Below are 144,179 nucleotides of genomic sequence, written 5' to 3'. Positions count from 1 at the left end.
TTTCTCATCCACCATATCATGTTCTTCCTCAAAATTTGCTTAAGAATTTGTTTTATAGAACAGTCTGAAAGTTGGCATATTTCCAAACAAAATACAACAAACAAGCCCAAATTCCCCATTAGTAGCAGATTTGTATATGAATACTAGCTAGGCTACAGTTGAGCTCTTCCTACCCAAATTCCACAGCCCTTCAGATTTAGAACCTTCCTGAACTAGAGGGTGGGGAGACATCCAGCAGATACAGGGGAAATGACCTTCTAGAAAAGTTCCTCTAGTTGGGGGGGGGGGGGAGCAAGGGGAGAGAGCCCTTAGGCTTACAGGTCAGTATGTTTTAGGACAGAAGATATTTTCCTAATAAATGGAAATGGGACAGCTCGTTAAGACCCAAGTCCTGTGGCTCTGTGACTTTGATTTACATCTCTTCTGCAAGGGATCTTCCCTTTTTAGTTTTTCAGAAGACCCGACATAAGCTTTTCAAAATCCTTCCTAAAAGAGTTACTTGTATGCAATTTTTTGGAGACAACTTAGATTGTAAGTTTTTATGCCTTTTTTATAAAATTGAAGATCAGGAGAAAGAGAAGAAAGCAAAAAGGAAAAGAACTGAGAAGCTGCCCAAGTTTCAGCAAGATTAGTCTGAAGATATGTTTTTTTTTTTTTTAAAGATTTTGTTTATTTGACACAGAGTGCGAGCATGTGAGCACATGAGCAGGATAGGGGGCCAGAGGGAGAGGGACAAGCAGACTCTCTGCTGAGCAGGGTAGCCCAATGTGAGGCTTAATTCCAGGACCCTGAGATCATGACCTGAACCAAAGTCAGATGCTTAACTCACTGAGCTACCCAAGCTACATATTTTTCATGGAAACGCCAAAGCAATGATGTGGCCTTACTGCATCATATCAGGAGATGCATAGTGTTGGTCTTATTATCAATGATAAATTTCATCACTTGGTTAAGACTGTGTCTGGCAAGCCTACGCACTATGAAGTTACTCTTCTTCCCTTTGAAATTAGTAAGTCATTTATGGAGAATTTTGAGACTAAGTATTTACAAGACATTTATCCTGTTTTTCATCAAACTTTAATGAAAGTTTGATGAAAGTTCTATTGATGTTTTCCTGTCTTTTTTCCTATTTTATTTCTTAGTATTTTACTATAACAAACAGCTTTTCTTTCTTTCCATTTATATTGGTATAGACACACAGAGTTTTGCCTTATTTAACAGCTTATAATCCATTACTATTTATTTTGATGCTCAGATTGTCCGATTTGGTCAGTAGGAACCTCAAGCTGATTCCTATGTAATTTGACATGTCCCCATCATTCTTTGAGTGTTTCCTTACTTTCTGAAAGAACAAGATGTGCTGGGCTTGTCTTATACTTTCCCTATCCCAGGACTGGAATAATTTTTTTCTTGAAGGAGATCTGTTTTAGGGTGTATTTTTAAAAACAGGTCTTGGATAGTGGTTTTAAGTAGTCTGTAGTTATCATTTCTGGTTGGTAAGCCAGTCTCTTGTGAATTTGGTTAGCATGAAGGGATTCGCTAGTATTTAGTTACCTTCAAAGAACCTGTCCAACTAAGAGGTGACTCAGAATTGTGGTGTTAGCATATTCAGCTGGGGATGCCCAACCTGAAGCAGCTTCAGATTTCTAGGGCAACATATGGCTCTTCCATCTAAGATACTACCATAGAACAGGGGTTCAGTGAGGAGTGCATGTGAGAACTATCCCAGAAAGCTGCAATCCAAAAAATTCATCCCAAGCTTCAGAAATCTTAAGGTGACTTACCCATTAGGACCACTTCTTCTGGAAACCTCATGTTCTGAAGAGTAAGAAAACGTCCTCCTATTTAATCATTTGAGAGCTCTCAATTTTTAAGAACACAGACCATTAAAAAACTCCATTGATGAGGTAAATCTGGCATACTAACTTCATTGTTTTTTTGTGGAATACTGAAACAGTCCAGTGAATTCCTAGACTACTCTTAAAAATGGATAAGGGGTCTTGATGCTTCTGGAATAACAAATCCATGTTTTCAAATTCCTTTCCAATTGCTATTCTATAGGGCTTTAAATGGGGCTGTATCTTTTTCAATTTACATATATTTGAGAAACATTTCTCAAAATATTTATTGATTTATTTGAGAGAGGGGTATGTGCATGTGGGCAGAGGGTGGGGGTATGGGACGGGGGAGAGAATCTTAAGCAAGCTCCACACTCAGTGCAGAGCCTGACAAGGGGCTCAATCTCACGACCCTGAGCCGAAATCAAGAGTCAGACGCTTAACTGACTAAGCCACCAAGGCGCCCCTCAAACTATTTTACTTTAAAGTATTGAGGAAAAGCATAGAAACAAAAACTTGTAAAAATACATCTTTTAATAAACATCAAGAAGTACAGTGCAGTTTTACTGAGGTTTTACATTGCAGTTTACAACAAACATCATCTAGTATAGTGTATAATTACAAGTAAAGTAAACTCAGAGTTTTTTTTTTTCCTCCCATGGCTGGATAAACCAAATCTGGTGCATCATACCACATTTAAGGTTGTTTCCAAGCTGGCTTCTGTAAAAGGCCCTTAACATTAATAACTTGCAGCAACAACAACAAAAAATCTCCCATCACAATGATAGCCTGATGAGTGCTCAAAAATTACTAAAAATAACTATAAATACTTGCTTTCCTTTGATGGCTTTGAAGAATAGCTATTGAGAGCAAATCTGAAATATTAAAGACAATAAGGGAAACAGCGGTTTCTTTTGCCTACTATATCCATAGTAAATACTAGTTTGAGGCTACGGATTATGAAAAGACTGCAAAAGATGCTTACAGGAAAACCTTCACATTTATATTTATAATCCCATGGACTAAAACCTGTCTAGTGTATTAATGGCTAAGTCTACTTTTCTTTAATATTGTTGATACTAAGAACAGGAAGATGGTAGAATTCTTGACACTTCTGGACAAATTTAGTGAGACTGATATTAATTAGCAAGGAGGAAATTAATATTAGTCTCAAAATTCTACCTGCCATTGTCTTGGAGTGATCAGGATTTAGCTATATCTGAGAAGAGCAAAAAAAGGAATGGAAATGAAGGTAATCAGAAGCTGTAACTAAAAAAAACGTATTTTTGCATGCTTTATACTGATGGCATTTAAAAATTATACAACTGGATTTATTTGCTATATACATAAACCAGTGCTGTAATTAGGGAAAAAAAAAAGTACCACTTACAACCACAAAAGTATCAGAATCATAACCAGATTTGCAAAGAGGCATAATAATCTGCTTACCATGCAACTAGCTGTTTGTGAAATTTGTAATGGTTAATAAAACAAAATCCTTATGAACACAGTACTAATGTATAGCAAATTATACCAATTAAGTCAGCAGCTCAAATTCATAAGGTAAACACCCAATATCCCTGAATTTCTAAGCATTCATCTCAGTGTTAACGTGGTTGCATCTAAATATTACCCCGTTACAAGAGAGATTTTAATTACTCCTCCCTCTTCAATACATCATCATACTTTCAGAGGTGAAAAGGGAATAATTTAATTTCTTTACCATTTTTGCCCATTTTCATGAATCTGATACAGTGTTATTATAGTGTCTAGGCTAGGGTAGGTGCTCTAAAGGATCCAATGAATTGAATTTCTAAGTTCCAGAATATTGCTGGTATCGTACAATAAGCCTGTCTGCCAAAAAGCCACATGTCTGGTTGAAATATATTCCTGGATCAATGATTGAGAAATTAAGACCAGCTGCCAATTAAGTCAGACTGATCCCTATTTGTTAGATAACAGTTTGATCTTCTTTATTAAAATATCTTTTTTAAAAAAAATATTTTATTTATTTACTCATGAGAGACAGAGAGAGAGAGAGAGAGAGAGAGAGAGAGAGAGAGGCAGAAACACAGGCAGAGGGAGAAGCAGGCTCCACCCAGGGAGCCCGATGTGGGACTTGAACCTGGGTCTCCAGGATCACGCCCTGGGCTGAAGGTGGCGCTAAACCACTGAGCCACCCAGGCTGCCCTTTATTAAAATATCTTAATGGATGGGACCAGATCTCATACTTTTCATATATCCTCTACAGCACCCACTAAAGTGTTGAGCAAAGTTATATGCTCAAGGAAATAATCAGTGATGAGGGCAGGAACTGAATCAAGAGTGAATGTGGTCATGGTGAAGCATAACTTACTTCACTCATCATTCAAAAGGCAGTCACTAGAATGAATCTCTGATGTTGTCAATGAAGAATAGATGCTTGTCCCCTACCACTGTCTAAAAACAAATCACTTGGGCCTCTTTCTTTCTTTCTCTTTGTCATTAAGAGATTATAGAGGGCCATGAGTACTGCTTGGTGGATGCTATCTGAAAAAAAAAAGAAAAAAAAAAAAGGATTTTTGCCTCAGAAGGGAAGCACCGATCCATCACATGGCCCATTTTAACTCTAATAATACAATTTATAGAATCATTAACTTTTAAAATTATGTTAAATGTTATCCATACTAGTAGATATTTAAAATGTTAGGCTTATTCTCTCTGACATCACTTAAAATGCATTTTATTTTTAAACACTGCCATGAGGTAGAAGATAAGGAATGCATAAAGGAAAGTATCTTCAAAATATGAAACTCTATTCAATATAATTAGCCCCGAGAGAGAAGTAAGAAAAGTTACAGCCTTAAGCTGGTAGACTGACTACTGTTAAAATATTATCCTTACCTGAAAGAAATTTCTTACATTTGAAATTGCCTTTTTTCCCCAGTTTAAGGTATTATAGAAAAAGGACAATACACATTCTGAAATACTCATAAATATCATGTACAATAGCCTCTCTTAGTCATCATTTTTTACTTTACCATGTTGCTCTAAATCACCTCAACTGAGACACAGGCCCTTTCCACTTGAATAACTGATTAAGTATCAATATAGAGGTTAAAAATCCTTCTAGCATAAGAAGCAAGATAAAAGGAATGATTCACATTAAAATAATGTACTTTTCATAAAACTAGCAGCACTTCATTCTACCTGGACATACGAATTTGGCTTCATTGACTGGTCAGAAACAAAGGAAAATGTATATGGGTTCTTGTATACGGGAAATGTGAGGCTACAAGTTTTCTCTGAGAACTATTTCCCCATTAGGTGCTGTGTGAAACAACTGGAATGTCAATTTCAATGGCAGAAAGGCGGGAACGTGCTGAATAGGGCTGTGAGTAAGTATGCATACTGGGCGGATGGGAGTACAGTGGCTGCCAGAAAGGAGAAGGCAAAGATTTGCATGCACAGTACCAAATAAACAGTAGAAGGGAAGTCATATACAGGCCCCCAGCACTAGCCATAGTGACATACACTGCGTAGTCAAATGTAAAGACTGGCTCAAACTTCTTGTTCAGATGAACGTTATAAAAGATGACCCAGATGGATGGGGAGAGGCTCACAGTACCTGCCAGGAAAAACAGCAGCCCGGCCACCAGATGACAGCCTGCACTATTGACCAGACACTTGGCCAGTTTGATGTTGGGCACTGAGGACCTGAAGGCCGTGTTGCACATTCCAATGAGGCAGAGCAGCAGGGCACCCATTGCAATCAGGATGCTGAGAGGCAGGGCAAACTGGAGGACCCGCAAGTCCAGTTGGTCAACTGATGAGTACCAAGTAGTGTCATACATCAGGCAGTCACTGCTCCCATCATATCGGGCACACTTCACCCACAGGCCAGTGTAAACAGTCAGATTCTTCTCGTTTCTGTTGAATGTGATCAGTCGTAATTTCCTCCAGTTGGGAAGCAGAGTTCCTGCAAAGAGGCCTGCTACCGAGGCGATTCCACACAGGAAGGAGAGGACTGTGGCTGCATGGACATCCCGACAGCCCATGGCAGGCAGGCTTGTGCAGTACTGTCAGTCAGACTGGGGGGTGACACACAAGAGGACAAATCATGAGGGGACAAAAGAAGAGCAGAGTAGGAAAGGTGGTGCTGATTGGCAGCACAACTAATGATGTCAATGCAAAGACGGAAAGCCTGTCCCTGTTTCCTATGTAAATCTGAACATACATAAACACATGTGCATGTGACCTCAGAGCACAGGTGCACTGACCCATGCTTGGTTACCAGTAGCTGAGTTATGCAGCAACTAAAGAACTAAAGGCATGAGTATTTTACTTCCCAGCAAATCAGAGCCAGGAACTCAATCAAAATCACTTAAAATCCTCTTAACACCATATATGAAAGTCTCTCAATTGTCAATAATCACTCATTCAACACACATATGGTATATTATGTCAGCCATTCAAATACATATGGTCAGAGCACTCATCATCCGTCAACTATAAACAACACAAATTCAGCCTTCAATGCTCATGCAGATGTAAAATGAAACCAGCATGCAGCTGAGGTGAAGGCAGCTCATAAGAGATGAAGACATGGGGAAAGAAGCATTACAGGACAGCAGATTGGCTGAGGGAGGACTCTGAGCCAGACTGCTAGGGTTCTAATCCCCACTTCCTCACTTACTGGCCAAGTGACCGTGGGTCAGCTTATAAAACTTCTCTGTGATTCATTTTCCTGATCTTTAAAATGGAAAAAATAACAGTACCTACCTCACAAAGTATTTAGTGAGTTAATATAATGTCCAGAGCTTAAAACATGTCTAGCATGTTATAAGAGCAATTCAAGTATTAACTATTTCTTAGGACTCAGTGACCAGCTCAGTGCCTGGCACACTGGAGCAGTTTAAAGAACATCTGCTGAATGAATGTTAAATAAGAAAAAGCAGCATCTCATACCTACATACTAGGTGCACTGGATAATTACAAAATGTAAATAACCTCTTCTGCATTGAGTTAGTCAAATGAAAAGAAGAGAACAAAGATCCCTGATATTATTCTGCTTAACTATTTCCTAACTGATTCAGGATGACTTGCAAGCTTTTCAGGTTATTACACTAGTGGTTACTGGTTATTATACCATGATGGCTCATAGATGAATGCAAAAATTCCTAAAGTAATGACAACCTACTCTTTAACGCTACAGTAAGAAAAAGGAAAAAAAAGTGGCCAGGGCTTTCTCTCATTCCAAATTAAAAGGCTCTGTTCTTTTTCTGTATATGACAAAGTATAAAGAGACCAATACCTTATTCAGCTTTAAGAATTTGAAACTCATTCTTCAAACACCATTCAAGTGTATTTTCTCTGCCTTCTATCACATCCCCAATGAAGTAACAAAGTAGACTAATAAAGTAGCACTTTTACTTCTTTTAGTTACATCATGATGAAGGAGGGACAGGTTGAGAATTATTGTTTCTGAATACAGTATGTGTTCAGAGTACCCATGATCCTTTACAGTCTAATACCACCTCCTGCAATGATGGAATAGCATTTCCAGGAGTTTAGGGTCCAGAAAGATCAAAATATTAAACTGGATCAAATGTGTCTTAATGGGAAGGTACATTGTTTTTTCTTTAGAAAACAACATATTTGCATATTTAATCTGATCATATAGACTAGGGATATCTTTACTACCATAAAATATATAGGTATGCATACATATATAAATCAGTTAAGCCCATGTGAACCATTTTTCAAAGTCCTTAAGTTAAGCATAATTAGTTCTAAGTTTCTCCATTAATATTAATTTACTACTTATCATGTTGTCTTCTGTCAATATTCCCAAAAGTGGCAATTATTTATAAATATATTGTTTAAAAAAAAACAAAAATAAATAAATATATTGTTTAGAGATGAACTCAGAGTCTTAACCCAATCATAAACTCCCTCTTGCTTTCAAAGATAGGGGTCAAAAACTTGGGAGTATCAATATAATTGAGATTTCTCCAATCAAGCCACCTTAATACCACTAATTCCTAGAATGCAAGAGAAGTAAGATCAGAATGATTGACTTTATTATGATAAATAAATTCCTGTAGTTCTTAGATTATGGACTATCAAACAACACTAATGAGCAGAGGTAGGTCAAAATTTACTTCAGGATCAAGTATATTCGAATTTATCCTGCATCAAATCAACAAAGATATATCAGTCCCCTGAACTTGCTTTTACATTCTTAGCTCAGATCCCAGAGAATGACTAAAAGTTCTAATTTACACAGCCAGCAAGGATACCATGGCATTTTTTCAAAAGGGAAATACTATTACCTCAAATCTTTAGATAATTTCAACCTCAGTGCTGGAATTCATATCCTTGCTCTTTATAACTTTATTTGGCCACTTTCCTTTTTATGATCTGTTCTTAACTCCACATATATAAGATTTGATAAGCCATATATCTCACTAAAAGTATGAAGAATCATTTTATAGTGATAGTTGGGAGATGGAATATGTTTAGTGATTTAAAAGTGAAAACAATGACTCTCAGGTTAGGATTTGCTCATATTAAGAGGGTAAAAAAACCTCTACTCTTTTCCTATGCCAATTAATCTTTAATCCAAAATAACTGTTTCAAATGTAAATCTGATTTTTTCACTATATTTCTTTTTTTTTTCTTTTTTTTTTTTTTTAGGATTTTAAGTAATTTCTACACCCAATGTGGGCTCAAACTCATAATCCTGAGATCAAAAGTTGCATGATCCACCAGCTGAGCCAGTCAGGTGGCCCTCACTACATTCCTTACATTCCATGGCTTCCTATTTCCCTCAGAATAAAGTTTCAAAATTTTCCCATGGTTTCCAAAGTTTCAAATCCCACCAAGGGTTCCTGTCAAATTCTCAATCTCCTTATGTGTCACTTTCCCATCTCACATGTTACAGACTATGTAGCCATATTGCTTTTAGCTCTTCAAATTTTGCACTTTTAAATTTGGCTAAGGGCTTTACTTCATGCTATTTCTTCCTTCTAGAACTTTCTTAATTCCAGTCTAATTTTTGCTTACCTAACAGGTATTCTTCTTCCTAATGATGAATCTGGAAATTAGAGCCAGGGAATCTGGCTCTAAATCTGTCTTCTCTTCCCCTATCTTTAACCAACCCCCACAGCCCCAGTTATATGCTCTGAAATCACCTTTGTACCTTCTCTTTTGTAACAGTGATTATGCTCGTAATTCCTTATTCAGTATTTATCTTTCTCATTACACTGAATTCCAGGACAGAGAGCCTTCTTTTATTCACTGTGTCCCATATTGGTACACAGAAGGCACTTGATTATTTGTTAAATAAGTGAACAAACAAACAAACAAACAAATACAAGGTCCATATGGGATGGTCAGGATCCAGGGAGAAAGTTACAAATCCGCTCTGCTATCAGTGTCAGTCATTCATTCATTCATTCATTCATTCATATTCTGCATTTCGAAACTTCCAATTTGCTTCTAGACCATGCCCTCTCCACTTTCCACTCTCCATTGGCCAGTCTCTCCCATTTTTTAAAACAAAGTTCATTTTCTTCTCCTAAAAAATGAGGCCATTCCCAAGTATTTACCTAAAGACTCTTCTTCTAGAAACACATATCTAAGTTTGGCAACACTGGTTAATTTTCACAGTGGTCAAGGAGTCACTCATTTACAACTGTGTTGATTCTCATGTTTTCAACTTAATAGGTTTGTTACTACTGGATATACCTACCTTCTCTTTATTAACAGTGGTTAATATATCAAATTAATGTCTGTTTATCAACACAAAACTACTTTTTAAAGCAAAACAATTTATTATATTTGTATTTATATTTTAATATAGCAATGCAGAAAAAAGATAAACCTCTTTATGCCATATGAAAATCCCTTACTGGGGACTGTAGAAAATATGGAAGGTTGAAAACACACTAACAAATTTAAGTACCACTCTTGAACACTAACTAGAACAGCCTAAAGCTGGATTAATATCTATAGATATCTGGGCTTGTTGCTTCTATCTGAGAGAGGCAAGTGGTATTATAGTCCAGGTAACCAAAGACCAAATGCCAGTCACATCCTACCATTTTCAGACTGGGAAAGGTCCTCTGAACTTCAAATATCTTATCTATAGAATGTCCCCCAAGCTATAAGATCATAAATAGTAAAGCCTTTTGTAAAACAGTATGGTAAGAAATTTAAGTTTATAATGATTATTAGTAGGTTTATTTATTTTCTTTAGCTAGAAACATGTTTTTTTTTTTGTTGTTGTTGTTGTTGTTTTTTTTGGGATCTCAGCAATCAATCACAGAGGACTATAGCCATATAACAATAATAACAGAGAATTCTCTTTGGAGTAATTACTGACCAAATCAAGTAAGGACTCTGTTTCAAAACAACCACTTCACATTTGTCATCTGACTATGTTCCATGGTGACTTTCAGAAGCAGATGGATAAAATTTGGTACAGAGTTAAAGATTATCAAATATATCATTTTCAAATAAAAATATTTTCAAAAAGGTAACTGTTCTGTGGTTTTGAATAGCATTCAAAGAAGTCCGAGGCCGGAATAATGGCTAAGAGCTTTAGGAATTCACAGACCCATCACTATGTAATTTTTTCAGGGACAATCCCAGGAATAGCTATGAGAAGACACATATAACAGCAGCTATATCACTTCCTGATGGTAAGACTAGCAGGCTTCTACTTGTAATTTGAGTTTTCTTAGAAACTATAGGTCATCAATCATTGCTTTCAAGAGAGGTCTATCTTATAACTTTATTTTGTTGAACAAGAGAAAAACATGTCATCGGACATATGGTGGAAAAAGGAAAGAGAGTAAAATCAAAGGATGTACTTACTCTTTGAGGTACTTCACAGTTGTAAAACAACTTTAATCAACTTAGAAGAAATAGATGCACATCTGAATATAGACAGTAGAGATGATCTGGGCCTAAAGAAATAGGAAAAAACGTCCTAAATTAATATAATACCTCTTTAAATCATATATGTGTACACACGCACACACACATATGTATGTAATGGATTTTTTAGTTCCTATTCACAACTAAGAATAAGGAGGCCCAAGGAAACTGCAGAAGTTAGTTGTCTTAGAAGTAAAATAAATTCATTGTTTCTTTTGTATCTTTTAAAAGGACACTGATAACAAAACTAGGCTAAGTTGATCTGCATTGTGCATCCTAAAATTCGCAACTAGAATGCTTTTTGGAGTTTAGTTCCACCAGCGGTCTCAACCTGCCACTTAAATGTTTTTGTAAGTCTATTTTAAGCACCAACAACTTCCTTTTCAAATACTACTTATCACAATAGGTAGGATGAGGATGCAAACCTATAGACGCCAGAGAACTTCCTGGATTAAGGCATTTATTACTAGCCCTATAATTATTACGTAGAATGTGGTCCTCGACAGAAGAGATTTCAAATTATAATTTTTCTTTCCTAAATGTAGGTTTCTTGAGTTGGTATCAAGCATAATCACTCACTCCAAATTAAGGGGAAATCGTTTTACGATTAAAACCACATACTAGCATCCCTGAGCTTTCATTTTAAGTAGGCTCACCAAGCAAGTCTGGCCTTCCTCCAGCGCAGCATCCGGCCCCTTCCGAGGCCTACTGCACACAACTTGGGCTTCAGAGAAACCCGCACTCCCCCTCCTCTCCTCTCCATCCCTTCGAGCCCTGTCCCTAGGAGCACCAGAGCTAGCAGAAAGAAAGAAAAAAAAAGGGGTGGGGAGGGGTGGGGGGGAGGGGGAGCTCTCCTAGTTAGAGCCAATGGAAAGAGACCGCAACAATGACAACGCTCTCAGAGCAAGCCCATCCCTACAGCACTGAGTGGGTTTGAACCGCGAGCAGGTCATCATTACACAAGCAGCTGGTGATTCAAAAATAGCAACTTGCAGCTCCACACCGCACACCCCGCTAGCCAAGCCCAAGCCCAAGCCCAAGCCCAAGCCCAAGCCCAAGCCCTCGGCCGCTCCGGCTAGACACCTCGCCATTTCCATACTCCTGTGTGCAAAAATTTTTAAAGCCTTTTCAAATACCTCATGCCCTCTTCACGTCCGCAGATGTGGTCAACAGTTTTCCGTGTCCCTGATTCCCTCCGATTTAGCTGTTTTACACAAAATCGTCAACTACTTACGCAAAAGACCCAGAAATCGGATTCTTGACCACACCTACCTGCTTCTCACGTCCAAGACATTTCACTCGCCCACACTGAGGAGCTTCTTAGAGCGTCTCCCTCGCTGCGTCCCAGGAAGTGCGTTCCCAGCGAGCAGCACCGGAGACTTCTGGGAGCCTCGGCAGGTTCTCCCGAGGCCCTAATCAGGAATGCTCTGGATGACTGGGAGACTACAGTTCCCAGAATCCACTGGGCCGCCAGCGCCAGGCAACATCCTGCGATCTCCTCCGGCCTTTCTCCTCGGCCTCCAGCCCCGGTAGTCCCCTTGCACCTTTAGTTCCGTTCAGATTTGGGTTACAGGTGTTACTTACTAACTAACTAACTAACTAACTAACTAACTAACTAACTAACTAACTAACTAACTAACTAACTAACTAACTAACTAACTAACTAGATGATAGATAGATAGATTGATAGATAGATAAATAATAAAATAAAATAATAAAAATAATAAATAAAATAATAAACGAAACAAAACTGACAATAGCTTTGAAATGGATACCCAAGTAAATACTTCCTACTAAATATGACCTCCCCAATAAAGTTTGTTAGCAAAAATCCTTAAATACTTTTTTCCACAAAACATTTACCAAGGCACAAAGTTGAAAAGACCAAACTCCAGAACTGATTTTGAAATTTTTCGTTCGCAGAGAATTTGAATAGTACAATGAACATCCCTATGCTTACTCTCTAGAGTCAACAGTTTTCAACATTTGCCACATTTATCTTATCTCCATTTATGTGTGTGTGATCTCTACGGTGATAGGCATCATAACACTTGAGCATCCTTTGTTTTAAAATTTTAAAATATATTTAAGTGCCTAGTTTAATATGGGGTTTTTGCTACATATTAGTTAGGTGGCCTTGGGCAAGTTACCTCTGAGGTTATCTGTAATGAAGATAGTAAGATTACCTACAGCATAGAATTATCTTGAAATTAAGGCACTAAATACAGGCAAAGCGCTGAGCTCATAACTAGCTATTAGATATTTGAACTAACTTTACTCTTCTGCACAATTTCAACTATCCTGTCTCTTTATTCGTGGCTTCTCATAAATATGAGGTACTGCATTATCTGGATATCTGAGTTAAAATTAAGGTTTCAGAAGTCTTGTATAGGACAGATCTGATTTCTTTTACATACGTAAAGGATTGCTGAAGTGCCATGATGCCTACTAATTTCAAATGATCACACGCACAAAGTAAATGTGGCAAGTGTTGACAATTGTTGGATCTAGAGAGAGGAAGTGTATGGATGTTCATTTACTATTCCAAATCTCTGAACCTTCAAAATTTTTCAAGATAAGAAGTTTGAGAAAAAGCACCACAGTTTTAAACAGAAGTAAAGAGTTGCATGCATCCCTACCGCCCCCCATCCCACTCTGCCCTGTACTTAACTTGGGCAAGTTAAGTAACCTCCTTGTGGCTCAGGATCTTAGCTGCAATAATAATGTACCTACATCAAAAAATAATGATAAGGATTTAATGAGTTACTATACATAGAGAAGTTTACAACTGTATATGACATTGATTTTTGTTTTAGTTGTGTGTGTGTGTGTGTGTGTATGTTTACCAATTTTCATTTTGTGTTGAGGGGCTTTTTGTTAGTGATGGAAAAGGGAGAAAAGTCTTCTATCTGTCCATTATTACCACCTTATTCTTTTTAAAAAATACATTTTATTTATTTATTCGTGAGAGACAGAGAGACAGAAAGAGGCAGAGACACAAGCAGGCTCCATGCAGGGAGCCAGACACAGGACTCGATCCTGGGTCTCCAGGATCACGCTCTAGGCTGAAGGCGGCGCTAAACCGCTGAACCACCCAGGCTGCCCTATTAGCACCTTTTCACCTGCCATACTGTTTCTGAAGATGGATAGAAGGTCTGAAGCAATCCAATCCCAAAGCTAGATCTAGAAATATAATTAAGAGAAAGAGAACATCAAAACAGAGAGAGAGAGAGGGAGAGAGAGATTGGGGGTAAAAGGATCTCTGAGCTCAGCCCAGCCAGATGGATAACAGCAACATGACCAACATATCTCACTTCTTTGCTCTGAATTTCATCCGTAAAAATGAATTGAATTCAGTAACTGTGTACAAAATCATTTTATAATTAATTTCCCAGTCACTGATGAATTAACCTGGTTAGCTGACTTGAGCTGCATGTATATGTAGTTGACTATGATAAAATAACAGCACCAGAAGGAAGGGATGGCAACACTATTTCTCAGCTTATTGATAAGTTGACACCTAATGTTAGCCTCGTCTTTGGTTTAGCAAAGATGGAACAAAATACTTATGTACCCTAGTGGGACTAAATTATTGGAATATCATTCTCAGAATAACTATAGGTAAGAAGATAGAGGGATGCCTGGATGGCCCAGTGATTGAGCGTCTGCCTTCAGCTCAGGTCCTGATCCCAGAATCTGGAATCGAGTCCCGCATCAGGCTCCTTGCAGGGAGCCTGCTTCTTTCTCTGCCTGTGTCTCGGACTCTCTCTCTCCTCATGTCTCTCATGAATAAATAAATAAAAATCTTTTTAAAAAAAGACTATAGATCAGCAGTTAACAATCCTGGCTTTTCATTTTTTCTTAACAGCTAATTAAGGAGTAAGTCATATCTTAAAACAAATTCATTGCAGTACACCACCAACAAAATTCTACAAAGTTCTACTTACTATTATTAGTTTCCTATTGCTACTGTACCAAATTACCAGAAAACTCAGTGACTTAAAATACAAATTTCTTATCTTATAGGTCTGGAGGTCAGAAACCTGACACAGATCTCAATGGGCTAAACTAAAGGTGCTGGCAGGGCTGCATGGTTTTTCTGGAGGCTTCAGGGGAGGCTGTTTCCTTGTCTTTTCCAGCTTCCTGAGGACACCTTCATTCCTTGGCTTATGGCCCCATTCCATTTTCAAACTCAGCCATAGCTGGTTGAATCTTTCAACATTGAAATCACATCACTCTGACATTCTTCTGCATAGATAATTTCTCTACTTTATGGTCATCTGATGAGCAGCCTTAATACTTCCTTGCCATGTAACAGTATATTCATAGATTCTCAAGATAAGGATTAGGACATCTTTACAGGACCATTATTCTGCCTGCCACAGTCACTAATAACTTCATTCTAGTTGAATCCAAGGGTCTCTTGTTGGTCCTCATTCTCTTCCACCTCCTTTAGGTCCACATTGCACAATTTCAGCCACTTCCTTTTTTCCTCAACTCTGCTTTCTTGTTTTTGGAAACACCAACATTTCTACTTCTCTTCTAGTTTATCTGATTTGTTCCCTGTCCACCTGTTGCTTTCACTTCCTCCTCCTCACTCCTCAATTATCAAAAGGCTCTGTCCTGGGGCCCGATCAATAAAAAATTCTTCAGAGGGCAACCAGATTTTTATCTCCTCAAATCCATGTCTGGCCAAGACCTTCCATAACTTCAATACCATTTTTAATTACCAGCTCATATTATTTTTTTAAAGGATTCTATTTATTTATTCAAGAGACACACAGGAGAGGCAGAGACATGCAGAGGGAGAAGCAGACTTCCTGCATGGAGCGGGATACGGGATTCAATCCCAGCACCCCAGGATCACAACCTGAGCCAAAGGCAGATGCTTAACCACTGCTCAGTGCCATCCAGGCACCCCACCAGCTTATATGATTAACGACTATTACTCTAATTTCAGCATTCTCTGAATACAAATAATTGTACTCCTTATGTCTTCCATCATTCCTTATTTTGTCAGTGGTTTCCCCTTTATCTTTTTCTGCTATCTTCTTCATACCTTTTACTCAAATTAGGAATCATGTCCTAATGATTCTTCCTTTGAAATATCCATTTGCCCCTTATTCACTACAAAGAATTGTCACAATCCTATTTAAACCCCTCACCTCAGGGAGACTGGATGGTAAAAGTTGGACTCTTGGTTTTGGCTCAGATCATGACCTTGGGGTCATAGGATCCAGTTCCATGTGGACTCCCTTGCTGGGCTCTGCACTCAGCTCAGTCTACTTTCCCTCTTCCTCTCCCTCCCTCTCTGCCTGCCCCACTCACACAGACACGTGCACATGGTCTCTCAAATAAATAAAATCTTTAAAAAAAATTAAGTCCTTAACTCTTCCCATTAAGATATGTACAATTTCCTTTCATATGTTAATTTTAAAATAATAGAGAATATTCAGTATTTATTATATTCCAAGTATGTTTTCCATGAATCATCTAACTTAATCACAATAAATCTGTATTAATGACAAAGAAATTGAGACTCAGTAATGTGCTCAAAATCCAGAAGTAGTAAGTGGAGGATATTCCCAAAACGTTGCTGTTACCATTCAGAACTCTTTAGATTCAGGGCAGTCTCCTTATTTTGGGTTTCTTTTTTTTTTTTATTTTTTTTTATTTTTTATATTTTTTTTATTTATTTACGATAGTCACACACAGAGAGAGAGAGAGGCAGAGACACAGGCAGAGGGAGAAGCAGGCTCCATGCACCGGGAGCCCGACGTGGGATTCGATCCCGGGTCTCCAGGATCGCGCCCTGGGCCAAAGGCAGGCGCCAAACCGCTGCGCCACCCAGGGATCCCTATTTTGGGTTTCTTCAGCTAAAACTTTACTTACTCAAAATGTTTATTGAAGCTATTCCTAAAGTTGGAATGTCTTCCTACTACCCTCTCTGACCACTAAAATCCTACCTACCTTCCCCTCTGAATAATTTCATCTTCTGTAAATTACACACATCAGCTCAAAATTGGAAACTAACTGGCACATCATTTCCCTTTTTATGTGTCAGTCATATCTCACCATAGTATTTCAAAGTCCACTACTGAAACTCAACAAATATGGATAAATACAAAATTAAAATCTGGGGGTGCCTGGGAGCCTCAGTCAGTTGAACATCCAACTCTTGGATTTTGGCTCAGGTCAAGATAAAGGGCTCTGCACTCAGCAGGGAGTCTGCTTGGGATTCTATCTCTTCCTCTCCCTCTGGCCACTCACCTCCCATGCATGTGCGCACTCTCTGATATAAATACATTTTTGAAGAAAAAACAACAAAGCCCCCCCTCCCCATATACTATTTTTTAGAGGAGACTATCAAATAAAAAATAATAAATGACTATCTATTAATTGGGATGTTGGGAAGTATAGAGATAAAAATAGGGAAATGTTATTGGTAGAACGTGTTCCTTAAAAATTCCAATGCTGGAGTCCTAACTCTCTCAACATACCTCAGGATGTAACCTTTTTGGAGACAGGGTTTTTTACAGAAGTAATCAAGTTAAAAAGAGGTCATTAGGGTGAGCCTTAATCCAACATGACTTGTTTCTTTATAAAAAGGAAAAATTTGGAGACAACCACACAGGGAGAATCCCATGTGAAGATGAGGGCAGAAACTGGGTGTTGCTTCTACAAGCAACTGAAGGTGACCAGCAAACCACTAGAAGCTAGGCTGGCGCCATGGTAGAGACTCTCCCTCAACAGCCCTCAGAAAGAACCACCTATCAGCACTTTGCTCTCCTACTTTTAGTTTCTAGAATTGTTTAGTTCATGGTAAGATCTGTTTTTGAAACTGAGGCTCAATTATTATATAGTATTCTTATTTCTTCCCTTTAGGATTTGGTTGACCAGAGGCTTTTATCTACTATCACTTAATCATGTTTCAAATCCATTCAAAGCCAGAAGCTTCTACTCCATGCCTGCTCTTGATTTATTTTTAATCTCCCTCAATTTGTAGCAACTGAAGGCGTATTTTAGATTTATAATCATATCCTTTTTTAATATAAGAAAATTACATGGTCTTCCTAAAGCCTTTTGTCATTTGGAATAATGACAATAATAATGTTTGATAATAAATAAGAAAATGAAAGCACTGGTCAGAAGATATTGGCAATCTCAGAAAAATATATTGAAATATCTACCATGAACCAAGGAAGCTTTTGTCCTTCGCGTTCAACTTTCAATTACTTAAAGTTTATAAATTAAATTGAAAAAAAAAACAATTTTGCCATATATTGCTCCAAAATTAATTATACTATAAACTGCAGTTTATAACATGAACTGCATATGCTGTTCTTCAAATTATAAGCATTTCAGAGGACAGGATTCAAATAATAGCTGTGCTTCACATGGCTTAGTATCTGGGGCAACCCAACAAATTTAATTTCTATGGGCAGCCCGGGTGGTTCAGCGATTTAGCACTGCCCTTAGCCCAGGGCCTGATCCTGGAGACCCTGGATAGAGTCCCACGTTGGGCTCCCTGCATGGAGCCTGCTTCTCCCTCTGCCTGTGTCTCTGCCTCTCTCTCTGTGTGTCTCTCATGAATAAATAAAATATTTTAAAAATATTAATTTCTATTATAAACACACTAATGATATATACAAAAGTGATTGCTTCCTCTGAAGTCTTCCAAGCACCCAACAACTATTAATTAAGCAACAGTCATATAATGAGATACAGTAAAAGTACAAAAGTTAGAACTGCCTAAAACTAATGATTGGTTATGGTCAGAAACGGTAGTTGAAATTGCACCTGGCTTTTTCATACTTCTGAGAGCCAACTGAGGCAATAACCCACGTTACTCCTGAGTTACCCACAGGGAAATACTACAACTTTCCAACATGCCTGCATTTTTTTTTCTTCTCTCTCCTTTTCTCATTTCTATTACCTAATTGACTTTGCTTTTCCTTCAGCTGGCTTGTGATACCCACTTAAAGCCAAAAGGATTCCTCTGATACTTTCCCTCTATTTGCCAAGCTCAAATCACAAAACAAACAAAATGCTTCTTTGAGATAGCTACTTAAGAAAAAAAAGTAAATTTTTCATTGTTGTTTAACTTTGTAGTAAATGTTACAGCACATTGTCTGCCAACATTTGTTAACTGTGTTTATTTAAATGGCTTAATCCTCAAGGTATAAACTTTTATAGGGCAAAGCCTTGTTAGATATTATGATTACCAGCATAGACCATGTACTCAAAGTTCTGGATTTGTTTCACTTGTCTATTCCATAAGGACAGGCAGATTTAAACTAAATTTCAGATACTCAAGCGTTTAAAAATATACATTAAATTTAAGTCACAACTTTGTCTTCAAAAAAAATGTTACCATGTTTTTGAAATAAGATGTCTTCTGTGTAGGTTTACAATTTAGACTTGCTAATTTTCACTTCATTTTTAAGCTATAGTTTGTGAGCTTATGCTGCTGGTTTGAAACACTTAAAAAATGCAATTCTGTAAGTTTTTAAAAAATACCTGTCACTTATTATTTACCTATTTATTTAAAGGAAGCTTTGTGTCTAAAATGGGGCTTTAACTCACAACCCTGAAATCAAGAGTCACATGTTCTACTGACTAAGCCAGTAAGGCACCCAAAATATTCTTTTTAATGTAATTTAATGATATTACAAATTTCCAGAGAGAACTTAACTTTTGTGAAGTGAATTTTTTAATCTGAACTTTGCAAACCCTATGAAACTACTTAGAAAATACTCCATGTGTTTATGTACACTTTGGCAAGGAAAAAATCTTTAGCTTTCTTTCTATTATTTATTTATTTATTTATTTATTTATTTATTTATTTATTTATTCATTCATTCATTCATTCATTCATTCATTCATTCGAGGAGAGAGAGAGAGAGAGGCAGACCCCATGCAGGGAGCCCGACGCGGGACTCTATCCCAGGTCTCCAGGATCATGTCCTGGGTTGAAGGCGGCACTAAACCCTGAGCCACCCGGGCTGCCCAGTCTTTAGCTTTCATTAACTTTCTTAAAGGAATCTCTGTACTCCATCCTCCCAAAGCAAATGAACAATGAACTTAAGTAAGACACATAACTTTATAACAAAACCAGATAAAGCCTGAAAAATAAAATACCCTTGACCTGATTTTTCCCATTATGAAGACTTTATACACCTCTGATTAGATAATGCATGTTTACCACTTAAAAGAAAACAGGGGCTCCAGGGTGGCTCAATCGCTAAGTGGCAGACTCTTGATTCCGAATCAAGTCATGATCTTGGAGTTGTGAGATCAAGTCCTGCATAGGGCTCTGCACACTCAGTGCAGAGTCTACTTATCCTTCTTTCTCCCTCTCCCTCTGTGCCTCCCCCCAGTTGTTCTTGCTTGCTCGTTCTCTCTCAAATAAATAAAATCTAAAAACCCTATTAATTTTGCATAAAGTTCATTTTGCTATGATAAAAATAATACGGATATGTATTGCAAAAATAATATATTCCTGGAACATTTCTATTCATAGGTGAAATCTTTGAAGCACAGATCCAACTTCACAGTATGATATACTTAATTACTTGATAGTGTCTTGATAGTGTCTGCTGTGTGAATCTGACACAGCAGGCTCTTCAGGAACTACTGGGATTTGTTAAAAATTTACATAGTACACTGACATCCTGGCTATTCAATTAATATAAAAATCAAATCTTCCAAAAAGTATATGTATTTTAAAAGGTAAAAATGAAAAAAAAAAAACTGGCTTAAAGACCCAATAAATGGCATCTGAAATGCTAGTATATTTATTTCAAAATAAATCTTTTAAGTTTTTAAAATGCGTTTTTTATAAAATAAAAAGGGATCCAGTTTTTCTCCTTCTGTTTAGAATAAAAATCAACTATCAACTTTCAGTAACTAGAAAATACAAATCATGGAACATTTTACTGAGTTATGTAACACAATGCTTAAGTTAGTTGTAGAGTAGTAACCAGGGCATTACTGACAGTGCAAATAAGATATAATTCCTCTTAATTTTCAGCACAGATCTACTATTCTTTGCCACAGCGGAAAATAAGATTATGGGGTAAAAACTTCAGAAATTCACCTGATGAAATTGTCCTCACATTGCTACTTGCTTATATTTAAGAAATAATAAAGTAAAAGAGAAAAAGGATACCTAAATTGTAAATGTAAAACATATCCAATATGAAATACGGTCACAATGATCAGTACAGATGTTCAAATTCTGAATGCTCTCCTCATTCTTATTTCTTTGTTGTAACGTGGAACCAGGCTACTCCAATCCCCTGCAGTTTCTGCTATTGAATGTGAAATCTGTAAGGGCAGCATGTCCTGCCTGCTCTTCAACACTGTAAATGCTGTGCCTTGCACAGTGCCTAACACATGGGAGACACTCAGTAAATACCTGGGCAATGAAGGAAAAAGAAATACAAAAAAAAAAGCCACTCATCTGGGGCCTAGAATGTGAGGTAGGAGTGGGAAACAGAAAACAAAAGTGAAATAATACTTGTAAAAACTCATTCACATTGTCACATCAGAAGACATTTAAGTAGAATATTGACATCATTTTTATTTAATATTCATAGTCAAAGGCTTCACTGAGCCTTAAATTCCAAAGTAATTTGTAATAATTTAAAAACAGCTTTGAGGGGATCCCTGGGTGGCTCGGCAGTTTGGCACCTGCCTTTGGCCCAGAGTGTGGTCCTGGAGTCCTGGGATCGAGTCCCGCGTCAGGCTCCCGGCATGGAGCCTCCTTCTCCCTCTGCCTGTGTCTCTGCCTCTCTGCCCGCTTCTATCATGAATAAATAAATAAAATCTTAAAAAAAAAAAAAAAACAGCTTTGAAGAATAGGTTTTAAAAGCTCATTAACTTGCCACTATTTTTTTTAAAAATCCAACTTAGAAAAGGTTTATATAATGAACTCATTTGGGTAAAAAAATAAACTAATAAAAAAATTCTGTAGGTATATAAAAACTTAAATTAACAGTGGTCCGGGAAGGACTGGAGGGCCCAGTGTAGGAAGATGGGAACTTTTTTTACAGGTGTTTGCATGGTTTAAATTTTATTTCTTACAATGAACATACATATTTTATAATAAAACTTAGGAAAAGAAAATGTCCAATTTGTCTTTTTGAAACTCAGAAGTTTTAATCTCTTAAGAATATACTGATGATTGGGATCCCTGGGTGGCGCAGCGGTTTAGCGCCTGCTTTTGGCCCAGGGCGCGATCCTGGAGACCCGGGATCGAATCCCACGTCGGGCTCCCAGTGCATGGAGCCTGCTTCTCCCTCTGCCTATGTCTCTGTCTCTCTCTCTCTGTGTGACTATCATAAATAAATAAAAACTAAAAAAAAAAAAAAAAAAAAAAAGAATATACTGATGATTGATAATATTGTTTCAAGTTTGCACTAACCATGAAAATAGACAACAAAACAGATTTGAATGCAAGGAAATGAGACATATACCAGTCTGCTCCAAAGCATGAAAAAACACTTATACTTAAGAATGAAAAATTTCCAAAAGGTGAAATTGAAATTGCAAACATCTACCTGCTGGTTTCTGCTAAATATTATCTGTGATCTTTATTATCACTAAACATATGTTGAAATTTAGGCTTTTGAGGTTTTCCAAAAAAGAGTACTACTGTATATTTAGTAGAATCAGGTACATGACAGACTCAAAAACGAACAAAACCTGGTTGCTAGAGAATCCTCTTCTCTCTCTCTCTCTCTAAATGATCTCCCTAGAGACATCATAAATATAGGAATACCAAAGGGTTTTATTATAGGTGGATTGTCCATAAAATTATGAGTTGTCATTTTTAGGTCTCAGTTTTTTACCACCCATACACTTAACTATAAAACAAGAAGGAAGGTATGGTTCTTGAATAATGGTATTATACAGAAGGTTAATAATAACTAACCTCCTAAAAAATACAAGTCTGTGGAAAAACTTACAAATGAACATAATTTTAGTATCATTTTTAATAGATTTAAATTACATCTATCCAGGGGATCCCTAGGTGGCTCAGGGGTTTGGTGCCTGCCTTTCGCCCAGGGCGTGATCCTGGAGTCCCAGGATCGAGTCCCGCGTCGGGCTCCCAGCATAGAGCCTGCTCTGTCTCTGCCTCTCTCTCTATCATGAATGAATAAATAAACTAAAATAAAATCTTAAAAAAAAATTACATCTATCTAGGGCTAGTAACAGGACTCTCTGGTGGTGGCTCACTATAAGATACTGTATTAGAAATCTGTAAATTAAGCAACTGTTTCTTATGATACGCATCATCTTCCTGATTAGCATGTTCATCCAGAGATTTTCTTATATAGTTCTTTAATTCATCTATTCCTTCTCCTGTAGTTGCAGAGATGGGGATGATATGTTGGAACTCCATGGTCCTCTTTGGAATCATGTTTTTTTCAAATAAATGCAGAAAATCTGAAACAAAGAACACACAACTAAGCTGATTTTCATTGTCTTTGAAAGTAAATTAAAACTATCTTAGAGGTTTGACTTATGAATCAAGCTACTAAAAACTTAGCATTTTTAATTTTTTTCCTTCCCTCATTAATAAGCTCTTAGAAACTTCTGTTTTTAAAAATGAGAATTTGGGGCGCCAGGGTGGCTCAGTAGGTAGAGTGTCTGCCTTCGGCTTGGGTCGTGATCCTGGGGTCCTGGGATGGAGTCATGCATGGGGTTCCCTGCTCAGCAGGGAGTCTGCTTCTCCCTCTCCCTCTACTTATCCCCCAGCTTGTACTCTCAAATAAATAAAATCTTTTAAAAAATTAAACTATAAAAAAATAAAAATGAGAATGGTAAGATTCTTGGCATATAAGTAAATATTTGTAGGATGAATATATTTTAAACCAAATTAAGTATAAATAAAAGATAAATCATACATGATTTACTTACAAAAGCAATAAATTTGGTTTTTTTTGGAGGAGTTCAATGAAGTCAGGCAACAGAGTTTCTAAAAGACTTATGTATAAAGTAGCATCATTCATGATTTGGGATATTGTAGCTTGCATCAGTACACAGGTGGCCGTGAGCTGCCCTAAACTACAGACTTATTATCACTGGTGCTAAGAGCTGTACTAAAATTGAAAAGGGTATGGGGACAGTTCAAGGGGAGGTCATTTCAGATGAGTCCACACTACCACCCCACAGGGGGAGAAAGCTATTATATTACTGTTTCCTCTTCCCTGCCTCTAAGACAATGGGAGGGTCGATGGCATACTGATGGGATGGGTTAATATGGATATGAACTGGAAAGGCTTGGCTGAGAGAAACTGGATAAGTCAACATGGAGCTTGGTTTCTGAGATTCACACACCGCTAAGGAAGTTGAAAAAAGCTAACTTAGGAATTATCACTGAGGGCACTAGATTTTGTTTCATGACAGTCCAAAATAGGCAAAAACTCTTGAGTTATCCTCCCTTCTGATACCTCCTCTGAAAACTCCCCTTTCTGCAAGACCAACTAACAAATAGATGAATAATCTCATAAAGCAAGTAGCATTAAGGAATAAAGAGCACTCAGTAGTTCCAGGAGCATTTATATCCTGAAAGTTATTTATGAACTCAAGCACAGCTCCAATATGTAAATTACACAGGGCAAAGATTTTTAAGAGGGAGAAAGGATCTTCTGGTGTTGTCTGCTAGTCCTAGTACACTATAATTTATTTCCCCAATTTTTATCCAAAGGATAAAAACAGAGAAGTTAGTACCATTCAAAAACATATTAGCTACCTTCCACCCACTCAACTTCCTCATTTGTGAAGAGGTCCTCTACTAGACTCAGAAAAATGAAACCATCATTACTGTAGGATAGGAAGTGTTCTGCAAAGTTCAATATTCAAAACTGTGGAGAGTCCCTTTAAGTTCCTTTACACAAAGTGGTCCATTTAAGAGCAAATTTCAAACAAATAGATCCTTTTGCAGTAACAGCATCTGTTATTCTGTCACACACACATAGGTATTCAAATTCTTTTTAAAACATTAGCACTTTTCAGAGTACTTTGCTGACATTGCAAAGATATAGAACTATTTGCTCTGGTTTTACATTATGGCATATTAGTTCTAGAACTTCTGAAGTATGTTAAAGTGAAAGAATTTACTTTAAATTCTTTTGAGATGTTGACTTTTTCCTCTTTTGATCCAAATCCCATTAACTCTTTATTTTTTCTAAGATTTTATTTATTTATTCATGAGAGACAGAGAAAGAGAGGTAGAGAGACATAAGCAGTGGGAGAAGCAGGCCCCATGCAGGGAGCCGAACGTGGGACTCGTGGGACTCATGGGACTCGTGGGACTCGGCTCCTCGGCTGGCGTGACCAGTAGGGTGACACAACACAGGTTGCCCAGTTAAATGTGACTTTCAGATAAAGGACAAATAAAATTTAAATTTTAGTATGTCCCTCCTAGGGCAACATTTGGGACTTACTTACACTAAAATATTATCTGTAATTTATCTGAAAGTCACATTTACCTGGGCTTCCTGCTTTTTGTTTTGTTTTTTCCAAATTTTGCAACCCTATTCATGCAAGCAGAGATGGAGTCACCTGCAAACTGGTCCAAGTCTAACACTTTGTCCCTGGGCTGGGTGCACATTGTGGGAGCACTCAGTCCCTGCCTTGAGAAGCCCACACTGAAAGGGAGGCTGACTGATCAACCCACTGTTAGGGTATAGCGCATCAGTGCACAGCGCAAGCACAGCACCGACACCCAGGGCACCTACCTTTGCCCAGTGCTATGGGACACTACTCGCGTGACACTACTCGCAGCCAGTTAGTTCCTGATGGTCTTGATCCTGGGTCTCCAGGATCAGGCCCTGGGCCGAAGGTGGAGCCACCTGGGTGGCCCCTCCTTTAACTGTTTATTTAAAAGCCCAGTTTAAATTTTACTTCTTCATGAAGCCTGACTTTTTCTTTTGTCTCCTCTAACTTACTATCCATATCATGATTCTGAAACTTGGTACATAAGTACTATGTTACAATGTTATTTAAAATTTCATAATAATGTGTTTCTTCTTCAAACATGATTTTTTTTTTAAGAGTAGCAACTGTAAGTTTCTTTTCCATTCATTATACCACTCAGCACTCTCTCCACACAATAGGTAATCATTAAACTGCCATTAAATGAACAAATGGGTTTACCTTTAGGATTCTGGAGTTGATGCATCAGTATATGGAATTTATCTTGAGCACCTGGCAAGTCCATTTTATTAACTGCCAGGAGTGCAGGTTTTCTCTGAAGTTCCTCTTTGTACAACTCCAACTCCTTTACATAAAAAAAGAAACACCAAATAATTTTATTAAAATATCTATATAGATTACATATTTGGTAACCTCTTTCTTGGTAGGCCTGGGTAATCTAAAGCCCACTCCCATTTCTGAAATGCAAGAAATCTCAACAGCCACAAAATTAAGTGACAAAGAAAATTCATAAAATGCTTACTGGTTAGGTCATGCATTAATATATTTTAACTCAAATGGCATCCTAGAGATGTTGTATTTTGTGTCTACGGCCAAATACAGGTATTTTGGCTTCTATCAAGCACACTGATAAAATTCACAAGTAAATAATGACAATTTAATGCTTTACTTGTCTTATTCTTGGAAAAAGTAAGTGTGGTTAGGAGTAAATCTTCATGACCATGTACTATGCAATGGTTTCTTAGCTATGACATCAATGCACAAGCAAAATAAACAAACAGAACTTCATTAAAATACAAAATTTTGTGCTTTAAAAAATATCATAGGGCAGTCCCAGTGGCCCAGCGGTTTAGCACCGCCTGCAGCCTGGGGTGTGATCCCGGAGACCAGGGATCAAGTCCCATGTGGGGCTCCTGCATGGAGCCTGCTTCTCCCTCTGCCTGTGTCTCTGCCTCTCTTTCTCTCTGTCTCTCTCATGAATAAATAAATAAAATCTTAAAGAAAAAAGTCATAAAGTGAAGACAGGGGCACCTGGATGGCTCAGTCAGTTAAGCATCTGAGTTTGGCTCAGGTCATGATCTCAGGTTCCTGGGACTGAGTCCCCCCACCATCAGGCTCCCTGATTCTCCCAGGACTCTGGGATCAAGCCCTGAGCCAAAGGTAGATACTTAACCACTATGCCACCCAGGCATCCCACAAGTAACCCATTTTTAAAAATGGGCAAAGAATCTGGTCATTTCTCTAAAGGCATTCAAATGGCCAATTAGCATATGAAAGAATGCTCAACATAGTCACTAGAGAAATGCAGGTCAAAGCCATAATGAAATACCACTTCATGCCTAGTAGGGTAACAAAAATAAACACAGACAAGGGACGCCTGGGGGGCTCAGCGGTTGAGCATCTGCCTTTGGCTCAGGACTTGATCCCAGAGCCCTGGGATCGAGTCCTGCATTGGGCTCCCTGCCCAATGGGCTCCCTGCCTGGGAGCCTACTTCTCCCTCTGCCCTGTGTGTCTCTACTTCTCATTCCCTGTGTCTCTCCCGAGTAAAAAAATAAAATCTTAAAAACAAAACAAAACAAAAAACCACAAGACAAAATAACAAGTGTTGGCATTCATGTGGAAAAATTGGAACCTTCACATACATTGCTAGTTCAATTATAAAATAGTACAATGATGCTACCACTCTGTAAAAACCTGGCAGTTCCTCAAAATGTCACATGTTGACTGTATTAGCTAGCAATTCTACTCTTAGGTCTACATGCCCAAGAGAAATGAAAACATGTTCATACAAAAAACTGTATTCAATTGCTCACAGGAGCATTATTCATAATGGACAGAAAGTGACAAGGATTTAAGACATACAAGTCCTGGAGGTAAGTGACATGATGCTGTGTTAGAGAGAAATCATAGGGCTGAGAATAGAAAGTAAGGCAGGAAGGGCAGAGATGGACTGCTAGGTAGGAGCCAACCCTTGCCAGACCTCAAAAACCATGTTCAGGGAAGGAATTTAACCTGACAACAGTGGGGGACCATTGAAGTGTTTTAAGCAGGGAACAAACATCTGCTTGGTTCTTTCATAAAGATCACTCTAGTTGCCACATTAAAAAAAATGGACTCAAGAATTGTATTATAATAGCATCGTGTGGTGACAGATGTTAGCTACACTTGTGGTAAGCATAGCATGATGTATAGTTGTTGAAGCACTGTGTTTACACACACTGTGTTTACATAATGTAACTTTATGTGTCAAGTCAATATCAATTTTAAAAAATGGACTGAAGTGAGACTGGAAGCAAGGAGACCACGTTGGAAGAGTTAAAGCATTCTAGTGAGAAGGGCTGATGATTTTAACAGTGTGGATGAAGACAAGTAGACGAGTTTCAGAAATTTAGGATATAAAACTGACAAGGCTTAATGCAGATGGTGAGAAAGAATCGATACCAACATCCAGGCTTCTGATTCACATACCCAGTAAAGTTCTGGGGAGGATGAAGAGTTAAAAAGAAAAAATTCAGTTGTGTACATATTAAATTGGAGAACCTAATGGGATATCCAATGAAAGATATCCATTAGGCAGCTAGTCTAAAGCATAACCAAAAGATCTAGGTATCAGAAACAGATTTGGCAGTCATAAGTATATTAACTGTAACTGAATGCTAAATAAAAAGAATGAACAGGAAAGAGCATAAAAAATAGACTGAGAAATAGTCTAAAAAGTAGGTATTAAAGTTCAAGCACAATAAAGTCTGAGAAGGATATAAGAAGGATTTAGAATCAAGGAGCAGGGATCCCTGGGTGGCGCAGCGGTTTGGCGCCTGCCTTTGGCCCAGGGCGCGATCCTGGAGACCCGGGATCGAATCCCACGTCGGGCTCCCAGTGCATGGAGCCTGCTTCTCCCTCTGCTTGTGTCTCTGCCTCTCTCTCTCTCTGTGACTATCATAAATAAATAAATAAATTAAAAAAAAAATAGAATCAAGGAGCATTTTGGCGTGCCTGGGTGGCTAGGTACAGGTGGAATATGTATTTATTCTAATTATCTGTAATTTAATACAATTCCATATGGTTATATATTAGACCAAATACAGACACAATTAAACAGAAAACCTACTTTTATAAGTAGTATTATGGTTTCAAAGGCAGTTCTATACTGAGTTTGGGAAGAAAGTTGAAATCCAAAAATATCAACCTAAAAAAAAAAAAAGAAAGAGTGTAACATATAAACAAGAGTTATAAATTTTTATGTTTTGAAGTGTTTTATTCTCTCAAGCTAAAAGTAACTTCTCAATTTATATACAATTGGTGTTTAGTAATTCTATATAAGAGAAACTGCAGTGTCAAGATAGCCATAATTATTCTGACAAAATCACAATCATTAATAAAATGAGAAACTAGTATAGATAAAACAATTTGTATATATTATATAGAAAATCTCATGTATAACTCTAGTACCATCAATGAAGTAGGAAAGAGATACTATAAAACATAGCAGTATGCTGACAATCTTAAGGAATTAAATCTTGACAAGTATGGCCAAACTTGTATCTGATACAGTAATGCCATTTCTACCCCCACATTATAAACAGAATTTACTTACTATATTTGACCCTCATTTAAACATTTAGGGAGTAACATATGATACTATCTTATCTTTAAACCTTATTATAAACAATTTCTAGGGAAACTAAACACATTGACATTCACACTCATTCAAACATTACATTGGTATGCATATGACTTACAACAAAAAGTAGTTGTCTAGTTCTTTCTATATGCTTGAGGAATTTGTGGCCCATTCCTTTGTTCATATGTGCTCCTTCTATTAAACCAGGAAGATCAGCTACTGATATCTAATACCAAGTTAAATGGTTTGATAAAAAGAAAAAAAAATTACATCCCCAAATCTGCATATTTCAAATTCAGTTACTAATTTGTGATTACCACTACATTTTTATAAAGTCAAGATACCTTTATAACAAAAAAGTATTAAGAATCAAAATCCTTTGTTATCAAAAATTAAAGTCTCATTTTTACTTATTAATCTAACAAACTAAGAATTCTAGGGATTAGTTTAACATTTAAAAATCATGCAAATTCTCTTCAGAATTCTATAAAATATATTATTCAAATATGAACCAGTCATAGATTTCAACTCTCAGAATTCTTAAAAGTATAGAAGGATATTAATTCAGCAGACATTGACTTAGTATAGTTCTGTAGTTTCAAATTTTAAATTCCATATGTAATTGATTATGTGGCACCACTGTTCCTTTTCTGTTCTACCAAGGGGACTACGGACCATTCTTGAAAAGTAAAGGATGTAATGTTCCTGTAACTCCTTTCTGAAGTGATAAGTTATTAACCATTAGTCTGCATTTGTGGTTTTCAAACCTCATTGCACGTTATAAACAAACACCCAGGTATCTTTTATAAAGATACCCAGGCCCTACCCCAAGGAATCTGGTTTCAAATCTCTGGGGCCCAGGCTTCATTTACTTGTTGTTCTGAAGTCACCCGGTTAATTTTGATGTGCAGTAAGGGATGAGAAGCACTGCTTTTCACAGGATTTCAGAATTTTAACGGAAACTGTGGCTATGTGACTAAGCTGTCACATAGACAAAATATAATAGAGGACTCATGTTCTGAAGCATTTTTTTTTCAGGTCTTGAAATTTTGTTTGCAGGTTCTCCACTGAGAATTTTGCTATGGAGAATTAAGTTTCCCTTAAAATTTACAATGTTCTCTTTTTCTCTACTGTTCTCCATATTAATATTATCCCATATTTATAATTTTATTTATTATTCTACATAATTGCTGGTTTTAAATATTTACTGTTATATGACTATTATAAATGAATATAAATCCTTTATGTATTTTAATTATGTCAATGGATTGTATGAAACTACACTGATACATCATTGCCTATTCCATACTTTATATTAGGGTTCACTATTGGTATTGTACATTCTATGGCTTTGACAAATGAATGTCATGTACTCACCATTATAGTATCATACAGAATGGTTTCACTGCCCTAAAAATCCTCTGTATTCTTCTATTTATCCTTTCTTTCCCTTTAATCCTCGACAACCACTGATCTTTTTGCTATGACTATAATTTTGCCTTTTTCCAGAATGTCACATAGTTAGACCCATACTGTATGCAGCCTTTTCAGACTGGCTTCCTTCAGTTAGTGATATATATTTAAGGTTCTTGCATGTCTTTTCACATCTTCATAGCTCAATATTCCATAATTACCACAGTTCGTTTGTCCATCTACTGAAGGACATCTTGGTTGCTTCAAGTTTTGGCATTTATGAACAGGCTGCTACAAACATGCATGTGCAGGTTTTTGTCTGTATGTAAGTTTTTAATTCATTTGGGTCAATACCAAGGAGCATAACCATTGATCATACATTGCACATTTTTCAAAGTTTGTTACTTTGTTTTTTATTTTTACTGTGATTATTAAAAGATCTATAGCTATTCTTTATCAAGGAAAAATAAATTTTAATAGCTAGACCAGAATCCCATTCAATTAAAAAAAACTTTTTTAGAAAGAGAAAGTTGGAATAAATTCAATTCCATGAACTTTAGAAAATGTTTTCAGGAAACAAGAATCAATAATGAAATATGACAGTAAAATATGGACTTGCAATGAGAGCAGATATCAGAGATTAGATACTATGCTATAATGATAAACCAGACCTAAACTTTGGATGGACAAAAGTTATATTTTATACAATATTGACTATGATCATGCTCAGCAAAACTGACTCGATCACAGTCTCATTTATGAAAAACAAAATCCTGCTACTTTCTTCCCCTAACACCACAAAAACAATCATGTATTACAAAGTCCAAGTACCAAAAGCAAGTACTTTCATTTATAACCAAGTGTCTCATTTAAAAAATACTCACCTGTTTGAAATCATTATACATTATCTTTCCAAGTTCAGGCTTTAATGTTGTAACTAAAAGAAAAAGGCCCAGTAAATTAAGGCTAGAATAAAGGCTGGTATTCTCAAAATTGACTTAGCATTATGTATAAAATGAATAATATTTCTTTTTTGTAAACAATTTAATTCAAATTTTGTTGGAATGGAAAATACAATTATAATCTGCATAGGCCTAGATCTAATCTAATCAGTGGACTTCGAAATTCTTTGGTTGTACTTTAAGGAGCGTAATAAAGATTCTGGAGGGAAGAATAGAATTTTGGTTTCTATCACTGGGTCTGTGGATAAAATCTCTCTAGTCATTTCTTATTCAGTTATCCTCAAGCCTCATAATTCTGTAGTAGCCTTCTTCATATGACTCTAAACTTTACTTCTTTCCTTCTCAAGAGTCCCTGTATTATAACAATAAATATTGGCAATGTAATTTATAGCAATTAGTCCAAAATTAACTCTCCTTCAACAGAGTTTAATTTTAAAATGGCTTAATTTTATTTTCCAGGTTAATGTATGTTTCTGGATCTTTTTGTTTAATGATGGCAGGGATTCTATCACATTAATTCATTACTTAGTCTAAGCATCCATTACATTTCATCTAGCTACTGCAATAGCCTATTTTTCCCAGGCCCATTCATGTTCCATGCCAATGCATTTTCTAGATTATATGCAGAAACATCTTTTTGAAAAGCAAATCTAATCATTCTATCCTTTGATTAAAAGGCTATCAGCTGCTCTTTAGATATAAAGAGCAAATAAAGCCTACCTGGTCTATATGATACAGTCTCTACTTAACATCTTCAGCCTTATCAATTCGCTCTTTACCTTTTTTTTTTTTTTAAGATTTTATTTATTCATGAGAGAAATATAGAGAGGCAGAGACACAGGCAGAGGGAGAAGCAGGCTCCATGCAGGGAGCTTAATGTGGGACTCAATCCCGGAACTCCAGGATCACACCTTGAGCTAAAGGCAGATGCTTAACTGCTGAGCCACCCAGACATCCCAATTCCCTATTTACCTCACTACATGTTTTCTCAACACACAAATCTCCCTGACACACAAATCTCCCTGCCACCACAGAGCTTTTGTGTACATGCTATTTTGTCTGACTATAGCACCATTCACATCCACTGTTATTAACTTGTATATTCTTCACACCTCAACTCTAGCATAACATTTCCCCAAAAAACTTTAAAGCAGCCACCTACACTCTTTCATAGAATCATATTATATTCCCTTATAGTCAGATGTGATATATGTACCTTCCCCTACTAGTCTGTAAGCTCAGTAAGAGTCAGAACAGTACCTATTTACCAGTCTTTATAACTCCAGAACCCATTGTAGTTCACAGAAATAAATACTTCCTAAATGAATGAAAGAACAGTGCTTGATAAAAGGTAGGTGCTCATAAAATCGCATCTAAATCAAATAAATGATTATGCAAAGGAGAAATAAATGCAACAAAGCAAGTATCTAACAAGTACTAGAAACTCTGTTGAGGGCTATAGAGATTTCAAGGATTAATGGGAAATGCATGTACTCTATCAGTCAAGAGTTTTCTTTCTTTTTTTTTTAAGAGTGTTCAAACTAAGGCTACCTCAGAGTTTTCATTTTATTCATACTCAAAGAAAGATTAGACTTTAAAAATTTACCTCTGCACATTAAAATACACAACAAATTATACTTACATGCATAATCTGCAATTGCAGGTTTTGCATGAGAAATCTGACTTAGCAAAGAGGATTTTCCAGCATTTGGGAATCTGAAATGAAAAAATAAATATATTAAAACAAATATTAGTATTATTAATATTAGTATTGCTTATCTCTGAATTTCTAACTTTTTGGGAAGCAGATTTCAATATTTCTGAGAATAAAAGAATATAAATTAAATATCCTGAATGAAGTATACATATGAAAAAAGTAAAGATAAATTCATGCTGGACACTAAAGATATCTCAGTATTGGAAGTAAATAATCCAATTATCTTTTAAAAACCTGTAAATCATAGAAAAACAAAAAGAAATAAAAATACCAACAATCCACTAATTCTCACAAAAAATGACAAAATATTGCTTGCATTGCTTTGTAGATTTTTCTTTAATACATTTTATATGGACATTTCCAAATATATACAAAAGTAGAAAGAAGTAATGAATCTCATTTAGCAATCACCTAGCTTCAATAAGTAACACATTCCCAATACTTTTTTTAAAGTTGGTTTGAACAGGGACTCACATAAGATCCGTGTATTACAACTGGTTGATATATGCCTTAAATTTCTTTTGGTAAAGGCTCCCTCCTCCCCCATATTGTTTCCTCTTTGCAATTCTAATTCATTTGTTTTTTTTAAAAAAAGACTTATTTATTTGAGAGAGAGAGCATGTGTAAGCAGCAGAAGGGGTACAGGGAGAGAGAGAGAATCCTCAAGCAGACTCCCACTGAGTGTGGAACCCCACAATGGTCTTGATTCCAGACTCTGAGATCATGACCTGAGCGGAAATCAAGAGTTGGCCCGCTTACCTGACTGAGCCACCCAGGTGCCCCTGCAGTTTTATTTTTAAGGAAACTGGGTCATTTGTCCTAGTGTTTCTTTCCCATAGTCTGAATTTTTTTGAAGCACTCCCATGATGTCCTTTAGCATACTCCTTTGCCCTAGTTTTTCTATAAATTGCTAGTTTGATATAAAGCCTTGATCAGGTTTAGTTCTGATTTTTTTCTTCTGAAAGACTATTTCATAGTTGGTTGGCCTGCTTTTTAAACTGAGTAATAAAAGGTGAACACTTTTCAAGGGCACACTGTAATTTACTTAATTTCCTATTGTCAGGCATTTAGGTTATCTCCAATGCTTTACTATTATAAATGACATTGTAAAAAACAAGTATGCAGCAAGAAGGACATATACCAACATTAAAAGTCACCCCTAAGTGGTGGAATTAATAGATAACTTTTTTCTTTCAGCCAATTATCTTTCATTTCATAATATCTTTATTATTTGTCTAACTTTTAAAACCTTAAACACTAGTTATTATCATTGAACTTTTTTAAAACTTTACTTATTTATTTGAGAGAGAAAGAAAGAACACATGAGTGGGGGGGGGGGGGAGCTGAGGAAGAAGCAAACTGAGCAGGGAGTCGGAAGCAGGGCTCAATCCCAGGACCCTGGGATCATGACCCGAGCTGAAGGCAGACGCTTAACCTACTGAGCCACCCAGGCACCCGTATCCTTGAACTTTTACATACATCTTTAATCTCTTTCTTGAGAGACATTTCTTGATGAGAAAATACTGAATTACAATATAATTAAAACATATGCCTGTTATAATAAAGGCTTTGATTTTATTGCTAAATTTGCCTCAGGAAAGGCCTACCATATAAAAGAAAGTACTAGGAATGGGAGTCACTTAAGAGATGATTTCCTCAATTCCATTACGATATTTTCATTAAATTTATCAAAAAAATATTTATTAAGCATTAACTCACACTAGGCAATATACTATGATCAGAGATACGACAATCAGTGAAACAACTGCGATCCCTGCTTTTATAGTTTTCATTCAAATTAGAAAAAGCTCTTCTTATAAAACACACCAAAACTTTCACTTGGAATAATGGCGTAATATTTTGGAAATATCCATCTGAAATTCTCTAAAAATTTATAACCTTTTAGTAGAGCTCTTTTAACATTAAAAACAAATCTAATTAAAATATCTCATTAAATACATTTTCCTTGGAATGCCTGGGTGGCTCAGCGGTTGAGCATCAGCCTTCAGTTCAGGGCATGATCCTGGTCCGGGGATCGAGTCCCGTATCAGTCTCCCTGTGAGGAGCCGCTTCTCCCTCTGCCTATGTCTCTGCCTCTCTCTCTGTGTCTCTCATGAATAAATAAAATCTTAAAAAAAAAATGTATGTATGTATGTGTGTGTGTGTGTTTGTATATGTGTGTGTGTGTGTATATATATATATATATATACATATATATATATATATCTTCCTATGATGAATTTAAAATAAAATTAGGTGAGGTTTTTTTAATGACTCATTTTCCTATGGAAATACAGTACTGTCTTATATCTTATGCCCAGGCCCTTGTAACTTTTTGAAATGCAAATTGCAATAATTTTTATTTGATTATCCCTAACTAGACTTGCTTATTTCTTTCCATTATCTCCATATTTTCATAATAGTATTAAACACAGAAAAATATCAGTCAGCAACTATTTCCAAAGAGATCAAAATATGAGAAGAAAAAGGATGTTAACGGTTGAAGAAATGATAATTGAGATTTTTCCTGAAAAGTACTTAATAACAATTTTAGAGGCTGAAATCCAACTGATGTAGAAATGAGTTAGGGGCAGACGGGGCTAGGCAGGGAAAGATAAGAGAAAGGCCCCAGAATCAGGCTCCTACCCATCCCAAGAAAACAGAGGTAAGACAGTAAAAACAGAAAAAAATAAACCTGGCTCCCTAGTTCCAAAATGTTAGGGAGTATTCCCCTTTAATGGCTACTAGGCTCACAGAAACCCCAGATGTAGAGAATTATGGAGGAGACATTAACCAGAGAGAAGGAACACCTTGTTTGTGCTCATATTTACATAGAAACATCTTGTTTGATAAGGGAAGGGAGAAGAAATGTGTGGGAAATATCAGAAAGGGAGACAGAACATAAAGACTCCTTACTCTGGGAAACGAACTAGGGGTGGTGGAAGGGGAGGAGGGCGGGGGGTGGAGGTGACTGGGTGACGGGCACTGAGGGGGACACTTGACGGGATGAGCACTGGGTGTTATTCTGTATGTTGGCAAATTGAACACCAATAAAAAATAAATTTATTATATATATATATAAAAAAAAAAGAAACATCTTGTTTGTTACAAGTCCACCATGTTTGTTCTAAATATCCACCCCGATATTGACAGGAAATTTACCAAGTCCCCCCCCCCCCCAGTTCCCTATAAAAGATAGACTATAAAAGCCCTCAGGGGCAACCCTGTCAGAACCCCTCTGGCTTTTGAGAGCTTTCTCTGTATCTCTGCTTAATAAACTCTATCACTTTGCTATGTTACAGTCTGCGAGATTGATTTTTCGACTCCAGGAGACAAGAACAAAGTTTTTCGACTCCAGGAGACAAGAACAAAGCTCTCCCATATCACAACCTATGCAAAGATCAGATCTGAGAAGAGCAGTACAAATAAATATGTATATAGGACACCTTTCTTCTAAGACGCAGTTCATTCCTGAAACCAGCAAACAGGTATCTGCTTACGCAGTACCAACTCACAGTAATAACTTTTTAAGAATAGTTGCCCAATTTATTTATTTTTTTTTAAAGAAAAATTTTTTTTTAATTTTTTTAATTTTTATTTATTTATGATAGGCACACAGTGAGAGAGAGAGAGGCAGAGACACAGGCAGAGGGAGAAGCAGGCTCCATGCACCGGGAGCCTGACGTGGGATTCGATCCCGGGTCTCCAGGATTGCGCCCTGGGCCAAAGGCAGGCGCTAAACCGCTGCGCCACCCAGGGATCCCTAGTTGCCCAATTTAAAAACACTAAAATACATGTTAAGCATTGTACTTAACAAACTCGATGCTTTAAAAAAAACCCTCGATGCTTCAATTATTGACTGTAATAGCAAAACCACTTCTAAAAAGCTTAGTACTATATGTACTCTCCAATACATTGACAATGTAGTGATGATGATGATGGTAACAGCTACCATTCATTCATTGAACATTCATAAATCCAAGGAATGTATTGTAAATGTGTTTTCTTACATTTTACCATCTCCAGCCACTACTAAAAATGAGAAAACAAAGGCTTAGAGACATTCTACAACTTATCTAAGACATTCCAGGTGGCCTTCAGAGGATATGAAACTCTAACCCAAATAGTCACTCACTTGAGTTCCCCATCCTCATCCCACCTTTATTACTTAGTCTTGTGAGGCTCTTTAGTCTGTAAAAGTGTGTATAGAATCTGAAACACATTTTTGTAACAAATGACTGCGAATGGCTAGATTCTCAGTCTTGTCCATAAAAACCTACTAAACCAAAAAAAAAAAAAAAAAAAAAAAAAAAAACAAAAACCTACTAAACCCACATTGTGAAAAATATATGTTACAGAAACTATGCCTCATAACTATATGGAAAAAACTAAATGCAAATGGCAAACCTGAACACCAGGATCACATCCTTCTGTATTATAACGTTAACAAGAACGGAACCTTTATGAATTCTAGGGCACTGCTGTTAAGACTTAGTAGCTAGACAGGCATGGCAAGAGGTGAGGGATTCAGACTGATGACTCTGGTAAAGAAAGCAGTGAGATGCCTAGAGAAGATGAATTAGAAAGAAGCTATGTGAGGTGAAGAGTGGAACTGGAAGTTTGAAATAAAACCAGCAAAAAAAGCAGTGTTCCCTACCTTTTTCTTAGGTGTTCTGACTACTGTGTAATGCTAAAGTGGGGCCAGGCAGACAGGGAGAGAAGAAATGCAAAGCTGAAGCCTTCCCTTCCTTTACCTACTTTCTATTTTGCTCTCCATCTCCCTCAGTTAGGTGCCAGCACTGCAAACTCTACAGTTAAACAACACTGTTCTATGAAACAATGGAAGCCTGTAAAAAAGGATAACATTATGGGGTCTGCAGTACTGAGAATGGACCTAAGCAGATCATGAAGGACAAGGAAACAGTCAGACCGAGATCCAACTTGGTGCTCCAACAGTGTCTAAGTCTGATGGTTGAGACTATCTGTATTGGGCATTAGCCACCTGATCAACAAGATAGCAATACCTCTATTAATTAAGACTTGTAAGAATATTTCATTTTTTCTCTTTTTATTTCCTTCCATACACTTCATAAAATGTGATTTGGATTTTAAATTTTATTTTTTAATATCTGGTAACATTCTTTTTACCTTCTTATACTACTGCATTTGATTGATTTTTCTTTCTTGATTCATTGTCTATCATTCCCACTAGCCCACTCAATTGCTATTATCTTCCTTTCCTTTTACAAATAAATATTAACTGTGAAACTCTATGTTTGCAATATTAAAATAACTGTATTTAGCAGCATTCTCAATACAAACAATGCACAAATTCCATAAATTTATTCCATAAATAATACTGGTCCCAAATTACCATTTACATTTATCTCCTACTCATGAACTATCTCTCTGAAATTATAAAAATAAAAATACAAATGTTACTTACCCCACTAGGCCTATATCAGCTATAAGTTTTAGATCAAGGCGAATGACTCGTTTCTGGCCTTTCAGTGGTAAGAAATTTGTGAGTAATTTACCACCAAGACCTCCTTCAGCTACCAAAATTCTGTCTTTCTCTTTATTGAGTTCTCCTTAAAAAAGACAGAGGAAGATACTTAGAATGAAGATTACTAAGTGTAGCTAATCATTAATGACATTTTTCATTTATAAATAGATGCCAAAAAAATTCCAATTTATAAATCTAAAGAGCTGTATGTTTATAATAATCTTATATCTAGCAGTTAATTTTGAACCATTTTTTAAAAAGTTTTATTTATTAGTAGAGAGCACGTGTGGATGCACTAGCAGGGGAGGGACAAAGGGAGATGGAGAATCCCAAGCTGATTCCTGCTGAGTGAGGAGCTTGACTCAGGGCTGGATCCCACCACCCTGAGATCATGACCCGAGCTGAAGTCAAGAGTTGGATGCACAACCAACTGAGCCATCCAGGTGCCCCGTAAACAACTTTTATATAAAGTTTTAAATATCTCTTATAAATTAGCAGTTAAAATAGTTTTTTAACAATTCTGACATTGAAGAGGAGCTATTCCCCACAGTTTCCAAACAATTTTAGAAAATATGCACATTTTTCACAACCTTGGAATCTACAATACACTTACCTATAACTTTACCATTTTCATCAGTTACTGAAATACCCACAGGTACAGGAATTTCACAGTCTTTTCCTTTGGATCCTTTCAGTGCACTAACTCTACAAAAAAATAAAGCTAAATTAAAATAGAGAAAACTCACTATATTAAAAGGACTCTACTCAAGCCACGATAATGGTTTACAAAGAGTAGCAACCAACTTTTCTTGTTAATGCAGATGTTAAAAATGGCCAAATATCAGAGGAAAAGAAAATAATTACTATTTATTTCCATTTTAGACTATCCTATAAAAATAAAAATAAATAACAAAAACAAATAATAATAGGTAATGATTTGTTACCAAGCTAACCATCAAGTCATTTTAACTCATAATGAACTAACATATCATATTGCTACAATACAAATAAGTTAGAAAAAAATGGAAAATCCACTGAAAAACAAATCTTTTTAACAAATGACCTCAAAAAAGAGTACTTTAATTATAAGACACTCATCTAGCTACTCTCACACTGATCATGATAGAATTGATATAAATTTTTAACTATTAATTCTACTTCTGGAAATTTATCCTAAAAAAAATAACTGATCATGTAAAATACTATATGCACAAGGATATATATTACATTGTGACTATAACAGTTTAAAAAAAAAAGTCTGCAATTACCTAAATGAATGCCAAAAAAAGTTATGTTATTTCCAAAGTAATTAGTATGTAGCCATTCTGAACAGTTCTCTGGCATGGAAAAAAACCATTAAGATAAAAGAAAAGGTTGGAAAATACTGTGCTCTCATTTTTGTACCCCCAAATTTTATATACACCCACAGAATTACAAGCTAATGACCACCAGTCATTTTGCATAAATATATAGAAAAGTCTTAGAAAAGTCAAGAACTGGTCAATAATGGTTATCTACAGATGGAAGAATTACACAGGTGGTTGACTTCTTTTTTTTTTTTCAAATCTTTTTCTTTTTTACTATAAGCTTGAGTTACATTTCTACAGAGATAAATGAATAAAAATATACAAAAAGAGATTATATAATTACATAATGATAACCAGCATACTAAGGCTATTACATAATTATCTACCACTTATTCAGCGAATAATACGTACTAGGCACTATTAAAAGCTTTAATAGCTTAAGATTCATGACAATTCTATGGAACAGGTACTATTATTTTTTACAGTTTTTTAATTCCAGTTGATTAATACACAGTATAATATTAGTTTCAGGTGTTCAGATTAAACATTTATCAACAATGCCCAGTGCTCATCACAAGTGTACTTCTTAATCCCCTTCACCTATTTTACCCATTCCCCCTCTGCTAATTCTCAATTTGTTCTTTATAGTTAAGAGTGTTTCTTGGTTTTATTTTTCCCTATGCTCAATTATTTTCTTAAATTCCATATACAAGTAAAATCATGGTATCTGTCTTTCTCTGACTTATTTCATTTAGCATAATACTCTCTAGCTCCGTCCACATCCTTGGAAATGGCAAGATCTCATTCTTTTTGATGGCTGAGCAATATTCCATTGTAAATATACGCCATATCTTCTTTATCTATTCATCAGTTAATGGACATTGGGGCTCTTTCCATAATTTGGCTATTGTTGATAATACTGCCACTATAAACATCAAGGTATATGTATCCCTTCGAATTAATATTTTTGTATTTTGGGGGTAAATACCTATTAGCATGATCACTGGATCACAGAGTAGTTCTATTTTTAATTTTTTGAGGAATCTCCATACTGTTTTCCAGAGTGGCTTCACCAGTTTTATTCCCACCAACAGTGTAAAAGGGTTTCCCTTTCTCTGCATCCTTGCCCACACTTGTTGTCTCCTGGTTGTTAATTTTAAGCAATCTGATTGGTGTGAGGTAGTATCTTATTGTAGTTGTTATTTGTATCTCCCTAATGATGAGTGATATTGAGCATCTTTTCATGCTCATTTGTATGTCTTTTTTTTTTAAGATTTTATTTATTTGAGAGAGAGGGTAAGAGAGAGAGAATGAGTGGGGAGATGGGGGAAAGGGAGAGGGAGAAGCAGACTCCCTGCTGAGCAAGGAGCCTGATACAAGGCTCAATCCCAGCACCCGGGATCAGGACCCAAGCCAAAGGCAGATGTCTGACTGAGCCACTCAGGAATCTCCATCTGTATGTCTTCTTTGGAAAAATGTCTATTCATGTCTTCTCCCCATTTTTTAACTGGATTATTTGGTTTTTGAGTGTTGAGTTTTAGAAGGTCTTTACATATTTTGGATACTAATCCTTTATCAGATATGTCATTTGCAAATACCTTCTCACTCTGTAAGTTACTTTTTAATTTTGTGGACTGTGTCCTTCATCAAGCTTTTTATTTTTATGAAGTCTCAATAGTTCATTTTTGCTTTTTTTTTTCCTTGCCTCAGGAGATAATTTAGTAAGAAGTTGCTATGGCCAATGTCAAAGAGATTACTGCCTCTGTTCTTGGATGTTAATGGTTTCCTGTCTCACATTTAGGTCTTTAATCCATTTTTAATTTATTGTTGTGCATGGTATAAGAAAGTAGTCCTATTTCAATTATTTTGCATGTTGCTGTTCAGTTTTCCTTACACCATTTGTTGAAAAGACTGTCTTTTTTCCCATTGGACACTCCTTCCTGCTTTTTCCAAGATGAACTGACCTATAGTTGTGGGTTCATATGTGGGTTTTCTATTCTGTTCCATTGACCTATGTCTCTGTTTCTATACCAGTACCATACTACTTGATCACTACAGCTTTGTAATATAACTTGAAGTCCAGAATTGTGATGCCTCCAACTTTGCCTTTCTTTTTTCAAGATTGCTTTGGCTATTGGGAGTCCTTTGTGGTTCCAAACAAATTTTAGGATTATTTGGTCTAGCTCTGTGAAAAATACTGTTAGTATGTTGACAGGGATTACATCAAATGCATATATTGTTTTGGGTAATATAGACATTTTACCATTATTCATTCTTTAATCCATGAGCATGGAATGTTTTTCCATTTCTTTGTGTCATCTTCAATTTCTTTCATCAGTATTTTACAGTTTTCAGAATACAAATATTTTACCTCTTTGGTTAGGTTTATTCCTAGGTATCTTATGGTTTTTGGTGCAATTAAAAATGGGATTATTTGATTTCTCTTTCTGTTGTTTCATTATTGGTATACAGAAATGCAACAGATTTCTGTACCTTGATTTTGTATTCTGTGACTTTACTGAATTCATGTATCAGTTCCAGCAGTTTTTAGGTACAGTCTTAGAGGTTTCCTACAGAGGACTGGGTCATCTGCAAATAGTAAAAGTTTGATTTCTTTCCTGCTGATTTGAATGCCTTTTATTTCTTTTTGTTGTCTGATTGCTGTGGCTAGAACTTCTAGTACTCTGCTAACTGACAGGAGTGAGACTGGATATCCCTGTCTTGTTCCTGATGGTAGAAGCTCTCTGATTTTCCCCATTAAGGACAGTACTGGCTGTGGGGTTTTTGTATATGGCTTTTATGATGTTATGTTATCTCTAACCCTACTTTGTTGAGGCTTTTTTTTTTTTTTATCATGAATGGATGTAGTACTCTGTAAAATTGCTTTCTTTTTGCATCTATTTCTTATCCTTTCCTTTATTAATGTGGTATATCACATTTATTGATTTGCAAATACTGAACACCCTTCAAGGCCAGGAATAAATCCCACTTGATCATGGTGAATGATGAATGATTCTTCTAATGTATTGTGGGATTTGATTTGCTAGTATTTTACTGAAAATTTTTGCATCCATGTTCATCAGGCATATTGGCTTAGTTTTCTTTTGTGCAGTCTTTGGTTTTGGTATCAGGATAATGCTGTCCCCATAGAATGAATTTGAATTTTTCCTTCCATTTCTATATTTTGGAAAAGTTTGAGAAGAATAGGTATTAACTCTTCCTTAAATATTTGGTAGAATTCACCTGTGAAGCCATCTGTCTATAGACTTCTGTTAGTTTTTTCATTACTGATTCAATTTCTCTGCTGGTTAACAGTTTTCTATTTCTTCTTGTTTCAGTGTTGGTAGTTTATATATTTCTAGGAATTTATCCATTTCTTACAGGTTGTCTAATTTGCTGGCATATAGTTTTTCATAATATTCTCTTAGAATTGTTTGTATTTCTGGGATGTTGTTACTTCTCCTTTCTCATTTGTGATTTTATTTATTTGGGTCCTTTCTCTCTTTCATAAGTCTGGCTAGGGTTTACCAATTTTATTAATATTTTCAAAGAGAAACATATACTATTATTATCCCTATTTTATATTTGAGGGAACAGACTATTTTATACAGATCTTGAACACCTTAAAGGTATTCACATGTTGAAAGTATGGCTTCTTCAAAGCAGTAGTTTTCAATTTTCAATTGCAACTCAATAAGAAATAATACAGTCATTCATATATATGTATACATATGCACATACACAAGTTCATATATATATATATATATATATATGACTTTAAAGTTTTGTGAAACCATAGCATGTGCTACATGCTAATGTTTCCTATTCTATTTTTTATATGAAATCTAACAAATTGATTTTATAACCCTAAGGCGGTATTTTTCAAAATGCAGTCACAGGGATCCCTGGGTGGCGCAGCGGTTTGGCGCCTGCCTTTGGCCCAGGGCGCGATCCTGGAGACCCGGGATCGAATCCCACGTCGGGCTCCCGGTGCATGGAGCCTGCTTCTCCCTCTGCCTGTGTCTCTGCCTCTCTGTCTCTCTCTGTGTGACTATCATGAATAAATAAATAAAATCTTTAAAAAAAAAAATGCAGTCACAATCAACATTTATAACAAGATAGGTGATTGCTGTACAACATTGTACAATGTCACAGAATTGTACACATTAAAATGGAAAATTTCACGTTAGGTATATTTTCCCAAAATAAAGGAAAACAAAAATGTATGATATACCACAGGACAGAAAATAGAGATAACATACATATTTGGGTAGAAAAGTAAAATGTTTCTCAGTATAGACGACACTAAACATGGTTCGAAAGTACCACATTAAAGAATTGAAAGACAGTCTAAAAACACTAGTTGAGAGCACTTAAAAGGAAGTCTAATAGCTGAGGTCTTGTTCCTATGATTAACTTTTTCATCTCCCAAAAACTAAAGCACATGAACAAATCTTTCAAGAAAAAGAAAGAATGGACTTAAGATTTATATTCAATATGGAACAAATCTCTTTATATGGAATTAAGTGAGCTTTGTTTGAAAAACAGAAAATGGGGAGAGGTGGGTTTAAGAGTGAGGGGTGAGACTATACTGATAAAGCCTGGTTCTTTGGGTAAGGACACAGACTGGTTGGAAAGCACATTCTTGGGGTAAAATGGGGGATAAATGAGGCAATATACAGATATCAGTACATAAAAAAAACTCCCTTGTATTAAATATTAAGCTCCAAAAACGTATTTCAAAAAGTTAAAATACCAATCTATTCTCAAATCAATCATTTATGATTTTAAGTAACTTATACAAAGTTTTTGCACTGAAACTTACAAAGCAGTATCTTAAAATCACAGCATGATAGGGCAGCCTGAGTGGTTCAACAGCTGAGCGCCTGCCTTTGGCCCACGGCATAATCCTGGAGTCCCAGGATCGAGTCCCACATCAGGCTCCCTGCATGGAGCTTGCTTCTCCCTCTGCCTGTGTCTCTGCCTCTCTCTCTGTGTCTCTCATGAATAAATAAATAAAATCTTAAAAAAAAAAAAATCACAGCATGATATACCATGCTCCATTGTAGGAGTTCATCTTTGAGTCTCCTACATGTAAGATCTTGTTTTAATACCTTGTTTATACTTGATCCTCAAAAAGAGTGTGCTGAATTGAATAAAATAGACACTATCTCTGTTACTAGTACAAAATGAAAATAAAAGCTCAATTTCATCGATCCAAGAGTCTCATTCTTTGTCTAAACTTTCTTAGAACTGCACAGTGGACTAAACCTTTGCCCTTCCCTTTCTCTTTCATAAGGTTTAAACTTGCACAGTGGTCAGACAACTTTCCCAACTTCCTTCAGGTCCCTCCGCAATTTGCCTTTACAAGTGTTTTCCCAATAAATCTCTTATTCATCAAATCCTACTGTGGTACCTACTTCTTGTAGGACCCAAACACAGACATATGAAGGCATAATTCATTAAACTATAAAATAATTCATTCAAACTCTGGCCGTCAGTAAGTTTATTCAACTTCTTGGCTTAATTTACCTGAAATCCACAAGACAAATAAAACTGTTACCTCCTCCTCCTCTAAATTCTTCCCTGGCTCCCATGACACTGTCTCTCCTGGCTATTTTATTTATTTTATTTTAGATTTTATTTATTTATGATAGACACACACAGAGAAAGAGAGAGAGAGAGAGAGAGAGAGAGAGAGGCAGAGACACAGGCAGAGGGAGAGGCAGGCTCCATGCCGGGAGCCCAACGTGGGACTCGATCCCGGGGCTCCAGGATCACGCCCTGGGCCAAAGGCAGGCACCAAACTGCTGAGCCACCCAGGGATCCCCTCTCCTGGCTACTTTAGAGCACACTTGTTTCTTTTCCTTAAATGTTGGTGAATAACAGAATTTGATTCTCAATTTTTTCTGCAATGCACCTACCCTGGTTCATGCTTATGAACCATGAATCACATTTATGATTAACAAATTTATTTCTAGACCTGACCATATTCCTGAATCACAGACCCATATTTCAAGTGCTTGCTGACATCTCCAAGGGCCATTTAAGCTCTCTTCTTCTACATCTCAGCTGCCACTTTCTACGTAATCCTTCTCAAAGAATGATACTATCATCTAGCCACTACTCAAGTCAACACCAGGAAGTCATCCTTTATCATTCTCTTTCAATACTCCATCAATCATGAAGTCTTATTTATTTTACTTAAATATAGTTCTAATCCATCCATTTCTGTCAATCTAATCATTATTCAACTAATGTTGACTGAGTACCTACTATGTACCAATCACTGTACTAGATATCTGGGAAGAAAACGATGATCTAATCTATTAATGCTCCCTGCCCTCATGGACCTCAAGAGAGAAGACATTAACAGATGCATGAATAAATGGAAAATTTTAACTGTGATAAGTCTTATGAATTTTTTTTAAAGATTTTATTTATTTATTCATGAGAAACAGAGAGGCAGAGACACAGGCAAAGGGAGAAGCAGGCTCCATGCAGGGTACCTGACGTGGAACTTGATCCCAGGTCTCCAGGATCAGGCCCTGGGCTGAAGGCGGTGCTAAACCCTGAGCCACCTGGGTTGCCCAAGTCTTATGAATTAGAATTCACACATTTAAGTTCATTTGGGAATTCTGACCTAATCAGGGAGATCAGGAAAGACTTGAGCTTAAATCTAAAGGATTCACAGCAGGCAGCTGGATGAAGGAGGGGGAAAAGCATTACAGAAAAGGTAACACAAATAAAGGCCAGTGATAGAAGACAAATACCAATATAAGATACTAAAAGAAAGCCAATTTGGCTGGAATGCAGAAAACACAGAATGTAGAAGGAGATGAAACTAGGATGGGTCGAGGCCAGACACCGTAAACTTCATCACTTCTGAAATACTGCAATATTCTCCAAATTGTTCTTCTGTCTCTGGTCTCAATCAACACCTGTAACCCATTCTTTAACCTAATTATGCCTAGAATGGTTTTTCTGACACTAATTAATGTCACTTGCCTATTTGAAATCCTTCAATGGCTCCCCATCACTCTAAGATGATCCTCAAACTCTAACACAGTATATTAGGCTCTTCATCTTCACTATCTGGACTACAATGACTTTATTTTAAAATAAGCCTCCCCATTTGTACCACAATTATGCTAGAAGTATTATTTCACCATTTTGTTCCTCCCTAATGCACTGCCTTTATAAATGTTGTACACTTGCCAAAGCACCTTTTCCTGCCTTGATTGTCTGGCAAAGTCCCATTCCTCTTTCAAGACTTGGTTCAAGCAACACTTCCAAAATATAGATAACCAAGTAAGATTCTTCTTCAATTTCGTTGTAATGAAAGAAAAAGTTCTTTTCATGAGGGCAGCATAACATGTCCCATAAAAAATAACAAAAATTTACAAAAAATAGAGGGAAGGTTTTGACATCACAGAGAGAAGACCAAAACAAGCCAAAGGAAAATACACAAGGAACGTATCCGTGAAACAGGTTCTACATCTTAAGATCCCAGCAGAACTACTGGGGATGGTGGGGTAGGTAGAACAGTTGAAATCTGAAAAAGGCTTCCTAAAGATTGCCAAAAAATTAATTTTAGAGGAAAATAGTGGAGATTCAGATCATTTTGTTTTCACAGAGAAGTGCAAAAGTATATAAACAGACACTGAGAATAGAAAAGGATAAAAATGGCTAAAAACTCCAAAACAACAAAACTCCAAAACAATCCTTAGTATCTACCTTTTATCTTTGCTAGAGTTGAGACTATTACTGTAGATTTTTTGCTCAGTTACAAATACAGAATATATAATTTACTTCCAATTACCAATTAAATTTTGATCTTTTTTTTTTTTTCCTCTGGGACGGATTTGTTTTCTAAAATAAAAATCATTCAGTAAATACTTACCGACTATTTGCTCCTTCTCCAGCCACAAACCGTTTCTGAGGATATTTGTCTTTAAGTTGTTTTAAAGTCATTCTCTTATGGGCTACGACCCAGACGTCACCACCTTTTCCACCTTCTCCGCCTAAACGAGGGTAACCCATACCACCACTTCCTCCCCTGGTGAAGACTCTTAGGTTATCAATGAAGTTTCCATACTTAGAAAAAGAGAGAGAAAGAGATCATTTGTATATCAAACATGCTTACCAACTTAGGACTCCTTTCTAATCGTTTGTCACTCCTTTCTAATCGCTCCTAAAATAATATGGTCTTTCTGAATGTCACTTTTTAAAAAAAAAAAAGATTTTATTCATTCATGAGACACACAGAGAGAGGCCGACACACAGGCAGAGGGAGAAGCAGGTTCCTCACAGGGAGCCCGACGTGGGACTCGATCCCCGACCTGGGCTCACGCCCAGAGCAAAGGCAGACGCTCAACCGCTGAGCCACCCAGCGGTGGCTTGTGTCAAATCCGTATTTTTTTTTTCTTAATTCGCCTCTGTTCTGACCTCCCTTTCCCATTTGATTAACTCTCTTAAGATCTCTCCTTTTTTTTTTTTTTTTTTTCAGGGCACTCGGGTGGCTCAATGGTTGAGCTTGTCTAATCCACAGTCTAAAGGCAGGCGGGTTTCTCCAGCTCCCCATCCCACGTGCACACAATTTCCCTGAAAAACCTCAAACTCTAGACCCCAAATAACCGTTCTAAGCCGTGCCAGGTAGGTAGACTCTTCTCACCCCTCAGGGGCCAAACCTGACTGCTGGAACGACAAAGAAGAGACAAATACAGTAGAGCCAAGGAGGAAAGAGGCCCTCGGAAAGAAAAAAAAAGGGTCGGAAAGGGGAACCAGAGCGCTCAGGTGGGCCTACAGGCACCAAGCTCTAGGCATTAGGATGAGAAACACCAGTCACGGACCTTTCTGAACCACACGCAACTGCAGTGCACCATCACCGCGACAGGCCAGGACTCACGCCCGCGGAAGGTGAACACAGTCAGGTAACGCGCGGAATTTCTACGTCACCACGGGCCGTCGACACTATTTTCCCTCGCCCGCAGCCGCAGGGACGGCGCATGCGCCGTATGGTGACCTCCGGCGGATAGGCGCAGGCGCCGAGCGGCGGCCCTTGGGGGTAGGTGAGAAAAGCTGATTTCTGTGTAGGCGTGAAGCAGCGGAAATCACCGAAAAGTGCTGAGGCGCACTGCGGAAACGGACCGTCGAGGGCGGAGTGGACACCTGCGGAATTAACATTTTGTACGGGATGGCACGGGAGACTGCAGGAATTCTGGCGCTGATGGAGGAAACCAAAAGTACCACAGCACAGCCTTCACCAGGTGGAGAAAAACCAAAAGAACCGCCAACAGACCAGAAAGCAGGACGCGCGAAAGTCACCAATTCACGTGCGAAAAAAAGAGCCTGTTCGTCCACGGACGGGCTGAGTAATCTCTAGTAGATGCTCGGAGGCCGTGCATTTAAAACTTGGGACACAAATATCAGGACTTTGAGGTCCGAAACAACTTCACGGTGTCTAGTGGGAAGGACATTTGTCGTCAACCGTCGGTCAGACGGTAGCTTCGTGGAGGCGGGGAGACCTGGATCTTTCTCCACCTCGCTTGTAAAGTGCACCTTTGTGAGAATTAAAAAGCGTACCTTTCCGCGGCAGCCGGGGCAGCACCCGCGGAGAGCGGCCACCTCCGCGGCCGCCCCGCCGCCCGCCCCGCCCCGCCGTCCGCCCCGCCGTCCGCCCCGCCGTCCGCCCCGCCGCCCGCCTCTCCCTCAGGCCTCGGGCGGTGAAAAAGTCCACAGCCAAGTTGGCAGCCGTGCACCCCCCCGGCCAGTTTTACAGGGATCCTTGTTAACCACTCAGACTCTTCATTTCTGGAATCCTTTTCATATTTCTACACACACACACACCCCTTTTATGAAAGGGTTTATTTAGAAATACAAAGTGTGAAAAATATCCCTGTCCTGTCTTGTTGCTTTGATGCTACGGAAACCTCGCTCTTCCCCCACCGGTCAGTAAAGCTGTGATTGTCGATGAGCCTGTGAGAAGTCATGAGAACGTTAGGCTGTTAGTCTGTAGACGCCTAGTCCTGCCGCTCCGTGCTGCCATTTAAATTGTCATCTGTACTTGGTCTCTTGCTGTCAGAGGAGTGTTAAGCCCAATCTATTTGTTTATTTTCTAAGTATTTTTTCCTTAACAGTGGACACAAGCCTAAATTGTTCTCTTTCCCGTCATCTATACGTGTGATGATAACAGCAAATGAAAAATAAATGAGAACATGGTATTAAAACATCCTAAAATCCAGAGGAACATCAGGTACTATAAACCAAGGAGAAAGTATATTTACCTTGGACAAAACAGAGTCAGAGCCTGAGGTATTTATTACAGCTCCGGGTATCAGGCAGTAAAAGAAACTGTGAACTGTGAACCGTCGCCTGTAAAATGTGCGGCAGACATGAACGTGAGGTGTAATGGCCCGAGGTTATCATCCAGACTTGATGCAGAGGTCATTATTGGATGAACCTGTCACTGTCTCTGCAGTTGAGAAACAGAATGCCTTCTCCATGGTTGCTCAAAAGATGAGAGTGTAGGCAAACTATATTACACTCAGTGGCACTAGAGAATTTTGTGGAATAGGCATGATAGGCCCAAATGAACCATTGGCATAACTCGCAATTTGATTTCAAAAAAGTGTTTTAGTATAGACTAGAGCTATTCTAATAAAATTTAATAAGCATTTTTGGGGAATAAATTTAAATTTACAGAGAAGTTACAAAGAGAGCCCAAAGAGTTCCCATGTACCCTTTACTCAGCTTGCCCTAATGTTAACATACAACTGTTTGTCAAAACTAAGGAATTTAGGTTGGCACAATGCTATAAACTACAGACTTTATTTGATCTCATTACTTCTTCAACCTTTTTCTGTTCCAGAATATAATCTTGGAATACCCCATTACATTTAATTTGATAAATATTTTAGCATAGCTATTATTTTAAATATAAAATGAGCAAATGTTTAATTTAAAAATCTAACATTTTATGATTTTGTGCTGTTTACTTTTGTCATCAGACTAAAATGAAAACTGACCTTTTTAGCTGCTCTGTGGGTCATCTAAATTGATCTTTTGTCTTCTCGCCTTCTATTAGATTCCTACCTTTTGTCTATCATGCTTTTGGTTCTGCTGTCCAAGAGATGACAGCGTAACTAAGTTAAAGGGTCTCTATATGAAACAGTCATCAATTTTCCACCACTCCCTTGGGTATTCACTAACTTCCTTGAAATGCCTGCCCCTTCTCCTCTACACCAAAAACTAATTTCTCGGAACCCATAAGTGAATTCCTAATGTGGCTTTTTCTCCTGTGGCAGGCCTCTTTAGGTCCCTCTTTTCCCTCCCTCTCATATCAAGACTTAGCCAGCCTACAGCTTATTTGCCGAGGACATTTTCAAGGACTGTCTAGCCATTCTGACAAATTAAGTGTGTCAACATGTTTCTAGGTGGAATTGGCATAAAGTTACTCCTAGTAAAAGCAGTTGCCTACTAAATGGCTCCTGGTTACTTCATTGAGGAGAAATAACTATTGCTGGAATTTTCAGTTACCATAGCAAGGTAGTGGAAAGGATTTTTGATGGATGGGCAGGTCTTTCAGATCTGCTTAAGGCAGATGTTTCCTGTGACATCAACCACAGGCCTAAACCAGGATGAACTTGGAACTGGGTAGGAAAGGAGGGTAAGCATGGAAATAAATAAGCCTGTTTCTTTCTTTCTTTCTTTTTTTTTTTTAAGATTTTTTGTTTATTCATGAGAGACACAGAGAGAGAGAGAGGCAGAGACACAGGCAGAGGGAGAAGCAGGCTCCATGCAGGGAGCCGGATGTGGGACTTGATCTAGGGTCTCTGGGATCATGCCCTTAGCCAAAGGCAGATGCTCAAATGCTGAGCCACCCAGGCATCCCAAGCCTGTTTCTTTTTATAAGATAATAACTGTACCCAAATTTGCAGGAAATCTCATTCACAACACAAAAGTGAAAATATACTGCTATATTTTACTCTCAAACTATACAAACATTTTTATTGTTTTATATTATTGATATCATTTCTCTCTATTAATATAGTTACTCAGGAGGTAAATATTTTATCCCAAAATTTGCTATGAGATTAACTTTCTGATACTCTTTAGCATCTACAGTTCTCTTATTCTGCATCTATAGTTTTTGTTATGAATATTATGGTTTAGCAAGAAGTAATCATTAAATTGGATTTCCTAGTATTTACTAACAGAATATTTTCTCTCTGCATTTCCTCTTCTAGAACCACCCCAAGGACAAAATGTTGAAATAATAGTTTGTTTGTAATGCTCTTAACCTTTCTTTTTTGCATCCACACCTTCCACTCCACTGCACACACACACTATAATTTCTTTTTACTACAGGTACTAAGTACCCTTCTGCTTTCCTCTCACAGTGCCCATCAAAACTGGATCTCAGGCATGAATATGATACCTGCATTTTATAACCTGACATGATTTTAACTCAGTGCATTGATTCCTCGGGGCATCTACTTTTAGTCTTTATCTGTATTTGTGAAATGAACAAAAGGCCTTAACTTCTACTAAAAGAATTTCAAGTTTTTAGTGTGGGAGATCCTCCAGTGGGGGAATATGTGGAAAGAGGAAAGCTTCTATACCCTCAGTATAACAGAGGGTGGCGGTTTACATTGCTTCTTTAAGATTCATTCTAACCTTAATTATTTTATTGATTCTATAACACATTGATATCAGGCTTCACTAGTTTTTATATACAGAGAAAATATAATCCAAAGTTCTTCTCTGTAACCCTTTTTCCATATGATCTCCAGGGGTGTTTTTCCTTCCTAAACTTAAGCATTTGATCATATCACTGTATTCAACACCCCCTTATAGTCTCAGAATGACTGCTGTAGTTCCAGTTATCATATCCATATTCCACGTGGGAACATTTATAAAGTTGCTTTCTTGAAAGTTTCATTCTTATGTCTCATTGCCCCCTCGATCTTGAGACATTTTATTTTTTTTTAAATAATCTGGCTACGTGGTCATCTCCAAGTGTTTAGATGTCTACATCTTATACTCCTTAATACTTCCTAGCAGGGACCATCTGGCTCAGGCCGCAGACTCAATATATATTCCCTGAATATTTGTTAGTTAACTTATTCTTACAAAACACAGGGGCTAGATTGCTAACTCCTACGATAGACAAATCACCTAAAGTGGGGCACAGAGTTATTCTTACTTGTCAGCCTTATAATCTCCAAAAATAACATAAATTCTTTTAGTTTCATACCATTAAAAATGTTACTACTCTGAAAGAGATTATTAATTGGGATTTTACACTCAGTGATTAAATCAAGTTCTCCTAGATAATAAAAGGTATATAGATTGAACAAATGAGAGCCCTGTACCAGCTAAACTTCATCTCTAGATAAAAATACAGCATTGTCAAAGTGAGGCCTTCAGGCCATATAATTATTACCCTGACACAAAACCTATATGAAGAAAGAGTAGATTTATTGTCTTTCTTCCTAGAGATTTATGGTTTGTTCATTTATGTAAGAATTACTTAGTTCCTAATTTATCCCACATACTCAACTATGTGCTGGGACACTATCATCACTATTGGAATAACTAAGCAAGAATAATTAAGCAGAGTAGTTGTGTTAATCAAAGCAAGAAGTAAATTATATTTCTGAAACCTGAATTCATAGTTAGTAGAGGAAATTATTCCTATTGAATATGATTTTGCTTTGTTCTTCATGCACCTTGTTTTTAATTTGAAGAATGTTAACAAAAGGTTATTTTCTGGGATGCCTGGGTGGCTCAGTGATTGGGCGGCTGCCTTAGGCTCAGGTCATGATCCCAGGATCCAGGATTGAGTCCCAGATGTGGATCCCCATGGGAAACCTGCTTCTCCCTCTGCCTATGTCTCTGCCCTCCACCGCCACCACCCCCCCCGTCTCTCTCATGAATAAATAAATACAATCTTTTTTAAAAAAGGTTATTTTCTTAGAAATATTTGTAGAAATCCTGAGAATTGGTTGAATCATGTTTTTAAGACCCTCACTGTTAATTAATTTTACTAGAGGGACAAAAGTATTTTAAGGGGCTTCTACTATACCATGAGTCATTGATTGCTCTCTTTTTAATGCTTTCTTGTAATCATCTACAGGTATAAGAATGACAGTGGAATTATCAGAAGGACCTCTGATAATGCTGCTTCCTGACTGTCCAAAGAAGAATGTTCATACAGCAGGAAATTCAGTAATGTATTTTGGATTCTCATTTACCTAGCCCATTTTCTTTGTTGCTTGTTACTCTAGTACATAAAGCAATATCCACCCACAGTAAAATAGAATTCTTAGATAATTTGAATAGTAATTCAAAATAAGGAAATGAATGCTTATATTAACATATTCATGCATTATTTTATGTCTTTATTACTATCTCATCATAAATTAATCATCTAGAATATGCTTTCCTAGAAAAAGATATTGTAAGAACATGTAAGTCATTGTCCTATTGTTACTGAAACCCAGGTTTGGCTGTCTGTCATTCAAAAAGCCACTATTCAAGAAATTAGTTTTGAAAGGAATAGGATCTTTATTCAGGAGGCCAACCATCTGAGGAGAAGATAGATACTTGTCCAAAGGACAACTCCAAGGTTTCTGCCTGGCCCAGTGATTTTTAAATGGGTTTAATTTAATTAATTAAAGTGGTCTGTGACACTTCTTGATTACATGCAAACTCGATGATGCCAGCTACATAGTTATCTTGATAATCAGAAATTGTAAAAGAAAAAAAAAAGAAATTGTAAAAGAGGTTCTGATTCCTTGGCACCAGGAGGTGGTTGTGCAAGAGTACTCTGTTCTTTTTGGAAAGGAGGGTAAATTCTATAGATATGCAGAAGTCAGAAAAGTAATTTGTGTGACCTTAAAAAAAAACAACATTTTGCTAAAAGATTGCTGGGCTAATCAAAAAGCCACGGCAGCTTCAAACAGACTTACTGGGTTCTGTGGCCTAAGAAGTTTTGGTCCTTTATTTCCCAAGGCCAGTGATCTGTAAATATCAAAGAAGGCAAACTAGTTCTGTTAAAGATCAAGGGCCTTAAGTGGGCAGGCAAGGAGTGTGTTAACTTGGAGCAAATTAACCCTTAAGACCGGCTGGAGTGCTGTCACACTATACATGTGTGTTAGACTATCAATCCACACACAATAAGAATGGAATAGCATTTGGAATGGAATAGCATTCCATGCGTGTTAGACTATCACTCCACAAATGGTAAGAGAATGGAATAGCATTTGGAATGGAATAGCATTTGTGTACATTGCACCCATTATCTAGCCTACGTAGGATACATGGCAGAGATTATAATCTGAGAAGGTGAAAAACAAATAATTTACCAGAGTACATGGTTGTATGAATAGAAGTGAAATTTACTAAGAACTTATTTTGTTCAAAAGTTGTATAGAACATAAAAAATATGTAGTTTTAAAAAATCTTTCCGGGATCCCTGGGTGGCGCAGCGGTTTGGCGCCTGCCTTTGGCCCAGGGCGCGATCCTGGAGACTCGGGATCGAATCCCACATCCGGCTCCCGGTGCATGGAGCCTGCTTCTCCCTCTGCCTGTGTCTCTGTCTCTCTCTCTCTATCTGTGACTATCATAAATAAATAAAAATTAAAAAAAAAATCTTTCCTAAGGGCCATACACATTTTAAGTGTGTATGATTAAATAAAAAATTAAATAATTAATTAAATAAAAGAGATGATTTTTAAAAATTGATTTGTAATAATTCTGATTGGACTTTAAATTAATTTATTCATTCAATCTAACTCTTCCAACAGCACTAAATTTCTCATTTGATTACTGTAGAGCTCCCAGAAATTTTAGTATTCATTTCTGGTATCTATTTCCCCATATCCCTTTGACTCTTCAACCTACTAGAGCTTTATTTATGTTGTTAGTATTTCTTTTTTTTTTTAAGATTTTATTTATTTATTCATGAGAGACACACAGAGAGAGAGAGAGAGGCAGAGACACAGGCAGAGGGAGAAGCAGGCTCCATGCACCGGGAGCCCGACATGGGATTCGATCCTGGGTCTCCAGGATCACGCCCTGGGCCAAAGGCAGGCGCCAAACCGCTGCGCCACCCAGGGATCCCTAAGAAGGTTTTCAAGGTGTGTTGTTTCTTTAGAAAGCAGTCTCTCCCTTTGGCATTTCCTGTCAGAAGACTTGCAATACTGCCTACTGAATATGTATCTAGTCTGGGTCATGTGGAGTACCAGACGACCTAATCTAATTCAAATAAAGGTTGTATTCATGTTATGTTGCATAGCCTTTTGACTTTGCAGAACAGTTCTTTATGCCTGACATCTTTTTCTGTTGCTGGGCCTTGTGTTTATTATTTTGCATTCTTCTTCCTTTTCTCTGTGGTTCCTAATGTACAGCCTTCTCTTGCTTCTGCACTGTGGACCTACGCAGAGGATGCACAGGGAGCTGCAGCCCTCAGAGTACAGAAGCTTCACTTCCTAGCATATTGGTTGATGTGCTCTATTTTCACCTCTTAGGATTCTAAAGAAATTTAGCAGCAAAGTGTGGTTTCTGAAGATTATTTTATTCTTATGCAGTATTTGTACTTTCTTAGATATTTTGCCAGATAATTCCATCTACTTCTTCTCAGGTCTCTCATTTTTAGTTAAAATAATTATGTTTCAAACATTTCACAAATGAGGGCAGCCCTGGTGGCGCTGCGGTTTAGTGCCACCTGCAGCCCTGGGTGTGATCCTGGAGACCCGGGATCGGGTCCCACGTCGGGCTCCCTGCATGGAGCCTGCTTCTCCCTCCCCCGGCTTCTCCCTCCGCCTGTGTCTCTGCCTTTCTCTCTCTCTGTGTCTCTCATGAATAAATAAATAAAATCTTAAAAAAAAAAAAACATTTAACAAATGAACTCTTTACTGCCCAGAATTTTATACCCTATCATGCTGGTAGATAATCCAGATTTCCAATTTTCCTTAAATATGGGCATAGATTTATTTGTTTCATACTGAACGTAGCACTGAGTTAAATTTTAAAATAGAAAGGAAATTTCATAATTGTGATAAATGCGGAGATGTAGGACCAGGAGCCCTTCAAGGAAGGACACATTGCCTCACCTGCTGAGAGTGATGTCCACAAATAGCCTTTGGTGGTAGGCCCCTTCAAGGATTGTCTCAGCCACAAAAACCATTTTGCCCAAGGTTGTATCCATCCAGGCATGGTCTTCCAATGACTAACAGAGGAAAGGTTAAAATGGCTTACCAATTTGACATAACGTGGGTAACTCCAGTGGGCCATTTCAGCTTTAGCACTTCCCGTGGAATTCACTGAAAACTTCACTGGAAATGTATAACAGCGCAACTTCTGCATTCACTCAATCCTGCTTCCTTTCCTTCCATCCTACAGGTGTTGATCCCAAAAGCACTCCTTAACAAATATCCTACCCTCAAAATGTTATCACACCACCTGCTTCCTGAAGAAGCCAACCTGTGACAGTAATTCTTTTTTAAAGATTTTTCTTTTTTTTTTTAATTTTTAAGTAATCTTTATACCCCAATGTGGGGCTCGAACTTACACGTGACAGTATTCATAAAGCTCAAAAAACATTCTCTTCATGGGAAGAAAGGTAAAGCCTAATTTTTTCTTCAAAATCTAGAAATCATTGCTGACTTTTATGTACAAATAGAAGGTTAAAATTTCGCTACTAATGTGGATCTTTGCTTTCAAAACATCTGCTTACTTTTACATTCTGAATATTTTTTATGTATAATATTTTTTCCTTTAAAAATTAAGCTTTTAAATTCTTTTACTGCTTAAAGACTTTATAGTATTAGGACATAAGTTTATGAGGCACTTAATTACAAATATCTCAGATATTTACTTTAATTTTAGTAGTATTTTCAATGGAACCCATAATAACTTAGAATTTCTAGTGATTTGGTTGGAACATTAACCACACAGTCTATGAAGAAAAAAATGGACAGAACTTTACAACGCTTTAGGAGTGTTTGGTTGGCTTAGTCAGTAGAGCATGGAACTCTCAATCCTGAGGTTCTGAATTCAAGCCCCATGTTAGGCAAGGAGCCTACCTAAAAAAATAATAATAATATATATATTTTTAAATTACAATGTTTTAGTGTGAATAAAATACCTTTAGAATGCATTCCATTTGAAAATAACTCTTTTTTCTTATTACAAAGCAATATAGCTCAAAATATTTAAACAAAAGAAAAAAACACCCTAAATTCTATGATCCAGAAAAGTAATAATTGTTTTTGTAGATGTTATTGTTTTTTAAGATTTTTTTTTATTAGAGAAAGAGAGAACATGAACAGAGGGAGGAGCTGAGGGAGAGGGAGAAGCAGACTAACTGCTGAGGAGGTAGCCCATTGGCTCTATCCCAGGGATCATGACCTGAGCTGAAGGCTTAGTGCTTAACCAACTGAGCCATCCAGGCTCCCCTGTATACATTATTTTAACTTTTGAAATAAACATTCATATTAGATATCTGCATATAAATGTGAATGCTAATTTCAGTTTTATTTTTAGTTTTTATTTTAAAAGATTTTATTTATCCATTCATGAGAGACACAGACAGAGAGAGAGAGAGGCAGAGACACAGGCAGAGGGAGAAGCAGGCTCCATGCAGGGAGCCCGACGCGGGATCCCGTCTCCAGGATCAGGCCCTGGGCTGAAGGCGGCGCTAAACCGCTGAGCCACTCGGGCTGCCCTAATTTCAGTTTTTTTTTTTTTTTTATTTTTATTTATTTATGATAGTCACACAGAGGGAGAGAGAGAGAGAGGCAGAGACACAGGCAGAGAGAGAAGCAGGCTCCATGCACCGGGAGCCCGACGTGGGACCCGATCCCGGGTCTCCAGGATCGCGCCCTGGGCCAAAGGCAGGCGCTAAACCGCTGCGCCACCCAGGGATCCCCTTAATTTCAGTTTTAATATACTTAATAAAACACATCTTTTAGGAACGTCCATGTTTAGCATTTTGCTAGCAAACTCCTTAAAATGTAATGAAAAATTTTAACATTTATTTTATAATATTTTATAGTATAGCATTTTGACTAACATTGGGTGTCACTCCACTGAATTCAAACTAGTGATATTTACTATGCTTATGGAAATTGCACTATAACCTCTATCTTGCCACAACCCAACTCTCATAGTGGCAAACCTCAATTCCAATAGACAAGGAAACACCTCTGTTTCTGTTTTCTTAACCTACAAAGTAAGGGCCATAGGGAGTGCTGGCATGAGTTGTTCTTGTCAGACTGATGCTCCTACATGTAACAAAGATAATCTCTAACTGAAAGATAAAGAACAACTATCTGAAGACATTGGAGAATGACCAAAAGTAAGTGGATTATGGAGACAATTGATATTTGTAAGAAAAGAGGTACTCAGAATTCTGTTTTTAGTTTCTGGCATGAGGGCAGGCTTCAGTCTGCTCCCTGCAACTTGGCAAAAGTCTGACACAAAACAGGTTTTTTGGTTTGAAGTTTTCCTGGCTTGAAGAGTAAGAGAACAGAGTTTGGGATAAGTACAGTTGCTAGAAATTAAAAGGGAAATCAAAGGAAAGAGGGACCCAGAGAAAGGAGTCTTTAAATTCTTTTTATAAATCTCTTGTTACTCTTGAATAGTGCCTAAACAGGACAAACTTTAAGAAGCCAAGCCCTATCTAAAATAACTAACCTGATTCTTGAGCCCAGTTAATTCAGTTGCAAGTTAACCAAACAAAACCAAAAAATCTAACATTCCTTAGCTATTGAAAGTATAAAAATGTAACACATTTTTGAGAGAAAAAACAACCAATAGAGATGAACTCAGAGATACCCCAGATGTTGAAATTAGTAGACAAATATTGAAAGTGATTATTATAAATGTATTCAAGGACATACAAGAAAATATATGCATCATGAATGAAATATATGAAATTTAGGAGAGAAATAGAAACTAAAAAAAAAGAATCAAATGGAAATTCCAGATCTAAAAAAAAAATGTATTACCTAAAATAAAAATTCACCAGATAAACTTTTTTTTAATAAATTAATTTTTATTGGTGTTCACTTTACCAACATACAGAATAACACCCAGTGCTCATCCCGTCAAGTGTCCCCCTCAGTGCCCGTCACCCATTCACCCCCACCCCCCGCCCTCCTCCCCTTCCACCACCCCTAGTTCGTTTCCCAGAGTTAGGAGTCTTTATGTTCTGTGTCCCTTTCTGATACTTCCCACACATTTCTTCTCCCTTCCCTTCTATTCCCTTTCACTATTATTCATATTCCCCAAATGAATGAGAACATACACTGTTTGTCCTTCTCCGATTGACTTACTTCACTCAGCATAATACCCTCCAGTTCCATCCACGTTGAAGCAAATGGTGGGTATTTATCGTTTCTAATGGCTGAGTAATATTCCATTGTATACATAAACCACATCTTCTTTATCCATTCATCTTTCGATGGACCCCGAGGCTCCTTCCACAGTTTGGCTATTGTGGACATGGCTGCTAGAAACATCGGGGTGCAGGTGTCCCGGCGTTTCATTGCACCAGATAAACTTAATAGCAGAATGCAGATGACAAAACAGAGTTAGCAATCTTGAAGGTAAATCAATAGAACTTGAATCTAATCTGAAGAACACAAATAATGTTGAAGTGAACATAAGTGAGGCCTCAAGGACCAAAGTCTTAGATATATGTAATTAGAGTTCTAGAAGAATGGGAGAGAGGAATAATGGGTAGAAACTATCTAAGGAAAACATGGCTGAATATTTTCCAAATTTAGTGACAGATATAAATTTATACATTCAAGAAGCAGAACAAACCCAAAGAGGATAAATACAAAGAAAACCATACTGTTCTGAAGAATGTCTGGCCTTTGTGTCTGGTTCCTAACCTCTAAATCTTTGGAATTTATTGGAATGACAGGAATTCTTTTGTTATTTATGATGGGGGCCTAGGACCACATGTGAGTTTAAACTAACGAGATGACTGAGGATAGGGCTGGCCACACTGAATGACTAACCATGTAATTTATAGGGTTGGGGCTTTGAATTAGGTGATGTGAACCCAACATCTGGTGAGGGCAAAGTAGACTGTAGATTGAACTCAATCATGTGGCCAGTGATTTAATTACTCATGCTTATGTATTGAAACTCCAGTAAAACTCTGAGGACTAAGGTGATATTCCCTGATTGATAATTAGACCTAGTATACCTGGAAGGTGAGATGTTCAGAGGACACAAAAGCTTTGATATGGGAATTGTTTGAGATCTTACTTTTTGAGACTCTTCACTTAGTCCTAATTTATATCCTTTATAATAAAACCACAATTATTGACAGTGCTTTCCTGAGTTCTATGAGTCATTCTGGTGAATTATAGGGGGTAATGGAAACCCTTAAATTTATAGCTAGTTGTTCAGAAGCATGGGTGGCCTGGAACCCTGTAGCTAATTTCTGAAGTGAGGTGAGGATTGTGCCTTTGACTTGTGAAATCCGACTTAAATCTGGGTAATTAGCATCCAAGCTGCATTATATACACCTAGGCACATTATCATCAAATTATTTTTTATTTTTAAAGATTTTATTTATTTATTCATGAGAGACACACAGAAAGAGGCAGAGACATAGGCAGAGGGAGAGGCAGGCTCCACACAGGAAGATGGATGTGGGACTCGATCCTGGGACTCCGGGATCATGCCCTGAGCCAAAGGCAGACACTTAACCATTGAGCCACCCAGGCATCCCTGTCATATTTTAGAAAAGTAAAAATATTTTGAAATCTGTCAGAAAATAATGATGCATTGCATACAAGGAGACTGTGTTTTGAATGATTGGCAACTTCTCATCATAAAAATAATAGAGACTAAAAGAAAGTGGAATATCATCTTTATAGTGCTGGAGGGAAGAAGGGAACAAAATCATATCATCTCAGAAACTCTACATCTAGTGAAAATGATCTTATAAGAATAAAGGTGAAATCAAATACATCTTCAGATAAAATTAAAAGAATATGTTGACAGTGGGCATGATCTACAAGAAATACTAAGTTCTTCAGGCTAAAGAGAAATAAAAACAAATGGAAATTCAGATCTTCACAGAAGGAGGAGAAATGAGCCCTGGAAATTATAACATTATATCATGAGGTTTATAATGTATGTAGATGTAATACATTTGACAACTTTAGCAAAAAAGATGCAAAGATGAGTAAATGAACTCATACTTTGCAAGATTTCTACATTTAATATGAATCGATTTAACATTAACCTTAACTTTGCTGTGAAAAGTTAAGAATATATATTGTGATCCTTAAAGCAACCACTACAAAATAATGCAAAGAGGTAAAATTAAGATCCTGGAATGCATGATATTTATATACTTTCTATGTTTCAGTTAAAATAAAGATAAAGTAAACCTAAGATACACTTTTATTTCTTATTCTTCTTAAACAATTTCAACAAAATATTTTCTACTAATTTTTTGGTAGGGGTAAGGATTAATGATTTTTTTTCAACTTCTGTCCTGAACTTTTTCTTTTTCTCTTGCCTCTAGAGACAATATTTTGTTCATCTTTGTCTCTGTGTTCCTGAAAAAATTATGCCTTCTTTCCTTTCAATTAGTCACAGTCAAGTAGCGCTTGTTTTCTCTGCAGGGTACTTATTTGTTTCAACTTCATTTCCTGGTCTTTTTCCCCAAGGTCATTGAATCACATTTTGATAAATATGCTGTTATTAAGGTTTACTAGAGGCAATTGCAATTGTAGATGTTTAAAATTAATGTCTTTCATTATAATGAATCAGAAAATCAATGAGTTGAAAAATTATTCTTTTTGTAAGTATTCAGCATTAGTCAACAAATCCCTGCTGTGTGTGGAGTGCTCTTCTAAATTCTGTGGTGTGTGATGATGGCAGTATTTCCTGGAGAAGAATGCTTTACAAAGGAGAAATGGGTTAAACACATGTGTGACAGAACTGCAACTAAGTGACTGGAAGGTAGGAAGCATGGTGAGGTGGGGGGAATGACTAAACCAGGCAATACTAGAGTTCCAAAAGACTTAGGTGTGCCTTGTGGAAAGCTGACAAATCTTCCTACGTGGAGGGAATTATTATAGATAAGAAGGAGAAATCAGCTAAAAATATTTATTGAGTGCTCATTGTATTATATGCCCGTCACTAGAAAAACATAAAATAGATAGTATTTTTATAAACTAGTAGAGAAGATTACACATTTTCAGAAAAAAGACAACATAGGTGGTATAAGTGTCAAGGACAAATATGAATAGATGCCAAGCAACATAGTGAAAATGATCACCTAATTGCAGAATTGAATTAAATAGAAGGGACTTTGAAGTAGGTGAGGACCTGAAGTGACAGAAAGGGAGACATGCTTTACGATATCACTCAAAGATGCTCTACGATATCACTCAAAGATTGTCTAGGGACAATGGGGATGTGCTGGCAAAAGGATCATCATGATAGGATGGTGATGAATAAACTGCAGGTAGTAATGATGATTTTAATTAAAATAATGCATGGCTTGGAAAACATCTGCCTAGTTAGAGATTTTGTTTGGGTATGATGATAATTAGATAAATTAGATGGATTAGTTAACTTACAGACACTGTTAAAACTAAACTTCTACTTGAATTTATCATAGCTATTTTAAAATGTATTGTGTGTTTTTTAGTTTTAGCACTGCACCTTATTTTTTGCCAGATGAAAAATCATATTTCAAGACCCAATTCTCCTAGCCTTCTTTAAAGTGTTTGACCAACTTCAGTCTTCTGGTTCTTGAATTATATTCTCTGTTTTAGTTTGTTTGGGCTGCCATAGCAAAATAGCAAAGACTGGGTAACTTATAAACAGCAGAAACTGATTTCTCACAGTTCTGAAGACTGGAAGTCCAAGATCAGGGTGCCAGCATAATGTGTGTGTGTGTTTTTTTTAAAAGATTTTATTTATTTATTCATGAGAAACACACACAGAGAGAGAGAGGCAGACTCACAGGCAGAGGGAGAAGCAGGCCCCATGCAGAGAGCCCGACATGGGACTCGATCTCAGGTCTCCAGGATCACGCCCTGGGCTGAAGGCAGGCATCAAACCGCTGAGCCACCCAGGGATCCCTCATAGTGATAGTGTGGTTCTTTTTTTTTTTTTTTTCATAGTGTGGTTCTAATGAAGACTCTCTTCTGGCTTGCAGACTGCCTAATTCTTAACTGTGTCCTCACATGGCCGAAGGCACTAGGGATCTTTCTGAATCCTGTTTTATAACACTAATCCCTTTCATAAGGATTCCACCCTCATGACTTAAGCACTTCTTCAAAGCCCAACTACCTAATGCCTTCACCTTTGTGGGTTAGGCCTTCAACATTTGAATTTTGGGAGGGACACAGATGTTCAGACCAGAGCATCCTCCTTTTGGTTCTGTGACATTTACTACTCTAGAGCTTGTGTAGACTGCATGTTCTTTGTCTTCCTTCATTGATTCCATTTGCAGTTCACAGACTCCTCCTATATTTGGGCATAGTCCTCCATCTTCATTTCAACTATATTTTATCAATGTGTATTCTCAAAGCGGTAATTAATTTTCTGTCAAAATAGAGACCTCTAAGCTTATATTTCCAGCTAAATTTTAGATACTTCAGAAAATTCAAAACCAATTCTTATGCAGTAAATATAAATCAAATTTATCCTCCCCACTAATTGTCTTCCTTTCCATCTTTCATATTTGTTATGATCACCCCCACAAAGTAGGCAAACTAAAAACATAATTCTCTTTTGTTTTCATCTCAAATCATTGTGACCAGTCAGCAAGTTTTGTCTTTCTGTATTTAAATATATCACTGTCACTTTTGCAACACTTTTATTATCCATTATTAGATAGTAGAAAAGAATATACCTAACATATATATGATAGAATCATAAATAACCAGTGAATCATTCACTGAAGCTCTTTATACATTCTTTCTAGATCTCATTCCCTTGTATATCCAAACCCAACTATTCACCTGAATTTCTTGTTAACCACTTTCTTACTAGTAAAATTACTTTATCATATATATGTATTTGTGAAGAACATATAGTTTCATTTTGCTTGTCTTTAAAATTTATAAAGTTGGTGTTCTATGCACATTTTCTCATCTATAAAGAGTATAGCTGGAGTCTATTCACTTTCACTACTAAATAACATCCCAGTATGAGCACATATCATATGAGTTAGTTTATCCATTCTCCTGTTTTGTTTTGTTTTTTTAAAGATTTTATTTATTTATTCATGAGAGACACAGAGAAAGAGAGGCACAGAGACACAGGCAGAGGGAGAAGCAGGCTCCATGCAAGGAGCCCGATGTGGGACTTGATCCTGGGTCTCCAGGATCACACCCCGGGCTGCAGGTGGCGCTAAACCACTGCGCCACCGGGGCTGCCCCTCCATTCTCCTGTTAATGGTTATTTTGATTGTTTCCATGTTTTCTGCTCTTTTGAACAGTGCTACTAAGAAAATTCCATTCTAGTCATTCTAGTGTATGTCTCTTGATGCCCACATGTAAGACTTTCTTCAAGATATATTCCTAGATTGAAAACACTTATTCTAGCCTATGTGCTTGTTCAAACTTAGAAGATAGTGCCAACTTGTGTTCTGAAATAATTGAACAAATTTATGCTTCTCTTAGCTGTATAAGAGTCTCTGTTACTTCATGTGATGGTTAACTATATGATTAAACTTGACTGGGACATTGGATACCCAGATATTTCGTTAAATGGAATTTCTGGGTGAGTATATTCTAGAGAGTTCTTAGAGAGATCAGCATTTGAATTGGTAAACAGCAAAGAAGGCTGCCTTCTTCAGAGCTGGTGGAGATCTCTTGGGGGCCTAAATAGAACAAAAAAGCCTAGTGAGGGAGAATTTGCTCTCTCTTCCTGACAGATTGAGATGACACATGTTTTTTTTTTTCTTTCGCTTGGATTTGGACTAACCCCAATGATTCTCAGGCCTTTGGACTTGGACTGAAAATACACCACCAGATTTCCTGGGTCACCAGCTTGTAGGAGGCCAATCATAAGACTTACCAGCCTCCATAATCACATGAGGTAATTCCTTATAATAAATCTCTTTCAATATATAAAGTTACATGTATATATGTATTTTTTTCCAATGTGTTTCTGGAAGACTGACTAATATACTTTATATGTTTACCAGTACTTGATTGATATTGTTAGACTTCTTTATTTTTACATCCTGGTTAGTATTAGTTCATATCTGATTGTGATCTTAATTTGCTCTTCCCTTCTTATAGTGAGGTTATGAATATCTTACGCATTCATTCAATATGCTTTCTCATTTGTGAAATGCCTCTTTAAGGTTTTTGCTCATTTTTCTTTTCTTTTTTTTTTTTAAGATTTTGTTTATTTATTCATAGACACACACACACAGAGAGAGAGAGAGAGAGGCAGAAACACAGGCAGAGACACAAGCAGAGAGAAGCAGGCTCCATACAGGATGCCTGACGTGGGACTCGATCCCGGGTCTCCAGGATTGCACCGCAGGCTGCAGGCGGCGCTAAACTGCTGCGCCACCAGGGCTGCCCTTTGCTCATTTTTTTTTTAAATTTTTATTTATTTATGATAGTCATACACACACACACACACACACACAGAGAGGCAGAGACACAGGCAGAGGGAGAAGCAGGCTCCATGCACCGGGAGCCCGACGTGGGATTCGATCCGGGGTCTCCAGGATTGTGCCCTGGGCCAAAGGCAGGCGCTAAGCCGCTGCGCCACCCAGGGATCCCTTGCTCATTTTTCTATTGTGGTATTTGTACTTGACACTGATGTGTGTTTTTATAAATCCTGCTAAATTTGGTTTGCTATATTTTGTTTAGGATTTTTTCTCTTTAAGATTTTAAAGTCTGGCAGCCCGGGTGGCTCAGCGGTTTAGCGCCGCCTTCAGCCCAGGGCGTGATCCTGGACACTCAGGATCGAGTCCCATGTCGGGCTCCCTTCATGGAGCCTACTTCTCCCTCTGCCTGTGTCTCTACCTTGTTCTCTCTCTCTGTGTCTCTTATGAATAAATAAAATCTTAAAAAAAAAAAGATTTTTTTTAAAAAATATATTTTTTAATTTTTATTTATTTATGATAGTGAGAGAGAGAGAGAGAGAGAGAGAGAGAGAGAGGCAGAGACACAGGCAGAGGGAGAAGCAGGCTCCATGCACCGGGAGCCCGACGTGGGATTCGATCCCGGGTCTCCAGGATCGTGCCCTGAGCCAAAGGCAGGCGCTAAACTGCTGCGCCACCCAGGGATCCCCCCCCCAAAAAAGATTTTAAAGTCATTTCTATATCCAATGTGGGGTTCAGACTTACAACCCAGGAGATCAAGAGTTCCATGTTCTATCAACTGAGGCAGCAGGGGCCTCTGGGATGTTTTTTTAAATCTGTACTTATTGGTGAGATGGCTTGTGTCTTTAGTCTTGTTTACATTATCTTTTCACTTTGGTATAATAGAGTGAGTTTAGGGGCTTTATCTTTTTTTTTAATTTTCAGGAAATAGTTGATCCTTGAAAGTTGACTGTAAAATCATATGGGCTTGATTTTTTTCCCAATAGGAAGATTCAAGGTCTTTAAATGTCATTGACTATTCAGGTTTTGCATTCTTATACGAATTTTATAAATATATTTTTCTACAATTTATTAATTTCATTTAAGTTTTCAAATTTATTGTATATCATAGTTCTTCATAGCTTCATATCTTTTTAATCCTTTCTATAAGTAAAATATATACCATTTCTCCTTATATTATTTGTACCTTCTTTCATTTTCTTTTCTTGGTCATTCTTAACAGATGTCTATTTTATTATTCTTTCTAAAAAGAATCAACTTTTTTCCCCTAGCTCACTAATGTGTACTTTTATAAAATTTCTTATCCTTTGGGGGTATTTATTCTGTTATTTCTCTTCAAACTATTAAATTTGGTTGCTTGTATCATTAATTCATAGCCTGTTTTCCTTTTTGCCACAAATATTTAAAGATGCTAACTTTCTTCTAATGATGATTTGAATGACTTCTCACAGGTTTTGGTATGCCATGTTTTTAATATCATACAGTTCTAAATATTTCACATTTGCCATTATAATTCATTTATTTTTTAAAAATATTTATTTAGGGGATCCCTGGGTGGTGCAGCGGTTTGGCGCCTGCCTTTGGCCCAGGGCGCAATCCTGGAGACCCGGGATCGAGTCCCACATCGGGCTTCCGGTGCATGGAGACTGCTTCTCCCTCTGCCTGTGTCTCTGCCTCTCTCTCTCTCTGTGACTATCATAAATAAATAAAAATTAAAAAAATTTTTAAAAATATTTATTTATTTATTTTAGAGAGAGAGAGAAAGCTTCCTCTTTCTTGTTATCTCTATCGCTATCTCTCTGTGTGTGTGTGTGTGTGTCTCTAATAATACGTAGAATATTTAAAAAAATAAATATATATATAGGCTCTCTCCAGGACAAGGAGCAACCAGATGGAGAGGCCCTTCAAGGGCCTGTTAACAGTTCTGATAACACTGATGCTCTGAGCTGGGCTGCCCAGGAGCTTGATACCTGGCTGGACATGCTTAAGGCAGTGATCCAAGGTTATAGCTGGTGGAAGGAGATCTTATCCACACCCTTCTAGATGGATGATCTGGAACATGCTTGGGGGCTCTGTACTAGGTAGTTGACCTCTGGTGGTCCAGGAGCTCCCAGGCAATGGGCTCTCCACTAAGCCCCCCAGAGATTCTATTAGTCCAATAAAGACAGAGAGCAGAGTCAGCACCACACCTAAGAAGAGGTGCATGGGCAGCCTGGGTGGCTCAGTGGGTTAGTGCCGCCTTCAGCCCAGGGCATGATCCTGGAGGCTCCAGATCAAGTCCGTGCATCAGGTTCCCTGCATGGAGCCTGCTTCTCCCTCTGCCTCTCTCTTTCTGTGTCTCTCATGAATAAATAAAATCTAAAAAAAAAAAAAGGTTCAACAAGAAGCTTCATGGCTGAAAAGATCCCACTCCTTTTTAGAGCAGTAGAGTAGCCTTATGCTTCTGGAAGTTCTCTGAATCCTCCAGGAGGAAGGGCCTGGAATGGCCTGTTCACTGTAACAGTGGATCATGTTAGAATCAGGAGAATAGTCAGCCAACCCCAGATGACTCAGAAGACAAAAATGCAGCTTGCTGCAAAGCACAGAGCAATACCACCTACACTGCTCACATATCAATTTGTTTTTGTTTATTCAGTTTTTATTTTCTACCTGTTCAAAAGTTGTGTTCTTTACTTCTGTCATTTAGAAATTACCCAAGAAATTTTGCCATACATATTTAACAACTTTCCAAAGTGTAAATTCAATATCTGTATCTCACCTTTTACCCTATGTATTTATCAATTAACAAATTTGAAATTTACTATCCATATCTCTTTTTATCCTCCTTCTGTTTTTTCCTCTTCCTCCTTTTCCTTATTTTTTGATTCTTCTCCATTCCCTCTCATCTGTTCTTCTTTCTTGGAGGTGTCACTTTCTTGATTACCCAACAATGTTATGTTTGTCATCATTTGTCATATGATGTTAAATATGTCACACATATTTATAATGTAGCAATGGACCCTGGAGAGAAATCAGTCACATAGTAGGTATTTTCTGTCATTGACTTGATGGTAGATACCAAGAATTTCTGGATCATTTTAAGATGGAAAAAATTATGTCAGTTTTATTCCATGGTGATTATGCTTACTGGCTGACATTCTTCTCAAACTCACATGAAAGTGTTCATTTTCTCAAAAATTTGCATTGTATAATATCAAATTGTATAATTTATATTGTATAATTGCATAATTCACATTGTGTAATATCAAATGCTTCAATTTTTGTTAAACTTTAAATAGAAAAAACAATGTATTATTTTGAGGATGAGCATCTTGTCTTATATATACTAGATTTTAGTTATTACTCTCCTATGAATTGCTGATTTACGTCCTTTGCTTACTTTATAACAGTGAAATGCCCAAGATTGAGTCAAATTGGACAACAGCTTTGGTAGAGGGAGGGGTTCAAGCTTCAGAAGGGATTCTGGACGTTGGATTAGGTCACCTTCAATGTCTCTGCTAACTCTGCTAAGAATCTGTGATTAATAGTGGACTGAAATGCCCAGAAACCTAGAGGTGAAGAAAACCTGAGATGTGTGAGATGTGATTTGTGTGCATTCTACTTTAACAGAGCAAAGGAATCACTTCTCAGTTCTGTTTTGTAGAGGAGCTGGTCCTAGAGTTGGAAGGGACATGGAAAGGAATTGTCAGGGCAGAGCTAATGATGATTATGACATATGTGGAAGAGGGCAGAGTGGAGCTTTGAAGAGTGATAGGGCTAGGAGAAGTGGACTTTAGGGAGGACAGCTACTGGGAAATTGGGCTGTTGAGTTTGGCCAGGAGTCTCAACATTCCAACTCAAAAGACCATGAGGAAAGGGTGATCTGCCTAAGGGTAAGTGGGGATAGGGCAACTAGCTTTGGGTTGATTTTCCCATACAGTTCCATGTGATGATTGCTATTGGGATTTGGGCATAGCAGACAGACTTAAACATAAAGATAGTCTAAATGATGTGTCAAGGCTAAAACTGATGCATAATATACAGATAGATATTTAAGGGACTTGCCCTGAATCTTCATTCTACCAAATGCTAAAGAAACCTCTCAGAGTTAAACTGTGTATTTAGGTCGAAGGGAAGGTATGTTGCAGGTGTGTATGTGTTGGTATTAATAATTTAAATGGCACTTAGTTACAGGTTAGAACTCATCAAGGAAGTTCATTTTCATAGGGTCCATAAGCCTTATGGAAGTTTTTCTCTGGATAGTAGAATAGGGCTGGGAGGATGGAGGGAGGAGATACCTTTGGTATATAGTAGACTGACTGCTTTGATGGATTTTCTGAGAAATAAAGTAAGTAAGGGAGAGAGTGAGGAAGACCTGAGCCGCTGTAATTTCGAGAAATTCAGAGAAAAGCAAGATAGCAGCGAGCCAGTGCAGGGCGTGGCGGGTCCAGTGGGTCTCGGGTCTGGGAAGGTGGGCAAGCAGAGGGCTGGGCCTCGGGAGAACGGCCACCCACTTTCTGCCCCCTCACTCTTTCTCTAGAAAAAGAGCGTGGTTCGGACCGCGGGGCTGACCGCGGCGCCACCCGCGAGGCCACCGCAGAGCCCGAAGCACCGCCCTCCCGAGCCGGAACCTCCCAGCCCCGGAGCCTCCCTGCCCCGGAGCCTCCCAGCCCGAGCCTCCCAGCCCCGGAGCCTCCCTGCCCCGGAGCGCCGCGCACTCAGCACACTTCAGCACACTTCAGCACAGGACGAGTTCCAAGCGCTCTGGACGCCCGTGGAGGATCGCCGCTCCCCACTTTCGCCTGCCTCCGGAGGTGGGTCCGGCTGGGCAGGGGGTGGGAGCTGGGAAGTCCGGGAGTCGTCGGGAGCCCTCGCCGAGACCTCTTGTCCCCCCCAGGTGGGAGCCGCCTGCGACCCCGAGCCAGCGCAGCCGCGCTGCACGCGCGCCTCGGCGCAGGAGAGGTACTGGATCCGCGCTCGGGCTCCCTCTTCCCAGCCTAGATGACCGCCCCCGGAGGGCGCGGCTCAGGACGGTAGCCCGAAACTCTTGTGGGAGACAATCTCAGGCCCCGCCCAATCCTTTTCTTTTAGGACTCGTATCATAAATTGGCACTCGCAGCTCATTTTGGAGGGATCACAGTTTTCGACGATGCGAAACGACCCGAATAACAAGTTTAAATTGGTTTTTTGATTTGTCTCTTCATCCTAACTTATTTTAGGGAAGGTGTCAGACAGCCGTAGATCAGTAAGGAGGTGCTAAGTCTTCTGGATCTGCGCCCTCTCCCCTCCACTCCTCTATCCAGGCTGTCAAGGTTGTGTCAGGGACATTTCCAGGGCCATCCTGGAATAGTAGGTCTGTGGCAATTCAAAGCCAATTTAGTCCTTGACTTCCACTTATGTAGCCAGTGTGCTGAGTGATCAGTTAGTTGGCAGGGAAACTTGTACAAAGAAGCATTAGAGAATGCCAAGATTTTGCCGAATGCCATTGGCCCTGCACTATATCTTATTAGTTATATTACCTTTATTGTCTTCGTGCTCCTTCAGGTATGTATGTTAATCTTCTCCAAACAGGTCGGAACAACCTGAGAAAAGCCAGGGACCTACTAGGCATCAGTGCATAACAAATATTTTGCAATGAATAAATGTAAGAAGCATCAGTAACTTTGAAACTAGTGCTTGAGCATTCAACACCATTTGGGCTAATAGATTGGTAACATCTAAATTAAAAAAAAAAAAGAGTGAACACCCTTGTCTCATGGTTACACATAGAATGGGCTCCATTCTGATCCCCTTAGTTGGAATGCGTTGTGGTAGGAGTCGTGGATAGGGAGAGAGAGGAGACCTGAGAACTTGCAGAGCCATATCATAAGAACTTTTCTAGTTTGTAAAGGGAGAAGGTTGGAGCACATGCTTTTAAAGATTTCTTTCAGCTCTAAAAGTCTGTTATGAAAGGAATCCATCACATTGTTATAAATATGTTTTGGATTTCAGTGGCTCCAGAAGACTTCATCAGAAGGTTGGTAAACAAGTTGTAACTATTTTTTCAAAGAAAGGTCTGAGAGTTGGCAACTTAGAGGAAAACCAACCAATACGTAGTAGGCAAATTTGGCTTGATCAAAACCAAATATTTATGTATTTACAAATTTTTAGGCTTAAGCAGATCATTAAGCAATTGAATAATTTTCTTTTTTACTTAAAAATATATTCTTTTTAAAAGAAACAGATGAACACTGGAAAGGAAAGGAAAACTAAAATAAGAAAAACAGAGAGGGAGGCAAACCATGAGACCCTTAAACATAGAGAACAAACTGAAAGTTGCTGGAAGGAAGGTGAAGTAAATGGGTGATAGACATTAAGGAGGGCACTTGGTGGGATGAGCACTGGTGATAAATCACTGGTTTCTGCCCCTGAAACCATTGCAGCACTGTATATTAACTAACTTGAATTTAAATTAAAATATAAAAACTTTAAAAAATATATTCCTTGTTTTTTGTTGTTTTTTCCTGTATAGAATATGGGTTTTGCCACAAGAAGATGGTTCTACCTACCACTGGGCTGCATGATGCTGATCAGTCTGATTAATGCTGATTTTGAATTTCAAAAGGGGGTGCTTGCTAGCATCAGCCCCGGCATCACGAAAGATATTGATTTCCGGTGCTGGAATGCTTGCTCTTTGACACTGATAGATCTCAAGGAACTCAAGATACAGCACAGTGTGGATGCTTTCTGGAATTTCATGTTGTTCTTGCAAAAATCCCAGCGGCCTAGACATTATAATGTCTTCTTAAGCATAGCTCAGGATTTCTGGGACATGTATGTAGACTGCTTGCTTTCACAATCTCATGGAATGGGCAGAAGACAGGTGATGCCTCCCAAGTATAATTTTCCACAGAAGATAACAGAAGGTAATTTAAATGTGTACTTAAGAGAACAGCAGTTTAGTTTTCTTAAAAATTAAATATTTAATCTTTATTTGTCAACAAGTGAGCAAATTTGCCATATTTTTTTCTTATATAATTGATTTTCACTTTTATATTATTTAGCAACTGGAGGGGCTCTGATATAGAGATCTAAATGATTTTTTTTTAAGATTTTATTTATTCATGAGAGACACAGAGAGAGAGACAGAGACACAGGCAGAGGGAGAAGCAGGCTCCATGCAGGGAGCCTGACGTGGTACTCCATCCTGGGTCTGTCTCTAGGACCAGGCCTAGGCTGAAGGTGGCACTAAACAGCTGAGCCACCCGGGCTGCCCAAGATCTAAATGATCTTGAGATGTTATTACATATACATTTGGTAGATCATTAAAATTATTACCTTATTTTCCCCATGAATAGTTCATAAGAAAGCTATTTAACACTATAATTATTCCTATTACATTTATTGAAGAAATTTTAAACATAGGACATATAGTTAGGCTTTAAAAATTTTTTTCAAAAAAAAAATTTTTTTTTCAGTAGGGTTATTTAAAAGGAAGAAATATTAAGAGTCACATTAGAGTAAGTATTTTTTTTTTTTTTTAGAGTAAGTATTAACAGTTTCTCCTCTCTAATATTATAGGACTGGATTTTACAAAACATGAATATTACGTATAAGAGAGAGAACATGGGAAAATACCTCAAGCAAGGTGACATCAACCTGAAAGTTTAATTCTATCAGTATTTCTGAGGTCAAATATTTCTTGTAGTATTTATCAAAATTGTTATTTCTAATTCTTCAATATTTATGAAAGCTGTATTTTTTTGATGCGTAAAAGCTTTATGGCTATTGAATTAGCGTTTCCATCTTTTCAGATAATTTGTCAATAATTTTTTATTTGGAAGGCATCTTTGTAAACCATCTTTAAAAAAGCATTTAAAATGCAAATGCAATATATTTTTAAATACAGTAGTTAATGGAGTAATGCTGTAACTAATTTTATAAGGTATCTTATACATAATGTTGACTTTAAAACTGTGCCAAAATTAATGCCAGTATTGTCCTAAAAAATATTTAATCTTGATGTAGTGTACTGAGTGGCTTCTGAAATGTACATTTCATCACTGAGCCATCCTATGTATTAAAGTGTTTTTCTATCCGTTAAGGACTAATTTTTTTTTATGTTGTCACCTTTATTGTCTTCATATTTTAAAAAGAATAACAAAGGTAATAAACTTTGTTTTACTAAAGTGCAGTCTGGTAGAATTTTTGTCTTTAGTTTTTTAAATTATTATTTCCTATTTACATCTCACATCTTATTCCAAAGAGGATATGAAGCTTTAAAAATATATGCCAAGCAATAGGATAGCATGAAGTAAATGAGGAAACTAATATGATAGAAAATGAAGACAGGAAACTAATAATATACAGTTGTAGTTTAGATTAATACTTTCAAATGCATGTTGTAAAAACCTGTACCTTTGACAAAATAGTAGCTGTAAATTGGTCTAAATGTCCTACTTCTCAAGGTGAAGAAGGACTCATGAGCAGTTTCAAGATTCACATTGTTGATAAGAAAAACCAAACAATATGTTTAGGAGAAGCCCAGCAATTGCTAGGACTAAGAAACAATAAAAATCCTGGGTTTTCGGGGATCCCTGGGTGGCTCAGCGGTTTGGCGCCTGCCTTTGGCCCGGGGCTCCATCCTGGAGTCCCAGGATCGAGTTCCACATCAGGCTCCCGGCGTGGAGCCTGCTTCTCCCTCTGCCTGTGTCTCTTCTCTCTCTCTCATAAATAAATAAATAAATCTTTAAAGCCTGCACGCCCAAACTCAATTAAATATAAATCATTTTAAAAGCCCCAAAATAACACTGAACAAGTGTGCCACTGATAGTTTGACTTGATTCAAGAATAAACTTTTTTTTTAAAGATTTTATTTATTTATTTATGAGAAACACACAGAGAGAGGCAGAGACAGAGAAGCAGAGGGAGAAGCAGGCCCCATGCAGGGAGCCCAATGCGGGACTCGATCCCAGAACCCCAGGATCATGCCCCGAGCCAAAGGCAGACGCTCAACCGCTAAGCCACCCTGGTGTCCCAAGAATAAACTTTTAAGGGTGGAGGGGGTGTGACATCCTTTGAGTTATGGACCACTTTGAAATTCTGATGAAGTTATAGACACTTTAGTAGGAGTTACATGTACACAGTGTCAATCATTTGTGTATGATTTTGGGGTTTGGGGTCGTGAACCCCAGGTTAAGAATGTTTTTAGTTTTATTTTTTTTTTGAATTTTTAAAGAATTTCCAATACTGAAGAATGAATGGATTGCATAGCTTTCAAGTATTATTTTACAAGTATTTCATATACTTGAGTTTACATAATAATTGGTTGCATAATAATTTGTAAGTCTAATGAATTCCCACATTGAAAATATTTTATCTTGACAATTAAGGACAGATCCCTAACCTCATCAAATCAATTGGCTGAGAATAGGTCCTGTGTTCTCTTATTCAAATGACTAGAAAGATACACAAGAAGTTGCCTAATTCATTTCCTACAGATGGAGGCAAAGGATTGATTTTCCTTAGAGAATCTCTCTCTTTTACAACCTGTGGGCAAATGATCAAAGCTCAAAAGTTCAATGGCATAAGGCAAAACCAGATAATTTTTGCCTAATTTTTTTTTTTTTTTGCCTAAAAACAAAACCAGTTGTCATCACCATAGTGGTTACAACAATTTCTATTGCAGCAATGATGAACTTTTTAGTGTTAATAAACTTGTTAGCCTTCTAAAATGGGTTAATTGCAAAATGGATTTCTAATCCTCTTAGTTGAATTTACAGGCTACATTGGATTATTAAAAATAGTAAAAATAAGGACATTTGCCAAAACAAGCATTCTGGTTTTAGAACAGTTGATCTTAAGCCTTTTTGCTGGTACTTAGATATCATATTCTGTTTAAAATCCCCTCCCCGGGATTCCTGGGTGGCTCAGCGGTTTAGCTCCTGCCTTTGGCCCAGGGCATGATCCTGGAGTCCTAGGATCGAGTCCCACATCGGGCCCCCTGCATGGAGCCGGCTTCTCCCTCTGCCTTGTGTCTCTGCCTCTGTGTGTGTGTGGTATATCTCTCATGAATAAATAAATAAAATCTTAAAAAAATAAAATAAAATCCCCTCCCCACCTCACAATTTTTGGCACAAATCATGCCATTTGCATATGGAAAATTTATTCTTTTTTCATTATTCATTCATTCAACAAAAACTCACTGGGCTTGAAAGTACACTGCTAAATAATCCTTGACTCATATCAAAATATAAGTTAAAAAATGGTGGTCATGATGTGTTGAATGGGGAACAATATATATTTCTCTTTTGCCCTATTCAAAATCATCTGACTAGCTGAGGCAAAAGATCATTTTTTAACTTTAAAATAAACTTTTTATTTTAGAATAGTTTTAAGTTTGCAGAGAAGTTGCAAGGATAGTGCAGAGCTATCTTGTATATTCTTCACCTATTTTTTCCTATTGTTAACATCTTACATTAGTATGGTATGTTTGTCATAACTAATGATCTAATAATGATAAATTATTAACCAAATTTCATATTTTATTTGGATTTCACTAGTTTTTCCCTGGTGTCCTTTTTCTGTTCCAGAATCTCATCCAGGACACTTTACATTGAGTTATCTTGTCTCCTTAGGCTCTAAGAAGATGACCTTGACAGTTTTGAGTACTGGTCAGGTATGTTGCAGAATATCCAATTTGGGTTTGCCTGATTATTTTTCTCATGGTTAGACTGAGTTAATAGGCTTTTTGAGATGAAGACCGCAAATGTAAAGTACTTTTCTCAATACTTCAGATCAAGGGATATGTCATCAACATGAGTTGTCACTGATGATGTTTAACCTTGGCTAACGTTGTGTATACCAGGTTTCTCCACTGTAATGTTATTTTCTCTTCTCTGTGTTCTTTGGAAGCAAGTCAATAAGCATAACCCACAGTTAAGGGTATGAGCAGTTATGTCCCACCTACTGAAGAGGGAATATCTACATAAAGTATCTGGAATTCTTCGTATGGGAGATTTGTCTACACTCACTCCCTCCGTGTCATCCACTTCCTTCATTCCTTTTCTTTCATCATTTATTTATATTAGGGACTTACAGACTTTTTAAATTTATACTTTGGATTATAATCCAGTAACTACATTATTATTTTGTTTCTGAAATTGTTCCAGCTTTGGTCATCAGGAACTCTATAGGATGTTCTAGATCTATCTTGTGTTTTTCCACCCATCCCTGGAACCAGCCATTTCCTCAGGAGCCCTGGTTTCTTTTATTGGAGAATATTATTAGAAATTAAGATCTCCCCCCCCCCCCAAAAAAAAAGAAATTAAGATCTGAGCAGTACGTGTTTCTATAGAATTTTGACCTGATAATACCAGGCCAATTCCTGAATGTCAGGGGCTGCCTTTTTCTTTCTCAAAAAGCATCCTTGACTGTAAATTTAATACAAACAATTATGAAACATAATTGCTAATTAAACTAAGCTTAAGTCTAAGTAAGCTTAGACTGTGTTGGCAGAAAGCGTACAAAAATAAGGAAAACTAGTTTCATTATGTCCTTCATGAGCCCTCCTACACTTGGTTTTAATTTATTTTTTATTTATTTTTTCATTTTTTATTTATTTATGATAGTCACACACAGAGAGAGAGAGAGAGAGAGAGAGAGAGAGGCGCAGAGACATAGGCAGAGGGAGAAGCAGGCTCCATGCACCGGGAGCCCGATGTGGGATTCGATCCTGGATCTCCAGGATCGCGCCCCAGGCCAAAGGCAGGCGCCAAACCGCTGCACCACCCAGGGATCCCAGCCCTCCTACACTTGGAAATCTTTGTTTAGTTTGTCTGGTCATAGTGTAGAGGAATATTAACAAGTGGTGGCACTTCAGAAGGGGCTGGCCAGATATAATGTCTGTAATAATTAAATAAGAATGATTACAGAAAATGGATATTTGACCTGAAAAGACTTAGGCTGAACATGATAGTTTCCTGTGATATGAAACGTACTGTGTGCTCCAGAAGACAGACTCAGGATGAGATGAATGAGTTATTCACTTGATTATTCACTGGTTTTCATCCAATCTAAGCAAAAACTGGCTAACAGTTTAATCATGGAATGAGCTCCCTCTTGTGGTAAAAATCTCACTACTGAAGTGTATGGAAAAACATTTCATCCATATTCCTTAAACTCCATTTTTATTCTTTTGAGTTTCTTTTCATTTACTTTATTAGCAGAAGTTTCAGTTTGAGGGCTTGAAATTTTGTCTCAGCTGACTTCTGGAAGGGAAATATATTCTCTGCTTTTCAGTCAGGCTGGATAGGCTAAGTGGGCTCAGGAATGGTGTGGGAGCACAGGGTGTGAGGAGAAACCTATTAGTGACATTATCAGGCCTATTCACTTGCTCACTGCAAGGGTGGCTGGAATTGTAATATACAAACTCCATGCATTGTCTGTCTACTAAGGGCAAGTATCTGGATTAAGCAACACTACCCTCCATCCACTCTCATTTCTTCAACTGTTAAGTGGCTGCTAAGTAACAACCTGCCCTATTTTACCTTTTCTTTTCCTGATGGGTAAGATCTACACAGCACAGGGGAAAGGTCCACAGATATCACTGATTATTTTAATTGTAGTCAGCCCTAATCAGTTTGGAGATATCAAGTTGTGCTACATATAAAAATTATATTCAGCCAAGTAATATCAGTTCTATTTCTACATATTGGTTATATAAAAGTATTAGTTGGGATCCCTGGGTGGCTCAGTGGTTTAGTGCCTGCCTTTGGCTCAGGGCGCAATCCTTTGGCTGAGTCCCGGGATCGAGTGCCCTGTCGGGTTCCCAGCATGGAGCCAGCATCTCTCTCTCTATCATGAATAAATAAATAAAATCTTTACAAAAATATTAAAAGTATTAGTTAATGTAATAGTATTTATGTCTTGCCATTTTAGAGAGGGTCTATCACTGGATGGAGTAAATACATTTCAACTACTTTAATATGTCTGTGTTTGGCATTATGTGTTTAATATTTGGATGAATCTTCCTTTTGAGCTCAGGGCTTTGCAGCATTTGCGGAGCTCAAGGGAAAGGCTGTCAGGAGCTGAGGCTGCCATCACACTTATTTAATAATTTATTTACTGATGTTATTATTGGTTTCAATAATGAATGAAATGTGGTTTCTACCTTGTCCTTAGGGAGCTTAACAACTGAAAAAGAAGCTTATAGTCTACAAAATGATGCAAAGATTTATTGTTCTTAGCCATGGACACTTCATCTTGATTCTGTATCTGATACACTTGAGGTATATCTGGTGCTTTTCCATATGGTCATCTCATCATTGCATGTCTCTATCCATGTCTGTTTTTGTCCCAGTAACTATTCTTTCATGGAATCTTTGTGCGTAGGGCTTCTTGTGAGGAAGAGGACAAAATATACCTTCCAGTATCTTGGTAGTGGCGATGATAGAGAAAATGATTCAGGAGATGCAAAGTTCCCTGGTAAGCTGATATACATTATCTACTCCTGTGGGCTGCAAGGACAATGGGCTGCTGGGCCAGGATGTGAAGCTGCTAGCTAATGGTGTACTGTCAACTCATTCTAATTAGAACATTAACAACAGTTGCAGTTTCTCCCCTCATTGCAGATTATGCTACCTTCACAGATGGGGATAATAGAAAATTCCTTGAGGAATGTGAGTTGGGGGAAGGGAAAGAGGAAGAGGAGGATGAAGGAGGAAGTAGGAAAAGGTGGGTTCACTGGGGGGTGATGGAGCCCTCTTTTATTTGATAAAGTGGATTTTATGCATGTTTTCCCAACTTTGCATTCAGTAGCATCATACTGGTTGCTTGTAATTGGTCACAGTGGGAGTATTTGTACCATCTAAATTGGCAAACACTACAAATGAGGGCATTTTCCCCTTGAAGAGCTGATTGTTACACATTTACCAGTACACTGTTGAGTGTGCCTATGTGCCTAGAATCTAGACTCAAATTCCAGTATATTTCCCTCCTTAAGAAAACAAGATCTTGTCTCTCACAGTCCTGGACATGAACTCAACTTTGTGGCTTCCTGGGGGTGGGGGGTGGGGTTGATGGGAATGGAGACGGACTATGGAAATCTCTTAATAGCATATGGAGACACTCTGCTCTACATCCAGCATTAAGGCATCTATCTCCTATTTTTTGGTAAAATACCTCCAACACCAAAGGGGGGAAGATACTTCCTCACTGTCGCCTCCCCTTCCCCATTAAAGAAGAAAAGTAGCATTAGAGTTTGTTTGCATATTTATGTATTAAGAGTAAAACCATCTGCATTTTTAAAAATTTTTATTTAGCTCATGAATAACATTTGCTTTTATTTTTTTATTTTTATTTTTTTAAAGATTTATTTATTTATTCAGTCAGAGAGAGCGAGAGAGAGGCAGAGACACAGGCAGAGGGAGAAGCAGGCTCCACGCAGGAAGCCCGATGTGGGACTTGATCCCGGGTCTCCAGGATCACACCCTGGGCTGCAGGTGGCGCTAAACCGCTGTGCCACCAGGGCTGCCCCAACATTTGCTTTTAATAACAGCGATGTTTTACTTTGACCAGCAAATTTGTTGCAAATGTTTTTGCTGCCCAGTATTTATATCCACATATGATAACAATATCTTGATTTCCCACCCCATCCATATATTTTGGTTGGAGTTAGCCTGCTTCTGGCTCTGGGAGTAGGCAGTACTGCTCTGGCCAAAGTCATGGTGAATGGCTCAGGAGTGGGCATGTGGCCAGTCAAGGGTCCCAAGATGCAGAGGCAGTTGCAGAGACTGTTGAAAGACAGGCACGTATTCTTCTCTGCTGGGTATCAACTCGGGAGAATACAATTCAGGGACTGTTAGGGAAGGAGAAGATACTCCTCACAGAGTTTCAGTCCCTAGATGCAGCAATGCCTGCAGTCTAAATGACTCCTAGTTTTGATAGCTATAGAGCCTGTAAAAGTTTTTATTGGCTTAAAACAGATGGAGTAGTTCACATGCAACCAAAGGAGTTTTAACTGACACAATATGTTTTACAATTTCAATTAAGAGAATTAGTAATCTTTCCAAAGAAATTGATGACAATTCTTCTGATGCTATATGTAGGTATTATCAATACAAATAAATTATATGTGCTTACTTTAGTCTTTTCATAGTATTTTACTAAAATATTTGCTTTATGTTTATGAAGATATTTTTAACTAAAAAACTATAAGCAAAATTTATTTCAGAATGCCTGTAGATTATTTTATGTAGGAACACTCTTCTTTGACTCATTCACAGTTTTCACTGCTTTCACCTTTTGTAGGGCTCCTCCACGAATAGGGAGTTTTTTAAGAGCAATATCTGTATCAGCCAGAGGTCCTCCCAGTAATCGGGCAGGGGTGCTTTCCACTGTTACTACCCGACCAGAAGGCACCTGAAAAAGCAAAAGGTATATATCTAAGCGTTCACTTACAAAATTTTTCAATGAAAGAAAAACCCATTCATCCTTAAGCTGACTTTGGAAAAGATACAAACTTATAACAGTTTCTTGGGAATCCTGGAGGGCTGATCAGGTCTAAACCAGTACTGGGTGACAGTGAAGGTATTCTTGAGATAAATATGCCTTAACTATGTAGTAAAATTTGACTAAAGAAAAAGAGAAGAAAAAAATATGAGAAAAAACCCCCATGGAAATAACATTCTAGGAGTCTAAATTCAGTATTTACTAAAAAAATTATGAAGCAACAAAACAAAACAAAACTTACCGTTGTATTAAGGCCTTTAATATTTGTCCTGTGAAATACTGCATTTGGTGGGTACTCACTGTATCTAGAGGATTCTATAGCTTTCTCCTGAAGTCTCTTTGCTTTCTGAAGATTTTTAAATTGGAAAGAAGGTAATATTGCTATTAAGACATTAAGTATCATATTTGCAATGAAGTATGTGAAGTACATTTAATTGTGCCTTCTACTCGGACTGTTTATTAAGTAGCACTGTAACCTGAACTTACTCACTTAGGCTAAGAAGATAGTTATAGTCAGCTACATCTTTCATACATTGCAGAAGACACCAGTCACCTGAAAACATTACTGAGATTTCCAGAGGTATCAGTCATATATATATGCCCAAAGAATAAAGCAGGTCCTCTGGAAATCACATTCAATTTTTAGTACATAATTTAATAAACTACTAGCTTTACCTCAGGCGATGCAGGTTTTCAAAATATTTTGCATGGATACTAATTCAAGACACTTAACTATTTCACACAGTAAAATAAATAGTATAATTTGTTAGACTCAGGTTCAACCTCAGTAGTTGAGGCACTAGAACAGGTGAAATTTGAGGTAACAAATGATCTGCATGGAATGGCTGGTTTTCATTAAGTATTTCTTTAAAGTACAGGCAGTTGTGAGTATATTTTATAAGTAAAGTTGGGAAGAATTTTTAGTGAGAAGGCAGAGACACAGTACCTCGAGTGAAGTTTTATTCTTTGGTTTTGCTACCTTAATGTGGTTTCACTATTTTCATGGACTAGCTTAACATTCAACAATTTCCTATCTAGTCAAAGAATTATAATATTACTTGAAAACATATCCAAAGTATTAGTGGGAAAAGTAATGAAGTTTTGGAAATACATGGTGCTTCTCACATATTTCAAGTAAACAATCAACATTATAAACTTTTTAGATTAGTTTCTAGCTCATCTGGATCCCTGGGTGGCGCAGTGGTTTAGCGCCGGTCTTTGGCCCAGGGCGCGATCCTGGAGACCCGGGATCGAATCCCACATCAGGCTCCCGGTGCATGGAGCCTGCTTCTCCCTCTGCCTGTGTCTCTGCCTCTCTCTCTCTCTCTCTGTGACTGTCATAAATTAAAAAAAAAAAAAAAAAAAGTTTCTAGCTCATCCCTGAAGCAGCTTATCACATTTTCCCAAAGGATGTTTATCCTCAATTCTCATTTTAAGTTTTAATTTTCTTTTGGTGGTCATGGAAGAGAAATACCCTTGGGGGAGAGGGTCACACAGACAAGTTTTTTCTGTCCTTCACTCTGCTTCTTACAGAAATGATCAATGAATAGAAGACTCAAAATGGAAAGTAGGAGCACATTTCTCCTCCTTATTCCTGGCTAACGATCACCTCCTTTATCATCTCCCTTGCTTCCCACTGCTAGAGCAAATAAAACTCAAAGTAGCATCTTCTGTAACTATGAAAATGCACAATTATCATCCTACATTGTATGAGGATCTAACAGTGTTGGTATTCTACAGAAAAGTCATCAGAAAAGGTAAATGAATATTTATTCCTGAAAAAGTCTGCCTGTCAAGAATTGGCTCTTTGTTGTGGATATCACAATATTTTAAAAATCCTACCTTTAAAGCTTTAGCATTTGATGTTCTGGCCAAGAAATTTTCCCATGATTTAGTAGCCAATTCTCTTTGCTTATGTGTGGCTTGTATCTGAAATGAGAAAGATAATTAAGAGTTCTAGTTTCTATGAAAGGATACCAAAGGGCTTTTTAAAGCCCTTATTTTCAGGGAAGACCTAGATTTTACCAATGTAAATTTTAGGGCTGACTAGCAAAAGGATTAGAGTATTCATAGAGCTCAACAAGTCTTAAAATGGGGGGAGGGAAATCCTTTCTTCATTATATGGCTAAGATTTGAACTGCTTTCCATGAAATGTAATGTAAAACTGTTGTTATAAAAACAAAACATAAAAATAACAATAATTATTCTCAGCAGGACTGATTGTTTTATGTGACTATCACTTGTGAAGACAGATTATAATCCAGAAAAAGGTATATATGACCCAACAGCAAATCCACAGGAGAAAATAAAGAGATTCCTGCTGCCGCTGATAATAGTTTACAGAAGGTTATATTTGTAAAACTACTAATCTATGACTGTAGCAGTTTAAGACAAGCAGTTTTGTGAGAGTGCTGAGTTGGTTGTGGTGATGCAGTCTCCCTAGTTACCTCTAGGGAGGTAACCACCAACAAACTGCAGAGACTATAGTTCTCAACAGGCTATTCACTAAATATATAATCAGAGAATATATGCCCTTGGTTAGTACTAACATGTTATTAAATATGGATTACGAACCTAAGATTATTTAAACAATAGCTTAAAAATAAGTGGAGTCAAACCCATGATAACAAATCAACAATAACTAACAAATCAAGAATGGCTGGTCCACACAGCAGATGTTCAGCCAGAACTGATGAGGCAGCAGAACTTCCAATAAGGCTCTCCCACTTGAGAGCACATAAATTACTTAAATGGCAACATCCATGCAATAAAAACTTTTTTTTTTGCAATAAAAACTCTTAAGTAAAACTTTCAAGCAAGTTAGTGTCTCAGATGGAGCAGAATTCACAGATGGATGTAGACAGAATTCTTAGTAGGCTGTAGATATAAACATTTAATAGACTATGTGAAAGATCAGGCAATAGAAAGCACTTTGGAAATCACTTTAAAGAGTTTTTTTTTTTTTTTAAAGATTTATTTATTTATTTATGATAGACAGAGAGAGAGAGAGGCAGAGACACAGGAGGAGGGAGAAGCAAGCTCCATGCCGGGAGCCCGATGTGGGACTCGATCCCGGGACTCCAGGATCGCGCCCTGGGCCAAAGGCAGGCGCTAAACCGCTGAGCCACCCAGGGATCCCTTTGAGCCACCCAGGGATCCCGACTTTAAAGAGTTTTAAACATTTAATTGTAATCATAAAGGGTCACCAAGCAGCAGTGGGGAATCTGCAACATCTTTGTTATCTGCAGACAAGCTAGAGCCACTTAAAGACCTATTTGCTCAAAACATCTGTTGGGTTCAGTTTCTGACCAAACAGAAATCTTTAGGAACATGGCTTATATTTTCCTGGCAGGCTTTTCCTGATTAAAGTCTGAGACCAGTTTACCTCTGGATTTTTGGAGCATTCTCTGTAAGTTTTATGGTTCTGAGGTGAGGATGAAACTTCATCAATATGCCTATGATTGGCATGGCAGTAAGAGCCTATCACAGAGTGAAGGACGAGGACCAGCTTTCACAGTGAGGTTATACATATAGGCACACAGATACACAGTCAGATCGAATTTGCTAAATGTATACACTTACATAGACCACAATTTTTGGAACTCTTGACATTTCAAAAAATGTGTCACAGGTGTCTCTTTGCTTTTTAAAATATAAGCCTGTAGAAATCAAATTACAATGCCATAATCCTGTACTGAATATAGTAATTGCATTTTAGCCTCTTAACTCCATGGTTTCTTTAAAAATTGCACAAAAACACTGAAAATAAGAGAAAACTACAAAATAACTCTAAGTGCTGAAACATTCAAAGTAAGGCATAAATATCCTATGGTCAGCTAGTTTACTGAAATTATTTCCTGCCTTAATGGTAATGTGACTTACTTTTGTATATACTTTTTGTTCACTTTGCACATCTTGGTGTGCTTGGCTTTCAATCATCTCGCTTTGAAGAGAAGCAACCATCTTGCCAATATTTTCTGATGCTGTTGTAATAGCTTCCAAAATTTTTTTATCTGTAGTGACTGGTCTTAACTTTTCTAATTTTATTTCTTCATATATTTCATTCCATATTTCTCCAATCTGTTACAACAAAGTTTAAAAAGTCACATTAGCCAAAAATAAATGATATAATTTTAGATAATCATTTATTTGGGTATTTGTTCCAAAGTTAACACTTACTGAACTACCTTTCTCCATCTTCCTATTTAGGAATAAGTACATTGGGAATGATTTGAGGCACCAGTTACAGTTGAATATTCAAAAGTAATTTCTCAAATGTTTTACAATGATGAAGTATTTGTGGACGAGGCTCAACTACCTAGGTCTAATTCACTACCATCATCTCTCCCTCTGGTTTATAGTTACACTGTTTTTACAGCTGCAGAAACTGCTGCTTTAGTCTCATCCTCTAGAACTACTCTTTTCCTCCCAAAAGCCCTGTATTAAAAGCTAGGTCAGGGGGCACCTGGCTGGCTTAGTCCATAGAGCATGGGACTCTTGATCTTGGGGTTGTGAATTCTAGCCCCACACTGAGAATGAAGCCTACTTTAAAACATTTTTTAAAAAATAAAGAAAAGATTATGAACTGCTTTTAAAAAATAAATAAATAAAAGCTAGGTTAAGCTGAACTTGTAGGCCAATTAACATGGGGATAACTGGGACTCTAGAGCCCTGTCCTGCCCCTTATCCTCTCACTAAGATAGTAACTGAATCTCAAGCTCTTAATTCCATGGTATCATCAAACTGACAGCTCCATCTCATATTCTAGGTTGTCTGGAAATTAATGTACTTCGGTATGCTTATATTTATAGAAAAATGTATATATCTAGGATTGGGATGAAGTTGAGCTTTGTTTTCATTTGACAGTAGAGGTGTATTCATTTATAACATTCGAATACATAGTACTAATATTAGTAGAAGAGAATGTACTTAAAAAGACTTTGCTGAAACTTAAAAAGTATTTATTTGTTAATAAAAATATAACCATTGGGGTGAGAAACCCAATATTCTTTAACATATTTGATCATCATATAAATTAGTGATAAAATCTTTAATAAATGTTAATAATTTTTAAAAATGTTAATTTATTTTAACAAGCAATAATTCATTTAAATATAGTTCCTAATGCTCTCTAAAGAGAAAAAATTATATTTTAAGAATTTTTTTAAGCTTCTGAATAGCTCTGTCAGTAACATACATCTTCTGTTATAAACTAATAGTTGGGTGAAATCATATCTTATGGAAAATACCAATCAGTTGTAGGTTTCTTGAACAGTAGCAGATGCAAAATGGAAAATAAAAACTATACAGTACATGGATGATTGCTTACAACTATGAATAGATCTTTTGTTTCCCAATTGATTTTTTGTCATATTAGAGTGTAATAACAAGATTATTAAGAAGGTACTCACTTTAAAATCAAGGTATCTATGTATGATACAAAGAGTGACAAAATCTTCAGCAGATAGGCCAGGTAAATTTTCAAAATCTAAAAGTTTATAAAGAAACAGTTACTGTAACAAAGTAAGTGATTCCAAAATGCATGTATCTATCATAAAAACTAAGGCCAACAGTTAGTTTTTATTCCATCTTCATTATGAAAAACTTAGTTCTGTGAACTTCTGGCTTCCTCCTGTAAGAAACCTTTGCCAGGTCATCCTAATCAAGTCATTAGAAGAGGAATCTTTTCTGTGCTATGGTGAGACAATGATATTGTACTTTCAGAAGCTGAAGAGTGTTTGACTACTTTTTTTCTTTAATAAGAAGCAAGGACAAAAAAAAGGCAGGGGAGGAGAAGCAAGGTCTTTAAAAACTCAGGTATCAGAACTCTAGTGTCTAAGCCTAATCTAAACTAACCACCTTTAATCCTGGCTGCAACTCCCTGGGGGAGCTTTGAAAGATGCTGATGCCTGGACCCCACCCCCAGAAATTCTGATTTTAATTGATCAAGGGCATAGCCTGGCATTGGTTAACTATGGAATGTGCACTTATTTGTATAAAGGGACTTTTGATTAACATGTTTGAAAATAGACTCCAAAGCAAAATCAACTTGCAAAACTCAGCAAAACAGAGGCTCTTGAGAATTTGACAAATAGCTTCTTACCCAGTTTGCCTAGCACAGCATAAATTTTTGCTCTGATATTCTCAGCAACATCCATAACTGCAAGAGTTGGGCAGTTTGCAGGCAATGGCATGATTTTTTGCTCTTCTTGGAAACTAGTAAATAGAGGTTTCTTTGTATCTAATCATTGCATACCATGAAAACATAGAAAGGACAGATAAAAACATTAATAAATTAATATTTAATTTTGAAATTTTAGTCCATAGAATATATAAAAATATTATAATAATAAAATAGTGCATTGTATATGATTATTCTTTTGAAAGCATTAGTAATCAGTTATTCCTCATTCTGTGGCAAAACTTAAAGCTTTTACTTTTATGATTTACATAAAATATGAAAATTTCACAAAATAACTTTTTAAAAAGTGAAAGTCTTATGTAAATAAATTTTCTAATTTTGAGATCCAGTTTAACAATGATGTAATCTCCTTTGCTTTTGGATTATATTATGCTATAAATACAAAAACGATCTTACGATGTTGCAGATCAAAACTCAAAAATTGGTTGAAATAGAAATCATCAGAAGTTAAAGGGGAAGTATTTTCACTTAAAAATTAACAATATTAGCAGTTGAAAAGAAACTTAAGAGGCTTAGAAAATGTACTCTAGCATTGTAGATTGCTGGTAATTAAACTTTAGGAACATTTGATTTATTTTTATTTAGAAAACAGCTTCTTTTATATAAAAAGTAAACTGCATAAATATGAATAAACATAAATATACAAAATACTATAAAAATTGTTTTCAGGCACTTTATTTACATCCCAAACTGTATTGATAAGTGAAATGTTACTGAATCTATTTATAAAAGCAAGTAGCTCAAGGGAACTTCTTTAGGACATGTTGTTAGGTTTTGTTTTGCTTTTTTTTTTTTGAGTTAAACAATAAATTAAACCACTTCCTGAAGATATTCTATAAAAGTATGAACCTGCTACTAATTTAGTTTTCTTCCATTCACTCAATTTATGATAGCAAGTTCCACAAATTCTTGTGAAAAGAACTTTAAACAAAAGAGTAAAAGTCCTTATATTTCCTTAATATCTTTTTAAACTTCTCTTTTTTAAAAAAAATGGGTAAACGATGAATAAGTCCTGGGGATGTAAAAGAAAAAAAAAAAGTCCTGGGGATGTAATGAACAGAGTGGTAACTATAGTTAACAATACTTTATTGTATATTTGAAAGTTACTAAGAGAATAGATCTTAAAAGTTCAATTATGAGAAAAAACTTGTAACTATGTGTGGTAATGGATGCTACTAAACTTATTGTGGTAATCATTTTGTAATATATACATTTATTAAATATTATGTTGTACACTTAAAACTAATGCAATGTAATAAATCAATTATATCTCAATTAAAAATATGCAACTAACTGCTACTACTAACAGTTATAAGTACACTTACCAATGATCATCCCATGTTTATCACGTTTTACTCCCAGTTCTTTTTCTTCCTTTCTCCACAATTTAATTAAAAGACTAGCAGCTGTTTGGTCCTTCTTCCCTCGCCAAGCATTGACATGAGCCGTAGTTTTGGGATTATCACAAAATTCAACCATTATTCCAAGTATTAGATTACAGAATTTTTTTTGGTTCAACTTTTGCAAGGAAATAGGAAAAAAAAAAGAATTGCAATAAATTTTAAGAACTATGATCTTCAAATAAGACCCCAAGAAACACTTGTAGTAATCAGTAATTTTCTTCTAAATGGCTGCCTTATAAAATTAACACTCTACTTAAGTATGATTTGGGACAATCTCCTATTAAAAAGTATGTTTCAGACATTAAGAATTAGAATAAAAAGAAAAAGATTCAATATAATTCTGATATAGTCATAAATGTATGTAATGATCAAAAATGTAATTGATTTGTTTCAGTTCAGAAAAAAGAGAAATTGTAGAAATAAGTGAAGATGTTCATTTTAAGTGGAGTTAGTAATCAGTACTATACATAGTTTGCTGTAATTATAGGATCTTTCTAATTTACATGCTTTATTAAGGTTTGTAAAGACTCATAACCAGAACCTTGTTGTGACTAAGAAAATAACTGATGGTAACTGCAAGTGGGAGTCACATAAGAAAAAAAATCAAAATGAGATGGAATTTTGTATTTTGAAAAGTAAGCATTTAAGAGAAATTATCTAGCATATTTCCTTTGTTTTGCTACTAGTTTTCAGGAAACCAAAATTTAGGTATGGAAAAGTCCATCCAGAGTAGTAGTCTTCACACAGTAATTTGTGGCTGAAATATTTTTTGCTGATTAACTCCTAGTATACCACTAATAGAATACAGCAAAGGAAAAATGTAACCTGTTGTTTAAACTGCAAATATTATCACTTTCCTCTTTTATAAAATGACGGATAATATTACCTGCTTTAGTGAGTTATTTATAATAAATTATATGAGTGCCTGGCATATAGAAAGCTCTCAATAATATTTAACATTATTAGCAATTATTATCATTGCATACTGAATAAACATTTTAGCAGATTGTATTTTTTCCTCAAAGATTTTATTTATTTATTCATGATAGATATAGAAAGAGAGAGAGAGAGAGGCAGAGACAGAGGCAGAGGGAGAGGCAGGTTCCACGCCTGGAGACCCATGTGGGACTCGATCCCGGGACTCCAGGATCATGCCCGGGGCCAAAGGCAAGCGCCAAACCGCTGAGCCACCTAGCGATCCCCTTTTAGCAGACTGTATTAAGCAGAATCCACAACCGAGTTTTTTTATTCCCATACTTCACTTTCAGGAAAAAGAGGCAAATGTCAAGGGTTGGAGTTGATATAAAAACTTCATTAAAGAATATTTGTAATCTGTAACTGGATTGGTTCAATCTTCATTAGGCACAATCTAAAAATTATATTAATAATAATATAAAACATTTACATGGCAAAAATATGTGTCAAGAACTATTCCAAATACTGTATGTGTGTGTGTGTATGTATGTGCATATGTGCACTCATATAATTCTCCCAAGAGCGCATGGGATAGATACTGTTATCTCTGTTCTACAGATGAAGAAACATATAACAGAGATGTTAAATACTTGTCCAAGTTACACAGCTAACAAGTATTGGAAGCCTCAGTCAGACTATGCTCATAACCACTGTGTTATATGGCTTCTTCTACCAGTTTTATGTCTTTCCATCAGAGATCCTAGTGGTGAAGGAGAGTGAACACAAGTGAGAAATGTCTTTATGTCTTTTATATAACCTTAAATATTCACAAAGAATTTAATTATTTAATATATACATGTTTAATATAAGTCCCACTTTCTAGTCTTTAAGTAAAAACAAGATTCTAGGAATTTGTGCCAAATTAATTCTGTAACTTTGGGAATCCCCTGACACATCACCATGCGCATACTCTCATCAGAGAAACATGGTGAGCTATATATCATTTAGTAAAGCCACACATATATCCTTCTGTATTATGTCCATTTTCCTGAACTTTCCAAGGGTTTCTGGTTATGATTAATTCCTGTTTATCAAAGTGGGCTATTATTATTATATATTTTTTTGTTTGTAATGTTTTCTATCTAATGAGTTTGCTCTCCTACCTGCCAACTAATTTTATTTCAGAGAGATAAAGGGACACAAATAACTTGAGCACCTTTGCTAAATCCACGTAGGTTATTCTGTTACTAAATAAAATCATTCTGTTAATAAAATCATGAATGGTGGCAATTATATGCAGTGACATAGGTAGAACTGTATGTGAGAATCTCTCTCAAAGTTTTATTGAAACCAAATTATACTTTTCCTCCCATAGTATCTTGACATGGATCTATGTAGAATTGAGGCCAGTAGGGAATTGCTTTGAGGATAACTGAGGGTCTTTGCCATTTTTTGTTGGTGTTAGATGGCAACTGTCTTTTCTGACTGACTTAATGTATTCATTCCTGCTCATTCTGTAGAATGGTCTTTGACGCACTAGATTCTTAACATTGCCTACAAACTATTCAGTTCTTTAAAAATGCTGATTTTTACTCCTTTGTTTAATGTGGGCCTTAACTTTTAATACAAAGAGAAGAAGTTAGAAGTTATTAATAATGATTATGGGTTTTGATATTGTCTAGCATTTCACAAACTATTTCTTTGAAGATTGGTGGGAGAAATCCTATAAAACAAATTATCTGCTGTTATGTGTTTGGGAGTGCTGACGTAAGTAAACTGATTTCTTCACGGGGAATTTCCAAAGCCTTTACCATACCAATGCAAAATATATGAATCTCCAGGTGAGATTTTGTTTAATACAAACAGTTTAATGTGATATGGGGGCATATTTAATTATAGAATAGTGTTCTGTGGCACTTAGTTTTAGAAAGAGTTAATAAAAACATATTTAATTGTTTACAATTATTAACAATCATACTTACTGCCAGTAAGTCCAAAAGGAGAAAAATGCCTTCCTTTTCAAGAAAGTAATCCTCTGATGGATAACACCCTAAAATACAGCACCTTAAATAAAAAGGAAGTTATTCATTTAACAAGGATTCTGCTGTTTATATACTATTGTCTACTTCTACATTTTTTGACTGTTTTAGATGCCTCATATAGGAGAAATATGTATAAGCAATAGTCTTCTGCGACTGACATTTCACTTAGTATAGTGTCTTCTAGGTCCATCCATGTTGTTATAAATTGTAGGATTTTCTTCTTTTTTCAAGGATGAGTAATATTCTATTGCATGTATATGCCATATTTTTTTCCTTATCCATTCATCTATTGATGGACATTTGGGTTGCTTCAATATCCTGGCTATTGTGAATAATGCTGCAATGAACATGGGAGTGCAGCTATTTCTTCAAGATCCTGATTTCAATTCTTTTGGATAAATACCCAGAAGTGGGATTGTTGGATCATACGATGGTTCTATTTAAAAATTTTTTTCTTTTTGAGGAACTTCCATACTGTTTTCCATAGTGGCTGCAGTTTGCAGTCCCACCAATGTCAACAGATTCTCTTCTCCACATCCTCACCAATGCATATCTTTTTTTTTCCTTTTTTTTTTTTTTTTTTTTTGATAACCATCCCATCAGGTATAAGGTGATAACTCATTGTGGTTTTGGTTTGCATTTGATGACTAGTTGTTCTATATGAATCTTAGGATTGTATTTTCTATTTATGTAAAAGTATATCTTTAGGATTTAATAGGGCTTACATTAAGGTATATATCACTCTGGCTAGTATGACATTTAAACAATATTAAATATTAATTATTCCTGTTTTAATCTTTATTATTTCCTTTATTCTGCTAACTTTGGGCTTAGTTTGTTCTTCATTTACTAGTTACTTTAGATTTAAAGTTAGGTTGTTTATTTGAGTCATCTTTTTCTTTTTAGATTTATTTATTTATTTGCAGGGGAGGGGCAGAGGAAGAGGATCTTCAGGCAGACTCCCCACTAAACAAGAAGCCCTACACAGGGCTTGATCGGAGGACCTATGAGATCATGATCTGAGCTGAAACCAAGAGTTCAATGCTTAAGTGACTGAGCCACCCAGGCACCCCCATTCTTCTTTTTTATGTAGATATTTATACCTATGTGCTTTCACTTTAGTTTATTTTTAATTTTCCTTTTGCTTTTGTCTTTGACCTAATGGTAGTTAAAGAGTATGTTAATTCCCCTGTATTTCTGAGTTTTCCTAATTTCTATTTGTTATTGGTTTCCAGTTTTCTTCCAGTGTGGTCAGAAAAGATATTTGGAATGATTTAAGTCTTAAATTTGTTAAGACTTATTTGTGACCTTGCATGTTGTCCTGTGGTCACAAATCACATCCTGTGGTTATCTAGGTGCTCAAAAATTACCTCATTAGGGGCATCTGGGTGGCCCTTTTGGTTAAGCACCTGACTTTGGCTCACATCACGATCTCAGGGTTTTGGGATGGAGCCCCACAGCAGGTTCCCTGCCCAGCTTGTCCCTCTCCCCATTCATGCTCTGTCTCTTTAATAAATAAATGAAATCTTTTTAAAAATTACATCATTGACATAAACTCAGATGTGATTGAAAGGGGCTTGTTATGAGTAATAAAAAACACTGCCTTCATAGTTATTACTTTGAAGCTATTACAGGAACTGGGAATTAAAGACCAGATACTATAACAAAAGATGTTCTCATTGCTCTTATTGATTAGGAAATGACAAAAATTTTAGGAATTCTGTACTAGGAATGGACCAAATATATATTTCTTATATAAATCACAATAACCACAGAGCTTAAAAAGAACATGTATTCTACTGCTACTGAGTGGAAATATTCTGCATATGCTTATTAGGTCCATATAGGTCTATAGTCATTATTTCCCCCTCCAAATATGTTGCAGTGTGGCTCTCATGAATCCCACCCAAATAGGACAAAAGAAATATGTTGTTAATGATATATGAAACTCAAGTAATTTTTTCCAAGACGAAATTTTGTAAATTAATGTTAGGAAAAGTGGTATGTGTGTATGTATATATGTATGATTTATTTTTTGCTCTTTAGGAATGCTAAAAAGTATGGGAAAAAATATTGCTTAGGAAATACGTAATCAATTGGTTTTCAACTCTTTGAAGAGGAGATGAATGAATTTGACAGTTTTCAAGCATAAGAATACTATATGAGTAAAAGTAGATGCTTGTGTTCTCCTAGACCAGGCCAAAATGGAATGGATTCAAATCATAAAATCAAAGATTTAAGTTTAGATACAAGAATGGTTTTATAAATGAGCTGTGCACAAGATTACTTTCCAAAGGACACTGGTAGGTGTCATTTCTAGACTATTGAAAAAGGTATTGGGAGAATTATCTTTCAGGTATGGTTTTGAGGGAAGAAATTTTTTTAAGCAAACTTTTACTGAAGCTTAAATTATGGTACAGAAATACATTCCAACTAATTTAAATCCAACACCATGAAGAAATTATAGCACCCAAATTTTCTCTTCTCTATCATACAGTCTAGGATTAATTTTTATTACTACTCAATCTACAGTTTTAATATTTCTAGGCTTTATTTCATACAAATTTGTGCAGTTTTAAAAAATTAGAAATCTTAAATCTATTAGAAACAAAAATCAGACTTTAAGCCAATAAAGAGCATAGAAGAAATTTCCTTGTTTTGTGGTTCTAACTTGGGGACAATAATACTCACCAAATGCTGTCCAATGTACTAAAAAGAAGTACATTATAGCCTAATCCACTTTGTAACTTTGTGGGGTCTGTTTTCATTACATGGAGAATTATATCCACTCCTTCAGTTCCGAACATTTCCTAAGGGATTTAAAATTATTTTTGAAATAAATAATCTCACCCTTTCCTGTTTCATCCTGTCCCCTAAAACTTTTTCTACCAGATAAATAGAACAACATTGCTAGTTTCATACAATTTTTTTTGAATTTGCTTTCTTTCAGGAATTTAAGACAAAGTACTATAAAGCTAATCATTTTAAGATACAGCATCAATCAATATGCTAGCTTAATGTTCCTTTATATTTTTTGTTTATTCTCTTTAAAAAAAAAATCCGTAAGCTTACCCCATGATTTTCTTCTACATTATCAGTAAATGCAGTCCACTATCCTGTCAGGTGAATACTAGCTAGCAAAAGCGAAATGGAGGCTAAAATTCTATTGTGGAAGACTTTTAAAATATTACCAAGAGGAGAAATAAACACATAAATGGTGGTTAAAACCCCTAATAATTTATATGAAGTTATTACTGGTTAATATTTGTCACTTACCAATTTCCTTCCTCACTGTTTTGTTCAGCTCTGGTACCCAGTAAAGCAGGACTATGACTATTCTTTCAGAAGAACATAGGCACAGGAGGACAGAATATAAGGAAAAGTTGCATCAAAGTTGAGAGCGAGGTATGCATTTACTGTTCTTGTTGCCTCTCGCTAAAATTCTCTATTGGAAACTTCATGATTTAAAATGTTTATCTTTGCAGTTCTGCCTTTTGCTATTTAAATTAACAATCTTGGATGGAGATTCAGAGCTTGTTACAGAGTTAAAAAAGACCAAAGGGAATTAAACTCTTTTTCTAACTTTTAGTTCTAGGTATGAACCCAATTTTTTCCTTCAAGTTTTTACTTAAATTCCAGTTAACATACACTGTAATATTAGTTTCAGGTGTAGAATTTAGTGATTCATGTGCTCATCACAAGTGCCCTCTTTAATATCCATCATCCTTAACGCAATTTAAACTCAAAACAACATTTATAATCTTTTATCCACTTAGGAAGAATGGGTTGCCAGTTTTTTAAAAGCATATACTACTTATTTAACATTAATTGCACTTCCAGGTATTTATCTAGGAGAAATGAAAGCATTATGTCCACAGAAACACTACTATAAAAATGTTCACTGAAGGTTTATACATAATAGTCCCAAGTGGAAACAATCTGTGTTTATTAATAGGGAAACGGAGAAAAATTGTGGGTATATTAAAACAATGAAATACTACTTGGCAATCAATAAAAAGGAATGAATTACTGATTCATTCCTGCAAAAATGTGGATATATTTCAGGAATATGATGATGACAGGACCAGATATAAAAGAATAAATCACACTTAGATATGATTCAAATAAAGTAAAAGAATAGGCAATACTAACTTATGGGGATAGAAATCAGGATAGTGGTTACCTGAAAGTAAGTAGGGGGATGGCTGCTAAGGGGCATAAAAGAATTTCATATGGAATAACAATAGTCTGATTGATTGGTTGGTTGATTGATTGGTTTTTAAAGATTTATTTATTCATGAGAGACACACAGAGAGAGAGGCAGAGACATAGGCAAAGGCAGAAGCAGTCCCATAGGCAGAGGGAGCCTGATGCAGGACTCAATCCCAGGACCCCGGGATCACGATCTGAGCCAAAGGCAGATGCTTAACCACTGAGCCACCCAGTTGCCCCACAATAGACTTTTAATTGAGATATTGGTTAAATGTGTGTATATATTTGTATATATTTATCAGAACCTATCATAATATATACTTAAGATATATATACTTTATATAATTATATTCTTCTTATAAAAAAGAATATTAAATCCTCACAAGATTAAGAAACAGCAACATTATGGACACCAAGAAAGAGTTCATCATGTTAGGTAATTGGGAGATCTGAAAAAAACTTTGATTCACGGGCATACATACCTTCCTAGGAATATGATGTTCACAAAGACTGGATAAAATAAGTAATATATCAGATTGAATTTCCAAAACAATGACTTCTTCTTTGTCATCAGACTGGCTTATTGTATTTTTAAAAACTCCTGGTGTGAAAAAATTGAAAGAATGTAAACTTAGTGGACATTGTAATTTTTATTTTGATCAATTACTGTTTTGGAATCCCTTCTTTAAAAAAAAAAGAAATCCCTTCTTATAAAATTTCAGTTAGAGAAACTATTTTAAAAGGGGCTATTTTAATTGCATAGTTATGTAGAGGATGTAGACAGAAGGTGATAAATGGATTCTTTGAGCTCTGAATACAATCAGTAGTAGAGGATGTAGACAGAAGGTGATAAATGGATTCTTTGAGCTCTGAATACAATCAGTAGCCCCATATATTTATATAGCATTTCTAGTACAGAACTAATGGAGTGTTATTACAAGATGCCCTATAACCTGATACTCTGCCCAGCAAACAAAACTATTTATAGAAATATGCAGAGTGTCATGAGGCAGAGATGAGTGCCATTGTAAATATATGACTTAAATACCTGATCACAGCTTTCTCATCTCCTCATGGTTAATGGTCAATTTTAGGCAAAGGTGGAAGACCTCTCTAAGTATGTGTTCTCTTCCTGTTACTTCTTTCTGCATCCTCTCCTTATGTCTACCTGGAGGTGTCTTCAATAACTTTAGGTAGCAGTATTCCCATGTCCTTTGAAATCTCTCCCTAGCTTCTAATAAAAAATTAGACTGGAAAAGAGCCAATTACACTGATGGAATGACAGTCACAATAAAATTTTGCTTCAAAAAGGAATTTTTCTTTAAGCTTTAAAACGAGGAACAAAAGTCATCGCTTCTCTGCTAAAGGGGTCATTGACATTAGCAGGAAGGGGTGGACTTCTGTTCCAAAGTAAGAGAGTCACGGAAATCACAACTTATTTCCATAGCTGGCCCTAAAGGGATGATCCTTGGTCCTGTTAGGATGAATGACAGGGGCAACATCAGTCCCTAGTGGGACTAGTCGAGCATGGTGCAGGCATGTCATTTTCTCTGTTGTCTGTAACACGTTATGTTGATATTGAATTATTTCCTTCATATTTCATTATCCTTTAGCTGCCTTTACTCTCTCCTTGTTCTATTCTAAGTCATCTGATAAATTTCTTTTGGATTCCTTTTTCTAAAAAAGTACTATATACATAACTTCCTTGATCAAAACCGCTATTGGCTCTGCATGTCTAAAGAGCATGCTGTTCAAAACTTTCTAGCTTGGCTCCTGACTAGACATATTATATCTCATATTACTTGTTTTCATAAAACATTTTTCCAATTTCTATTTTAAACTATTTTTAAATTGAAGTATAGATGATACATGTCTTCATAAATAGACTTCAGTTAAGCTAGCTCTGAACACATTATTATACATATTTTAACACGATGTGTCTGCTTATGCTGTTCCCTTGCTTTAAAGACCATCTCCTCTTTTCCTCTCAAAACTAGCTTTACTCTCACATCCAAGCTCAATAAAGGTAATTGTCAAAATTACCTAGCCTTAAAAACTGCTGAAAACTCTTAGTTTCTGTGGTATTTACTCTCTGTATTACTCATTAGAGGCCTTACTAATGGTGTAGGGTAACACATGCTATCTTTCTTTGATATACATCTTTTTTTGTCCTCATCAAAGGCAAGGTCCACAGTGTCCTGTTGTATACATGTTTGTGATCCCAGTGCCCCCATGGCACGAAGGGTATTATAAACATTTGCATTTACAGTGCATTTACTATTTGTTGAGCAAACTGTTTGTTAAGTCTTCTGTTAGATTGTGTAAGTGACAGGAGGCCACTGCCTCTAAGAACTCACGTGATAAAGAGCAGATTCTTTCCAGTTAAAGGGAAAAAATCCCTAGAAGAAGAGAATCCTTCTGTATTTGTTTTCCCTTTTCTCTACCCCACCTCCTACCTGGACTCTTACCTGGACATATGAAATATTGTATTTTCTGGACTCCATCCAGTTAGGTTGGAACCTTAACACTGAATTCTGTACAATGGAGTATGTATGCATGGAAGTGATAAAATCTACAGGTTTGGTTATCCTGAGTAAACTCATCAAGAAAATGTTTTTGCTCAGTACCCTTTTCAATATCCTTATTTTAAAGGGAACCATTATTTTAATATTTTTTAATTAAAAAATTAAATATACTTTATTTAAATTCAGTGTGCCAACATATAGTATAACACCCAGTGCTCATCCTATTAAAGGGGACCACTCCACTCCACTAATGATGAAAAAGTACTTTAACATGTAGAAGAGCTTTTGAGTAGGTGTTTATAATTAATTGACATCCAGTAAATTATATGTTACTCCTGAGGCAATCACTGAATTTGATTATGACCAAAATAGAGCTTTTCAAAGTCAGGAAGGTTAGGGCCAGAAGACTACTTATTTTTTAGTTAATAAAAACTATAAAGCTTTTGTTTAGGGCTTCTGAATTTTATTCCAAGCTCACATGTATATATTTTGGGGATAAAGTTATTCAATATAGTCAATTCTAAGTTGAAAATCAAGGATATCCTGCTATAATATAACAGAAAAGAATCTTCTGTGTACATTTCTGTATATACCAGCACATACCATGTTCTGGTATGTCAGATGCATCAGAAAATGTGATGTTATCCTCTTTTAAATGACTTCAAAAGCCTGGCCAAAAAAGGGGTGATCTTATAAGAAAAATGAAGGTAATAGCCCGTTTTAAAAAAAAAGGTAATCCCAAATGAACTTTATGTCAAGTGAGTAAAGAGATGTTTATAGAATGAGCGATCATGATGTTTTAGTAAAGACAAACTGATTTATAGCAATGATATGAAACAAAAATCAAGAGAATATTCAGGTGTTTCTGAGCTAAAAAGACAATAAATTTGTAAAAAACATTTAAAATAAAACCTCTAATTTATAAATATTCTACTTTCATAAGTACACAAACATGTTTTACCTATCAGTTGCTGAATTGTTCCTTTTTCACAAAGATCATTGTTTATAGTCTCATCCTCAAGGTAGACCATGGCTCTCAAGAGTCTTAAACTATAACGCATCTGGGCAAACTTGTTGCCACGGCCACCTGTACCATGAAAACTATTACCATGACTAAAGAAGGGATCTGTGGAGAAATATTAACAATTTAACAATTTACATTACAAAATTTAAAATATAAAGCATTTCAAATAAAATAAATCAGATACCTTATGTATCTACCCTTAAGTTTAAACAGATGCTAAAATTTTGTCATATTTGCTTTTTTTTAGAAGAGTAAATATTATCCTTTCCCCTTCTTCTATTCCCAGAATAGGAATATGCTTTAAAATTTTACTCAAATGTATCATAGTGTATCTTTTGTAACTTGCTACTGTTATTCAACACTCTGTTTTTTAAAGTATTTACATTGTCACAAGCAAATCTAAATCATTTAATTACTTTCAGCATTCATTTTGTTTGTTTTAGAGGGCAGGGAGCAGAGGGAGAGGGAGAGAGAGAGAGAGAGAATCTTAGGCTTCATGAAGTAGGCTTCATGCCCAGCACAGAGCCTGATGTGGGGCTCAATTTTACAATCCTAATAAGATCATGACCTGAGCTGAAAGCAAGAGTCAGATGCTTAACAGACTGAGCCGCTAAGGTGCCCCTGAGTAATCGTTTTATAAATAAATCACAGTTTATCCATTCACTAGTACAAACTGCTACAGTGAACATTCTGGTACAATGAACATTCTGGTTTATATCTTCTTATTCCCACTGAGAAAGGTTTTGCCCATGTGATACCAGAATCATATAAGGTACACTCACACTGAATTTTTTTTTTTTAAGATTTTATTTATTTAACACCGTGAACGAGCACAAGCAGTGGGAGTGGCAGGAAAAGGGAGAGGGAGAAGCAGGTTCCCCCCTGAGCAGGGAGCCTGGATGCATGTCTTGATCCCAGGACCCCAGGATCATGACCTGAGCTTAAGGCAGACACTCAACTGGCTGAGTCACCCAGGTGCCCCTCTCACACTGAATTTTACTAAAGTCCTTAAATTGCTTCCCAAAGTGGTTATATGGATAGAATGTACAAGACTAATAGATTTTTTCCCAGTCTGTTAAATGGGAAATTACATTCATTTCCCATTTAATATAGTCAATTCTAAGTTGAAAGTCAAGGATATCCTATTCAGTCTGTTACATGGGAAATGACAGTTGTTATCTTAATTTGCATTTCTCTGATTACCAATAAGGTTGAACATCTTTTAATTTTTTTTTTTAATTTGAGATTTTGTCTGTAACTTGACAGTCCCTATTCTTTGTCTTCTTATTTGTGGGGTTATTTTCTTTTTGAATTCTTTATGAGCCTGGATCCTAATCCTTTAGTCACAGGGACAGAAATGTATTCTCTTGATTTGTAGATTGCTATTTTATTCAGATTTAGTCATACAGGCATTTCTAAATTTTACATTATTAAATGTATTAATCTTCTGTATACCTTAAGCTCTTCTAGTCTTTATTAAAAGTCTTTTCCTGGGAACCCTAGGTGGCTCAGTGGTTGAGCATCTGCCTTAGGCTCAGGGTGTGCTCCAGGGTCCTGGGATTGAGTCCTGCTTTGGGCTCCCCACAGGGAGCCTGCTTCTCCCTCTGCCTGTGTCTCTGACTCTCTTGTGTGTATCTCATGAATAAATAAATAAAATCTTTAAAAAAAGTTAAGTCTTTTTATCATAAAGATATTTTCCTGTTTTCTTCTAAGATTTTTACAGCTTAACTTTTCATATTTAGAGGTTTAATTCATTTTGCACTTGATTTTTTTTAACAAGTTGAAAGAACCTTATTTTTATTTTCATTGAAAGCAATATAATCAAAATTAGTGAAAGGGAATAAAGGGAAAGGAGAGAGGATGAGTGAAAATATCAGTGAGGGTGACATGAGAGACACCTAACTGGGAAACAAACAAGGGGTAGTGGAAGGGGAGGTGGGTGGAGGGTTGGGGTGACTGGGTGTTGGGCACTGAGGGGGGCACTTGGCAGGATGAGCACTGGGTGTTATGCTAAATGTTGGGAAACTGAACTCCAATAAAAAATTAAAAAAAAAAGAAAGCAATATTATCTCTGTTAATGCCAACTTCCCATATGTTCTATTTCATTGGTCTATTCCTTGTCTTATACCATACAGTTTAAATTATTATATAGCTTATGGTAGGTCTTGATAAACAGCAGAGCGAGTTCTCCTTTCTTTACAATACATAATATGCCTTTTTTAAAAAGGTTCTTTTAAGAAGCCTTATATTTAAAGCTAAAAAAGAAAAGTTACAAAAATACTGTTCTGAGTATTGTGTATGAGTTAAAAATGTAGGTTCTGGGGCTAGGCTGCCTGTACTCAATCCTGGATCTGACACTTCCTGTGTGACCAAGAACATGTTATTTAACTTTTTTGATGGAGTTCTACCCGTCTGAACAACAGAGACAGTAATAGTACCTTCGACCCCTAGATTTGTTATGAGGACTAAATGAGTTAATAATTTAAGATGTTTAAGGCCTATCACAGTAAGTACTCAATAACTGTTAGCTATCAGACTTCCTCATGTTAGGCAGCATTTTCCTCTTTTACTTTATAGTCTTTTGTAAACATAAATGATATTAAGGATAGATGGAAGAATTGTTTTATTTAATGCACAGCAGTTTAATAAGAAAAATTTAGTTAACTCCACATATTAGAAACTAAACAATAAAGGAAATCAGCTATAATTTTTTTCCTTCCCCATGGATATGATTTTCTTGATCTACTGAAAGTGTATCGTACAAAATTATTTCCAAAGCAAAATTACTACCAGAAAAGATTGCAGTGTCTCCCTTATAAACATTAAAAAAAAAAAAACCATCTTATTTCCTAAGAATGATGAAAATTGAAATAAAATATTTGTACAAATTGGTAGTCTGCTAATTTGGTAGACTACATGTCTTTACATAGACTACATGTCATTACTTCTGGCTGGGGATTTTAAGCTCCATGAAGGTAGGGATTTTATTTATTTTGAATATAAATGTACTAACACAATATCTAGTACCTACTACACATCAACAAATATCTGCTAAATGCATAGTTAAAAATATTTCCAGGACTTAGTATAATTGTTGGATAAGCCTAATGATACAAAAATTTAAATCAGGTTTTATGAATGAACTTTTTTTACTGAGAGGTATGCCTCAACTCTAGTTATGATATTTACCAATGTATCTGCCTTTAAAGGAAATCTCAGATTTTTTTTTCCTGAAAAGCAACATGTAAATACTTGAAAATCATAGGAAACCAGATCTCTAGTTTTTTTTTATTTTTTGCTTAATTTTATTTATTATTCTATGCATATATTGAGAGTTCAGTTGAAATATATAAATTACAATTTTGATGGGCACCTGAGTGGTTCAGTGGTTGAGCCTTTGTCTTTGCGGGGATAGCTCAGTGGTAGAGCATTTGACTAGAATTTTGACAGGTGTGACTCACCTTCACTCTCACACCATTCTAGAAATGCAAGGACTCGAGCATTTCCCTGACACAGCATATATTCTTCTGTTAATAAAGGAGCCACTGATGACAAAGTGGCAATTGCATGCAGTTGTAATTCTTCATACTGTGCTGCAGACCATTCAATTATTTTGTGTTTCTCAGGCTTTTTAACATAGGTAAACAAAGCCAAAATAACTTTGCCATCAATTAATAGCTATGAGAAAGGGCAAAAAGTACTTTGTTAGAAACCTAATTAAAACAATTTTATTTAATCTAAGAATATTTAATGATTTCCAATGTAATGTCTTATTATGTTCATTTAAAAAATATTCCTTCCTAAAGATCCCTACATTAAGTACCAAAACTAAAACAAAACAAAAACAAAAAACAACCAGTTGGCTATGACCCCCTTTCTAGGATATGCACTTTCCAAATGACAATAATATAAATGAGTGTTAATTTTTTTGTCTATGCTGCTTATATATGTAATCTAGCTCCTGCTTATGATCAAACCACAAAAACAGAAAATTTGGAGCAAATAAACTGCTGGCATTTCTCTCTTCCCTTCATTTTTTGAAAAAAAATTCTTCACAGACTCTATTGTATACTACAAAAAAAAAATCAATTTTATCCAAAATAATGACTATGGCTAATTTTTAAGCACTTGCAACAGAAATTATACAAATATTCTACAAGTAGTACACATATTATCACTACTATTATTGGGCAAAAAACATTTGACATAAAAAAAAATCAATTGATTCTACTGCTTACATAGTGCTTTAAGAAGCTCACCATAGTCTTTATGCCATTTGACTCTGTTGTCGACTAAAACTGGTTTATAGACTGTAGTGTACATTTTGTTTCCATAGCTATCATTTTAATAGTTATATAATGCTCCACTGTTCTGATAAAAACATATTTCAAGGGGTGATATCTGGCATTTCAAGGAGTGATATCTAGCATAAAATACATTTAGGTTCTATAGGTACATATTTTTTAAAAAATATTTTATTTATTTATTCATGAGAAAGAGAGAGAGAGAGAGAGGCAGAGACACAGGCAGAGGGAGAGCAGGCTCCATGCAGGGAGCCCGACGTGGGACTCGATCCTGGGTCTCCAGGATCATGCCCTGGGCTGAAGGTGGTGCTAAACTGCTGAGCCACCCGGGGCTGCCCAAGGTACGTATTTTTGATGTAAATAATGTTATCATTGTAAAGACAATTTTTCTTTCCCTGAGCATGTTTTAACATGTATATATGTATGTGTACTCCTCAAAATGATATTACCAAAAAATTCTGAGCTATTTTAGCCCTCATAATTCCATGAGGTAGCTGTTACTCATTCTGAAACTAAGATATCTGCAATTTACAGAAATGAAACAGCAATTCTATTCAGAATCACAGTTCTGGAAAATGACATTTCATTTGGCCTGACTAAAGCCTTAACCACAACCTGGTCAGAGGTAGACTATTAGGCTGGATGGCCCTGTATGGATTTTCTTTCATTTTAAATTTTCTTATTCAGGAGATCTAAACACATAAATCTCTAAGGCTCTCCTGCTTTTATTTGGTTTATGTGGTTTAAATTTCGGTAAATTCACTGTTAATTAACCAGATAAGCAAAAAAAATTTAGGGTAACATTCTGGCCAATAAGTTATATTCTCTGGTAAACATAGGAGTTGATGAAAGATTTGCAGTCATGACTTTTAAAGTTATATTACAAAGTGAGACACTTGGGCAGCCCTGGTGGCTCAGTGGTTTAGCGCCTGCCTTCAGCGGGGGATGTGATCCTGGAGTTCCGGGATCTAGTCCCACATCAGGATCCCGGCATGGAGCCTGCTTCTCCCTCTGCCTGTGTCTCTGCCTCTCTCTCTCTTTCTCTGTGTCTCTCATGAATAAATAAATGAAATCTTAAAAAAAAAAAATAAAGTTAAAAACAAAACAAAGTGAGACTTTAGCTTTTATTTTGGTTATTTTTTTTACCTGTATAGTAGGTAGATCTTTACATAAGATCACAATTATATTGAAAAGCAATTTCTTCAACTCAAAATCTTCATAGGAATTAGAAAACTTAAGACCTTTTACCAAAGGATTTTGACTTTTAACTGTGAGGGGGGGAAAAAGAAAATAAATGCTAAAATAATGTATAAAACTCATCAAGATAATCATAGGTTGAAAGTTTTATGGTTTTTACCTTCATTGAAGGTTGCAAATAGAATCAAATCCCTGGTAAAGCCACATTCCTAATATAAATACACAGAAGGATGATTTAATTAGATAGAAATTACAGATGCCTATATATACCTAATATTTACCTTTTTCAGATTCCCCTTGTTATTCATTTGAATTCATAAAGTACTAATAATAGAAAGGGATGAAAGCAAGAAACATATAGCCAGATAAACTTGTTATTTATTTAATATAAACTTCTGTTGGTTCTAAGAAATATTTTTACATTATCTTATGAATATTTTAGAAGATGCTGTTTAAAATTTGGTAAGAACCCAAAATGTATTAAGACTACAGATTACTTATGTAATTCATTATCTGTTCCTTTAAGTGGCAAAATAAGGGAGAAAGATACAGTTGTTTTTGACAGCATTTCTTCTTAAACACTCTTGCTTCTCACTTGACCCCAACCACTCTCATTAATGTGAAAGTTTTGGTCAAGAGGTAACAGTTCCTACTTAACATGAAAAGCCCTGAAGAATAACCAGAATTGCAAACATTTCAACATGAGGGAACTCATTCTTGACAGAAATATCCTATTTGAATTTAGAGGGGCAAATGCCTAGGCTTTTGAGCTTACAGTGTTACATTACTATGCTTTAGAATCCATATGGTTTCTTTAAATGTGAAGATGTTATTTGACTACTAAAATTCACCTGAATGTTTGCAAGGATGCTAATGAAAATTTATTAACTAACCAGGGGCTTCCAGAGAAACATACAGGTCTACCCACAAATTGCAGCCTTAACTAGAAAGCTAGATAGGATTGTTGCCCTATTTACACATTATAAATTCTATGATTGTTCTTTATTGGGATGATTTGATGACCACTGATATGGGGTTGAGGCCTTCATTCACAAATTTCCTTTGAATTCAACTTAGAAAGTTTTTTGGCTGATATGTGAATATCATAGCCAAAGATCTCTCTTCGGAGATGTCAATCATTCAGTGATTTTTACATTATAAAATATGGGGAGGCTGAGCTTCTGGGATGACTGAGTAGCTCCTATAAGAAACCTGCCTGCAAGTAACAATTATAAACTCTGAGCAAAATATAAAAACAACTGTTTTATGACTCAAACAAAGCAGATACTAGAAAGGAGTCAGAACTTTGAAGGAGATGGCACTGCCTGAGTTTCCCTTTTTTAAAAATGGCTTTTAGGCTGAGGCCAGGTCCTAGTCCACACTTTGTGTGGATGCTACAACTCAGGGTAAAGCTGTTATCTTAGTGGTTTGAACACTCAGAGGGCAGAGGTAATCTCTGGGCAACTATTGCTACTGAAGGGAGAAATCCCAGAAAGGAGAGAGCCACAGAAGGGGAACTTCAACTTCTGTGTATAAACTCCCAAGTCTCTGACTAGTGCCTGAATTATGCCAGGGCAGGGGACTCTCCAGCATCCCGGGTAAGGCTAAAAGAAATGAACTGGGATTTGACCTGCCATTCACCACAGGGATGAGTAGCCACACAAAATGCTATTAATACAAAAGAATATGTACTTTTCAGAGTACACCAGAACCCACAGTAAAGATGTTCATAATAAACAGAAAGAGACAGGAACTTTCAGCAGAGAAATAGGAATGTTATAAAAAGGAAACAAAAATTCAAAAACTAAAAATGACAATATCTGAAATAAAAATGCACTGGATGAGATTAAGAACAGAATGAAGATGACAGGGGAAAAAAAAAGTCAATGAATTTAGATACATAGACCAATATAAATGATCAACCTGGAGAATAGAGAGAAAGATGATTGAAAAAAGTGAACGGAGCCTCACGACAAGCATACATGTAATCTGAATTACAGAAGAGGAGAGAGAGAAAGAATGGGGCTGAAAAAATACTTGAAGAATAATGACCAAAAAGTCTCTAAATTTAGTCAATTTACATACTCAGGAAGCTCTATGAATGAACCTCAAGCAGAATAAATACAAAGAAAAATCACATCTTGGCACATCATAGTAAAACTGCTGAAAATCAAAAGTAGACTGAGAATCTTGAAAACCAGTCAGAAAGCAAAGTGATACTTTGTCCATGGGGAAACAACTTGAAATAAGAAATACTTCTTATCAGAAACACTGTAGGCAAGAAGACATTGGAACGATGCTAAAAGATCAAAATGCTAAAAGATCAACTTTTAATTCAACTCAGAATTCTGCATTCTGTGAACACAGATGTCAATAATTAATCTGCTTTAAAGATATTTTCAGATGAAAGAAACTAAGACAATTTGCTGCCAGTATATCTGCACCATAAGAAATAGTAAAGGAAATTCTTTAGGTGAAAGAGAAATGCCAGGTATAAACTCGTATCGTCAGTAAGGAAAGAAATGCATCATAAATGGTAAATACGTAGGTAAATCATAAACTATGATTAGAATCTCAAGTTTCCAAAAGGTTGCAAAGAACTGCCAGAACTACTGGTAACATAGAGACATTACACCATAACTTGGTATCACAATGAAGTTCAGAAATATTACAACATAGTTTAGGACTCCTTCCCCCATACCAACTATTTCCACAATTAAAATTAATTCAATTTGACTCATACTTACAATCATTGGTGCTCCAGGATTTTGAGCTATGATTGTTGTGATTACTAATATGTCATTTCTAAGCTGACGATCATAATGACTAAAACCTCTCATAAACAGATTTTTAAATACTTCCTTCAAAGCCCTAGAAAGTAAAATCAGATCTTTAAAATCATATTTCCATGCAAATGCTACTTAAGTGTCTATCAACAAAATCTCCCTTTTTTATATTATACTATTCATTTCAAAGTATTTCTAATCTTTACTGCATTTCCAAATCTGCCTCTACGTAGGATTCAAATCTGCATCAGATAAGAATCCATCAATCCAAATCTATACATGGTGGGCATAGTGACTGCTCTAAAATAAAGTTCATTCATGTCATTTTCCATTTTTAATTACTTAAAAGCTTTTTTTTTGTTCTTAGGATTAAAAAGCCCTACTTTCTTACCAGGGCTTATCAAGCTTTTCATGTTACGGTCCCTGCTAACATTGTTAGCTTCATCTCTCACTATTCTATTTTCTGATGTTAATATATCAAATTTCTAACAGTTTTTTTTTTCTAAGTTCTGTTTTTACTTCTGTTCCCTGTCTAGGATGTTCTCTGAATGCAAAACTCTTCTGTGTTGCCAGTTCATATTTATCATTCACATACCAAACTAGGGTTCATTAGGACGTACTTATTAACTCTCCAAGTCTGGGTCAGGTTCCCTGTAAAATGGGCATTTGTTGCTTTGCTTTCTAGCACTCACTTGCCCTTCTTCTTTTTTAATCTCTACATCCAATGGGGGGGGGGAGCTTGAACTCACAACCCCGAGATCAAAAGTCACATGTTCTACCGACTGAGCCAGCAAGGTGCCCCTCACTTGCCCTTCTTATGATAACAGTACCCTTATTTTTATTTACGCATTTATTTTTTTCCCTGTGTTTGGTGTTGTGGAGACGCTTTTAGCTTCCTTTTAGCCAGAGCATTTCTCTGTCACTGGTAATTCATTCTGGAATGGCATATGGCCAACTCAGACCATTCAGGACCAACACGGACTCAATTCGAAGAATTTTCTTTGACCTTTCAGAAGAGCAAGTCTTCTCTTCAGCTTGATTTGGGGTTGTGATGATTTGAACCTAAACTTCTGAGGTATTACCATGTGGAACTTGAGAATAAAGCCAACACAGTAGAAGACTGACAGGGATAATGAAGACCCACATCCTGTTATTTGCTGTACCTTGAATACAACTGCACATGAAACCAGTTTTATCCTTGACTTTGTAGTTATATAAGTCCATAAGTGTCCTATATGGTTTAAATCAGCTGGGTTTTTGTGCTGAATCACTCTTCTAGAGAACATGTAGCACCTGTGATAGTCTTTCACAGCCTGTTTACTTGTCCATCTCCTAACATGATGCAAATTCCATGAAAGCAGAGACCATGTCTGCATTGTTTCATTTGTATTTCTAAGGCCTAGTTCTGAAGTTGGCATAGAGTAGACAATAATTATTTGATGAAAAATGAATAAGTAACCTAAAGGCTTGCTTATATTTTATTGGAATGCTTATTGCAATATCTGGAAGAGATTAAGTACTTAAAAATAGGTTTATTGAATGGAAAAATGAAATAGTTCTTTTAAATGTCTAATTTATTTTATACTTATTTAAATACATAATTTAGTTTTGTTAACAAGCTACTTTAAAAGCTTTTCAAATAGAAAAAAGATGTCTTGCTATTGCACAGATGCATTTATACTGCAGCATAAAAATTATGTCCTGAAATATAGTCATTACATGATTCAAAAGCCTAATTGAACACAAATTCAAACAAAGATGTTAGTTATGTTACTGGCTATCATTTTAAGGTTAAAAGACATTCCCATCTAACCACTTACAGCAAACATTCCAAATTACTAAGCTGTTGTATGATTTCTTCTTTTGAAGATTTTTCCAATAAATTCCAAAGTATTTCTGATGAACGAAACAGAAGCTGTCCAGACGGATCTGGGTCATTGAGGTGAGCACAGATTCCATTGGCTGCTTGTGCTTTCATCATTAACGTGCAATTAACTTCTGAAAATAAATTTAAAAGTTATTTATGTTGTATAGTCTTGACTGTTGGATGGAAACAAAAATAGTTGAGAATGAAGTATTTAAATTTAATGATATACAAACCAGAAGTTGAGAGATGTTGCAGAGCTTTAAGTACCCAAAGTTTCTCAACAAGTTGATTTTCAAGTAAGCCCAACGACTGGACCATTGTTTTTGCCAATCCTCCAACCTCAGCCATCTTAATCTTGTATGATGAACTTGCTTGCTGGTAACCTAATAACAATTAGTTAATAAATATGTACAGTTATCTCACATAGTAATCATCTATGTTCAGACAAAGGAATGAGTAATTTATTATTAAACAGCAATAACAACTTTTAAAAAAGTGTATGGCATTTTAAAATGATATAGCACAGGGAAAGGCAAAATTTTTCTATAAAAGGACAGGTAATGACTATATCAGGTTTTGCAGGTTATAAGGCTTCTGTGTTGACTACTCAACTCTCTTACCATAGCACAAAAACAGGCATAAGGAATACAAAAATAAATGGGTGTCGCTGTGTTCTGATATACCTTTATTTACAGTGAGCAATTTTACCCTGGGACCATAGTTTGCTGATCCCTGGTGTAAAATCTGAAATAGGACCACAGATCTGGGGTACATATCTTATATTCCAAAAAGGAACAAAATATTTGTAAGTAGAAATGCTTTCTCATAAAGGAAAATGGCATGATTACAAATACTAAATGTTTTCACTATGTCAATACATTACTTCAGTGATTTCCAGGAACAATGATGATGTAATAGGACAATGAAATAAGTGAAAATATAATGCTATTTTGAATAATGCTAGTATATAATGGTATTTTGGGGAAGTATGATTCTTGGTGACACATATATTTTTTTTAAAGATTTTACTTATTTATTCATGAAAAACAGAAAGAGAGAGGCAGAGACACAGGCAGAGGGAAAAGCAGGTTCCATGCAGGGAGCCCAACACCGGACTCAGCCCGGGATTCCAGGATCATGCCCTAGGCTGAAGGTGGCGTTAAACTGCTGAGCCACTGGGGCTGCCCTTGGTGACATCTTAAAAGAAATTTCCTTCTGTCTTAGCCCCTATGAGAAACACTACCTCTTTTGATATAATTACACAGGTGCCTGTCTGACTACATGAAATGAGGAAGATGAAATAAACATCAGAGGGTACTTGTCCACCTGAGATTCAGCTATTTTCTCTCTTTGTGATATCAATTATCTAACTTCCAGACTCTTTGACTTTTGAAACCAAATAGATTCTCTAACTTTGCCATGGTTCTGAGAGGTCTGCCTATTTGTGTTCTTTCTGAATCTCATCTCTGGCACTAGACAAGGCCATGTTTGTTCCTCGGATGGATGGGTTCTCTATGGTATGCCCTACTTACTCACTTTAGGAATTTAAAGAGTATAGAGAAGAAAACAAAGTATGATGAGGAAATTAAACCATCAATTAAAACATTAAACCTGCAATTAAGCCATCAAGAGATAACAGCATTAACATTTTGGTATATTTCTTGCTAATATTTTTAATGTATGTATATAATTTTAACAATATACTGTATGCAGAATTTTATATTCTATTGCGGCCACTAAACATTTTTTAAGATTTTCCCCATTCTGTATTTTTCCAAATCATGATTTTTATTTCCATACTAGTCTATCATATGGATGCACCAAAATGTACTTTTATAATCCCTACATCTTTTTCTATTAAGTTTATATTTCTATGGAAGCATATAGTAATATTAAGGCTCATGGACTTGATTCCTGTGTTCAGGGCTATGTCTCTTACTGTTGTTCCACAGAGAACTTTTCAGCTGTGGTTCCAGATGTCCAGCCATGCCTATCATTAAAAACCTACGGTGTTACAGGAAGAACATTGCCTATAGTTCCTAATTTTCGGAACCTGGTTAAATGAAGGTCAGCCTCACTTCTCTGCACTTTAACTCCTCTGCCTTATCTCAGACATAAGATGTCTGTCTCCCTTTCTATCTTAAAGAAGAGTGCCTGTATCTTGCTAAGGTTGACCTGTTCTCCTAATTCCATTCCGTTCATGCTTTAGGACTTTACCCTCCCATTTTTTAATTACTAGCTTCTTGTTCATCTGTCTATAAACTTCACTTTCCCTTATCCTAAAACAAATTAAAAAGAGCAAAACCCAGATGTCTTTCTTTGATCTTCCTACCAGTTGAGCTCTGACTGTCCTCTGACAATCCTATATCTGCCCTGATCACTACACGGCAATACACCTGCCAAAGGCTCACTATAACTTTTCAGATACCATATTAATTTGACATTTTCATTCCTCAATGACAGAAGCCTCTACAGTATTTGACACTTAGACCACTTCTTCCTTCAACAAACATTTCATTCAATGGCACACAAAATATGGCAGTCTTTAGGTTTTCTCTCTCCTCTTTGAAATTCCCTTCACTGCCAATTTCGTGGATCGTTTTTTCCCCACATGTCAGTATGGGTACTATCCCTGCTGCCATTCTTGGTTCCTTGTTGTTATATGCTTTATCTCCTGGCAAACCATTCTAATAGCTTCAACTTTAATCTCTAATTGTATGAATTCCAAACCTGTATATATGGTCTGTTTTTAGTATCCAATGTCTACTATCTACAAATACTTCTACCTGTCTATCTCAACAATAATTCAAATCTGACATTTAATAATCCCCTTACTCTGTACTTCAGATGTCTTTCCATTTTCCCTGAGTCATAAGTAATCCTTCCTTTCTGCTACAGTCTTATTTACACCTCTCTTAAGAGACACAATAACTTCAATATATATGTCTTCTCGCTCTTCCAAGATTGATATAAATAACAGAAACCATGAAGGTAGGAACTACGTCCTAAATAACATATCATCCACGCGCAAGTGCCCTTTATTATGATACCATCCATTTTAGTGTGACTCATTTTGTCATGCTATATTAAGATCCCAAGGAGTAACATGCAAAACTTTCTTGCTAAGCTTTGAGAATATTATTAGCATTAGATATTTAACATCTAATTGGGTAGAACACAGAGCCAAACCGTGGAAGGAGCCATGATGTCCTTCGACAGATGAGTGGATAAAGAAGATGTGGTATATACATACAATGGAATATTACTCAGCCATCAGAAGAGCTGAATACCCACCATTTGCTTCGACATGGATGGAACTGGAGGGTTTTATGCTGAGTGAAATAATTTAATCAGAGAAAGATAATCATCATATAGTTTCACTCATATATGGAATATAAGAAATAGTGAAAGGGACTGTCACTGAAAGGAGAGAAACTGGGGAAAAATTAGAAAGACAAACCATGAGAGACTCATACCTCTGGGAAACAAACAAAGAGTTGTAAAAAGGGAGGTAAGTGGGGGGACGGGGTGATTAGGTGACAGGCACTAAGGAGGGCACTTAATGGGATGAGCACCAGGTGTTATACTACATGTTGGCAAACTAAATAAAAAAAATAATTGGATGGAAAATATGTTAGGAATAATCATAAAAAGGTTAGAAAAATAATTAATAATATTAATAGTATTGAATAAAATTAATAATAAAAATTAAACTAATTTGGGTATGACTTTTAAAATTGTGTCATAAATATTTAGTTTAGAGTAAAAAATCAAGCAAATAACAATATATGTAATATAATATGTATGTCTTCCTTATAAAGGTCAAGCATTTAATTATTTCTTTGGAGCCTTCCAGCAGAATAGACAATATTTATTTTTATTTTATTTTATTTTATTTTATTTTTTAAAATATTTTATTTATTTATTCATGAGAGACACAGAGAGAGACAGAGAGAGGCAGAGACACAGGCAGAGAGAGAAGCAGGCTCCATGCAGAGAGCCTGACGTGGGAATTGATCCCAGGTCTCCAGGATCATGCCCTGGGCTGAAGGCGGCACTAAACCGCTGAGCCACTTGGGCTGCCCAGAATAGAAAATATTTAAAGAGTAACTGGGTAGGGTCATCATAATGTTTTCCAAGAACACTGACTCATCAAGACCCCTGGAGATACTCACTGTTTCTGGATGCTTGCGAAGACATGTGCATCTGACCACACTCCTCAATAAAAACCACAGGCCCCAAGCAAAGACAAGACTCACTGTTCCTGGATGCCTGAGAAGACATGTGCATCTGACCACAATCCTCAATAAAAACCACAGGCCCCAGGCAAAGACAAGACTCGCTCTTCTTTTCTGAGTCTTCCAGAGGCTCTGTCCATATCTACACTCTCTTTACATCTTCAATAAACTCTGCTCTCACTTCCACTTGGCTCATGTTTGATTCCTATCCTGTATGGAACCAAGGACCCTTTTGGCTGGTCCTGTGGGAATACCTCTGGGTCTTTGGACCTAGCCAGCCTGCATCAATCCCACAATGTCTTTCCAAGTTCAAAGAGAATGAGAAAAAAAAATATTGCTTTACAGACATAAGTTATTACTAAAAGACCATTGAAAACTTCACCTGTGGGACGCCTGGGTGGCTCAGTGGTTGAGCATCTGCCTTCGGCCCAGGGTGTGATCCTGGGGTCCTGGGATTGAGTCCCACATGGGGCTCCCTGCATGGAGCCTGCTTCTCCCTCTGCCTGTGTCTCTGCCTCTCTCTGTGTGTCTCTCATGAATAAATAAATAAAATCTTTAAAAAAAAAAGAAAACTTCACCTGTAATATGCTTCTTTGGTGGTTCTGCATGATAAAAGTCAACAATACATTTACAAATTTGTATCCTCAATTCAGAATTCGGTATTTTCATTAATTCACCTGCCAAAAGGAGAAATGAATACTATTTAATAACACTATCATAAGTTTATTTGCAAATTTAAATGTGTTGGTAATACAATTAAAAATATCCTCACTAGAAATTCAAACTGGACCCTGTAATTTTATACATGCATACACATACACACATGCAAATGTGAAATATCTTGGATCTATCCTTATAATATTTGGCCCCTCATTCAACTCAGTCTCTCCTTCCCAGGAAGAAAAGAATGGTGAATAACATAAATGCTGGAACCAGACTGCTTAAGATTAAATACTGGTTCTGTCACTTACTACCTATGTAAACTTGTGTCTTACGTTTGTCATCTATAAAATGTATAACAGTAGTTTCTACTTTAAAGATTGCTGTAGGGATTAAATGAGTTAATATGAGAAAAAGATGAGAATAGTATCTGGCATATAGTAAGTTACTATTATTATTTTGGCAAGATGTGGGTTAGCATTTTTCCCCTTAACTAGAGAATCAGTAATTTGTTGCCTCTATTAATGCATCCTTTGCTTAGAGAAGTTCCAAGCGAGCTGTTTTTCAATTTGCTGACAGACTGGAAGACTGAGTTTCTAGGCAGTCTTTGCCCTACATATAATAGGTTTATATTCAAGCTATCTTGGTAGAAATGAAGGATAGGGAAAATTATTTCTGAATTGGCTTCAGCCTATACTTCAAACTGGATTGTTTGTTTTCTCTGATAAACTATAAGTTATAATCCCTAAGAGAATCTGAAAATGATCTGTGAGATTCTGGAAATGATCCATATCCTCTGCATGCAGCTTCAGGGCTGAACTAGATCTGGGTGGATTCTGTGAGGGAAAGAGAGAACAAGGTGTTCCTGACATATTCGTGTTTTGCATTAGGACTTGCATAATTTTCACCTCTGAGAGTGGTCAGTGAGTGAGTACAAAAATGGAGAGAAGGAGGATGCACATAGGAAAACCACACCCTTGTTTTAGGAGAATCTATCTGCAAAAAGCATCACTAAAAAAGAAGGGGAAAACAAAAAGAGAGTTTCAAGATGATTCCCTTAATTTTTTTGAATACTTCCTTTGATGTTGAAAAATCACTGTTCTGGAAAAGTTTAGTCAACAGGAACAACTAAAATTTTCCAACAAAACTAAGGAAACGTTCAAGTTTACAGGAAATTCTAAGATTTCTCATCTGCTTCTCTACCCTTTTAGTTCTTGTAAGTTTAGATCATTTTTCACAGTTTTATGTTTTATAACCTCAGGACAGAATACCAACTTTTTCCTTCATACATTTCCAAAATCCTATTCTTGAATCAGAAATAACTATCACTTAAAAGAAAAAGTAATATGATTTACTACTACATAGTAGAAACTGGAAGTTATTAGTAAAAATGAACAGCTTTTGTTCAACCCTTTATACTCTATATAATTATTTTAGTTTAAACTCATGTTTCCAGTAATTAATAAGGGTCAGAACAGTAGTACATGCAGCCAATAATCAGTGAAAGGAGCTCATTTTAAGCTAAGAGTTCATACTTCTTTCAAGACAAGCAAACAGTTACTCAGCAAAGAGCAGACTGACAGTAAGAGCCCTATATTTATCACACAAATGCCTGCCAACACTCTTAAAGGCAAAATTTTAGAATAGTAAGGGCAACAGAGGCGTTTTTTAAGGTTATTAACCAAACCTACATCTTTTATCCATTAATACTATCGTGTCCTCTTTTGGGTTGGCTTCCCATTGTAAATTTCCACCAATGACATTCACTGAATTAAAGTTTCCAGTTAGTTTCTAGCCTGCTTGCTCCTTGCAGTCATCTTATCAAACACCTCATGTTTATATAATTTTCTTGACATCTTTTCCATCCTAGGCCATAATAATTTCTCCCAGAATATCTACCCTCAAAGACTATGAAACTTACTTAGATACAAAAGGATTACTATCTCACCATTTCATGATTTTATTTAAAATTTTAAATTATTTAATGAACAATTTGGATCTCAATGACTAGCAATTAATTAGATTCTAGCAATTATTAGTTTAATGTTGAAAACATTTTTGTGATTATTGAGAGGTACATATACTTCTGATTTACCAAAAAGTTAAATATTTCAACAAATGAAATAACATCAAGACAAATCAGCATTTGCCAGTCCTTCAATTAAGGAACACAGAATTGTAGTATAATAAAACACGTGAGTGAAAAATGATAAAAAAATTATCATAAGCACACTATGATTAATTCCCAACCAGAAACAAGAAAAGAACCTACATTTGGAGTACTCTAAAACTTAGTGACTGAGATATTTCTTTCTTGTCAGTAGGGCCTGTCATATACTATACCCCTCTCCTCCATCTTAAAGAAATCTTAACTCACCCAGAAGCGCAATTGAATTAGCAGCGTCTTCAGCATATGTTATTTCATCTGATACTTTCTTTTTCAAAAATGGCAAGCTTCAATAGGAATGAAGAACACATGAGTTATGTTTAATGAAGTCCTTAAATGAACCATCATTTGCAAACTTGGGGAAAATTTCCTTTCTAAAGAATAAAATGAGGATAATAGCCTATTGTGTAGCCCTGGGAAAATTGGCAACTATCAAAAAATTTTTGTGTTTCTAACTGACCGAAAAGAAGGTAGATTAGGCTTATAAAAATGAAGAGAGGGATCCCTGGGTGGCGCAGCGGTTTGGTGCCTGCCTTTGGCCCAGGGCGCGATCCTGGAGACATGGGATCGAATCCCACGTCGGGCTCCCGGTGCATGGAGCCTGCTTCTCCCTCTGCCTATGTCTCTGCCTCTCTCTCTCTCTCTGTGTGACTATCATAAATAAAAAAATAATAATTAAAATAAAATAAAATAAAATAAATAAAATAAAATAAAATAAAAATGAAGAGAGATGGACATAAAAGGCAAGGGTTAAGAAAACCATCTTGCAACACCATATAAATAAAAAATGTAATAAATATTAATTATATTTGAATTATATTCCACAGCTACTATATTCAAAATTATTTGAAAATAGTTTATTTAAAAATCATAAAAGACAGGTTTCAAACCTAAGTTATTAGACTGAATGTCAAAGGGGAGATAAAAGTTATTTCTTAAATACAAAATTTGGACTATTTTGGTATTCCATGGGTTCAAAATTTGAACCTCTTGTACTATATAAAAGTATATCTTCTTTGTAGGACTTTTAATTCATATTTTTCAACAAAAATGTAAAGATACTTCAAGGGCAAGCTATGAAAAGGACAATTTTATAAATGCCAAAGAGGTTAATTTTTTTAAAAAGATTTATTTATTCATGAGAATAAATAAAGACACAGACAGAGAGGCAGAGACACAGAGGGAGAAGCAGGATCCCTGTGGGGAGCCCAATGTGGGACTTGATCCCCAGACCCCAGGATGATGCCCTCAGCCAAAGGCAGACGCTCAACCACAGAGCCACCCAGGCATCCCCAGAGAGTTCACTCTTCAGTGTTTGTTAGAATTTTTCATTTGGAACCAATAACTTATTATTTGGTATCCACCTCATTGTTGGATCTCTAAAGTGAAAAACTCCAAAATTATTTCTCATCCTCAAACTTTTTCCTTTTCTATTAAAGGAAACAACCTAAAAGATAAAGCACTAGAAGAGATCCCCCGGCAAAAGGTCATGAAAATAATATGAGTTATACTTCTGATGTAGTGAAAAAACATACTACATAGAAGACAAAACAGAAAGGCTGTGTTTTATTATTTATTTTCAATGTTTTTATCTCCCAAAAACGTCTTAAGAAGGGAATCAAATGAGGTGAGGTATAGAGAAATGCAGGATGAAAGAAGAAATTAGCAAAGGAGAAAAAAATGAAATAAAATGAATAATTATGAAATATGAGGGAAAGTGAAGAGTGCAATTCAAAAGTGAAGAGTGCAATTCAAATGAAGTCTGTCATTTGGGCAGCCCAGGTGGCTCAGCGGTTTAGTGGTTTAGTGCCGCCTTCAGCCTAGGGCCTGATCCTGGAGACCCAGGATCGAGTCCCAGGAGCCTGCTTCTCCCTCTGCCTGTGTCTCTGCCTCTCTCTCTCTTTCTCTTTCATGAACGAATAAATAAATAAAATCTTTAAAAAAGAAAAAAAAAGTCTGTCATTTTATGTGAGGACACATTCAATCACAGCTTTAACAGAGAATCAGTTCTTGGTGGAGCTCATTACTGGCATTACTAAAAGTAATGCTTATAGGCCTGGTATTCTAGGACTTGAGAAATTTGAAATGATAACAATATAATCTCGCATCAATATAATAATAATTTCTAATTAGTACATAAAAGTTCCTTGAAAGCACCAGAGCTATAATTTATTTTTCACGGTCTGTATTAAAAAGTAAGGCATAGCAAAGACATTCAATAAATTATTTTTGACTATTTATTCAGATACCTAAAAAATTAAGTGTATATAGTTATAAAATCTTTAAATGTTACTACTACTAACTCTAAAAGAATTAAAACTACCATGTATACATAGTTCTACTAATATTATTTGTATACTAAAAGAAACATACTATTTAAAAAGCTAAATTAGTAGAAAGATTTAAGGGTTAAATTTTTTTTTTTAAATTTTTATTTTATTTATTTATGATAGGCACACAGTGAGAGAGAGAGAGAGGCAGAGACACAGGCAGAGGGAGAAGCAGGCTCCATGCACCGGGATGCCCGATGTGGGATTCAACCCCGGGTCTCCAGGATCGCGCCCTGGGCCAAAGGCAGGCGCCAAACCGCTGCGCCACCCTGGGATCCCTTAAGGGTTAAATTAATGGAAAAGTTTATTCCTACTTTAAGAAATCTTCTCTACTATATTATATTGAAAACTAAAGATGGATATTTTAATGTATATCTTGATTAGCTACTACTTGGCAACAAACAAACTGTGAATATATCCCCAGTCCCCTCAAATGGTTGGAGAAACAATAGTATGGAGTATAGGTATATTTATTTTATAATGCTGACCCCTCATTTACATTTAAAAAATATATACCAAAAAATAATTGGTGACATAGATGACTTAGAACTTAATATATCTTGGAGTCAAATTTTCTACAGAGAGAAAAAAACTAGACAAATTATTTAGCAGTGTTCATAATTTTTTTTAAGATTTATTTATTCATTCAGAGAGAGCGAGAGAGAGGCAGAGACACAGGCAGAGGGAGAAGCAGGCTCCATGCAGAAAGCCTGACGTGGGACTCGATCCCGGGTCTCCAGGATCACACCCTGGGCCGCAGGAGGCGCTAAACCGCTGCGCCACCGGGGCTGCCCTGTTCATAAATTTTTTAAAAAAATTCTCTCTAAAAAAAAAAAAATAAATAAAATTCTCTCTAAAAAAAAAAAATCACAATTTCTTGCTTCATCTCACATTTGTTGTTCACTTGACAGCAACTTATTTTGACAAAACATTTTAACATATTTACAGTTTAATATCTTGTGGTTAGCAATCTTGGAGTACAATAAAATTGACTACCTTTGAAATATCAATTAAAATCAAGTGATCAAGTGAAGTTTTCTGAGTATCACTTTACCATACCACATAACAAAATAAAACATAATAAAATACTGCAGGCTAATATAAAATAAAGAAAAGCAACTTACCTACATAATTTTAGGATGTTAAATGCAGATTCTATAAAATGGGGCTGGTTTTCAATTTTTTCTGCACACAGATTCAAAATTTTAAATATTTGGGCTAAATCCCTTAGGGGCTTTAATATTTTTAGTTAAGAAATAAAATTAAAATTACTATTTCATTAGCATATTCTTTATAGCAGTTCTCTCAAGAAAGTCTATAGAATTCCATCTGTTAAATGTGGTTGACACTGCTTTAATTATACTAATTTTGAAGACTAAATAAGAAAACTTAGAATCATATTTTTTAGGAACATTATTTAATTTTTGTCTTAGTAAACTTTTATTCAAAATATTGTTTTCTCTTCTCACCGTCTTTAGAATTTGATTACCAACCACTATACCATGGGTTCAGGAGTTCAATACCTTACTACTGACAGTAAGGTAATAACACGGTAAGAAAAGTTAATGGTTCACTTTTATCCTTTGTCTTTCCCCCACTCACACACAAAACATACACTGCTCCAGAATAAACAACCCAAACCTACCTTACTTTATTTTATTAACGTTATTCAGATGCATTTTCTTGCTTTTAAGATATAACCTGAGATTTATTTTCATTTAAAACTAGTATAAAAGTGAAAACTAACTTCTCTAAATCTTGTAGTAACAGCACTTTTTATCTGTTTAAAAAAAACCCAACTGGTACATAGGCAAATTTCACAGATTTTCTTTTATAGCCAAGGAAACATGATAGTTGTGACATACTTCTTTGGTTGAATCCTATCCCTTCTAGTCTCTTTCTAGGAGCTTCTTAGGAAAAGATGGGAAAGCTGATTATATTAGAGTACAAATCTCCAAGATAGTTCTCTAACTTATCTTTGCTTTATGTTTTATCATCTGTAAAGCCAGTCTACTAAAGGCCTTCAGAAATAGATCCATTTGGGGGCACCAAGGTGGCACAGTTGGTTAATCAAGTCTGACTCTTGATCTCAGCTCAGGTATCTATCTCAGGGATGTGAGTTCGAGCTCCAGCATGGAGCCTACTTTGAAAAAAAAAAAAAATAGAGCTATTTGCCACCAACTTTCTAACCTGAAGAAGAATAGATGGAAGTGTTGAGGTATCAGGTTAATATAGGGAAAGAAATCACTTGCTAGTAGACTTTTTTGGCTATCAGGAAATAATGCTTGATATCCACACGTCATTAGGTAACTGATGGACTCAACAAATCCATATAAAAGAAGGCTAAAGTAAGGCTAGAAAAGAATTAAAATTTTTAGGCCCCTTTCCCTAAATGGGAGCCTCAATATGTTTGAAACACTGAAACAAGCTATTATTAGAGACGTATCTTCCTTAGACAAGGCTGGACAACTTTTGGAAACCATAGAGATCAATACTACTGAAGGGGTGCTCTATGAACCACTGCCAGTTCTCGAATCCAGTGTTACCAGTCTGTGGTAATATGACTACAGAAAGTGAGAGTTTCCTATGACAACTGTATTGGCTTCTGTAATAGCTAATATATGCAAAGATTATTATAACAACAACGACACCCCAACAATAAACTGGTTCTTAAGCACAGATGGTTTTGAATTGCACTGGTTTCCATATATTCTGATCAGGGTGGTATATACAGTGGGGATAACATATTTATATAGTATGTTGTAGGTTATCAAGCACTTACATGTATTATCTCATCTAGTCTTCCTAACAACCTCATAAGGTACTATTACTCCCATTTTATAAGGGTGGAGAAGTTAAGAAGTTTATCAATAGTATAAATAAATCAAGTAAAGTGGTAGAAACAAGACTTTGACTTGGCCTCCCTAACTATATCCACTGTCTAAGTCTACAAAAATTTCCATTATCTGCACAGAGTTAATTGCTGTTTCTTCAATTTTATATTCTCTGAAAAATGAAAAATATAATTATTTGAAAAACACAAAATATTAGATATTTTCTGTGATAGAACAATGGCCTGCCCAAAGACGTCCACATCCTAACTTCCAGAACTTGTGAATATGTTACTTTACATGGCAAAGGGACTTTTCAGATGTGATTAAATTAACAATCTTGAGATGGGAAAGTTATCCCAGATATCCAGATAGGCCCACAGTAATCACAGGGATCCTTCCTACATAGGAAAGAGAAAGGTAGGAGAGGATCAGAGGTATGACCATAGAAGCACAGGTGAAATAGATACTACTTTGAGGAAGGGGCCATGAGCCAAGGAATGCTGGCCACCTTAGAAACTGGGAAAAGCAATGATGGGAATTCACCTCAAGAGCCTTCAGAAGGCACTAGCACAGTCAAAATCTTGACTTTAGCCCAGTGAGGCTGATTTTGGACTTCTGACCTCTTGGATTACAAGACAAAAGCTTTAAGCTGTTTTGTGGCACTAAGTTTGTGGTCATTTATTACAGCAGGAAGAGGGAACTAATACATTTTCTAATAAAAATTCTCCCATTTCAGGGTAAATGAAACATACATACATATATATGTAAAGGATACAAGTCCATTCTGATAACACTGCACCAGTTTCTTGACAGATTTAAGTTGTTTTTCTTCTAAATCATCCTAAAACGAGTTATCTATTTTAGTTCTTTTGTGCTATTAAATCCGTTGAGATTTAAAAAAAAATTTTAATGTAGAAAGTAGACATTAAAATTATCAAGTAATTTTTAAATTACTATATTATTTTGTAAGCATTAGAAAATAAACAGTGAAGGTAAAAATAAATGTACCATTTACATTTGATTGGTAAATTGAGAATCAAAACTAAGTTAATATAAAAGCAGCATTTGTTTCCAGAAATAATATTAAAAATACGTGAATTTGCTGAGCATTTTTCTATGACCTGTACCATATATGCACTATAGATACATGATATTTAATTAATTTTTAAAACAACCTTACTTGGAAGGTACCTTTACTATCTCTCTTTTCCAAAACAAGAAACTCAAGCTGAAACACTACATTGTCCAAAGACACCCAGCTAATAAGGGGGTATGTTAAGAGTCAAATTTGGCAATTTGGTTGCAGAAATTGTATTTTTAACTTTTAAATTACGCCCAGTAAATGGCACAAACATCTTCAGCCAATTAAAACAAAACAAAATTCAATACAGTGATGTGTTTGTTTTTATAACTGAATTACTCTGTCCTTTTAAAATTCTTAAATCCTTTGTAAGAAGCTGTGGCAATTTTTTTTATACTTTTTTTTTTTGTTTTTGGTCTACCTTTATTTAACAAGTAGTAGGAGTTGAGTTTTCAACTAGTAATTTTCTTTTATTTTTCTTTTTCTAAAATGCAAATATATTCAAAATTAAACATAATTTGCATGGCAAACACAGCCACCAAGACATACATTATCTTTATTGTGCTTTTTCTCTATGTTAAAATGTAGAGACTAAAAAATATTAAACCAATGACTAAATTTTTGTGCCTACTAATCACTAGGCATTGTTTTGTTTTGATTGGCTCTAACATGATCAACCCATTTTCCACATATTAAAAATATGCAATCTTCATCCTGTAGTAATTTTATACTTTGTGCTGATTTTTAGGCACTCAAAGCTGATTCTTGAGTAACGTCAGGACAGTGTGGTATGCATGAAATACATTTGTTATCCTTTCCCTCAATGCCTAAACTCTCCAGTTTGAATCTTATTGGAAATAAATTCATCTCCATTCCATTCTGTGTAAGATTCCTCTCAAAATAGATCATTTATCAATAATGTATGAGTGTATATATACATATATATACACACACACACAGATTTCATATCAGAGAAATTTAGTACATAATGATATGCTTTTTCTACCCTTACTCCCCACATCCTACTTGGTAACAAGCAGTTTGTAAAGGCTAGAAGAGTCTTCCTTTATTCTTATGATTCCTTCTGTTTATATCCACCATTGATATGTCCATTATACAAAACCAAATCTAATCTCCTCCTCCAGCCTCCCTACCAGGTTAAATACATTCCTACTAACGTATTTAAACAGCCTTTGAATATAAGGCACTTACTATTTGAAATGTTTTCAACAAAAAGAAAGAAACAAGACTTATTTTGGGGGAATACATGTTACCTTTCAGGGAAATCACAGTTTATAAGTGATATAACAGAGAAATTTTCTTTCAAAGCTTACCTTATCTGTCTTTTCAAGGAGGCTGATGACACGATTCAGGTCCATGGTCTTAAAAGCACCCTAAAAAACACATAACTCTTAGAATTCTGTGTCATAAGAATCAAGAAATCACATCAAACATACTATTTTTATATGATATCTCCTGGCAAGTTAAAAATATGACAAAAAGATAGTAAGGGGAAAAGGGTGATGGAGGGATGGGCAAAATGGGTGAAGGGGAGTGAGAGATACAGACTTCCAGTTATGGAATGAATAAGAGATGAAAAGTACAGACAGCATAGGAAATATAGTCACTGGTATGTAATAGTGTGTGTTGACAGATGGGACTACACTTGTGGTGAGCACAACATAACCACAGACTTGTGGGATGACTATGTTGTACATCTGAAACTAACATTACATGTCAACTATACTTCAATTACAAGAAAGATAGGGGAGAATGAAAAGCGTATAGGGTAAATAAATTTTGGAGTTAAAAAAAATGCCTCTTGAATTCTAGTATTATCTTATAATCCTACTGTCCTTAAATTTTATTAGTCCTGAAAGGCTCAAGAAAGCATCTGGAATAATAGCACTTCCATGCTTTGAAAAGTGAAATGAACTGGCACATACATGTTACACATCCCAAGCATGCACATTACATTGAGTTTGCCTATGCAGATAGATATACATAAGACTTGCTTCTACACTAAGGAGATCACCTTCCTGGCCTAGGTATCCCTGCTTTCAGTTGGTACAAGGATTCTTTTTTGTTGTTGTTGTTGTTGTTGTTAAAGATTTTATTTATTTATAAGGGGGAGAGAGAGAGAGAGAGAGGCAGAGACACAGGCAGAGGGAGAGGCAGGCTCCATGCAGGGAGCCCGACCTGGGACTTGATCCTCGGTCTCTAGGATCACACCCTGGGCTGAAGGCGGCACTAAACGGCTGAGCCACCCAGGCTGCCCTCGGTTGGTACAAGGATTCTTACAGTCATCCACATTAGAAAATGGAATGTTGGGGCACCTGGTGGCTCAGTGGTAAAGTGTCTGCTTTCAGCTCAGGTCATGATCCCAAGGTCCTGGGATGGAGCTCTGTGTTGGGCTGTCTGCTCAGCGGGGAATCTGTTTCTCCCTTTCCCTCTGCCCCCCTTGTATTTTCTTTCATTCATTCATTCATAAATAAATAAATAAAACCTTAAAAAAAAAGAAAATATCCAAGGTCTATAGATGGTACATCTTAAATATTTCTCGAGCCCATACCATCTTACTGATTTATACAGTTCTCATCTCTCACTCAGTTTGGAAGGTTTCCTCCTGTTCTCTCTACCTCTACTCTTGCACCCTTCAACACAGTCCTCTATTCTATGGTCTGAATAATAAAACTCAAATCTGAACATAACCCATCCAACTCATTCAATGACTCTCCACTAATGCCTCTCACCTCTCCTCTATTTTCATTGGTTATGATGATCTCATTCCTCTCCTGGGTTAACCCCTACAGGTGCTTCAAAACTCAGCTAAAAAGCGGCCTCCCCAGGGGATGAAAAAGGATAGAACAAAATCCTTCCTTTGTGTTCCCACAGCATATGTGCATATCCATTACAATTCTCATCATAGCTCTAAAGTGGTTTGCATGTTTATCCCACACTACCCAGAAACTCACTTTAAGACAAAGACTTGTTTTCTGGCATCCCCCCGCACCAACAACTGGGCCTGGCATATTATTTGTAGATAAGTGGAGAAGGAAATAGAAGGTACCCTCATCCCAATTTAAGTACTTACACAAAAATCTCCACATTTTCAATGCAGTTTTGATGAAGGCTTTGTTGCATGACATTTTCTTTTCTTTTTAAACATTTTTTAATTAAGATTTTATTTATTTATTCATGAGGGACACAGAGAGAGAGAGGCAGAGACACAGGCAGAGGGAGAAGCAGGCTTCCTGCAGGGAGCCCGGTGCTGGACTCTATCCCGGGACTCTGGGATCACACCCTGAGCTGTAGGCAAACAGTCAATCACCAAGCCACCCAGGTGCCCCTATATGATTTTCTATTTTTATTTACTTGTGTAGATACATAATTTTGCTTAGTGTTAACACCATTGTATTTTCTGACTTTTAAATCTATAACACATACCTTTCCATATTTCTGCATATATATTATTCCCTTGCCTCTTAAGTCCAGGATTTCCTTTCCTTTCACAATTACAAACTTATATTCTGATTTCAGGCAATGTCTTTCAAAAACAATTTTCAGTGAGGTATTCTAATTTTAAGTCTGTAGATAAGTAACTGGGTGAGTTTATTTACTCAAAATGATTTTTACTTAAAAATTAACAATCTAAAAGGATTTACTGAATACTGATCTATACCTGGTATTATAGTTATCCTTAAAAACTTATATTTTACTATGATATTATTTAAATTATTAAATTTACTGTTATCAAAAAATTTGATGAATAGAATTTTGCCTTTTAAGATATGAGGATTTAACAGTGCCATCTGCCATTGCCTCAGTGGTCTTCTTTTTTTCTCTTGTGGTCTCTGAGAAATATATACAGTGAGATTTAATTTTCAGATGTTCTGCAATATTGGCTTTGAGGGTTGGAAAGCATATTGAAATGAAAAGTCAATGCAAAAATTTTTTAATACCTGTACATATGATCAGAATTGTTTTCCCCAAATGAGCAGGTATAACTTTTATTAAGAAACAGAGTAGTCAAGTTAAAGCACAGATTCCTCTTAGATTTCTGTTGCATTATTGCTTCATACTACTCTGTGTTTTGCTTGCTTGGCATATTATATTTTTAATATTTCTCCTTTCCTTCTTCCATTAGCCTTTTCCTCCTTCCACAAATATTTATAAGCAGCTTCTATGTTTCAGAAATGTGCTAGGTGTGGAAACAACATTGCTCTGACCTCAAGTAGCTATCAGTCTGGCATGGAATACAAGTAATACAGATAACATGCTACAAAATGCTCCGTGGATGCTGAAAAATATGTTCTGGAAGCACACAGACTGGAGGCACAGAAAGGCAGGGGACAGCTTCTGGAAGAAGTAATCTGTGAGCAGAGGTAAGTAGGATTTGTGAGATGAACTGAAGGTTTGAGAGATGGAGATGGGGGAGTAGCATGTGTGAAGGCCTGGAGGCAAGAGATAATAAGACACTGAGAAGATGGGGAGGAGTTCACCAGGTTGGAGAAGACTGTGCAGGGGATAGTGGCTACAGATGATGCTAATTAGGTAAGGACAGGTCAAATTGAGGTGGGAAGCAGAGGCAAAAGAAAACTTAAATTTCCTTCCTACTTAGAGCTCATTCACAAGTCCTTGAAACAGGCAGAGTGACATTCCTCTAGGGACCCAGCTACCTCAGTCAACATCAATACTTTCCTAAGGGCAAAAGGCAATCTGCCCCAGACCCCCAGAATCCTGTAGTCTACTTTAACATATAAAACATTTTTTTTAGATACTTCCTTTCTTTCAACACCCACCCCCCACGCCCAAGATATAGGCTGGCAATCATCTTCGAAGCATATGACCTACTGAAGTACATCTGAAGAGTCTCATGACTGAGCTTTTACTAAACAATAATAGATGACCTTTTCCTAACAATAGCTAGCCCCCTCAGGATCTTTGAAACTCTGTTTCCAAAATACCTGGGAGGGTTACACTATTCCTACCCTCCTCCCAATTTAAAAGTATGTAATGGGCCACTCCTCATGACCCCACAGCAGCTTTCTGCCCACAAGTCTTCTCCCCTGCTTTAATAAAACCACCTTTTTGCACCAAGGAAGTCTCAAGAATTCTTTCTTGGTCATCAGCTTTGAACCCTAACATCTTTCCTACATCAAAATTATGAATAACAAGAATGATTATAACATGATGGTGATATCTACTTCCAGGCACAGTTTTAAGCACTTTACATGTATTTATTAAGTGTATTCTATGAGGTAGGTACTATCATTAACCCCATTTTACAGAAGGCCTTGTATGCTACACTAAGGATCTTCAGAAACTATGGAATAGTTTGAGAGACTATATAAACAGGCAATGGCCAGACTATATATGACAACAGAACTCTTGCCTACAATCCTTGCAGCAATCAAACTGGGAAGCAACTGGCTCAGGAAAGTCAGAATTAGCCAATACCTTCCAGATTCCCTATTTCTTGTGCCTCATATGTTACATGGGACCAACAAGAAAAAGCCAAATATGCTTCCCAAATCAATCACACAGAATGCTGTTTGTAGTTAGCCCATCTCCAGCTTCTTCATGGCAAAAACCTCTAACCAGAGCATTCCAAAAGCCTTCGCTTTTTTCACTACAAAGCCTTAGAGTCTGCCAAAATTAAGTAATGCTGGCTTACTCTCTTTCTATAGTAAACTCTGGATATTAAATAATCCCTACTTATTTTAATTAGGGTGGTCTTTGTTTATTTCTACTGGCTTTCACCAGAGGAGTATAACAATAAAAAGGCAATTTAGTTTGCTGAGTAGAGACCAAACTGGAAAGGTCTGGGATGAGCTGGAAAAGAGGTAGGAGATATCTATAAAAGGCCTTGACTAAAGTCTTGGCAACTCCATAGACAAAAGGGAATGGCATAAAAATCATCAAGGAGGTAGAATCAGTGGGACCTGAGGAGTGATTTGATTTGGTGGGAGAGAGAAGAAAAGGTGATGATGACTCATGGGCTTGAGGAATTATACAAGTAGTGGCATCTTTTGCTGAGACAGGAAAGGCTAGAGGAAGAGGCTTGTGTTGAGGTTGGAGGTAAGTGAAATTGGGGGACAGAGATTTCCAAATCAGAGGTTTAAAGTAATAATGAGAAAGGTTTGGGTAAATGAGAGCACACAGAAGGAAGCAAAAGAAGACATATAGATGGAAGTATCAAAATAATTGCTGTTAACATCATAAGATATTTATGGAGAATTATAAAAACATTTAACAAAACATTTTAAAATAAAAAGCTTAATAAACTGTTTTGAAGAAAATCAGACCTTCACTTACAGTTATAGAATGAACTTATTTTCCCATTTTACCAAGAGACATGCCAAAGGGGAGAAATCCTGCTCATCTATACATAGTTCTAGAGAAAGGAACTAACATTTACTGCGGTTCTTTTATATGTCTGGCACCTTATCTTTTTTTTCTTTCTCTTTCTCTCTTTCCTTCCTCCCTTCTTCCCTTCCCTCCCTTCTTTTATCTTTTCTTTCTCTCTTTTCTCTCTCTCTCTCTCTCTCTTTCTCCTCCCCCCTTTTTTTAAGTAGGTAGGCTGCATGCTCAATGTGGAGCTTGAACTTATGATCCTGAGATCAAGAGTTGTATCCTCTATCAATGTTGTCAGCCATGTGTCACCTCCCTTTAAAAAAAAAAAAAACAAAAAACAAAACAAAACTTTATATCTTAATTAGTCCTCAACTTTACCATATAAAGTTGGTACTATTATCCTGTTGATGAAACTGGGGCATTGAGACCTAACTTGTTATGGTCACAAAATTAGTAACTGGATTAGTAGGCCTGTCCGATGCAGGAGTGTTGGTTCTTTGCACCTTTGCTCTTTGCCTGACTTCTCAAATGACCACAGAGGTTATTTCTAGCAGTTACTCCAAAACCAGGGTAGGCAATTTTAATGACACAGTCCATGGCAGTATTACAGACAGTGGCAGGATGGGGCATCAACTAGAAGACTGTGGAGGCTCTCAGAGGAAGAGCAAATTTGGGCAAGGAAGCTCAGTCATGATACCTACGCAAGTCAAGTAATCACAATTTATTTATTCTACAAATATTTGTCGAGTGCCTACACTGTGTGAGACACTGTTCTAGATGTTAAAGATATGGTACTGAATAAAACACAAAATCTCCTGCCTTCATATGGAATCAATATGTTATGTTTTGTACAGCAAAGAAGAAAACCATCAAAACAAAAAGACAACCTACTGAATGCAAATTATTTGCAAATGATATATCTGATAAGGGGTTAATATCCAAATATATAAAGAATTTACATAACTCAACACCAAAAAAAAAAAAAGCAACTCCTCCAATTAAAAAATGTGCAGAGGGGGCACATTTTTTAATGTGGATCAGTGATTGGATGGATCCAATCCAGTGATTGGATGGATCAGGGTGGATCAGTGATTGTGCATCTGCCTTTGGCTCAGGTCGTGATCCCGGGGTCCTCGGATGGAGTCCCACATTGTGCTCCCTGCAGATAGTCTGCTTTTCCCTGTGCCTATGTCTCTGCCTCTTTCTCTCTCTGTGCCGCTCATAAATAAATAAAATCTGTAAAAAAAAAATGTGCAGAGGACCTAAATCAATATTTTTCCAAAGAAGACATATAGATGGCCAACAGATACACTAAAAGATGCTTGACATCACCAATCATCAGGGAAATGCAAATCTAAATCACAGTGAGATATCACCTTATAGGATACCTGGGTGACTCAGCAGTTGAGTGCATCTGCCTTCAGCTGATGGCATGGTCCTGGAGTACCGGGATTGAGTCCTACATTGGGCTCCCTGCATGGAGCCTGCTTCTCCCTCTGCCTGTGTCTCTGCCTCTCTCTCTTTCTGTGTCTCTCATGAATAAATCAAATCTTTAACAAAAAAGAGATATCACCTAATACTTGTCAGAATGGCTAAAATAAAAAAAGACAAGAATAACAAAGTGTTGGTGAGGATGTGAAGGAAAAGGAATCCTTGTACACTGTTGGGGGTGGGGGGGAACAAGTGCAGTGTGGAAAATTGTATGGCAGTTTCTCAAAAAGTTAAAAAGTAGAACTATGATATGATCCAATAATTCCACTGCTGGGTATTTACCCAAAGAAAACAGAAACACTAATTCCAAAAGATATATGCACCCCTATGCTTATTGCAGCATTATTTACAATACATAAGGTATGGAAGCAGCCCAAGTGTTCAATGATAGATGAATAGGTAAGGAAAAATGTAATATATACATATAATGGGATATTACATAGCCATGAAAAAAGAGGAGATTGTACCATTTGTGACAACACTAATGGACCCGGAGGGTACTATGCTAAGCAAAATAAATCAGACAAGACAAATACCAAATGATTTCACTCATCTGTGGAATCTAACAAAAAACAAATGAATAAGCAAAAAAGCAGAATCAGACCTATAAATACAGAGAACCAACTGATGGTTGCTAGAGGGGACAGGGTGGTGGGGATGGGCAAAATGGGTGAAGGGCAATAGGAGATACAGGCTTCCCCTAATTATCATTTGTGTTATGTTGGCAACTGTTTCATTTGTCTAAATTTTGTCTCTGTCTCTAGAATATGGGTCCTTTTAAACTCCACTTGGTGTCCCCTGTCTTTTATCACATAGGCTGACCCAGGGTTTAAGTGGGGGGAGGTGATGATGGGGTGATGGAGGAATTTTGTTTTATTGCTGTTCTTATTTTGTTTTATACTTTGAATCCATATGAAACTACCTCCTACAGCTTTCCAGGAGCTAATTGTGAAATTCTGTAGCACTGTTCATACCCTACTGCAGCTATGATATACTAAATATTACTACTTAGAATGGGAAATGGGATTCTCCAACTAATAGCAGTGGCATCACCTGAAACCTGTTAGAAAGGCAGAATCTGGGGCTCCTCCCCAGCCCCACAAAATCATAATCTACATCTTAATAAGATCCCCAGGTAATCCAAATGCACATTAAAATTTGAGAAGTGCTGCTCTAAAGGGCTTCCAATTCTTTAGAATGAAAGCAACATTAAAATAAGGAGGAAATAGGGCAGCCCGGATGGCTCAGCGCTTTAGTGCAGGCTTCAGCCCTGGGCCTGATCCTGGAGACACGGGATCAAGTCCCACATCAGGCTCCCTGCATGGAGCCTGCTTCTTCCTCTGCATGTATCTCTGCCTCTCTCTCTCTCTCTCTGTGTGTGTGTGTGTGTGTGTCTCTCATAAATAAATATATAAAACCTTTTAAAAAAATAAGGAGGAAATAAAGGTAAACAATTTGTGATTTCAAGCATAGGATGGAGCTGGCTTACTGAATCGAGGAAGACTCTCCAAAGTCACTGTTAGATACCAGGATGTACTGTCTCTCAAAAATTCCAGGAGTTCCAAGAGTCTTTCCTCTACTGGTCTGAGGCAGGGGTCTAAGAGGTTGTCGTGTTATTGTTGGCAAAGATTGCTAGACCCCACTCTAAGTAAAGAAACTGAGTAACTCTTAACTTCTCACAGCCTTAGGGTCCTCATTTGTAAAAATAACCACAAACAAAACCCCAAAAGGCTGAATGATCATTTCTCCCTTCTCTAAAAGGCTTTTAATTCATTTCACTTCTTTCGAGAGAAACTGCCTTCTTCTCAGTACTTTAAAAAAATGTTAATGCTTCTACAAGTAGTTATTAACAAGCTAGGAACTCTAATTAATGCAAATTGATTTCTTCCTGGAAAAGAATCGAAGGCTCTGTAAGGAGAGGTGATAATGAAAGGAGAAGAAAAAAGAAAGAGAAGAGAGAAAATACACACACATATACACAGGTTTACTTGTTTTGCTTTACTTGACATGTTGTTGCAGGCTACTTTGGCAATGGCCTGTTAAAAAAGTATCTCCCATTTTTTCATTTTAACCCATGATAGCCTACCTCATATAACCTTGCCACGGCCCCTGCACCTCCCCCCACCCCCGCCACCTTTTTTACACCGCGTGAAGGAACAAGGAGAGCCATCAGACACCAAATTCACCTACTTTTCAGTTGTGCTGTGCCTGGGAGAATGGCGGTGGAGCTGAGACCCGCGGCAGCCTTGGGAGTGGAGAGCTGCTCTTCCTGCAAGTCCTTCTTCTTCCCGCCCGATTGGAATACTTCCACAAAACTGATTAGGTAAATTCCCCTAGCACCCGCTCCTCCTCATCAAAAGTGCAGTTGCTCTGCAGGTTGCTACTGTGTAAATGACAGACTGTCCTCAGAGAGCTCAACTTTATTCCCAAAGAAGAGGTCCCCAGCCAACTGGCCACTCCCAGGGAACTCTCCAAGGTTCCAGGCTGTGGACGTAGGAGACAGGGTTCCTGACGCAGCCTGAGGCTCGCAAAACCTCAACAGGAATTCCCAGAGTGACCCCAGCCACCAGTGTGAGGAGGCAGGGCAGGATTCCTCCATAGTAAAACCTTCAGGGTTTGATTGGGACCCTCTAGGGACGAGCAATGGACCCCTAGTATGCTAACGACTTGGAGTTTCTCAACACCTTCGCCACCAGTGCAGGTCCAGCCAAGGGTTCCCAAGTGAGATGTCTCAGCAGATCAACTTGGAAGAGTCAATTTTGTATTCATGATAAAAGTAAACTCAGAACCAACTACAAGTATAACAAAATATATAAATTGTATTCTCTCTTGATTCACCCCACCTCCATAACCACCTTCCAATTTCATATGAAAACGAGGCTAGGGCGGCCCGGGTGGCTCAGAGGTTTAGCGCCGCCTTCAGCCCAGGGCGCGATCCTGGAGACCCGGGATCGAGTCCCACATCGGGCTCCCGGTGCATGGAGCCTGCTTCTCCCTCTGCCTGTGTCTCTGCCTCTCTGCCTCTCTCTCTCTCTCTCTCTCTCTCTATCATAAATAAATAAAAATAAAAAAAAATTAAAAAAAAGGAAAGAAAACGAGGCTAATTTCTAATTTTCACAGCGTTTTCCTCCTCTCTAGGTGCAGTTTTAAAGTAGCAGCAAATTTAAGCGCGAGAGAGTTTACGCCTCTCTCAAGAACATCACTTGAGAACAGGTCATCTACATATAAGCCCAGTGCAAACAAACTGGTCATCCAATAAATCCATGATTTCGCTAAAAATAATTCCCTGCCTCCCCAGCCCCTTCGTGGTCACACTTTTCGAAGAAGAGCGGCAAAACCTCGCTTACTGTTTGGAGGGACGCTTCCGGAGAAGCTCGCGCCCCGAAGCGCCCCAAGTCCCCAGGCAGGCTGGTTGACGACAGCCAACCCCTCCCTCCGGCGGCGCAGTTCTCGGAGGCCTCAGCTCCGCGCAGGGAACCCCAGTCCCGCGGGCCCCGGCGGGTGCCGCTTCGGCCCCATTTCCGCTCCTGCGGCCCCCAGTCCTCGTCCCCGCCCCCTGGATCTCAACTTCCCCTCCGCTCTTCCCAAGGCGAAGACACCCGCCCATACCTGCGCTTCCTCGTCCTCCGTCACCACCCCGATTACCGGGATCCGGCGAAGGCTGCTGGACCGGATCTTGCCGCCAGCTTCCTGGGCTTCGGCGGTCGCCGCGGCCTCCGCCACGGACATGTCCGCCGCGTGGAGTGAGGGATGGGTGGGAGGGCCCGTCCCCCTGTCCTACCCGTTCTCCGTACCGTAGGACCCAAAGAAGCCCTGCCACCGACAAGGGAAGGCCTCCTGAGAGCCGCTAGAGTCGCAAAAAGCCCCAGGTGTCCGGCAGCGGCCTCCGCGGCCGCATCACGCCCGCCGCAGCCCACCTGCGGACTTTAGCTCCCGCCTCCGGCCGGCCGGTTGCTAACACGCCAGCGCGTTGCTAGGGGGCGGGGCTGGGGCGGCAGCGGCGCCGCGCTCTTACGGAAGCCGGCGGTGCCAAACTACCCCAAACCCTAGTGTGCACCTCCGCGCTCGCCGGGGCCCGGTCCGCTCCCGCGCGGGGAGGAGGCGGCTGGAGGAGACCCGGGTGCGTAGCCGTGGCTGTTACCTTGGCGTTGTGTGTCTCCGTCTTGCTAGTTTGCTCTGGGGCTTCTAAAAATAATAATGAGTGGGTAGAGGTGAGAGGGTGTCGGACACGAGAGTGATGGATGATGGGTACCTAGTGCTGGAAGCGGAGCAGTTTATCTCCCCTCAAAGGGACCAGCGCCACCCACACTCCCTCCCTTTTACCTCTTCTGTACTTCAGTGCCCCTACCAGACACTTACATCAAGGCATGGTACAGTGTTTCGGGCTGTGGGGTCAAATCGGGGAATCGAGAGCAGCTTGACCCTTGGAAGCCTCGCTTTCCCCATCTTTCCTCATCAGTCTTTCACTTTTCTCAGCAATAGGATTTCTAGGAGGATGGAAGGAGATGGTAGTTTTGTAGAGCGGGGCTTGGCACACGAGAAGTACCCCCGGGCAAAGGGTCAAGACTGTCATTGTCTTTATCACTACTGTGTTATCTGTCCATTGTATCCTGAGTGAGGACACAAGAAAGGTCAAGACTTGAATGAAAAGATGCTCATGGTAATCGTGGATATAACTTAACCACCCCAACACCGCGGCTGTGAAAACTTAGCTTAAAATCCTTTAAACTGGGTTGCCAGGGTGGCTTAGTGGTTGAGGGCCTGCCTTTGGCTCAGGGTGTGATCCCAGTCCCAGGATGGAGTCCCACATCGGGCTCCCTGCATGGAGCCTGCTTCTCCCTCTGCCTGTGTCTCTGCCTCTCTGTCTCTCATGAATAAATAAATAAAATCTTAAAAAAAAAAATCCTTTAAACCGGACGCCTGGGGGCTCAGAGGTTGAGCATCTGCCTTCCGCCCAGGGCCTGATCCTGGAGACCCGGGATCGAGGCCCACAAAGGGCTCCCTGCATGGAGCCTGCTACTCCCTCTGCCTGTGTCTCTGCCTCTCTGTCTCTCTCTGTTTCTCATGAACAAATAAATGAAATCTTAAAAAAAAAAAAAAATCCTTTAAACCTGAAATTTTTTTTATTTTAGTCTCCAAAAACTCTCCCAAGAGTTAGACGTGACTTTTTATATTGTCAATAAAGTTTATGGCCTTAAAAATTATATAGAACAAATTGCGTGAAAATAAATTTCACAGCACCTCTCAGCATTTCTCTCATTTGTACAAGGAGCTGGGTGATCAGTGATTTCTAAGGTTCCTTTAACCAGTTCAAACATTTGACATTTGACTGAATGACATTTCTGGCGATACAAATAAAAGGAAACGGGAAAACTAGATTGGGCCTGGCAGCACTTGATGTAAATCATAGCCAAAGAAATCAAACTTTTTTGAAAGAATTGAGCATCTAGTCCCCTTTCTTCACTTATGTTCATTCTTCCACTTTCCTCATCCCAGGTTCCCTGAAACTGTCCTGAGGTCACTAACACTTGTGGTGAAAGTCTGTGAACACTTTCCTGTCCTCATCTTGCTGTACTTATCTCCAATATTTGACCCTATTAACTACTTTCTCCTTGAAACCCTCTGATCTTCAGCATTCTTTTTGTTCTTCTTTTATCTTTACAGTTACTCATTGGTATTTTTAAAGCTCCTCTCAGGCCTTATAACTAGAGGTGGTGGGTTCAGTAGGTCTAACGTTGCTGTTACTCCAGGAGAGTGTAAAAGGGTGTGTTAAGTGTATTAACACCTGCTAAATTGACATTGCACATTCTGAGTAGACCACATCAAAAGGAGACTGAAATCACTTGAGTAAACACAATGGAATCCTGTGAGAATGGCACCTAAAAACCAAGATAGTCTGGAGAGGTGACAATTGAGTGATTTGTTTATTCTTTGTGTGTTGAGCCTCACATCAAAGATGAGGAAAGATGAAGGAGGGACTGTAAAGAAGAATTTTCCACCTAAAGCAGAGCTTAGGAGTTATCTACTATTGTGTTTCAGCACAATAAGCTGAATCTGATAAGGGTCCATAAACCTCAGTGATTGGAAAATCACTCTCTCTTCATTGGACTTAATTGTAGGCACTTTCCTAACATATGAACACAAGGATTTTAATTTTATTTCAATTGTATACAAACCAAAAAAAAATTGTATACAAACCTATATATTCATTCTATGTCCACTGCACCTGTTTCCAATGCTTAATTAGCATAACTCCTGTGAACTTCCTCTTTCTAGCACTTAAAATCCCCCCCCCCCAGTGAAATCAGTGAAATTCTTCATTGAAATCGATTCCCTTACCTGGGAAGTTAGTAGATCCAGCTTTGTAATTTTTTAAAAAATCTCTAGTGGTATGTTTTACTCTTTGACAGGTGAGAAGCAACCAGGATGGAAGTGCCAACACTCCACATTCAATACTTCTTTCCATCCTCTGTTAGATGCCACTTTGTTGTTTTTTTTAAAGATCTTATTTATTGATGAGAGAGAGAGAGGCAGAGAGAGACACTGGCAGAGGGAGAAGCAGGCTCCCTGTGGGGAGCCCGATACAGAACTCTATTCTAGGACTCTGGGGTCACACCCTGAGCCAAAGGCAGACACTTAACCACTGAGCCACCCAGGTGCCCCCGTAATTTGGTTTTGTACTCACCATATACTTTTTGATATTTATTATAGTCTCAGCTGCCCAACCCCTTACTACTAGAGGCTTTTGAAAGCAAGGAGAACCTCTCACCCAGATTTGCCCCCAAATCCTCAGTATAGTATCTAGAGTAGTGTTTCTCAAAACTTAGCATCTGTCAGAATCATCTGGAAAGCCAACTGAAACTGACTCCTGAGCCCTACCTTCAGAGTCAGCTTCAGTTAAGTTTGGGTGGGGTCCAAGGGTTTGCATGTATAACACATTGCTAGTTGATGTTATGCTCCTAGTCTGGGAAATGGTACTCAATAAATGTTCATTAAAGATTTCAAGGAATTCTAAATTAGTTTTTAAATTTGATTTAAATGGGATCCCTGGGTGGCGCAGCGGTTTGGCGCCTGCCTTTGGCCCAGGGCGCGATCCTGGAGACCCAGGATCGAATCCCACATCAGGCTCCCGGTGCATGGAGCCTGCTTCTCCCTCTCCCTCTGCCTATGTCTCTGCGCTTCGCTCTCTCTCTCTCTGTGACTATCATAAATAAAAATAAAAAAAATAAAAAAAAATGAAAGTAAAAAAATAAAACAAAAAAAAATAAATTTGATTTAAATGCCTTTCATAAAAGCATTTCATAAGTTACCCAGAGTAAGGTAAACACTAAGTCCTTGCTACTTAAAATGGGGTCTTTTAACTACCTACATAGGCTTTACCCAGGGGCGTATTAGGAATGCAGAAGTTCTGGCCCCAGAAGGGACTCAGTGAATTAGAATCTCCATTTTAACCTGATTGCCTGGTGATTAGTATGCACATTAAAATTGAGAAGCACTGGTCTTGTGTGTGTGTGTGTTTCATTGGTATTATTTTGGAGTAGTTTTAACAATCTCCATAAAAACAGCTTTTGGGCAGCCCAGGTGGCTCAGCGGATTAGCGCCGCCTTCAGCCCAGGGTGTGATCCTGGAGAACTGGGATTGAGTCCCACGTCAGGCTCCCTGCATGGAGCCTGCTTCTCCCTCTGCCTGTGTCTCTGCTTCTCTCTGTTTCTCATGAATAAATAAATAAAATCTTTTAAAAAACCAAAACAAAGAAAACAACTGGCTTTCACAGAGCATTCCATCTGTATATTTTCCATGTCCTTTGTTTTCCTACTGATGATACTATTGAGTGCATTTTTCTCTTTAAGTGCACCAATTAAGCTTTTAAAAAGCTTTAAGTGGGGACACCTGGGTGGCTCAGTCGGTTAAGTGACTTGGTTTTGGCTCAGGTCATGATCTCATGGTTATGGGTTGGAGCTCCACATCAGGCTTTGTGGTCACCGTGGAGTCTGCTTCAGATTCTCTCTCCCTCTCCCTCCCTTTCTGTCTCAAATAAAATCTTAAAAAATAAAAAGCCTTAAGCATTTAAATTAGGCAGTGGATTTAAGTTTAATCATTATTCACTGAAACGTTTTTTTTTTTAAGATTTTATTTATTTCTTCACATGAGACAAAGACAGAGAGAGAGGCAGAGACATAGGCAGAGGAGAAGTAGGCTCCTTGCAAGGAGCCCAATGTGGGACTTGATCTCAGACCCTGGGATCATGCCCTGAGCCAAAAGCAGACATTCAACCAGTGAGCCACCCAAGCATCCCTGAATCTTCCTTAATAAAGATTTTTGAAGGCTGTAAGTTAAAAGGTCAGGACATTTTCCTGACACCAAGACACAAAAGGATGTAAAGGTAAAATGACTATTGAAATGGTAAATTATTTCAGCAAAAAGATAATAGTAAAGAAACATATCAGAAATGAATTAGAGAATAGAAAGGCTTCACTGTAATAACAGTTTTGCAGAATTTAACATCTCTGTTAAGTTACAAATTGCAATTTCTTAAAAGCAGCTATGGATTGAAGATTAACTAGATGCTTTAATATGTTGACCTATGTATATTTTTTATTTTTTTAAAAGATTTTATTTATTTATTTATTCATGAGAGACAGAGAGGCAGAGACAGAGGCAGAGGGCAAAGCAGACTCCATGAAGGGAGCCTGATGCACGACTCAATTCCATGACCCCAGGACCACGACATGGACAGAGGCAGATGCTCAACCACTGAGCCACTCAGGTGCCCCTTTTTACTTTTTATTTATGTTGAACAAGCCAACATATAGTACATCATTAGTTTCAGATTTTTTACTTTTAATATAAAGTATATTTTTGTGTATTTTTAACATAAATAAATGTAATGTTGAGAAATAACATTGTTCTTCTGATGTTTTTCCTGATACTTGTTTGCACACTGCCTAATTAGCAATGTTTAGTAAAATTGTAATTATTCATTTAGTACAACTTAAGAATATTTCTTAATATTAAGTATTTTAGGTTGCATATGAATTTGGTAATCTCTAAACTAATGCCAGATGTTTCAAGCAAATGTTATTCCTTTGTGAGTCAGAGTACTCTATTTTAAACAGAATTTTTATAGCACATAAGAAAAAGTAATTAGAGTATAGTCTTAGTAGTTTAGCTTTAGGGGAATTATGTAACAGAAAAAAACCATAAAGCTGGGATTTCATATACTGTAGTGTTTTAAAAAATCTTTCAGTTTGACTGTTACAGAGTCAAAGCCTAAGAGAGAAACAAAAGTAATTACCTCTTTCCAACAGAATCATTAGTTCAAATTTGGGAGTAATAAGTATATGGAACAGAAAACAAAAGTAAAAGAACAGCCACCTCTGAAGTCAAACATTCTAATAAAAAATGTAGTATAATAATCCAAATTTCAAAGTGATTTGAAACTAGGAATGTGTAGGAGCTATTCATGCTTAATGAAGAAACTAAATAAATTGGTAATATGTAAATTAAATAGATTTATGGAGCAATTCTTACCTGACCAAAGCTTCAGTTCCATGACATAGGAATAGTCCATGAAATAAAAATGCTCTCAAGCTTTTAAAACTAAAAACTATTGTGTTTACATGGTGGGAGGTTATGGGTAGTACCCTCAGGACAGAACTGTCTTTATTGGGAAGCAGGATTATTCAGACAAGTTTATTCCAATAATGTTAATTATTCAAGGTCTTTAACTGACTTGACTTGCTCTGATTCCATACACTCTCTATTAATTTGCTAGGGTTAGTACTACAGACTGGGTGGCTTCCAAAAGTCCATGATTAAGGTGTCCAAGATTGGTTTCATTCTTGAGGACTCTCTCCTTGGCTTGTGGATGAACATTTTCTCTCTTTGTTGTCACATGGTCTTCCTTTTGTGTCTTTACTGTGTCTTCTTTTAAGGATACCAGTCATCCTTGGATTAGGGCCCACCTGTATGACCTCATTGTACTTTAATTACCTCTTTAAAGGCCTTATGAATTAATATGAATTTTAGGGAGATATGACCCAGTCTATAACATATCCCAACATACTTTGGGTTATAATATGAATTCTTAAAAAGAACAAATTATAGAAAAGAATATACTTAGTTAAGGCAATAGTGATATTTTTACCTATGGGACACTGATTATTTTTCACAAGAGTGATAAACAGCTATTTTGATTTTAAAAATCACTGTACATTTGATCAATGTGAATCTGTCCTTGGGAGATGTATCCACTCTCAAAGCTCTCAATGAGTCTGGATTTTGAGCCTGTAATGCCTGATTTTGTAAAAAATCATTTATATCATGTTTCATTTTCTATTTGAAGAATTCATTACAAAAGTTAATTTGGCAGCCTGTGTTCCCTAGAACTTACCATAATCAAATGACATTTAACTGCTGCCACTTTACTAGGTGGCACTCTCTCTGGGAAGCAGGTCAGAAAAAGAAAGAAGTTGAGGCACGGAAATATAGGTGTTACTGAGCTGGCCACAGCTTTGGAACAAATGCAACTCAATTAATTGCTCAGTCTTTCATGATATTATCATGGAGGCCTTAACAATTATAGTACTAAGAAACAGCTTATCTGGGGGAAAGGAAGGGAGAATTTATCGACCAGCTCCTCCTTATGCTACATGTCTCTGGTCAAAGATCACCCCTCCAGTTGGGTTGCTGGATTTATCAAAAACAGACAAACAAAAAAAGTCCCATGCAATATTTGTAATAGAATTACATAAAAATTAGGGATGCCCAGGGGTGGGTCAGTGGTTGAGCGTCTGCCTTTGACTCAGGGTGGGATCTCGGAATCTGGGATCGAGTCCTGCGCATCAGGCTCCCTGCGAGGAGCCTGCTTCTCCCCACTGCCTATGTGTCTGCCTCTTTCTCCCTGTCTCTTATGAATAAATCAAACTTAAAAAATAAAGAATTACATAAAAATTATTGTTTGTCTGAATTTCAGGTTAAACTGAGTGTCCTGTATTTTACCTGGCTCCCCTACTCTCGGGGCATTAACATCCATGCATTTCCTGGCAGATGTGGAGGAAGCCAGAGCTTCCACAGATCCCCTGCACAGACACCATTGTCAGTTTCTCCTCAATACAGCCATGTGCAGATGGCAGTGATGGAGGCCAGGAGGCAAGGCACTAAGTAAAGATAATGACGGGGAGAGGTGTGGGCAGGAAGCTGCAGGCACAGCTTCATGAATGTGGGATTATAACATAATTTTCTCCAAAGATGAGTCAACATTCATTATCTCATTAGTATCTGCAGAACCATACTGCATTAGATACTGGGATATACTAGTGAATAATATAGTTTCTGCATCAGGGAGCTTACGAAATGTAGCTTGACTATTATGCTGAGTCCTGATTTAAAGATAATTGATGAATGCTAGTAAAATGAAATAATTCTTTTAAAGATTTTAAGTTATCTCTGCACCCAACATGGGGCTGAAATTCACAATCCCAAGATCAAGAGTTGCATACTCCACTGACTGAGCCAGCCAGGTACCCCTGAAATAATTTTTAAAATGCCACCTCATTAGGTGGATATTTTCTAAATAACTACCTTGGCAAAAACCAAAACCTCCCAAATCCTAAAACTATTACATATATATATATATATATATTGCTTTCTAGATCCTTCTACAAAGAAATAGATGGCCTCCACCAAATAATGGATTATTTAGTAAGAAAAATCCATTTGTATATAACATTTCAAAAAAGAACTTAAAACACATTAAATAATACTTTTTATTTAGATGTTCATAAGGCATATCTATGAGAATGATATAAAAACATGGCATGTAATTTGATAATGATATTTTAGAGATTACAGAGTTTTAGCAAGTACCTATTACACAGTTATAAAGAAGATGGTATTTTCCAAGCAGATACAAAATATCTAATGAAAGATCAAGGCAAGAACATGAGTATAACTAATTAACAATGGAAAATCAATTCTAATGCGAATTACACATTATCCTTTAAAACTTTTAAAGGTAAGATTTGCTGCAATCTAGTTCTTTCAAACGGTGTTAAACAGCATCATGACAAAAAACTTAAGGCCAGAATAGGTTAGTTTTGAATTCATATAAAGAAACCCAAATATACTGTGGGTCAAATATAGGATAAGGGAATCAAATAATGAAGAAGTCAAGATCTTTTTAGTTTCTAACTGGCATTCCTTAGGGTATGC

At 36.9% G+C, this 144,179-nt stretch overlaps 4 protein-coding genes across 8 annotated transcripts; 1 reads left to right on the top strand and 3 right to left on the bottom strand.

The window, feature by feature from the left end:
• Positions 1-2,354: 2,354 nt before the first annotated feature.
• Positions 2,355-12,150, bottom strand: CLDN12 (claudin 12). Of its 2 annotated transcripts, none has more exons than XM_055307590.1 (3): positions 12,036-12,150; positions 10,701-10,792; positions 2,355-5,908 (listed from the first exon to the last, which is right to left on the bottom strand). In XM_055307590.1, the coding sequence occupies exon 3, from the start codon at positions 5,873-5,875 to the stop codon at positions 5,141-5,143; it is 735 nt and encodes a 244-aa protein (XP_055163565.1). In that variant the 5' UTR covers positions 5,876-5,908; positions 10,701-10,792; positions 12,036-12,150; the 3' UTR covers positions 2,355-5,140. The 2 variants fall into 2 exon arrangements, with proteins under 2 accessions (XP_055163565.1, XP_055163566.1); XM_055307591.1 differs by lacking the exon at positions 12,036-12,150 and adding an exon at positions 11,900-11,991.
• A 9,178-nt stretch (positions 12,151-21,328) lies between these two features.
• Positions 21,329-49,175, bottom strand: GTPBP10 (GTP binding protein 10). Of its 2 annotated transcripts, XM_055307575.1 has the most exons (10): positions 49,090-49,175; positions 48,141-48,334; positions 39,544-39,635; positions 38,871-39,015; positions 33,350-33,423; positions 31,630-31,682; positions 29,451-29,558; positions 28,820-28,897; positions 25,932-26,055; positions 21,329-23,216 (listed from the first exon to the last, which is right to left on the bottom strand). In XM_055307575.1, the coding sequence occupies exons 1-10, from the start codon at positions 49,120-49,122 to the stop codon at positions 22,966-22,968; spliced, it is 1,152 nt and encodes a 383-aa protein (XP_055163550.1). In that variant the 5' UTR covers positions 49,123-49,175; the 3' UTR covers positions 21,329-22,965. The 2 variants fall into 2 exon arrangements, with proteins under 2 accessions (XP_055163550.1, XP_055163551.1); XM_055307576.1 differs by lacking the exon at positions 29,451-29,558.
• Positions 49,176-71,432: 22,257 nt separating this feature from the next.
• On the top strand, positions 71,433-80,111 carry FAM237B (family with sequence similarity 237 member B). Of its 2 annotated transcripts, XM_055307557.1 has the most exons (4): positions 71,433-71,656; positions 73,354-73,747; positions 77,414-77,499; positions 80,004-80,111. In XM_055307557.1, exons 2-4 carry the CDS (start codon positions 73,357-73,359, stop codon positions 80,010-80,012), a joined length of 486 nt encoding a protein of 161 aa, XP_055163532.1. In that variant the 5' UTR covers positions 71,433-71,656; positions 73,354-73,356; the 3' UTR covers positions 80,013-80,111. The 2 variants fall into 2 exon arrangements, with proteins under 2 accessions (XP_055163532.1, XP_055163533.1); XM_055307558.1 differs by lacking the exons at positions 77,414-77,499; positions 80,004-80,111 and adding an exon at positions 74,403-74,942.
• Positions 80,112-81,124: 1,013 nt separating this feature from the next.
• On the bottom strand, positions 81,125-135,954 carry CFAP69 (cilia and flagella associated protein 69). 2 transcript variants are annotated; one of them, XM_055307620.1, is made up of 23 exons: positions 135,576-135,954; positions 125,453-125,512; positions 123,813-123,878; positions 121,328-121,437; positions 118,084-118,160; positions 115,625-115,723; positions 111,042-111,191; positions 110,762-110,939; positions 108,903-109,026; positions 106,316-106,364; positions 106,105-106,226; positions 104,116-104,332; positions 100,592-100,756; positions 97,588-97,706; positions 95,585-95,703; positions 92,834-92,915; positions 89,859-90,051; positions 88,435-88,572; positions 87,743-87,819; positions 86,214-86,411; positions 84,174-84,260; positions 82,573-82,677; positions 81,125-82,241 (listed from the first exon to the last, which is right to left on the bottom strand). In XM_055307620.1, the coding sequence occupies exons 1-23, from the start codon at positions 135,693-135,695 to the stop codon at positions 82,071-82,073; spliced, it is 2,826 nt and encodes a 941-aa protein (XP_055163595.1). In that variant the 5' UTR covers positions 135,696-135,954; the 3' UTR covers positions 81,125-82,070. The 2 variants fall into 2 exon arrangements, with proteins under 2 accessions (XP_055163595.1, XP_055163596.1); XM_055307621.1 differs by having other exon boundaries at positions 82,107-82,453.
• Between the last annotated feature and the right edge of the window lie 8,225 nt (positions 135,955-144,179).

This window comes from Nyctereutes procyonoides, unplaced genomic scaffold (assembly GCF_905146905.1).
Source record: "Nyctereutes procyonoides isolate TBG_1078 unplaced genomic scaffold, NYPRO_anot_genome, whole genome shotgun sequence".
Classification (NCBI taxonomy): domain Eukaryota; kingdom Metazoa; phylum Chordata; class Mammalia; order Carnivora; family Canidae; genus Nyctereutes; species Nyctereutes procyonoides.
This window is presented reverse-complemented; position numbering and strand designations above follow the sequence as displayed.

What these genes read in the sequence shown, in the direction of transcription:
- CLDN12 (XM_055307590.1), bottom strand. Translation starts at nt 5,875, where the DNA reads ATGGGCTGTCGGGATGTCCATGCAGCCACAGTCCTCTCCTTCCTGTGT.
- GTPBP10 (XM_055307575.1), bottom strand. Translation starts at nt 49,122, where the DNA reads ATGGTGCACTGCAGTTGCGTGTGGTTCAGAAAG. An exon ending in GTTGCGTGTGGTTCAGAAAG is followed by an intron (nt 48,335 to 49,089) that starts GTCCGTGACTGG and finishes TCTTTTTCTAAG; the next exon opens with TATGGAAACTTCATTGATAA. An exon ending in TGAAAATGGTAAAGTTATAG is followed by an intron (nt 39,016 to 39,543) that starts GTAAGTGTATTG and finishes GTCTTTTTTAAG; the next exon opens with GAGAACTCAATAAAGAGAAA.
- FAM237B (XM_055307557.1), top strand. Translation starts at nt 73,357, where the DNA reads ATGGGTTTTGCCACAAGAAGATGGTTCTACCTACCACTGGGCTGCATG. An exon ending in TCCACAGAAGATAACAGAAG is followed by an intron (nt 73,748 to 77,413) that starts GTAATTTAAATG and finishes TTTCTGTTCCAG; the next exon opens with AATCTCATCCAGGACACTTT.
- CFAP69 (XM_055307620.1), bottom strand. Translation starts at nt 135,695, where the DNA reads ATGTCCGTGGCGGAGGCCGCGGCGACCGCCGAAGCCCAGGAAGCTGGC. An exon ending in TCCTTGAAAAGACAGATAAG is followed by an intron (nt 123,879 to 125,452) that starts GTAAGCTTTGAA and finishes AACTCGTTTTAG; the next exon opens with GATGATTTAGAAGAAAAACA. An exon ending in AACATCCTAAAATTATGTAG is followed by an intron (nt 118,161 to 121,327) that starts GTAAGTTGCTTT and finishes TTCCTATTGAAG; the next exon opens with CTTGCCATTTTTGAAAAAGA.